The 105,396-nt window shown below is 41.1% G+C and overlaps 5 protein-coding genes across 7 annotated transcripts; 2 read left to right on the top strand and 3 right to left on the bottom strand.

The window, feature by feature from the left end:
- Nucleotides 1-14,412: 14,412 nt before the first annotated feature.
- On the bottom strand, nucleotides 14,413-17,739 carry MRPL30 (mitochondrial ribosomal protein L30). The gene is made up of 5 exons (XM_067560008.1): nucleotides 17,588-17,739; nucleotides 16,848-16,931; nucleotides 16,057-16,203; nucleotides 15,296-15,369; nucleotides 14,413-15,211 (listed from the first exon to the last, which is right to left on the bottom strand). The coding sequence occupies exons 1-5, from the start codon at nucleotides 17,636-17,638 to the stop codon at nucleotides 15,079-15,081; spliced, it is 489 nt and encodes a 162-aa protein (XP_067416109.1). The 5' UTR covers nucleotides 17,639-17,739; the 3' UTR covers nucleotides 14,413-15,078.
- Nucleotides 17,740-17,848: 109 nt separating this feature from the next.
- On the top strand, nucleotides 17,849-21,664 carry MITD1 (microtubule interacting and trafficking domain containing 1). Of its 2 annotated transcripts, XM_067560006.1 has the most exons (7): nucleotides 17,849-18,143; nucleotides 19,656-19,757; nucleotides 19,905-20,041; nucleotides 20,123-20,209; nucleotides 20,859-20,974; nucleotides 21,319-21,379; nucleotides 21,454-21,664. In XM_067560006.1, the coding sequence occupies exons 1-7, from the start codon at nucleotides 17,990-17,992 to the stop codon at nucleotides 21,547-21,549; spliced, it is 753 nt and encodes a 250-aa protein (XP_067416107.1). In that variant the 5' UTR covers nucleotides 17,849-17,989; the 3' UTR covers nucleotides 21,550-21,664. The 2 variants fall into 2 exon arrangements, with proteins under 2 accessions (XP_067416107.1, XP_067416108.1); XM_067560007.1 differs by lacking the exon at nucleotides 20,123-20,209 and having other exon boundaries at nucleotides 17,851-18,143.
- Nucleotides 21,665-22,327: 663 nt separating this feature from the next.
- On the bottom strand, nucleotides 22,328-24,487 carry LIPT1 (lipoyltransferase 1). Its single transcript, XM_067559938.1, has 2 exons — nucleotides 24,352-24,487; nucleotides 22,328-23,816 (listed from the first exon to the last, which is right to left on the bottom strand). The coding sequence occupies exon 2, from the start codon at nucleotides 23,563-23,565 to the stop codon at nucleotides 22,414-22,416; it is 1,152 nt and encodes a 383-aa protein (XP_067416039.1). The 5' UTR covers nucleotides 23,566-23,816; nucleotides 24,352-24,487; the 3' UTR covers nucleotides 22,328-22,413.
- A 7,875-nt stretch (nucleotides 24,488-32,362) lies between these two features.
- On the bottom strand, nucleotides 32,363-32,662 carry CUNH2orf15 (chromosome unknown C2orf15 homolog). Its single transcript, XM_067559947.1, has one exon. The coding sequence runs from the start codon at nucleotides 32,660-32,662 to the stop codon at nucleotides 32,378-32,380; it is 285 nt and encodes a 94-aa protein (XP_067416048.1). The 3' UTR covers nucleotides 32,363-32,377.
- Nucleotides 32,663-42,818: 10,156 nt separating this feature from the next.
- On the top strand, nucleotides 42,819-103,944 carry TSGA10 (testis specific 10). 2 transcript variants are annotated; one of them, XM_067560005.1, is made up of 20 exons: nucleotides 42,819-42,926; nucleotides 47,709-47,828; nucleotides 61,211-61,426; nucleotides 62,968-63,033; nucleotides 65,158-65,358; nucleotides 65,929-66,084; nucleotides 66,845-67,018; nucleotides 67,178-67,255; nucleotides 68,610-68,761; nucleotides 70,246-70,361; nucleotides 74,467-74,621; nucleotides 76,579-76,634; nucleotides 76,913-77,081; nucleotides 84,763-84,873; nucleotides 87,080-87,265; nucleotides 89,264-89,473; nucleotides 91,007-91,209; nucleotides 91,525-91,629; nucleotides 93,890-94,024; nucleotides 102,794-103,944. In XM_067560005.1, exons 3-20 carry the CDS (start codon nucleotides 61,256-61,258, stop codon nucleotides 102,816-102,818), a joined length of 2,469 nt encoding a protein of 822 aa, XP_067416106.1. In that variant the 5' UTR covers nucleotides 42,819-42,926; nucleotides 47,709-47,828; nucleotides 61,211-61,255; the 3' UTR covers nucleotides 102,819-103,944. The 2 variants fall into 2 exon arrangements, with proteins under 2 accessions (XP_067416106.1, XP_067416105.1); XM_067560004.1 differs by lacking the exon at nucleotides 42,819-42,926 and adding an exon at nucleotides 43,233-43,467.
- Nucleotides 103,945-105,396: the final 1,452 nt, after the last annotated feature.

Raw genomic sequence — 105,396 nt, 5'->3', positions numbered from 1 at the left:
CATCACCTTTTCAGTTGCCAAGTTAGCAAAGGTTATATAAGGACAATAATACACTGAAAGCAGATAACAAACTTAAAAGGGAATTGAATCAAAGAAAATTGCACTACATGAGATTATGGCTTCCTCTCTGCTACCAAAGGCCTTTACACTTCATGAAATGAAGTGATAACCTACTTGAGAAATCTTTAGTCCTATCCAGTACAGTTTGTTTTATACTCTTTTGACTTCAAGATCTGCAGCTGAACACTTTTTCTGGAATGCATTTGGAATCCACTAGGTCCCAATGTTCAGGGGAGTGACAGGATAAGGAGCACTTTTGAAAATCTGGTCAATTCATTTAGGAGCGTAAGGGCCTGAATCAATGTCCATTGACGTCCGTGGAAAGATGACTCTACTACCAACAGCAAAGAAATAATTCATGTTGGCCTACCAACCCTCATCAATCTCACTGTCATGATAGACAACTCATAGGATTCTACATTCCTGAAAACCCAGGTAATCTTTCTGGGCTTCATGAACATATTTTATACAAATAATCTAAAAGATAACATTACTGATCATTATTCAATTCCTAATACAGCTTGTACAATCTGTTATATTCCATCTGTCCAATCACACATGATAATTTCTCATACCCTTAGCCTCCATTGTCAAAACTTTCATTTAAAGATAAACATGAGCATTTGTGTCTATATTCTGATTACCAGAAGCATATGTAATGATGTTTCCTAGTGGTCTTGTAAGAAATGCCTGACAAAAATCCATTTTTCTTTATCCTGATCACCAAGCCATCTTCATCAGTGTATTTACCATGAGTAGAAATATCAAATGGCTTAATATTTTCAGTAGCGTCCTCTTATTTTCATGTAAAGATTCTTGCAAATAACAGTCTGCAACAGACTCATCCTGTAAGTATTTCAGATCACAGATGTAACACAGGTTTGTTTGGCCCTAAAGAAAAGTGTCCAATTCTAGCTGTATCATCAACATTTTACATAATATAACATGACAACACAACAATGACAACATCGCTCACAATGTGCTAGCTACTGATGCTAAACCGTTGATTGGATCTTGTATTTAACTGTGACGCTCTTATTCCCTTTCCAGACCTGAGGAAGAGCTCTGTGTGGCACAAAGCTTGTCTCTCTCATTAGGAGAAGTTGGTACAATAAAAGACACGACTTCACCCACCTTGTTTTTTTAATATCCTGGGGCTGACATGGCTACCACAACACTGCATACCTAATCTAACATAACCGTTACCTACACCATGCACATAATTTTCTTGCAAACTGGGCAAACTACTGTTGTCACTGTTATGTAGAAACCAACACAGAAATGTTGCTTTTTGTCCATTGTGTTTCGCAGTTACTATTTATATCCATTTAATCTTAGGCACAACATTAACACAGCAATAATCATGAGTTCTGGAATTTACATGAAATTCAGAACCAGGAGTAATTTTAAAAAGCCATCTCCAAACCAAAAGCACATTGAGCCACAGTTCACTTGTCTTTTTCACAATCTCATACAATAAAAGCTGCCTTTATATTCTAAACTATTAACCAGATACAGTTACTTTTGAGGGTGCAGAAATGGACATAGTTCCCCTGCCTACATTACCCATTTAACACCATACAGTGAAATAACTATAGTGATAGAACAGAGAACTGTCATGCATTGCCTTTCCTGATTCTCCACATCTTCTTCCTCAGCTAGGTTATTATCCAATTCTTCATCATGTATTTCTAGAACACTGTTGCACCTAAGTCATGTTGTTCTGGGTAGAGGCACAAATCCATTGCACTTCTGTGGTTTCATATGTAAAATACCTCTAGATTGATGAGAATACAAAAATCACATTTTCATCACAGATTTGATTTATATGGTGAGGGGGATTAATGTAGTTTGCCTAGTTTTTTGTGAAGGCACACTGTCAGTGAAAGGGTCCTGTGTAGGCATTAGAGTGCAGTTAAGAGGTCTCCCATAACCTGGCATTTCCTTGCACGTAAGAAGTTGCATTGGATAAAGGACACAACAAACAAACATTAATTCCTTTTAAACATTGTTTATTTTTAGTGGAATATACACTATATCTTAGCATCAAAACATAAGAAAGACCCATGCTTGGTAATACATACGACAACATTCATGTGCCACACTTTAAATAGATATTTATCTAGTATCAATTTTTTTACCTTCAGTAAGATAACATGTGACAGTACTCTGGTATTTATATTTAAACATGCTGCAAATTCAGTTGAAATATATATTGCTCAGTACTTTGCCAAGCAGATAGATCATCATTAAAAAAGCTAGGAATTAATGTGCAAGGGAACATACACTAACATTATTCCCTACATTATGATTCAAATCTCAACATAAACTCAATATAAATCACCTCACCATATTTTGAGTCACTCTGTCAAGTCACTCTGTGAGATTTTACATACAATACACTAGAATTGTAGCATATTACCTAAAAATAATCAGTCACTTAATAATTAATAATAGGTTTCCCCTCTTCTATAGGCTGCTACCGCAGCCTCTCTTATATTATTTAAATATAGACTTACTTAACAAAGAGCAGCTGAAAAAGAAAAACCACAAATTGGCACTTACTTTGAATTTCTTATTTCCATAAAAATAAGACAAATTTATATTTTTAAAGAGAATGCACTGATAGCTGTATCTTCAGGCTTCTCTTTCAGATCATACCACATATTCTGCAACAGCTGATATTGTCATGTGTGACACCACAATGAAGGGAGGAAAACTGACAATAACACCTCTGAGAATGGAAACCTAATATGAAAGGGATTGTTGTAAACCTAACGGTTCCTGAGACTCAATTGCCAAAGCAAATATTTCTTTTGGAAGCCATGCAACATTTGTATTAAGACTGGTTACAATGCTCTATTCATTAGACCAAATTGTTGATAACTACTGAGTCCATTAAAGAAGTTACATTGCATATCTAAGTCTGATCCTGTAATGACAGCAGTAGTCACCTACAAGCTATAGTAACACGCAGTAGAATGCAAGTTGAATAAAATATAGGAACCATTTTTATGAATGCACACAGAAGAGACACATTCACATACACATTCTATTGTAGTATGGCTGCTATTATTGGCCTTTTCCTCTGAAATGCACATGTGTTATTGATTCCTTGCACTGCTGCCTTGATGGGTTATGTAATAAGATAAAATATTTCCCTGCTCTTGCTACAATAGCCATAACAGCTGTGTATGCCAATATCGTCTACTTTGGTCCGTGCATTGTAGATTAAATAGCCTCAAAATAGCAGTGAGCCAAAATAGTACTTGATGTTGGTCAAGCTGAAAAGCATCTGGTGCGTGCTTGTAAATGGCATTCAGGCCCCATGAATGATGAGGAATGACTTGTGCACAACGTAGTTTGGAAGAGCCCTGTTTCCTGTGGCGCTGTTAATCCAGCATATTGGTATTTAAGAGAAATATGACATTTTAAATACTAGACAGTCCCATGTTTGATATGGAGGGCCTCTTTCTTAATTGTGTCAATTATTAGTGTAACTGAATAACATATGAAGAAACATCAGTAAGGGCATATAGCTTAGTTGTGTAACAGTCACGTCAGGTTGGCCTAACAACAAGCTTCTCAACACAGCTGTGCTATGCTGTTACCCGCACACTCTATCTTTACCCAGTTCATAAGGCTTAAGGGATAACCCGGTTAAGGCACCCCCACTCTTTCCCAGTCCATAGAGTTCCAGGTGAAAAGCACCTACCCTTACCCAATTCCTAGGGCTCAGGGCCACCCATTCCCAGTCTGCAGGACTCTGAGTATAACCTGGTTAATTTAATTATCCACCCTTTCCCAATTCGTAGGGCTCTGGATGTATTTTTCTGTGAGCTTGTGGGGCCTTTTACCAGTGAAAGAGCCTTACACAATAATAATCTTATTGTCTATTTATTAATAATTACCAAAACAGAATACACACGCTAAGCATACAATCCTCACCACTCTCAATAAGGCAGACTAACTTCTCCTGGTGGCCAGTCAGGATTATGGTTGGCATAACCATATGGTTGTGGTTGGCAGGGTGTTGTGGTCTGGTAGTTCTGATTTTGGACTGTGTCCTGGAGTTAGGTTCCAAGGAACTTCTTTTTGAACCCCTGTTTATATAGTTAAAACTTGGGTCCTGCTTAGCTATGCTTTAACCAATCATTTTAAACTAAAGTACTACAAAACATCAATTCTAGCCCATTACAAAACAGTTCTTTAACCAATCATACCCCACCACCTTAGTTAATTTAAATATTGCACAATTAGTTATGCAACAGACAGAAACAATCAAAGAACCAGACAGAAATCATTCAGATAAACCATAGAGAAGTGGGAACCATAAAGACAAAACAATAAAAAGTGCAGATTTTCTTAGCAGCCCAATACTGTTTGATGTCATTTAGATGGAATGTGAGGATGTGACTATCTGCCTCTTAGCTGATGGCTGCTGTGTTCTAATATGGCTGCTTCTGCTTAGCCAAAGAACAAGGCCTCAGACCTTACAATGCTACACATTTTGGTCTAAAACATACGCAATGCTATGGAATGCCCTAACATGTCTAAGAGCATTGGGGATATCCCACATACTGAAAGCCAACCAGCAAAGAAAATCTCATAATATTGTGTGACATCCACTTGCTACAGGTTTGTGACAAGATTAGGACCAAACAAGGGGCTGCTCTAGGCTATGTCGGTAGCAGAGAATTTGCTTCTCACAACTAAAAGTGCAGCTGCTAGTGGTAACCATGCCCCCTTTTCTTCTTGACATACCTTCTACAGCCCTCGTGCCACAGACTGCCAATGGCTGTTATGAATGTGCACTATGGTGCATTTGCACCAATGCAGGATTACTATTGTGACCAATCTCAGTCCTCCACTAGCTTCCTAAAAATCGTTTTACATTCTGAATATGCTGCTACAACACTGTTGACATCAAGCAGTGCAACGGAGAATATGGCCCTACATGATTTATCCCATAGTGGTTGTTACTGGGTTGGTTGTAGTACGCATGTGAACACTGAGGCTCACATTTGTCCTTATTGAATTTCATCCTGTTTACTTCAGACCATTTCTCCAGTTTGTCCAGATCATTTTGAATTCTAGTCCTATCCTCCAAAGCACTTGCAACCCCTTCCAGCTTGGTAAAATCCGCAAACATGGTAAGTGTGTTCTCCATGCCATTATCTAAATCATTGATGAAGATATTGAACCAGAACCAAACCCAGGACCAATCCCTGCAGGGCCCCTTTTGATGTGCCCTTCCAGCTTGACTGTGAACCACTGATAACTACTCTCTGGGAATGGTTTTCCAACCAGTTAAGCACCCACCTTTTAGTAGCTCCATCTAAATTGTATTTCCCTAGTTTGTTTACGAGAAGGCCATGCGAGACAGTATCAAAAGCCTTATTAAAGTAAAGATATACCACTTCTACTGCTTCCCTCCATCCATAAGGTTTGTTATCCTGACAAAGAAAGTGATTAAGTTGGGTTGACATGATTTGTTCTTGACAAACCCATGCTGATTGTTATCACCTTATTATCTTCTGGATGTTTGCAAATTGATTGCTAAATTATTTGTTCCATTATCTTTCCAGATACTGAAGTTAAGAGGGCCTCTGCAATGTGTATAGTAGAGATTAAGTGATGATTTTCTCTGAGCAAATCATATACTCCACCATATCTTCCAAGAAGTTTGCAGCTCCATCAAATACACAAGCAGCCATCTGTTTGGGGTTCACTTTACAAGTATTTAACTCTTCTAAGATGTGCATTGTCACAGATGCAGCTGATGTGTCTTCTATAACCTGAACATCTAGAAATGCATCTACTGGTCTATCTCTGACATCAAGAGAACATATGCAATGACTTAATATGTGATGCCCATTTGCATCGATGCATTCATCGGCCATGTATGCATATTTTTGAACGTGGTGAGAGACTTCTTCATTTTTTCAACTGCTGAGACTTTCATTGTTGCATCGCATGCTTCTTACCAGTCAGCTGAATTTCTTGAAGAAAGATAGTGAGCATTTGCCAGTCTTGTTCAGAACTAGTGTCCAACTTCAGGGTTAATAAGTGACAATGCTCTTAAAATTGGCTTACAGTTTGTAGTGTGTGGTATCTCTTGCTTAAATAGGAAGTATAATTCAACAGCCATGTTTGTTCACATGAACTGTGTTGTGTCTCCAGCATCCTTAACAGCCTCATTAATTACTTCTAAAATTGGCTTTGACAGTATCTGGCTTACAAGGCTTTCTGCATGTCGATGCAGACCAAAGACTTGGTGTTTTGCAGTCTTTTCATGTAGTTTGTCAGCATTGGCTTTGGCTATCAGTCTGGCAAACCAAACTCCTCTGGTTTTGCCAGCTGTAGCAGTGAGAAGCTTTCCTTCTTTGTAAGCTTTCTGCAAGAGGTTCACCAGTAGCCATCTTTTGTGACTTCAATAAGTGGGACAAGTTTGACCAACATACATTGGGAACTGCCTGTAGGTTGTGGAGCCTTTGTTTCTTCAGTAGGTAGCTGTATTTGTGCTTTGGGCTGTTCCAGTGTAAATATACCACTTGAACTTTCAGATGACATGCTGGAATATTCTTGGTTCTTGGTATGTTTTTCATCTAGGTTGGTTTGACCAGTGGGGAGGGTGATGGAAGAGTTCAGGGGGAGTGTAAGTAAATCCTTTTGCAAGCACTTGCCTCGGTGGGTCCCAATAACCACTCAGACACATGGCTAAGGGAATGGGAATTTTACTAGAGCTGGCAGGGGAAGGGAGAGGTTGCAGATAGCCCAGGTACAGAGGCTTAAACATGTACAGTTCAAAGAAAACACTAGCAATTCTTGATTGGGTCTCTGGGGCAGTTCAGTTGAGAGTCATGGCTCTTCAGACTCAGTGCCTGGGGTGTCCTCTCCAATCCAGTCTCTATTTAAAGCAAACAGGCACTTGCCGATTTCCAGGCCAAGCTCAGTTAGCGTCTCTCACTGGGACCCCTCTTCCCTGGATCCCCACCCAGCCTCTGCTGCTCCCCCACAAATCCCACCCGCACCTGCACCCACCTGTAACATACAGCAGTCACTGTCAGTTCCACATGCAGCTCTGCATACAGTTCCTGGGGAATTCGCTCTGCTGTCGACTTCTGTGCAGCTGCCCGCTTGCCGTGTGGCTGTGGCTGCTTCAGCTACTCCACAGTTCCTGGTTAACCATGAAACTGCTGCTCCCAAACAGATCCCAACCACTTTCTGGTTCAGGACCTTTTCCTGGCCAGGAGGAATGGGATGTGTGGTGAGGAAAGGGCTGAAGGGAGTTGTAGTTCCCTGCTTAGCAGAACCATCACATATTTAACACACTAAAAAGGGAGCTTCTTTTTTTTCTGACGCACCCAGTACATAAATGGTAATCATTTTGAGTAGGAGCAGAGTAGAAATGAAACATTGAAAATTGATGCAAATAAGATTAACTGTTAATAAAAATGATGATTCAATCACAGAATCAGGTTAGTGCTACTATGAAGTTTAACCTTGAACATCAATGAGTTAAGAACTGCACATATGCATATACTCTTGCATATTATCATTCTTAGGGGTTATTAACACAAATACTCTTGTTGTAGTTTGCTTTATTTTATGAAAATAATGCTTAAAGGGTGTTTTAGAAATCAGTATGCATTCCTTAGCATTTGTATCTTAGCTAACTGAACAGATGAAGTAGTTTATGATTGTTAGTAAAATCACTAAATGGCAAAAATACCTTGGTTTAAAAAATATCTATATTGTTAAACTTTTATGCTGTCATGTGAAGGATCTATGTAATCTGTTTGATCTATTATGACTCTATGCTTCATTCATGTTTGCTGTAAGCCTCTTATTACACACACAGATTTGATCGTTAAAGATGCCGAACGTCTGTTTAAAGCCAAATTAATCAAAAGCCTATGACTTGGGAATTAAGCATTGCCTGTGTTTATATTATTAACCAAACTTAAAAATGAGCAAAAAAGAAGTGATGAAGGATTGTCAATAGATGTTATAATTTAAAAAATTATCTTCAATAAATACTCTCTAAAAGTTACTATAGGTATAAAAAAAAGCTTAAAAGATGTGTATATAGACTATCTATATTCATTTGAAAGAGTTATTCAAGTGCTAAAACTTTTGTGGAACTGAAAGGGATGAATAAAGTTTTAAAACTAAAACTCCAGAGAGATTCTGAGGGCTAAGACCAAGAGCCATAAATTTAATTTTGATGAGAATTTGATACATGTGCAAGAACTGAAGAACAACTGACGCCAGGCCAAAGAGGAGATGAGACAGTGGAGAAGTGACAAGTCCTGATACCTGAATCCAACCAAACCCCTATGTTGTGGGGCTGATACGCTCTGTCACAGGCAGCGGCTCAAGTATGTGGGGAAGGTGGGAAAAAGACCACTGGCTTACCCCTGCTCTGCTGGGTTCGCCTCCGGGATGCAGCAGGGCTCCTTCATCCTAGTAGTGCAGCTTAATGGCCAGGGTCAGGAATGTGGCCTCCTTTCTAGGGCAGTGCAGCCTAATGGCTGGAATTAGTGAGATAGCCCCCTTTGTCGGGGCAGCGTGACCCAACGGCCAGAGTCAATGAAGCAGCCTCCTTCTCGGGACAGTGTGGCCCAATGGCCGGAGTCAGTGAGGTAGCCCCCTTTGTCGGGGCAGTGTGGCCTCAGGGCCCATTGGGGTAGTGAGGTGGTGCCTGCAGGGGCACGGTGCCCAGGTTAGGGGGGACTCAGGCCCATCCTGCTCCACTGAGTCCCAGCCCAGGGCCCTGCAGGTGTCAGGGTTGCTTGCCACCGAGTCAGCGAAGCTCCATCTGAAACACGCTGACGGTGACTCTGCTGTTCCCCCTTTTACACCTGTGACATTGGCCTCCAGGGCAGCCATGCTGAGATAGCTTAAACAGGTCAAACGGCAAAGAATGGGGCAGGCAAAGCCCTAAATACTGGTGGTTTTTCTTCCGTAAGATATATCAAGCCAGCAACAAAAAGATTCTGATGACCTCACTGGTCAGTCAATAGACAAAACACAGTTCCCTTAAAACTATCCAGACCTTTGGCTAGCACCCAGACAGCCAAGTCAAATATAATGGGGATTACTGAAAATCTTTATCCATTATATGTAAAAAAGTTCTACCAATCCCAAAGAATCGGACACATTACCAAACAGGTCAGTGAATAGTTCAGATCTTACCTAAATACATGCTTATTAACTAAACTAATATTTATTTAAAAATGGAAAGAGAGTAATGGTTAAAAGGTCAGTATATATATATACACAGATGAAAATAAAGCTCTTAGGTCAGTTTCAAAGTAGAGATGATAACTGAATTGCAAAGTTCTTAAATTGCAAAGTTTCTGAAATTACCCAAACACCTTGGAGGTCACCAGTCCTTGTTTAGAGCTTCTTTGTTAGTAATCCAGTCCAGAGAAATGAAGACTAAATAGTTCATGTGCAGAGTTTGTTCAAATTCTCCCATGAGAATTAGCAGGGTGATTCCAGGCTGGTACTGGGATCTCAGTCTTGTGATCCAAACTTTCCCTGATAAGCTTGGACAGATTTGAGATAAAAAGGATCAGTGCACTGGAGTCTTTCATAGATCCATGCAGGCTGACTGATATTTTCTTGACAGTAGGTGCCTCCTTGAACAATCAATAGATGATTACTTGGGACTCTGAAGTAGCATTTCCTATTTCCTGTGCATACAGGTAACTAGTTACATTAGCACAAGGTAATTGGCCATTTACAACTATTTACAGGTATTTACTACTTAAACTTCAAAGAGAAATACAAACAATAGTATTGTTACATTCAAATTTCCATCTAAATGTTCATATGTTCCTTTTGAGCTCTCAATCAATAGAACAGTGATAGACAGAAAAGCAGTTTATCTACATTGCTAACCTCTAATAAGAGATACATAAACAACTACCAACAATACACTTGCATATCAAAGCTCTAGTCTACTTATAAGGAATGATCCTCACTACTGCTGTATTTTCCTATAATATAATTTGAAAGGTCAGAGTTGGGCCATGCAACTTGCAAAGTTGCTTGGCTTTTTCGGGCCTAGCGTCACACCTCCAACAGGAGATTGGTGTAGGAGGGAGTAATTAGAGCTCCTGAATATATCTCAAGGGCCCCCAGTCTTGACAATGCATCAGCTACAAGATTCTCTTTGCCCTTGATATGAACTATGTTCATATCAAATTCCTGTAAGGCCAAACGAGTACCCTAGAATTGGTTCCTTTGGCTTTGTGTAACCATACCAATGGCGCATGATCACTGAACACAGTAAACTGCCTATTATACAAATAGGGTTTAAGTTGCTTTACAGCCCAGACAATTGCATAGCATTCTTTCTCTATAGTAGCATAGAGTTGTTCAGTGGGTGTTAGTTTTTTGCTCAAATATGCAATGGGGTGCCTTTTGCCTCCTTCCCCGTCCTGCATGAGTACAGCTCCTAACCCAATATTAGAAGCATCTGTGCACAGAAAGAATGTTTTTTCAAAATCAGAGCTGGCTAATACAGGCTCTTTAGATAAGGCTTCTTTTATTCTTTGGAAACCTTGTTCAAAGGCTTCAGTCCACTTTACGTCATCCGGATTTCCTTTTTTGGTAAGGTCTGTTATAGGGGCTACAATGTCACTAAACAACTTTACAAACCTGCCATAATAATTGGCCAGCAACTCCCTTATGACCTTGATCCCAGTGGTTGGGGTACTCAGCTGGGCTGAGAGAAGCCTCAGTTCAATTCCTCCCTCTGCCTAATGGAGAAAAGGGATTTGAACAGGAGTTTCTCACCTCTCAAGTGAACACCTAAACCATCATGGAATATTCTGATGTGGATCTCTTGTTGTAGCCATTCTAGGTTGTATTAAATATTAATGGGCTCAGAGAGAGAATGACTCTATAGTCTCATGGTTATGACACTTACCTAAGGTTGGAAAATCCTGTTCAAGTCTCTTCTCCTCATCCAGTAGAGGGGAGAATTGAACCAGTTTCCCACATTCTGGGTGAGCACACTAGCACTAGGACAAAGGAAAGTGATGGCAGGTGCTGCTGCTGCCTCCTCCTCCTCTAATAGTCCACCCCTGCCCCCACACCCATTTTTGTGGGAGTCAGGCAGGTGCCTAACTTGTTCTCTCAAGCAACATCTTAGGCATCTAAGGTGCCTGACTCCAGGAAAGGCATTCCCAGCTGTACATTGCAAGCACAGACAGATGCTTCCTTGTATCCCAGACTCAGACCATATCTACACAAGTTATGCTAGTGTACAGCTGCTGAAGTTTGTATATCACCCAGGCACTTGCATATGTGGCTGCTTGTGTCTGTGCTGCATGTACTTGCCAGGAATTCTTGTTTTGATGCAAAGTCCAATGCATGGTGGGTAGGCACCCCAGTGTGCTACATACCACCATCTGGCAAAATGCCTTTTGGGAACTTTTCACAATGTGTTGTGGGATAGAAATGACTTACCTAGGGATCTCTGGGTCAAGTTCCCAGCATGCAGTTTTCTTCATGCCATTCATATCCCATAATTTTCCACACCTTTTTAAAATCCCTCAAACCCACATGGTATTTTTTGGTGTCTATCTTTGACAGAAGCACGGAGCATGCAGACCCCTGCATTATTCTCATGAGTGCTGCAAATATAGGATGCATGTTTGTCCTGTATTTGCAGACTTGCAGTGGTCTGAGGGATGATGGTGAGGTCTCTACCAAGTATGGCATGCAGCTCATTGTAAAAGTGGCAGGACTGTGACTTAACACCTGATCTATTGTTGGCCTTCCTGAAATCATGTTACCCCTGGTGAAGCTGCTTCACTTCATGCGGCACAGTTGCTGCTCTGTTGTACCCTTTGCCAGCATCCCCCATAAAATTGTTTCCTAGATGTCCATCTTTCTATTGCTGGTCCATAGCTGTGCTTGCACAGCCTCTTCTCCTCATGGCCCCAGGAGATCCAATACGTGCTGCCTACTTCAGGCTGTAGTATATTTACTGCATGGAGCCACTGTGGTTGGTTGGAAGTTACACAAAAAAGATAAGCTGCTGTGTTTGCCCAGGTGAGCAATCACAAAAAGGCATTTAAAAACACACACTGGGGGCTTTAAAAGTGGGAGTGACAGCTTCCAGTCTCTGGATGCCTAGGAAGAAGAGTTTGTAATTGTGACCAGAGCTGTCACTGTCACAGAAAATTGGGTATTGTGAGACAGCTGCTGGAGGACTGTTAGGATCAACAGAGTCACTTAGCATCTACATTTACAGTGTCAACCTCAGGAGGTCAACCACAGCTCCACACCATTCAGGGAGGTCATTTTACTATGCTGCTGTAAGGAGGTGCTTGTTGGCAGTAGATAAATTTGTGCGTAGACATATGCACAAATAGGCAACTTACATCATCCTAACTTTGTAGTGAGGAGCAGGCTTAACACACCTAACTCTGAGGGATGGGGCTTAGGAAGACGATCTCCCATTGGGTGGCTTAGGCAGCTCCTGGCCTGGCATGCTGGCTTTTGTGGATCCCCTTCTCAGGCACCTCTCTCTCCCTGTTCATTGGATAGGGAGCCTAACTCAGGCTTTGTGAATTCCAATGATTTTCTAAGTACCTAAAAGTTAGGCACTGCAACTCTCAGCACTGCAACACTTGAATCCCTTTGAAAATCTGAGCCGATGTCTATGCAGCATTCTGAAAATGCTTATACAAAGGGCAGTGTCCCCTGAGGAACAGCACACTAAGTTACATACACACACCTTTGGTATGAGAGGAAACTGAAGTGTGTGCACTTTTAATGATTCAGTTAGCAGTTTTTAAATCTGTAAAACATGTTCAAATTCTTACTCAGAATATGTATTATTTATTATCATTCATATCATGAGCTGGCAGATGATGGTTATGGAAAGATTTACAAGAATGTACACACAGTTTTACAAAAATGTACACAGTTTTAAAAGTTACTTCATATTTGAGCTTTTTGAAGAAAAGTAGCTATTATTGTTTCTTTTTCTAACAAATATACCAACTGCTTATAACACAGTAAACTCCCTTACAGCTGAGCCTTAATCAGAAATAGTAAAGTACTAGTTAAAACAGCCAAGAGCCATATTTTCCATACTCTTGCCCTGCAACAAGCGATGAATGGATCTAACCTGGTAAGTCAACACACAGAAATGGTGGTGTGCTATTTTGAACACTTTTTGCCTCAGAACTACCAAACGGACTCCTCATTTGCTTTTTATTTGATAAAATATTCTTTCTTGTGCTGAAGTACTATGAAGTGTTTGTGATAGCTACATGTCAGTAATGAGAGAAAGAATTCCTTATGTATTTGCAGTGGTAATGCATTTTAAGATCTTTCACTGAAAGATGTTACCATACGCAAGTCTATAATCTATGATAATCTGATCATGGCCAACGTGTATGCTTCAGGGCCTCCAAATTACTGTTTATATTATTGTAGCACCTAGGAGCCCCAGTCATGGACAAAGATTTCATTGTGCTAGGTGCTGTAGAAACACAGAGAGAGGGGGAAAAAAAGACAGTCCCCAAAGCCTAGAATCCAGTAAAACAGCACTTAAAGACTGGCAAGCATTAGCCTCCTCAAAGGTAGCAATACTGATCTTGTGATACAGTTACTGGTCACTTGGAAGCAAGAAATGCACACCAACCACAATTTAGAGACATAACACCGTGCAAGATGGGAACCAGGGAGTCAGATCATTAAAAATTTTGATTCAGTTCTTAGGGTTGCCACTTTTCTAATTGCTGGTAAGAGGACTCTCAAAGCCCCACCCCCACTTCACCTCTCTTCCAAGGTCCCACCCCCATTGCTTGCTCAATCCTCTCACCATCTCCCCACCCCACCCCCTTGCTCTCTGAATTGTCACATGGAACCTGCCTGCAGATAGGAGGCAGCCCTGGCTGAGCAGGGGCTGGCGTGGGTCATCCTCATCCTGCCCACAGCAACCAGACTTTTGGTTCGGGTGCCATTTAGGGTTGCCAGGTCCCCTTTTGGACCAGACTTTCCAGTCAAAAATCAGGCATCTGGCAATCCTAAATGGCACCCGGACACAGGACTGTCTGGTTAAAACCCAGATGGTGGCAACCTCAATATTTCCTCAGTTCTGGTTCAGACACTAACTTAGAATGATGATTCAGTAACCAGTTCAACCACCTTGAACCTGTCTGAACCAGAGCAGATACATTTCCTGCACATTAATGTCACTCACGGTTATGCTTGCATTGTAACTCCTAGCAAAAGATTATATTTTTTTCACTGTAGAAAATTTTTTAAACAAGTTATTTGCATACACTAGTACAACATCCTCCAGAACTCTGTCAGTCATATCTGACCCTTGAGGTGACAAAATAAATTTCAACCCAGAAAATGCCCTTTCTATCCTGACTTGCATAGCAGACACAAGCACTCAGCAGGAGGTAGGAAACGGAGAGGGGAGGGAGGTGTTCTTGGAGTTGTAGTTCCCTTCCATGGGCAGTCTTATTTAGGCAAAACAGACAGAACTAGAGTCTCAGAATCTACCCTCTCTCTCATCTTATCTCCTCCAGTGTCTTCCTGGGAAGATAGTCTCTGCCCCCCTCTCTCTAGGATTGGAGAAGAGGGAGATGCTTCCTCAGGGCCTCATTACTGAACCTGTTATTTTGAACCAGTTACTGTTTTTTGGGTTCGGCTCAAGTTTGGGTTCAATGCAACTGAGGTTTTCAGTTCGGGTTCATTCAAAAAACCTCTCTGAACTAGGGATCAGGTTCAGTTTGACTTCCTGATAGGGGTAAGAGGTCTTTTCTCATTTCTAATTTTATTAAATGTCCTAGTCCGTGTTTAGCTAAAGAGCTGTTGTTTCAAGGCCTTATCTCAAAACTTTTATAATGAGACAGTAAGCTGTACTACTCATGGACAGACTGGGTTCCATTTTAATCATTCCTTAATACATACAACTCCAATTTAAGCGTTAAATATTTATTTTATAAAAGTGAGAATAGTCAATGCATATTATGACTTAATTGCTTTTTGTTCCACCGGTTTCAGATGTCGCCGAATTACTAATTCTCCTGTGCTTTTAAGTAAGGTATCTGACATTTCCTCTTCTGTTGGAATTCCATGAGGTAGTTTCAGGGGCTGTATTCTACAAATAAGAGAATTTGTTTAAATCATAACTATGGCAACAAGTTATTTTAATTGTTGCTAGTTTAAGGAACAGTAAACAAACCTTATCAGATGCTTAATGACTTTCAGTCTATCATTCACAGATGGGATATTTTTGTGCACTCTGGGCTGATGTGCCTACAAATAATGCAGAATAAATGTTACAAACTCACTTTAATAAAGCAATTTATGTCTTTAGGAACTGAGGCATAAAACTGAAGCATTCACATATCAATAAAAGAAGATGTGTACACAAAATTAAACTACTTTGGGAAATTAACAACTTATTGAGAATAAGTTTGTGCTAAAATTCATTCAACTTTTGGGATTCACTAACATCTTCATTAATATACCAGGTCCAAATACTCACAAGTACTCAAAATGATCCCACAAATAAGAGTGAACTAATGAGCATTCATAAATATATTTGTATTTTAACAGCTTTATTAAAAGCTAGTGGACAAAGTTCTTCTCAGCTATGCATAGCAGTTTCAGTACTGGTGTTCTGTTTTCCTTACAAATGCATATTTCATATTAACATCCATGGGCGATCCATACATCTAGGTTCCTATCATGCAAATGCCTTCCTATTTGCTCAACTTTACTATTGTAAGTAGTCCTTTTGATTTCAATGGGATTTTTCATTGCAGTAAAGTTAAGCACATGCATAAAAATGTTTACAGAATCAGGGACCCACAGGACAAAAATATGAAAGCACTGCATTATAGTGAAGATCTGAGAGAAGAATTTTGCCCTAAATTTCTAGGGTAATTACTTTACTAATGTGCATGATAAACATGAAATAAAGTAATTTAGAAAGTATACTTTATCCAGTCCTAGATCATGTATTATCTTCTTTTCCCAGTATGGACGGCCTATTCCACTTTTGATTCTAGTGATAAGATGCAGTTTGTGAGGTTGCTGAGGATCACCTCCATATTTTTCATGATCTGAAGGCCGTGGCTGAAATACCTGCAAATAAGTAGTTCACAAAAAGCATGTTTTTGTTTGTTTATTTTTAAACATTTCAACAGTTACTGAATCTAACAATCTGTTGCAATAAAAATATTCCCTTAAAATGTATTTTGGTTTTTCACTGGAAAGTAAATGTGGCAAAAGCCCCGACATGTCTAATAAGCTTCCCTTTCAGAAGGCCAAGCAGCAACATATGACCATAGTAGTACAAAGCTAATCTCCAAATAATCTAAAATTATTTCAAGTGTTTCCTCATCACTGTTTGCAGAAGGATACAATCAATTTGGGATCATGATCCTCCAATCATATATAGCCTACTCTTCAGGTGCATGATTCTGCAACCATAGACACTTCAATTGCCTTTGCATAGGAGCAGAGGTCCTCCCGGACACATCCAGTTATAGGACCAGGACCCAAATTTGAAAGATGATTGTGACAGGCTTATTATGCAAGAATGCCCTGTTTCAGAACTAAAATTAGCTACAATAAGATACTATTTTTCCCCCACAAAAATCTGAGTGCATACCTCTCTGGTTTAACAATGGTATTGCTAAGTACTACTACAAATTAGTGTTACTAAAAAAAATTATGGTATAAACAAACCCAAAACATGCTTTCAAATCCTTAAATATTGTGCTTACTGAAGCTGGAATTCTTGGCTTAGTAAATTTATGGCGAATCCATCCCGTCCAAGTCAGTGACTCCACGCTGCTTTTTGCCAGAGTCTAAAAAAAATTATGGCGTGATTCGTCAAGTTTATTCAAGGAGAAAATTATTGTTTGTATTGTGCATAACACTGTGTAATGACTGAATTAGGATCAGGGTCCCACTGTGGAATCAGAATAACTGATACAATACTCTGCACCCCTCACATCAGCGGGTGCTCCGATGCCAAGAACTTTAGCACATCCTTGTTCAAGGGAACCAAACGCTTCTGAATCCTTTCAAAGCCTGTGCTTCTGCTCCTTGTGGTCCAGTGAAACGAGGGGACACAACCCCTGGTTTCACTAGGGCCGAAGCTGCAGAAGGGCGGGTGTGTGTCTGGCCCTTCAAAAGAGGAAAACCTCGCTGAGTCGGGACGTGCACTTAGAGAGCGACCAGGCAGCGCAGCTCATCCCTGGGGCGGTCGCAGCGGATCGGGCTGCAGCCCGCCCGAGCGTGGCCCAGGATGGCTCGGAGCGAGGAGCGCCCCAGCCTGGCTGCCCTGGCACCAGTGGACCAAGACGAGCGCAGCAGCCGGGGCAGGAGGAGGGTTGCGGGACCGAGCCGCGGCCGGCGGCTCTCAGGCCGCCCTTTCCTCCCCTTGCGAGCGGGGCGGGGCGGGGCGGGCAGGGAAGAACGAGCGACGGCCGGGCACAGGGGAAACCCCGGCTCCACTCACGCGCCAGGCGACCGAACGTCTAGTAGCGACGCAGCCCAGCGCCGCCGCCATCCCGGTCCCGACGGAATGTTCGCGCAGCTGTTCGTTCGTTCGTTCGTTCGCTCACTCGCTCGCTCGCTCGTTCTTTCCGGCGCCGGAAGCCGAGCATCAACTCAGCACGCGGGGCCGGGGGCCGGGAGCCGCCGCACTTTGGTGCCGAGGCTACTTCGGGCGCGGGGGGAGGGAATAAAGCGCGACACCGGCCGCCGCTTCGAGTTCTTCCGGCGCCTAAAAATCACGTGACCTCCTCAGCTCACACACATGACCCGGCCTGGCTCCGGGTGGTGCGAGGGTTGCTAGCGCGCGCAGACTTGGCCCAGGCCCAGGCGGGGGTTCGTTCGATGCTAGCCGCGCGCCGCCCCCATGTCCCAGGCCGGGCCGGGCGCGGTGACCGCGCTGGAGCCCCCGGCGGTGGCGGCGCTGAAGCGGGCGGTGGAGTTGGACTCAGCATCCCGCTTCCAGGAGGCGCTGGTGTGTTACCAGGAAGGGATCGACCTGATGCTGCGGGTGCTGAAAGGTACCGACTGGCTAGACTCTCCCTCCTGCCCCTCCCGGGCTCTGCGGGGTGGCTTCTGTCTCCCCTCCAGCGCTTGAGCCCACCCCTCCTTCGACGCTCTCCCCCCCGCCGGCTGCCTGCCCGGCTCACTCCGCCGCCAGCAAACGTCAGGAGGGAGCAGCAGCGAAATCTACAAACTTGACACAATCAAATTTGGTCTAAATGGGGACTTGTAATGGTTATCTCATTTCAAGCAGTAATTGCCTCTGATCACACATTCTCACCTCCTAATCAATGGTTGAGAATAGGCCTCTAGTACTCTACTGAATGGACCTTGCTTTCATCCACCTCCCCCATTGTTGTTACTTCCCTTGGATGGATATATATATACATATATAATGTGCCTTGTGTTTTTTATTCCTTACATGTGACAAAGTGGGTTACAGCCCATGAAAGCTTATGCGTATAGAAATTAAATGTGTTAGTCTTTAAAATGCTACAGAACTCTCGTTTTTGCTGTATACAAACTAACATGGCTACCCCTCTGGAACTAGAAAATTAAGTTGGCTTAAATCACTCAGTGGTGTGAAAAGTCCACAGCCCCTGAACAATGCAGTTAAACCAACCTAACCCCTGATGTAGACAGCACTAGGTCCATGAGAGGTTGCCTGCCCCCAAGAAAACCCCTCCTATCAGCCTAGGTAACATCTTCACTGAAGTGCTACTGCAGCATTTTAAGTGTAGACGAGCCTTAAGAAAATCAGAACATTCTTGGAAACTTAGTAAAATCAAAAGGCTGGTTGGCTGCTGTGTTTGAGTGGCCCCCTCTTACTTTAAAAAAAAAAACAAAACTTGTTTTTATAACAGCTGTTAACACACACACACACACACACACACACACACACCCCAGCAGCTTCTAAGGTTTAGATTTTTATTGGTAAATATTTGTAAAGGTTGATTTCACCATAAACACAAAATATTTGTGTACTGACAAAGTATTTCCATGGACAATGAAAAATTTACAGATGGATAATGTAAAAATAATTGCCTGAAAACTTTAATATTAGAGTTTAAGGATATTTTATTTGTATATTTTGACATGTAATGTTGACAATTTGTGTTTTGACCATTAAAAATTATTAACTTGTTGAATGTCAACACTTACTGTCATTAAATAATTACTGTCTGACCACCCCACCGTAATTTTCTGCAACTGTGAACATTATTAAATTGATAAATTTTAAAAGTGCTTAAAATAGACATTGATATTATCAGTCAAAATTATTTTAAAAAAATCAAATTCTGCCAAGCCTAAGTACACACAATGAAAAATATTGAGAACCAGACAATAAAGGGACTGGGTTTTGGGCAATGATGTAGGTCTAGCAAAGGATTTCTTTCCTTTCCTGTAGACGGCTGAATGAAAAAAAATCAGAGAACCTTTTATCCTTGGGAATAGAGAGGATTAATTACCAGACATAGCTGTCCTCCTTTTTTTGAGATAATCTAAATTTGAATATTTTTGATTCACAGCTACAAAGGATGAAACAAAAAAAGCTCATTACAGACAAAAAATATCTGACTACATGGAGAGAGCTGAAGCAATTAAAAAACATATTGCAAAAGAGAGAGAAGGTAGGAAGTTGTACTGTAACATTTTTTTAAAACGTTCATGAAATAATGCACTTGTACATTTGAAGTTATGATACAGTTACATAAGATTTATGTAATACATATGTATGATTGCACTTGCTTGTTTAGTGAAGGATGAATCTTTTTTAGATGGTAAATACCACCAGCAAATTAAAATTGAAGAGAATGCAACTGGTTTCAGCTATGAGAAAGTTTTCCAAGACTACCTTAATGAGACTGTTACAGAAGTTTGGGTAGAGGATCCATACATTAGGCATGTTCACCAGGCAAGTGGATCTTGAACGTAGCCTATGTATAAAACGATAATTTTTCTCAAAGTTATTAAATAATCAAACTAACTCTTACAGTTGTACAACTTCTTACGATTCTGTGAGATGCTTGTTAAGGGGCCCTGTAAAGTGAAAACTATCCACCTCCTCACTTCCTATGATGAAGTAAGTATCTAGACTTCTTGTATGAGATCTATTATTCATATGTACCAATATTTGTCAGAGTGAGGCTCTCTCCCCTTCAACAGGGGATGCAAGCAGGCCAAAAGGCTTTAACATAAACAGTGAATAGTCTAATTCAAAATATTTTGCTAACTAATCAATTCTGTTTATATGGAATCCTAAATGGAAGTAACCCTGGAAGAAAGATATTTATATTGTCCTATTTGACTGTCTATTGTAAGAAACACCATTTAAAAAATTTTTGCAGGGAAACTCTTTGTCATAACCCATACATATAAAAAAGTATCCAAGCCTTTATTATAAATATAAACCCTCTCATTGTCATTGTACTCCTTCTAGACCAAATCTTAGTCTGAATAGATTATCTAGTGTACTGGGGAGGCAGTGCATCTAGTTGGTTAGAGCATGAAATCAGGAGAGAGAACTGAATCCTTATCCATAATCTGTCATTGGTTTGCTATGTGATCTTGGCCACGGCACTCACTGTGCCTCAGTCATCCCATCTGCCTTCATAAAGCATTTTGAGATTTGGATAAAAAGTATAAGAACAAAGTAGTGTTAATGAATTAAAGAAGATAAATGGACAAAGTTGAAATGTACATGGTGAAAAAACAACCTTTACTCTTAATAGAACAGTGGAAAGAGTCAGCAGAACAGTAGCCTAGAAGAGATAAAGCACTCACTAAAGAACTATGGAGTAACACTAAATGTCTCATTTTCATCTTCAATTCATGATCGAGAAATAAGGTTGGTGATACAGTTAATTCCATATTATTCAATCCTGACAAATTATCTAACCATGGTTACAGATATCATTCAAAGCAGAAGGCAATTACTTTATCCAATAAAGTAGATTCTTCATAGTTTTATACTATGTTCAATATTCAATATTGTACACTCTAGCTTTTAAATCAAGACATTTTTGTATTATACAGTTGGAATTCACTCTAAGAAGTAATTGTGATTAAAATGGTAGGAGGAATTTGCATAACTTGTAGATATGATTAATGGGTTTTACCCTAATGGTGTTAAATGTACCTACAGTTTGTAAACTTGTGAAGATGGAATAACATTGTAAATTCTTTAAATAGATTCAACAATGGATGGATGATTAAGATTGGAAGGGGACTTGATTATTTTAAGAAACCACAGGTAGGTGTTTCTTTACCTTTGAATGAATTAGAACTACAAAGTGGCTTATTCTAAAATTGTATTCCTTTCTGTAGGGTCGTTTTTGCCTTGGATACTGTGACTTTGATTTGAGACCATGTTATGAAACAACAGTGGATGTCTTTCATACTAAACACACAAAGAAAACATGACCAAATATTTCTATTATTTAATTACTACACTTACAAGCTTAAAATGCCTGCTTTTAATTTCTCTCTATTACATGTAGTGTACATTTTTATGGAATAAACTATTTTTTATATTTTTGATTACTTGCAGTTTTTTTTACTTGATACCCTCTTTAGCTTGGAAATTCTAACACTTGAAAGCAAGGTATCAAATATCATGAATTAGCCATGCTGAAAGTTCACAAGTGCTTAGGAGACTAGTTAAGTTTCTGTGAATTGTACACACTCCACAAACTTAAATACTTTTGATCCAACACAGAAAAATCCAAATATATAGATATTAAGATAGCCAACCGTCTTAACTATTATGCTTAAAAAAAATTAAGGAAAACATTATATTGCTGCTTAACTAGATAATTAAGGCCAATTGTTTCCTTCTAAAACAAAGCGGAGAGCTGTAAAATCAATAAATACTTGTGCAGACTCCTCTGTGAAGTATCAATTGGTAACAACACTACAATTTTAAGTGTTCAAAAGGGCTGTTCTATTCCAGTGATTAATTTATTTCAATACTAATGGGTGTATGTGTATTGAGCGGGGCCTGCATACCTGTAAATGGAAGATAACTGAAAAGAATGTGCCATACTTGATCAGACTATCTAAATGTGGGATCTTGCTTTGTGGCCATTCTCCTTCCAGTTCAGGACTAGAGCACTGGATTCCAAGAACTTTAGTGGATAAATCAAAAGACAGTTTCTTCAGTGGTAGCTTATTCCTATAAAATCAAACTTGCACAACATACTGAAAATAACCAGATTTTATTTTACATCTTTAGTAAATCATGCACTAGTCAATATCAAAGATGTGACTTATGCTTTCTTATGAAAATCACATTAGTGTCATCACATTCTCACATAAGAGATTCCACTTGTTGTGCAACTCATAGTTTTGTGGACATATTCTCAGAAGAGCACTTGCTAATGCTGTGGTTTCATTGGGGCAAAATTTACTGCCGATTAGGTTCTTCTCTAGTTCATTGCACATTGCTGATGGCAGCCACTGTTCTGGCAAATCCATGTTACAAACTTCAATTCTTCCATGCTTTACATGTATATCCACTTTAACTTCAAGGAGAGATTGATTATACACCATATTAAAGCAAGTGCTAATACTAAATTTTGGGGTCTTGCCATATATCCATTCCCAGGTTTGTAGTTCTTTGGTTTTATTATTAATTCCAGGGAACACAGTCTCATCAGACGGGTTTATTAGAGTAATATGATGGTCAATTTGATGGCATAGAGCATATTCTGCAGCAACAGCATCCATGACCATCTCACATGTTAAAGTTGGATCCTCTTCAGAGAGATTTTTCACTAAAGCAGGCATGCTAGGAGTGGCATTGCTATTTATCCCCTTGTAAGGACTCTTCAACACTGAAGATAAAAAAAACCTATCTGCACTGCATAGTACAGTACAGTGATGATAAGCAGCAGTTCTTCCTAGCTTTGCAGCGGTACCTGAGATTTTAAAATTCCCATTCAGCAAGAGGTCATATCTCTCAGTGGCACGCACATCTAGCTGTGGTTGCAAGGCTTTTAGAGCCCTGACAACCAATTTTAGGTTTTCCATTCTCTCGTATTTTTTCTTAGATGTGAAGAAAGTCAAATTGATATTGCCCAGATCATGGTAAACTGTTCCTCCCCCACTTCTCCTTCTGGCTAGTTTTATGTTCTTCTTCCTCATCATCTTAAGGTTACACTCCTGCCAGGGATTCTGGTGTCTCCCAATCACCACAGTGGGAGAATTTCTCCAAAGGAAAAGAACCTGTCTGTTCTCTAAATTCATGTTGTCATGAATCCAATCTTCCACAGCCAAATTCTGGTAAACATCACTAGAAACAGACTGTAGAATGAGCCCTCTCTTTGCTGTGCACTTAAAGCCAGCTGCCGGAATCCTAAGGACACAAAATAACTGAAAACAGTTCTTCAGGGATGATGGGATTACCATGTTTCTAATAAAAATTATCAGATAATTCATGGAAGAAGAAGCAGGTCTGTCAAAATTTTGTATGAGATGTTCATAATCTGCACTCCTTTAGTACAGATCCATTACTAAAGGAAATCTCACTTTCTTCCCAGGATACCAAAATAGTGATGGCACCACAAATGAATAAGTTTACAAGGTAGTTTTCCTTCTTCCAAATCTGATGAGGGCATTCCACCACTGGTGCATGGTCATTATCGAAGAGGGGGCTGCAGAAGGCTGTTTCCACTTGCTGCATATTATACCTGCAAGGGCCAGGGGCAGGGAAGAGAAGCATAGTATCTGATTGTATGTGTTTTTCCCCCTACCAGGTACTTTTACAATGCTATCATTAACACGAAGTATTAGATAACAGAGCCTACCATAAATATAGAGGTTAACGTTTTAAGACGTCAATAAGAGGTGCAGGTGATAAGTGCAGGATTGACATTGCCCGTGACCCTTAAACGCTGGAGGCCGAGCACAGGCTGAGCAAGCTCCGTGTGAACGGTCTCACGTCGCTTTGGCAACATACCACCAGCCTGCTGCAGGGACCGCGCGCGAGCGAGCCCGGCAGTTACACACCCGCCTGAGGGGCCCCCGTTCCGCGCGCTGGGGGGGGGGGGGCGGGGCGGGGGTGAGGGTAACGGCCGCGGCTGGCTGCCACGCGCCGCTGATCGGGAGCCGGCTGTGACAGGAGAAAGCGAGAAACCCCCAGCGCAGCCCGGGCTGGGTCCTTCGCCCCCCGGCGCGCGGGGAGACGGGCTGCCCACGCGTAGCCGGCGGGGGAGCACTACTCACGGTTGGAGGCTCCGACCGCGTCCGGCTGTCGCGCGGCCCGAGCCGTTGTTATCGGAGTCACGTGCCTACCCTCGGTGCGCTTCCCAAAAACCCTTCCGGCCGCGCGCCGCAACCGGCGCCCGAAGTTCCTGCCGATGAATCGCCCGCTGATGACGCGAGGGAAGGGACGAGAGGAAACACCACATCCTCCTGCGCGTGCGGGGGGGGGAGCGAGGTTTGTTGTCTCAGCCCGACCCTGCAGATCACATGACCTGGTGTCCGCGGGGGGGCGGGGCTTGCTGGCACTGCCCCTCCAAATTAAGCAGTCAAACTCCGCCTATGCTACTAGTAGTACTAGTAATGATGATGAGTGTGTAATTGATTATACTAATATGGCGGTGGCTCCAGCCTACACTGATCATGGCTAAGGCTAAGATTTAGTCACGGGTATTTTTAGTAAAAGTCGTTAATAGATCATGGGTATTAAACAAAAATTCACGGCCCGTGACCTGTCCATGACTTTTATTATAAATACCCCTAACTAAATCTTAGCTATTCCTGGGGTGCCACTGCTCTGGGGGCCCCATGGGCTGATGGCTGGCCACTGCAGTGGCAGCAGGGGCTGACTGCCCTTGGCTGCCCGCTTTTCCATGGCTCCCAGTAACCACTCTCCGACAGTCTCCGGGACCCACTGCTCAGGCTGCCCCGGGACCGCTGCTGCCATGGCAGTCCTTGGGACCACTCCCAGGACCACTGCTTGGGTGGTCCCTGGGACCAGCCACCGAGGTCAGCTGCACCAACTGCTGCAGCTGCGGAGGTCATGGAGGTTGCAGAAAGTCATGTAATCCATGACTTCCGTGACCTCTGTGACAGACTAGCAGCCTTAATCATGGCTCTGAAGAGCATGCTGTTTCTTCTGATGAAATCCTTTCGCCAAATAAAGAAAACAATGATAACCTGCTGCTGCAAAATACACCAGTATGATTACCTTCCTCTGATGCTGCCCTGTGGACTGTTGATACATAGACATGGGCCCCAATTTCTGCCAAAATTGCGATGGAAAATATGCAATGTCATCAATACAACATAAGGACTGAACAAGGTAATTATAACATTTTATGCATTTTTTATACAATGAGCCATTTTATTAGATCAACCTTTTCCAGAAGGGGTTGACTTAACTTAATTTTGTGAGACAATTGAAATAAACAGATTTTTATTGTATCTAAATGTAAAAATGTACATTCTAGGTTGCTCACTACTACACAGTGAGCTGCTTACTCTCTTAAGGCCCCACAAGTGTGCCTGTATGTAGGCCCAGCACTGTGAGCACTGTGATGTAGGCCTGAACCAGAGCAGGCCCGGACCATGGATACATATTTGAAGCTTAAGGGTTAATCCTCATACTGAGAAAGAACAAAATCAGGTATTGTAGATAGGGATGTTCCGGACACATTGATTGTTTGTTCATGCCACCCCAGGCTCCACTATGACAATTGACTGCTTGAACATATGAGTAGGAACATCCTGCCTAAACATTTTGTGATTTAACATTTATGACACATTGGGGCCCTGTTTGTGAACATCTAAGTATGAATGTTTGGGAACATCCTGAAATCTAATTTTGATAATTTACAAGTGAAGGTAAGTGCCCAATGTGTATTAGGAATGTGGTTGATGTGTAAATTATGGGGCAATGAGAGAGCAAATAAGATATCTTTTATTTCCTTTTAGTAAAATTGGTATTAATAGAATTGGTGTAGGTATAAAGATTTTATTATGTTAATAAGTAAGTATAAGATAATGTACCAGTGTAATGGGATAAGAATGTAATGATTTTTAGTAAGTATGAATGAGGAGTGAATGCAGTTTGAGTCTGCTGAGATAAGACGGCGAGGAAGTAATTGCTGAGGTAATGGTTCTCAGCCTCCAAGGGCAGAAGGGAGAGAAGATGCTTTTGTTTAAAGAACTTTTACAACCCAGATGGCCGAAGATCAAGATAACCCTGGAAAACATGGGAGTTAACACCCAAGGACAGGAACAAGACAAAGTGTGAAACAGGAATGAAAGAATAATGGGAAAGCTGTCACACTTGCGATATCAAAGTAATTGATGATTACATCAAACAAGGAGACTATCTGACATAACAAAATCCATAGACCCGAATGGGGATGGATACGTATAAAAATGGGGAGAAGAAACCTGGACTTTGGGCTCGTTCTGCAAACCCCAAGGAGCATCGTGTCGCGACCGACAGAGCCTGGCTCCACCCTCGTGTCTGAATCACACGGCCAGTGATTCAGCTCGGGCAACAACTGGTAATTATATCCATCCTGCAGAACTGTGGTGTGTGTCTGAGTGTGTTTTAGGCAATTGCTTTTTAAAATGTTTTTCTTTTTTGTATTCATAATAAACACAGCATACTGCCTTATCCCCTGAATAAGATCCTGCTGTTTATTTTATAAGTATAACATATATTCATCACAAATGTTGGAGAGTATGCATTAATATTAAAATGTTTTTTATTTTAGGAAACCCTGTGATATAGCCTTCAATCAAGCGTCCCCGAACGGTGAAACTATTGAAAAAGACTTGGCTGTGTACTCACCATCGACTGGCTGCTGAGTCTTCTGTTTTGTGTGCAAATTGTTTTCTCTGAACAGGATTTGATCATGGGATCACCTTGGTGACCATGAAAGTTCTACGGAGCAGCAACAAGCTCTCGCCACTTATATAATGCATTTATCAAAGACTCAAACCCTTGATAAACATATAGCAGATAGATATATTAAAGAAATTACTGGACAGAAATATTGAAGCATATTGTATCAGCAATAAAATGTCTGAGAACACGAGGTCTGGCACTGAGAGGGACTAATTAAACCTTTGACAGTCTTTCTAATGGCAACTTCCTTGGCTGTTTAGAGTCCTTAGCACGCTACAACCCTTTCCTGGCTGCCACATCGACAAGTATGGGAATGCTGGGTATGGCACAACATTGAATCTATTATCAACAATCTGTGAAGAGTTCATCAAAATCATGGCTGACAAGGTAAAGCAGGCTATTGTGGATGAGCTAAAATTGGCAAAGTACTTTTCCTTCAGCATTGATTCCATGCCGGATATTAGTCATACTGACCAGCTGACATTTACTGTGAGCTACGTGCTGAATAACTGTACACTGGTGGAATGCTTCTTGAATTTTGTTCTAGTTACATCACATACAGGTATTCATCTGTTTTAATGTTATCCATGAAACCCTAAGTGACAAACTAAATATTAATCTAAAGGACTGTATAGGTCAAACATACAAGAATGCCATTTATTCTGGAGTGCGGAGCTTGGGTAATTGCAGTCAACAAGAAAGCGATGTACATCCCATGAATGACCCACTCACTTACCTTATATGATGTTGCGGCTGCAGAGTCATGCACTGATGCAATTATATTTTTTGGATTTGTCCAAAAACTGTTTTTCTCGGAATCGACTTATCGCTGGGGCCTATTGTGAGATTCTCTGAATAAGGAGACATCTGAGGCCCGTAAAACTTTTCCCAAAGCACCTCAGTGACACAAGGTGGTCAGCTCGAGCAGATGCACTTTGCAGTTTATCATGCAACTACAAAAGCTACAAATCTGTACTTCAGGCTCTTGGTGCAGATACTCTGCAGAAGAGCAACATATGAGCAGAGGCAAACTCATTAGTTGAAACCATGGATCGGTTGGAGACTGCATTTCTGACAATATTTTGGAGTAGTATCCTTACAAAATAAACAAAACAAGTTAACTTCTGCAGTCTGAAACAATGGACTTAGGCACAACTGTGACACTGCTGAAGTCACTATCTGAGTTTGTGGCAGCACAACGGAAAATTTTTTAAGAATACCATGAATCTGCGACATCTTTAAGTTCTACAGCTAACTTTCAGTTAAAGCGGCAACATCATCCAAAGTGTATGGCTAATGATAGTGAAGAACTTGCTGTTGTGCTGACTGGTGAAGCGAAGTTCAAAGTTGAATTGTTCTATGCCATAGTTGACTCACTTGTCAGCCATCTCAGCAGAAGAATTCATGTATATTCAGAAATAAACAACCATTTCTGTTTTTTAAACGGGTGACCTTGACAGTACTGCTGTTAAAGAGTCTCTCAGAAGTTTAATTGAATTCTGTTCAGGTGACCTCAGTGAAGAGATCTTTGAAGAATGGGTACAATGGTGCTCACTTGTAAAGCAGCTTGCCTCTAAGCCATTAGCACAAGCTCTGCCTACACCACTGCAAATGCTGACCATAATGAATATGAATGATTTGCAAACAGCCTGTCCAAATGTCTTTATTGCACTATACATTTACCTGACATTACCAGTCTCAAACTGCAGTGGTGAAAGGTCTTTTTCACATTTAAAAAGAATAAAAAGTGCTTTATGTGCTACAATGGTTCAAGAAAGACTTAACTCTTTCTCTGTTGTCCATTGAATCTGAGATGGTAAACTCTGTAGACATCTCCAGTTTAATTGAAATGTTTACTTCATGCCAAAAAATCTGAAGACATTTTTCATCTCTGTAAATAGAACAATAACTACATGCAGTGATTTGGTTGAGTAAGTTATTCACGTTAATACTTACTAAATAATTTGTATATTACATCTCTGAAGCAAGGCTGGTATGAATAATGATGCTGTAAATAAAATGAATTAAGGTTTTTCATATTTTTTATTTTTAAAATGTTTTACACTGTTTTAAATCCACCCCAATTTCATACAAAATTTAATTCAAGCCCTGGTAGTTCATATGAAAAATGTTAAGGGATAAAAAAGAAAAAGAAAAAGAAAAAAGTGTGAAGGTTCCCTTTTACATGGCTGGTGTTTGACCATCTTTGGCTTTTGTTATCTGTTTTTACCCATTTGTGTTTTATTTTGTGTTTTTTTCCTTATGGTTTGTTTTATGTACACTTGTGTGTATTCTTTTTGCCCTGCGGCTAGCATTGCTGATACCCTAGCGGCAGCCACCTCCATCTGCAACTAAACTTGTAAGTATTGTTAATAAAACTTGTGCAGCTGTGTGCTGTGTCAAAGACAACTTCTGTGTTGAACTCCTGTCTTTTACAATTGTTTCACAGGAGGGTCCACAAAAGGTTAATCTGGCCATGTCCCCAGGGCCAACAGGGAGAGGCCAGCACTCTAAGTAATCCAGACTGACGGGGTGGGCTGGGCAGCCCAGTGAGGGAGTTGAGAGTCCAGAGCCCATCCTCCATGTGAGCTGGGGCTGCTAGGGCAGAGTAGAGCAGCAGAGCCAGGAAGAGCTCAGCTCAACAGCCCAGAGCTGAGATGGGGAGAGAGCAGCAGCCCACAGCCAGGGAGGTAGAGCAGCAGAGACCAGCCATGCCGACAGCAAGCCAGAATTGAGCTACAGTGGAGAGACATGGGGTCAGCACTGGGATGGTGGAAGGTCTGCTGCCGCAAGTAAACTGGAGCCAAGGGGGCCTTGAAGGCTTGACTCAGAGTGGGGAATGTGAACCCGATGGGAGGGCTGATACTGGCAAGGAGGGTCCTGCCGCCTAGAATCTGAAGGCATGTGGCCCCCACCAGAGCAGGTGTCTTATCCGTGGTATTACTGCAGTGCATCCAGGTCCTGGGAAGGAGGCCTGGGATGTCTAGCACCCCCCTCCTGAGAGCTACAAATATCTGGCTCACTGTCCAGCACTTAGAACCAGTGCTGACCCCTCAGATTCCTCCATAGACTAAACATATCCTCTGCCAGAATTCCAGCTGGGTGGGTTTTGCTGGACCCATAGTTTACCTCTTCAAGGGCCATGTGGCAGATGTAATAGATAAAACATACAGGTAGTTTGCATGAGATTCTAATGCAGTGCTATTGCTCTTTATGTAAGCACAAGAAATACACAGATAATACAGATCATTTAGAAAATAACAAACATTCTGAATGCATTCTGAATGCTAGCTCAGCCTTCCGTTGGAAGTCCTCAGGACTCTATGTTCAGGTAGGAAGGGATCCCTCCTGCCTCATCAGACTCCCACAGCAGCTTCCCTCTGCTTGATCTGGTGACACTAGCCAAAAACCTAGAATAGATCAGCTCCTGCCCTTTTATAACCATCCAGTCCTTGTCTGGTGCTTCCTGGATCAGCCTCCTCAGGTGATCGCAGACCCGTACCTGGTGAATTCCTTGTCAGGTGACCTCTCCTTTAACTAACCAATTGTCTGAGGTGGGAGCCAGTCTCTTGTCTAGGGTGTTTGTATTTGAATAGAGGGCTATTCTGATTTAAGAACTTTCTGTTGTCAGCCCTGTATCATTAGAATTTCCATCCAACATGATGGTAAAAGCACAACAGAGAAGATAAACGGTCACATCTTCAAAATGAAGTTTGAAACTTGGCAAAGATACATACAGAAGTTCATATTCTCATACAGAATTTCATAAACTGTACTGTCAGATTTCTCAGATTGCTACAGAGGACACAGCATCTTGCAGGACTGGGCACCTGTATCATTACTTAAAAATACCAAATCACTGAACATTTGTTAGTATTGAAACTCTTGACTTTTGGAAGTTTATGATGGTGTTGTTCTCATCTTTACCACTAGATATCACTGAAGAGCACTGTGTAGAACATCTTTATAGTAGTATCGAAAATTTAAAACTGAGAGCCAAACCATGGCAGTTTTGTTATTAATTTCAATGGGTCCAAGATTTGGCCCTGAATATATGCAACACACAGCTGAAAATATGAGGTGTAAAAATTATTGTGTGGGCAATGATAATGTACCTGATCTGGCTTTCAGACACTGAAGGGTGACGTACATAGGTACCAGAGAATAATGGATAATATACTTGATGATCAATTAACCTTGAGATTGTTCATGGGGATTAAAAATGACAGCTAGAAACAGACAAGCATACAATTTTGAACAGGTCTGTATTATAGCAACAACCAGTAAGAAAATCCTGGGACAGAGCTATATTCCCAAAAGATCAAAGGAACAAAATAGGGCAGGAGGTAGTCTCCCTGATTGGGTATTTCATTTATCATGATATTCTGCAAACTCTTATTCATCAGAGAGATGATATATGGTCCTGTAGAGGGTCTCTTGAGCTGAAGAATGGAAGGATTTTTCTCCTTTGAAGGAAAGACATTATCTGCTACCTGCAATAGAGTCTTCACAGGGCCAGGTGGTCCAGTGGGTAGCACACCCAATATCACCTTTCAGTGGGAAGGCCTTTCAGTCCCATCTCTCACCTGAGGATGGATTTAGCTTCACCCCTGGTTTTGCAATGTCCTTGCAAGCTTCTTATCAGAGGGAGAGTGAGACTGGAAAGTGGCTTATGCCCCTTCTACAGCAGGGGTAGTTATTAGGGTAGCCCAGGCCCTCCCACTCCATTGAGCGGGCTCCAACCTAGGGTCCTATGAGGCTCAACAGTGTCTAGCATCCTGGAATGCCCTCAGAGTTACCCTTCCAGGGTCACTTCCTACTATCTGTCTCTCCTCATGGCTACAATTTCAATATAATGCAACAAAAGAAAAAAAACAAACAAACCAACCTTGAGCCCCAGCTGGGCTCAGGAGGCAGTCTTAGTCTTCTTTGGTATCCTTGTCCAGGAGCCCTCAGAATAGGTCTGACTTCCTCCCCAATCTCCCTCTTCTGAACTGAATTGCTCCCTTTTAAGCTTCCTCTCCAGGTAGAGCATGCTCTGAAGGCTGGAGGGGCAAAGTTACTTGGGCCCAGTATTGTTGTTTAACCCCCTCAGGCCCAGTGTGGGGTTTGTGCATTCGCCATAACAGTCCCAAAATTAAGAATATGCTGCAAGACATTTGATTGTGATGGATGGAAAAGCGAACATTCAACAATGGTAAAAATAACTCTAAAGATTGCCAAATAATAGGTCTTGAAACCGAAAACCTATTAGATTATGGTTATTGACTCAGCTATTAAACATTATTTTGTTTTTATTTGTTATTTTCTACACTAAATAGAATATTTTATGCCATATCCATTGTTCAGGCTGGATCAAGTCCTGAATTATATCATCAAACCTCATTCCACATCTGTCATTTCTAAAGCATCATTTTCTTTAACATAAGTAACAGAGTGGAGTGCTTTATCAGAATAAGAATCTCTGTGAGTTTCTGCATTACTTCTAATGCTGTTTTCTGTTTCTTCAAACTTAATTTTTTCTGTATTTTGAAATAAGTGAGTCCTGGTTCCTAATTGGATTTCCTCAGTGCGTTGTAGAAAATAATCCTCTGCAAGATTCCCCACTTTTGGATCATTCTGTAAGACTAATACTGGTGTATTGGATTTACTGAAGCAGAAGCCCATAGTGCAATTACAATGCGAATTGTAGTTACATGTAAGAAGGTATCTTGAAGGTCAAAGAACTGGGTCAATTAGGATGCTTTTCTTCAACTTGATTGTTGTAAAAATCCTATGCAAAATATTAGAAAAAGATAAAATATTAGGAAAAAGTAGAATAAGTGGAGTGACTCAGTTAACACAAATTAAAACTTAGAAAAGAAATCTGTTTCTCAACTGATATTAATGTTATGATGTTGGAAATATGGATTCACTTATTTTTTTGCAAACACAGGGGTTCTGATGTACAGTAAGTTGGAACTCACAATTGGGATATGTGGAATACCCACCTTATATCTTATCTATATTAAAAATTGCATTATTTTAACTAAAGTATATTTTAATTGATTTAGTTAAACTGGGGGAAAACCCTGTGTGTACACTCTTAAATTGATTTAAACCTATTTTATATTGATTTAGCTTACATCAATAAGGGATCAATTTAAGGATTGGGTTTTGGTTTATAAATTTGCAAAGTAGGGTCATGTCTTCTTTCTGCTTTGGGAGAGGCCAAGAACATACCTGGATGTCAATAGATTTATTAAGAATAATAATATTCCTTTCTTCGCTGAGTGCTCTGTGGGTTTACTACCTTCTTAATTTGGAAAATCAGTAATATATATTATTCTAGTGCTGTTTTGAATCCAAGGGCCTCTTTCTCCTTTGACCCCATATGTAAGCTGGCATCCTTTCAATTTCTTCTACAACTATTTTATCTGTGTAGGTTCTTATTCATTTATATTTAAATAATAAAATAATAATATTAATAATATAATATTAAATATACCTATATAAGGCTCTAGGTGCCCTAACAAAACTAATACAACAACAAAACCACAGCAACACTAAAATAATCATTCACCTACAAATAAACCCCCTCTTTTCCACCTCTTCATCATCCTTCAGCATACCCTCAGTCCTTTTCAAACAGTCTCTCCAATAGATGTCTTTTGCAGAGTATCTAGAAAAGTTGCCAAATTGGGCTATTTTGGACCAATGTGAGGAGCAAGCTCCCACCAAATGGTATCTAAGAGGACCTTCCAAAATTATAAAGTGCACACATAAAGAGGTATTTCTCTCTCTCTTCTCTCCAGTCAGTAGGGGCTGGACTTTGTATGAAACTCTCTCTCTCTCTCACTCTCTTTTTTTTTTAAATGCATTCTTCATATGGGAAGGCTGGGGCAAAGGCATCACTATGTTCCATCTCCTCTGTAAACAAAAGCATCTCCTCTAACTGATAATCTATCTAAACTCAGTTTTAATTTCCTGCTTCTCACCTATACCTCTCACAGATCACAACTAATCTACTGTGTCTTTCCCTCTCTTTCAAAAGTGCTGCTGTCACCTCTTCCCCCTTCGAAAACACTTGTCTCCAGCCTCCATTTCCTGTTTGGTTGGTGCACAGAACATGCCTTTTTTAAACAGCATTATTCCTTTAAGAGATAATTTAAATGGATTTCACTTAAAGAAAAAAAAAGAAGAGGAAAGCCCCAACTAGAGATATATATTTTTCCTCTACAAACGAATTTTTCATAGTGAAGAATTTGGGGAAGGATATGAAATCCTGTCCTGTAATTTCATCTACATTTGAGAGACCAGATAATGTGTTAGATAATACAGATTTTCTTATTTGATAATTTCTGCTACAGTTGACAGAGATGAAAATCAGTAACGATGGCTGACCTGTCAGAGACAAAAACAGAGAGAAGACTCTTTCTGGTGCTGCCTGGAGGATTCCTGAGGTTTAGTTGCTCCCGCTTCCTCCATGCTCTGTGAATGGAGTAGTTTTTCAAAGGTGATGCTAGCTCCTAATCCCCATGAGGGAGTGATCTCTGTCTAAATATAGGTATATGTTTGTACAGATGCTCTGTGGTGGCTGGTGGCAGACAGTTTGCCTAGCAGAGTCTCCTGGATACAAACTCCCTCTGCTAAAACCTACTGGAGGAGGAGATGGAGGAGATATGTCTTTTTCATTCTCCATCAGCCCTGCTCTTGGAATCTCCAAAGAAGTCTCAGGAACTCCACCTTCACACCTTTTCTGGACAATGGGAGGCATTAATGGGGCAAGTGATCCAGGGGAATGACATAGCTTCTTGTCCCTTAACACTTGAGATGGTAGGGGGCAGGGCTCAACAGCCCGGGGGGCCTGGTTCTCACTTCCAGTTTATGTCCCTAAAAGCTGATGCTTCAGGACTTCAGGGGTCTGGAAGGAATTTTCTCCCCAATGTATTCGAGGTGGGTTCTTTTAATCTTCTTCCTCTGAAGCATCAGAGTTGGCCATGGCTAGAAATGGAACATTGGGTGGGGAGGGCCAGGGCCCTGAGATGGTACTGAGCATTCTCTCTCTCAGCTGCTTGTCTGGCTGGTTCTTGATGACATGCCCAAGGTCCAACTGATCGTCATATGTGGGATGGAGAATGAATTTTCTCCCAGGTCAGACTGGCAGTGACCCTGGGGTTTGTTCAATTTCCTCTTCAGCATGTGAGTGCAGGTCACTCGCTGGGATTATCTGGCTATATACCACTTAATCATTTCCCTGCCATTGCAGTGACCCTGGAAACTGGTGCACCTCAGTCCCTCCTGTTCTCTCCTGTCTAATTTCGGTGGTTCTGTGTAGTGCGCTGGTGCTTGGTGGTGTTGGTGGCCTGTGATATACAGGAAGTCACTAAATTACTTAGTGGTCCTTTCTACCCTTACACTCTATCATATTTAATCTCTTTTAAAGTTTCCAGAGCCTCCCCTTATCTGCCACTACCACTACATATGGAGAGATGGAGTTGGGGTGAAGCCACAAAGGGGTCCCTATGTCATGGCACAGGAGTGCTTTGATCGGATTCAGAAACCATTGCAAGGCAGGACTTTGGGAGTGAAATCCTGGCCCCATTGAAGTCAGTGGAATTTTGCCATTGACTTCTGTGAGAACCAAAGGCTTATCAAAGGAAGCTGATCAGGCTTTTAGTTGACCGGCTGATATCTATCCAGATACTCAAAGGTTTGGGACCCAAATTGCTTATTGAAAGAAGTGTGATTCAGTGTCAGTTCTATAAGTGTTATTAAAAATATCAAACAAACAAAAATAAAATCTAGAAAACTTATCATTAAAGCTAAGCTACTATTAATACTGCTACTAAACTAAGAATAAAACACTACAACTATCAAAGTCAAATGAACAAATTAGTCTCAATATTGGATTGGAATCAAATAAACAAATTAGTTAAATCCTGAAATTAATAGAACAAATAATCAATCTTTGTAGATTCTAAGATGGTCTCTAAGGAGGTTGCTGGCCATTTTGCTATAAACCCCAACTAAAGAATTTAATCCAAGTCAATTGCATCTATAACTTGGAGCTGGTTAAGTATTTTGATGCTGAAGCCAAATTATTATCTACTGTCTGAACCACACCTCCGAGCCAATGATAAATCTTCCTCCTTAGATTTCACTTCATAAGTGATGGCTAACCCTTTCCTGCTTCCCACCCCTAACAAACATATTGTAATGTTATAAAGAACTTTGATAAGCAGAAGTTTGACAACTCATAGGTTCCAAAATCGACATATGACAGTATAAGTTTATTTTGAGCTTTTTAAATACAGAATACAAAACATACTTTATTGAGTATCTTTAGGACTGTTTAAACATGGGGAATGTACTTTCTGGAGCCTTCTCTGTATGGACGTTATGGGTGCTCATTCACGCATACATTCACACAGCCACTCTTTCACACCCTAAAATTAGAGAATAAAAAGACTGAGATGTCTCCCAGCTAGTAACAACAAAAGATACAAATAGAAAAATGAAAAGTAAGATTCTTAAGATAACAGAGTTTGTGAATTCTTCAGCTCTCACAGTATTTTGTACTCTCAAAGAATAGGAGATGGAACTGCAGTCAAGGAGCCAGACGATACTATTGTTGGCATTGTCCTTCCCACTGGTGAGTTTGGTCAAAGGCTGGTGTAGGCTGCCCATTGATGTTGTGACTTTCTCCCCCAAAGGTGATCAATCTCAGAGGTTATGGAATGCCATTCTTCCTTCAGGTGGCTCACTGATCCGAAAAGCGAGGCTTTTCAGCCATACTCTTGGTTTGTATGGCTTGCAAATTTCACTCGCTCTGCCTTGCAGCACCTCACTCTAAGGACTTTGGACAAACCAGGTGCGAGGCCTGCATTGGAGCCATGCAGTTTGGTCCAGTCAGGCTTCCTGAGCTGGAATCAACTTGCAAACGATCCACTTATGCCAGCAGTTTAAAAAATATTCAGTTTGCATACCACTGAGACTGTAAGTACAAGACCTCCCCAAAAAATATCAAAAATACAGAAAACCAGACCACTTTTTGAGGACACTGACATGGCCTTGTCCAGGTGAAATAGTCTTACTATGACATTATGTAACCAATTTATGAAAGTTCAACACAAAATCCTATAAAATAATCGATTGAAAAGACCTACCAACCACTCAACATTCATCCATCAAAAAACTAAAAAAATAAATGTGAACATCTTATGACTAGATGTCATTCTACTTGCAAACAAGATAATTTAGTAACCTTTATACTTAAACACTAGGCAATAAATAAAACAGTATATCTTTGAAAGTTTAATCTTGATAAATGCAAAGTAATGTACACTGGTAAACATAATCCCAACTATACATATACAATGATGGCATCTAAACCATTCAAGAAAGAGATCTTGGAGTCATTGTGGTTAGTTCTCTGAAAATATCCACTCAATGTGCAGCAACAGTCAAAAAAGCTAAAAGAATGTTGGGAATCATTAGGAAAATGATAGATGATAAGACAAAAAATATCATATTGTCTCTATATATATCCATGGTATGCCCACATCTTGAATACTGTATACAGATCTGGCCGCCTCATCTCAAGGAAGATATATAGGAATTGGAAAAGGTACAGAAAAGGGCAACAAAAATGATTAGGGGTATGAAATAGCTTCCATACGAGGAGAGATTAATAAAACTGGGACTTTTCAGGTTGAAAAAGAGATGACTAAGGGGAGATATGACAGAGGTTTATAAAATCATGACTGATATGGAGAAAATAAATGAGAAAGTGTTATTTACTCCTTCTCCTTACATGAGAACTAGGGGTCACCAAATGAAATTAATAGGTAGCAGTTTAAAACAAACAAAAGGAAGTATTTTTTCACACAATGCAGTCAAGCTGTGGAACTCTTTACAAGAGAATGTTGTGAAGGTCAGGACTATAACAGGGTTCAAAAAAAGAACTAGGTAAGTTCATGGAAGACAGGTCCATCAATGACTATTAGCCTGAATGGGCAGGGATGCAAAACCATGCTCTGTAGTGTCCCTAGCCTCTGTTTGCCAGAAGCTGGGAATGGGTCACATGGTATGGCTCACTTGATGATTACCTGTTCTGTTCCTTCCCTCTAAAGCACTTATCATTGGCCCCTGTCAGAAGACAGGATACTGGGCTAAATGGACCATTGGTCTGACCCAGTATGGCTGTTCTTATCTTGATAGAGGAAAAATTATTTTAAAACCTCAAGATAAAAGCCATATAAGAAAATAAAAATAATTGAAGTTTATATAAGATCTGTATTCCAACATGAGCTAATTCTCTCACACTTAAGTTGAGCCAGATTTCAACTTGATAGTTTAGGGTGCACTGTAAAATTTCATACTTATCTAATTATAGGTATTTGGACTCAGACCTTTCATTTTTGTCAGCTGTAAGTGCTACAGGTGTAACAACCATAGATGACAGCTTTGAAAGTGACACTGAAGAGACCAGAGGAGGAGTGCAAAGTTTAGGGATACCACATATTTGATATTTAAGGCTCCTTAAATGAGTTGCTGTGTTGCATTTACTGTGGCAGAAAGTTAAATATCTTTTGAAACACATTGGCTCTGCTGTAGGAAATGCAGCACAGGGAAACTCATTTAAACTGCCTGACTGGTAACTGCAACTTCATGAGAATTTCAAGGGTTTATATGTCACCTTTCTTCCAGTTGGTTTATGACAGCCAAAAAGAGCTGAATTCAATATATCCAGGGTTCCTCTTGACAAATAACTAAGCGAGCTTAAGCCCCCTCCCAGAAATCTAAGAAAATGAAATACATCCTCCCTGAATGTTCTTACCAGGCAGAACTTCCCCACCCACAAACACTCTAAGGGAACTAGACTAGCAACTAGACATCCATGGCTGTCCCCATGCCAGCTAACTCGGGCTTGTGAGGCTCAGGCTGTGGGGCTGTTTTATTGCTGTGTAGACTTTAGGGCTAGAGTCCCAGGCGTGGGCTCCAGTCTGAGCCCAGAAGTCTACACAGCAATGAAACAGCCCCAGCCTGAGCTGGCTGGCACAGGAGAGCTGTGGGTGTCAGTTGCTGTGTTGACATACCCTGTAACTGTGTACAAATTAGGGGAAATGTAATAAGGGGAAATCTCATTCTAGATCTTGGTTCACATAGGGAGTAAGGATAGGGACTTGCACCCCCTGCAGAGGGGCAGGGCCCCCCACTACTGGCATACTCAGAGGGCCCAAGGAGATAGGCTCAGACCACCCCAGTTGGGCATGTCTCCCCCAGATCCTGAGTCATATGGGGGGATAGGGATAGGCTCAGACTCCCTCAGAGGGGCGGGACTCCTGTGACCCTAAGAACACTTCAGTGCCAACTGGCAAAGGGTTCACTGTTCTGTAACAGCAAGTCCTATCAGGGGTGACAAACTCACTGCACCTAACACTACTTTAATAGTATTTATCCATAATAGTATCTTGTAAGGTATCAAATAAAAGCCAGTGGCACACTGGTCATTAATACTGTTGTTAAATGTATGTATGAACACTGTATAAGGAATTATATATGTGTGATGCTGGCTGGATTAGGGGGTCCCTCGAGGTGTATTCAGGAGCTCCGATTACTCCCTTCTACACCAATCTTGCATTGGGGGTGTCACGCTGGCTGGATTGGGGGGGGCATTTATTATATTATTTAACATCAATACGTCAAAATCATAGTAATTCATGCGAGATATGCCATGTTAGGTACTGTTAGAACGGCTATAATGTGCTAAGTAAGATGATATTTATATTCATGTGCTATATGTGTAATGGAAGTTATGGACATATTTGATATATCTGTATTTCAAACTGTGCTGTGTCTGGGTCACACCCCAGACAGGATGGCTGCAGAATAATAGCCTGCTTAATGACCCATTAAGAGATTCACAGGTGCAAGAGACCCAGGGGGAGATGGCAGGGATATACCTGATGAGTCACCAGGACTTACTCATGTGACTCTGGACTCTGTTTTGGTTCCTGTGAAATTCCACAAGCAGCATGGCAAGGGCCAGAGGACATAAAAGGCAGAGGCCTGGGATCCATTTTGTCTTCAGTCTGTCTTTCAGTCATCATCTACCTCTGGATCAACTCATCTACTGAAGCTGTGAAACAAAAGACTGAGACCCATCCAGGTACTGGATGTATACCAGAGGGACTATACAAGCCTGTAAACTCCACAGTTCTTCTAGAAACCTGATATATATGGACTTTCAAATCATTTGTATGTATCTGATTGCTTTAATCTTTTAACATTTCTCTTATGGTTTGTTTCTTTTTATAATAAACCTTTAGTTTTAGTTACTAAAAGATTGGCTGGCAGCGTGGTATTTTGGGTAAGATCTAAACTTATATTGATCTGGTACCGTGGCTGACCCTTTGGGGTCAGGAGAAACCTTTTTGGTAAAGAGCATAAAGTTTAAATAACTGGTCTCTTTACTGGACCTAGTAGCTGATTGAGAGCCGGAGACTGAAATGCAGTAAAGGGGGCTGTGTACATCTTTATTTTGGCTTCTTGATAACTAGTGTGGGGAATCAGAAGCACTGTTTATGGCCGGTTGGGAAGTCTGAGATCAATGTCACCCATCAGTGCTGGGAGAATCTGCTCTCCTTTTGCAGCTTGCCCTGACCTTGGCATTTTCAGGTGGCTACTGTAGGCATGGAAGAATCCCAATATACATACTGAAAATATATTTTAAAGTCTGTAACAAGGCAGAGTGGACAAATATGTTTTCTGCCAGACAAAACATACTATCTCTGTCTTTGATGTAAATTAAGCATTTTAAGCCAAACCCAATGAGAGCTACATTTGCATTCCAAGTCAAGACCGTGAAGTCAACAGGAAAGGACCGCAGGAAAACAAGCAACAGGGGAGAAGAGTTTTATCTGGGGGCACATTTCAAAGGGATACACTTGAAAAGGTTAGGACTATATCTGCAGGGACAAGGACAGCATCCTGGTTATCCATCAGTGAGGGAGCAAAATGGACAGAGGCTTTTTGCGCCGTGAATGGTGGATCCCAGCCATGTAGGTTGATGATGCTGGAATAAAAGGTTCAGGGAAGAAATTACTTGAGGCAAGGAGTGTAATCCATTAAAGTTACTTGTTAGTCTCTAGAATGTATATTATACTTCTGTTTTGTATGGAACATTCAGCTTCCAGAATTCCTACTGCTCAATTGAATCTTTGAATCTCTGTTCTTTGTTAATAAACTTATTCTGGTTTTATTATAAATACAGATCAGTGCTGTGTTATTAAGCAGAGTGAGAATCCTCAGTTGAATCAAACAAGCTGATGTGCACACTTTTCCCTTTGGGGACAGCAAACCTGGTAATTTCTGCAAGTGTCCAGTGATAGAAGCTAGAGACAGCAGGAGATTATTTTAGGGATATTTGGGGGCTGGGTTATATCTATAGTTACCCAAGGTGAAGGAAGGTCTGGCAGAGCCCAAAGAAGAGTGCTTAAATGGCTGAAAGGCTGGCAATGTTAGGGAGCTGACACCCAGCTATCATAAGAAAGACTCCCTCTCGCTAAAGGCTAGGGGTAACAAGGTGATTCACGGTCCTGGGCATCTTGAAAAAGCACTGCAGTCCCCCTGACCCTGGTATATATCTAGGAGGTGAGAATATGGGGTTGACAGGCCCCCACCCTTAAGCCCCTCACTTCCCCTACCATCCACCCTCATTATCCCCTCCACGCTGCAGCCCCAACACCTTTTCCTATTCCCCCCAACTCCTCTTCCCTCTAAACCTCCTCCCTTGTACTCTCCCACTGCCCATGCTCCCATTCATTGCCACACCACATACACCCCCCCCCCACTGCTCTGATTTCCCTCCCCCAGTCCCTGGCTCTGCACCAAAAAAGTTGTAAGAGTCTGCAAAAGAGGATATGTGATTTTACTATTTTTCAGAAAATAAATACAGCCCCTTCTAAATGAGCTGTACAAACAGCAGACCACATTTTCTAAAAGCAAAAAACAAAAACCAAACAAACACTTCATCAAACACATAGATTTCTGCCCTGGGGAGAGCTCAGTTTCAAGGCCACAGGATGTCCCCTTGAGCCATTAAATTACTAACACAGTAGGCTGCCTGAAGATACAAGAACAGAGGAACGGCCATATTGGGTCAGACCAATGGTCCATCTAACCCAGTAGTACCCTTCCGATAGTGGCGAGTGCCAGATGCATGGGCCACTGTCCCTCTTACCACTGATGTTCTTACCCAGTCTTGCTCCACATGCATATTTCTGTCCCTTTGGACTGTGTTTGGCACAGACTGTTCCTTCTGGAGAGCCAACTCTTGCTTTGGTAACTTTTTCAATATTGCTCCACCAAAGGGGCAGTGGGGTACCAGGCACTAGCTGAGGGAAATGTCAGGAAACTGAGATCAGCTGGGGGACAACCAGAGCCACAGCCTGAGGCCCAGGTGTGTATAAAAAACGCCTTACAGGTCTGTTGATTTTGTAAAATGCTGGAGATTTTTGGGGTGGAGCTGAACTGAATTTCAGGAGCCCCTTGCTCAGATGACCCCACATCTGGACCACTAACACTATCCATCCTCCCTCGCCGGGGCAGCACGTTTCAAGTCAATCTGGATTCAGAATTTCAGAGCACTTAGGAGTTGTCCTTGAGACAGAAAGTGGGTCTCAACCTGAAGTACAGCAGCGCGGGATCCGGGCTGAGTGCAGGGAGAGGGGGATTAACGCTGCGGCACCTGCCTTTGGCAATTCCCTGATGCCGGGGCAGGTGCAATTGTGTGTGGCACTCAGGGTGAGCTTGGCACGTGGCTTAACGCGGCCGCTGGCTGCGCTGGTCGAGTGATTGACGCCCAGCAGCGCGGCTCCTAGGCTGCTCTACCCCTCTCGCTACCTCCCGCACGAGCTCCTGAGACGCGGTGCGCGCGAGGAGGCAGGTGAGTGAAGGCGGGGGAGGGGGAGACAGAAGGGCCCAGGGCGAGCGCGCGCTTCTTACCGCCCGCTGGGTGCGCGAGCGGCGGTTGGGGGGTGGGGGATGGAGTGCGCGGCTCAGAACGGGGGAGGGGCCGGGAGAGGAGCGCAGGGGAGCGAGGGGGTTAATGCAGCAGGTAACGAGAGCGGTTCAGCGGGCGGGGGGCACAGGAGGCTCGAGGGGCGGCGGGACCGAGCCCAGGGGCAGGCGGGGGCGGGGGGCGCGGAGAGCTGTGGGTGACCAAGAGGAGGAATTCCCCCCCTTTCCCCCCCAGCTAACCGCCTTGGCCGGAGGGTGAGGTCGCCCCGCCCGGTCGGGGGAGCCGGCACCGGGGCTGTGATTGGGACGCGGGGCTGGAGCGGGAGAAGCGGGCGGCGCGGCGGGTAAGTGCGAGGGGGCGGCGGCGGAGCCCGGCCAGAGCCAGGGGAGCCGCCGCCGCCGCCGCCATGAGCGCCAGAAAGTCTCCGGGGCGCAGGAGGAGGAAAGCCGCGTGTCCCCTCGCGCAGGTACAGACACCCCACACACACACACCTCCCCTCCCCTCCGTCCCCGGGGCCGCTGTGGCGGCGCCGTCTGGTGGGGGCCGGGGACCCCGCCTGCCCTGTGGTGGGGGGAGGGAGGGCGCGTGCGGCCTGGGGGGGCTCGCGCGGCCCGCGCTGTGGGGAACCCCCGGCCCGGCTCCCACGTGCCCTGCCCTGTAAAGCCCGGCGCGAGGCGCGCTGCCCCGCTGCGGGCCGGGTGACGAGCATTGGCCTCTGAGCCGTCGGAGGCCTGAAGGCTCCGAAGAGCCGCGACAGGGTCTAGACCCGGGACTAGCGCCCTGATCACCATGGTGACGGCTTGACTTCGGCTGACGGGGCGGGGGAGGCACGGACAGACGTTGGCCTGTTTGAGGCTCGGTGTCCTTAGCTTCTGTGTAGCCGCCCTTATTTGTAGGGACATCTTCAGTAACCGTATTTAATACAGCTGTGTTGAGTGTGCAGTCTGCTTCCCTGCAGGCAGCCTAGTTTACTTTATTTAAAAAAAAAAAAAAAAAAGCCATTATCGCATGTGTCCCAGCTTTGCAGGATATCAGAATTGACTAGCCCAGGCATAACACCTGCTAGCCCACCATTACAATGAGCAGGATGGGGACACGATATTTTGTTTACAGGTTCAAAATCTCCCTACGAGCACCCACCACTACCCAGGCAAAGAATTCGGAAAGGTTATTGCATAAGTATTCTGATATATTTATTTTCTAAAGACAGTGGCTAGTATGTTTTCCACAACGAATAAATTAGCGAGTTTCAGTAAGGGTCTATGAAAGTTTCACTTCAGTTGTTTTTTTTTTTTTTTAAGATCCGGTAGATCTGATATAGTAGACTTATAATGAAATAGGTGAAGGATGTATATATTCAGGCTAGGACATCAAGGTGCATGGTATTTGGGATCTGCAGTATATCCTTAGGGTTTCCTTCCACAATATGACCACTTCTTTTTATAACTGAACTAATTAGTCCCATCCATATTTGTGGCCCCATCCGGTTTCTTTGAAATCCCTGGGAAAACTCACATTAAATTTAATGGGAGCAGGATCAGACCCTTAGTTACTAGCATTTGTCCTGATTTTTTCTTTCATTTTGTCTAAAATCTGTTTGAACATGTGTGGTCAGTTTTTGCCATTTCTTCGTGGTAATAACTTACCTGATCATTTTCAATGTGACTCTGTAGAGATGATTATTCTACCAAATCTGTCGTCCTATTAAATTATTATAATCTCTCCACTACTGCCTCAAATAGTTTGTCATCTGTTTTGAGATTTTTGGATTTATCATTAATCATTAATTATTATTAATCTTGTTTATTACAGTAGTGCTTTAAGGCCATTTAAGAATGAGGCCTCAGTGTGACAGTCTTTGCCATGGAGAGTTTACAATCTAAATCAGGGGTGTCAAACATCTGGCCAGCAGGCAGGATATGACCCGCCAACCTTTTTGGTTTGGCCCCTGGTGGCAGCGCGTGCCGCCACGACATCTCGCGGTGTTGTACTCCTTGGTGGTGTTGTGCGCTGCCGCCGGAGGGTACGACGCCGTGAGATCTTGGGGCAGCGCGTGCTGCTGCCAGAGGGTACGACGCTGTGAGATCTTGGGGCAGCGCGTGCTGCTGCCAGAGGGTACGACGCCGTGAGATCTTGCGGCAGCGCACGCTGCCGCCAGAGGGTACGACACCGTGAGATCTTGTGGCAGCGCACGCTGCCGCCAGAGGGTATGACGCCGTGAGATGTCACAGCATCGCATGCTGCCACGAGATCTGTGTACTCTGGCGGCAGTACGTGGAGCTCTGTGTGCACGAGACGCAGCGCTCCAAAAGGCAGGAGAGGGACAGTGTGGTCTCGGGGCATCGCGCAGGACTGTAATTCTTAATCATTGATCGATTCTTTTAATCGTAAAATAGTAGTAGTTGTAGAAGTGAATTTACTGCAGTTTTTATATTGCTGATACCTAGCAAATAAAATATAATACTACATAAAAATGGTTGTGCCTAGTATTTCGATTTATGGTATGTATGGCCCACTTGAAGTACATTTAATTCAAATCTGGCCTGCCATAGCAAATGAGTTTGACACCCCTGATCTAAATGGACAAGATGGACAGTATTTGATTTTTTTTTAGGGCTGGATCCAGGGGCTATTCCAAGGCTACTCCAGTTGGTAGGACCAGCTGCGGAAGCAGGGACCTTTGGCCTTTCAGAGAACTTCCTACTGTTTTGACTGGACCTTATCTGCCCTGTTCTAATTGGCTGTTTGCTCCAAACCTCTTTCTCACAGTCTCTTTGGACCTACTTCTATTATCCTCTTCTTCCCTGTCCCATCCCCCTCACCTCCATTCTTTTTCCTTTTCTTTCTGTTTAGTTTATATTCCCTTCTAAGGAAACGCCCTTAAAAACAATTGTGGAACTATATGATGTTTTCTGCCATCACATTGTTCACTTTCTTGTGTTACCCTTTCCCCCATCTGGTGTCTCCAGCTAGCTTCTCTTTATTTTTTAGCTATAGTATTTGGCAAAACCAATCATAGGAGCATTGAACTTCAAGTATGTAGGAGGCCCCAGTTCTGCAAACACTTAAGCACATTGAAGTTAATGGGACTACTCACCTGTAAAGTTACACATTTGTGGAAGTGTTGGCAGGATCAGGGTATATATTTGATATGCAACATCCCTTATGCATGTAATTGGAGTTTTAGGCCAGGTTTTATAGCAGGAATTTGTTTCACTCCTGTGAATGATCAGTGGATATTCTACAAGATTCTATTTTGGGTCCGCTGCTTTTTTTTTCCTTTTAGTCTGATGCTTTTAAGTATCATTTATATGCAAACTATACCTAACAGTGTTTCATTCTTTATTTTCTAAGGACAGCAACTGGCTGCTTTTATTGCTTAATATGGACAAAATAAAAGTGCTAACAAGACTTTTTTGATTCCATCCTTTTGAGTTCTTTCGTTTTCTGCATTAAGGGCCTGATCCAGTGCCTACTGAAGTCAGTGGAAAGACTCCAGTTGACTTCATTGGGTGTTGGATGAAGCCGTAACTCCCATTTCTACAATTTTTGGGTTTAATTCTGACTCTTTTATTTTACATATTAAGTCAATAATTAACATTTGTAGATATTTAATATTTTTTAAATTCTTTGTCATAGAATCATAGAAGATTAGGGTTGGAAGGGACTTCAGGAGGTCATCTAGTCCAACCCCCTGCTCAAAGCAGGACCAACGCCAACTAAATCATCCTTTGTTTCTAAATCATTGATGTATGATTCAGTTATCTTTTTTGGCTTGACTGTTGTGATGGCTTTCTTGCCAGATTTCCTACTTTTTCTTTTTGGTGTGCAGTCTGTTCAGAAGTAAGAAGCTTGTTTTCATTATTCTTTTATTACTGCTTTATTTAGGCCATTACACTGCCTAAACCTAACCTGTAGAATTAGGTTAAATGTAAGGCTTTTTGTATATTTACGCTGACTTGTTTATGGGATTTTGTTTATTCTTCTTATTGCAGTTTACTCACCGCTTCAGATTTGAGTCTTATTTCTTCTATGCTACTAGTTTTCCACATCAAAATATCAGGCCTTTATAGTGTGGGACCTTGATGGTATACATTTTTTCCCCTCTTTTTAAAGTTATTTTCCACTGTGTTGAATGTACTTTGGATGTTTTCCTGTTTATATTTCTTTATATTTGCTTTGTTGTTACATATTTTGTTATACTTGTAAAGGTGGTAGATAACTTTATTAATAATGAAATTGATGTAAATGTCAGACTCAGCTGAAACAAAATCCTCCCCTCTCTTGCTTTTTAAACTTGCCAAAGGAATGGAAAATCTATATACTTTGCTGCTAATTCCTCCCCTGTACCACTCACCTCCTACCAGTAGAGCAAGAGACCAGTAATGAAATCTAGGTCTCCTGCATTGGGTTGTGGAACAATTCCACTAAATCACCAGACTAGCCTAAAACCTTTTGTTTGTTTTTTAAAATGAAATTGACAAAATTTATCTTTATCTTCTCTGGTGCATCCTCTTAGATTATGAACAGTGTTAGTTTAGGATGTTCTCATAGTGTGTAGTGTTAAGTACCTTAAGGGGAATTATTGTTTTGAAATATCTTCAGTAGTATGTCTTTTTCCATTTTCATAGTACACAGTTCGTGACTGCATTCAGAAATGCCATTTCACTGAAATACTTCTTATACTGTTTTCCATTCCCCCAAAAGGTAACAACAAGAGAAGACCATTTTGATTTAAGGGATCCAGGGTCTGACAGTGAAAAACCTTTTAAATTGGAAGGAAAGGCTAAGAACAAAGAAAAATTCATCCATAAACTGAATTTAAAGGTTGTTTTATTTTTCTACTTTTTGTCTTTTGCTTTGGTGGCAGTTTGTAAGGAACAGGAAGAATTCTGAGAATTTTATATAATGAAATGATAACTCAGCATTAACATCATTTACTTAAATCACTGTCACAGTCTGTGGAGCTGGCAAGCCTTTTCTCACTGAATAGAGTTGCAGCAGCAAATCAATCATGGCATGATATCCTGACTATGTTGCATCATTTACATCGTAGTGTTTTGTCAGTATGTGATGACATTGTGTCAGCATGACTTAACATCCTTAAATATTGATGGAACTTCACAAAACAAAAGAACATCATAGTTCAATTAGTGACTGTGTATATTTATTTGAGGTCAACTATTCTAATTCCTTCCATTGCTCGATTATTGGGAGAGAATGGAGTCTTCCCGGGATTAGTGGCCAGTTTAGGAGGAAATGGTGGTATCCATCCAAGACTTTTCACAGTCCCAAATATCTAAATGTTTCAGCTGAAATCATTAGCAGTGAAGTAGTTACCAATGTTACGTTTAGATTGCCCTAATTGGACGTTAGAGTTAATACATTTCTTTTTATTTTTTTGGTCTGTAGAGCTGCAGGCACTTCTCGAAATTTAATGCACACAGTTAGTCTTTAATTTTCTCATTATGCATTTTCCAGTTAATATGCTCTCCCACAAAAACTAAAGACATCCTAAATCATCCTCAATCTCCAGCCTTCTCCACTTAAGTGCCTATAAGAAGAGGGGTTTTATAGCATACCTGGATGTTAACAAATCCATGCTCTGGCTATCAAGGAGGAAAGCTAACTCCAGAGTCGAGGATACACTTCCAGGAATTCCTTATTTATGTTGCAAAAGCTCAAGCTCAGGTGCCACCGCAGATCTCAGTTGTGGAATATGGAGAGAAATGGTTCCTCAGTTAACTAGACCCTGAAACATTTAGGGCTTTACAGGTTAAAAGCAGCCTCTTGTACTCCATGCAGAAAGTTATTGGAAGCCACCAACTATGAATATTGTTATGTGCAGTACATGACACACTTCTAAATATGTGTGCGATGGCATTTAGCTCTAGCTTGAGTTTCCAACTGGTCCCAGTATGCCTCTGCACAGTGCATTATAGCTGTCTAGTGGCTGATGGTAGCATGGTCAACACTGGAATGGTTATTCTCTTCTAGCAGGCACAGGTGAAAGAACATTTTTTTAATTATAGCTGCTGTTCTATTTTCCAGAAACAGCCCAGGTTCTAATAAGACTCCAAAACTCCTAACTTGAATCACAAGTAATTTGAGTCATAAGGGGTATTTTGGGAGCACAAAGGCTAAGCCTTCTCTTGCCGAGTTTAGGTCAGTAAAATCACTGAGGTACTAGAAGAGTTGGGACCCCACAACCTGTCTTTGGGACCTGTGTCCTCCCTAGCTGAGGAAAGCCAAGAGAGAAAACTGGTGGATATTGCCAATACCTCCTTCAGAGACAGTAGAATGCCAGTGTCTCTTAAGAAGGTTGTTGTATGGCTTTTGCACAAGAAACCAGCCCTTGCTTGACAGTCTGCCTCCTGTTTAATCTATTTAATCTTCTGTCTTTGGTTAAAATTAGATAGAATGTTATGATGAGACAACCTTCTCAGGTCTTCTTGAGCCTTATCAATCTAGATATGGACTTTGGTGCAAGACAGAAGCTGCCATGGTAGTAGTAAATTTCCTACTGATGGATAATCTCATATATCCATACTGATATTGTTATGTCTATTAGCTGTTTTCTATACTGTTGATCACAGGGTGGTAGTAACTTGTCTGCAGACTAGCAGAAATGGACAAGCTGTTCCTCAGATGATATTATCTTTCCTTTACTGAGTGTTCTCTGATGGTTGTAAAGGGCAATTGCTGTTCATCCCTTAGGGTGATGTCGTTTGGAGTTTCATGCTGGGTTCTGTCTTGTGTTCCTTTTTGTTCAATGTATATTGGAGCTGGAAGGAGGAGGCATGGTCTGCAATTATGATTATACCCAGCGTCATATCCCTATTTCACTTCATCCAATGGCCAGTGCTGTTAAATTCCTGGCCCACTGTTTTAATTGAATTGAAGCATGGAGAAAAGTTCGCTGGCTGAAGTTGAAATTGGACAAGGCAGAAGTGATGCTGGTAGGTTGGGAGAAGAAATCAGAAGATATTGTGTATATTCTATCTGTCCCTCATATTTATTGTGTGTGCCTTAAATTTGTTTCTAGAGTTCATAATCTACAGGTACTTTTGGTGCGGCTAAATGATCCTGTAGTAGCATTGCCCAGGAATGTTTTTCTCCATCCTTTTGTGATTAGGAGATTACTACCATTTTGATGCCTTTGTCATCTCAAGATTGTTATAGCAACATGCTCTACATGAGGCTATATCTTTAGTCAACCTGGAAAATGAAACTGGTGCAGAATGCAGGATTTTTGTAGGAGCATGTGACATTTGTGCTCCATGATCTGTGCTGTATGTCTATCTGGTTTTTGGGTAGAATTTAAGGTGTTACTTTTTATTTTAAAAACCCTAAATGGCTTGGAACTTGTGTACTTGAGAAACTGCCTCTCTCACCTTCTCACAGTTGCTCAAATTAGAATCCTGATGGTATAAAGAAGAGGGGGATGCCAGAAGGGTGTTCTCCATTGAGCCAGTGAACAGGGGCAGCTAACAGGAGTTTTGCAAGGGAGGTCTCCAGTGAAGGAGGAGTGACTACGTGACCCTTGGGGTGAGTTTGTTGTCTGTAGTGTGTGTGTTTGCTTTTGTGGCGTGTTTGCTGCTTGACTGAAGTATATTGTGTGGTCTGTTTGTTTGGGGGACCATGTGCTGATCCTAGGGGCCTTCTAGGCAAGGCTGAGAGCTTCTTAACAAGGCTTGGATTCCCGAGGCCTTTAGCACCCATCAACCCTTAACCAAGGGACAGGATTACTCAAGGAGAACCAGAGTTTAAAAAGCCTACACCTAAGCGACCAGAGGAGCTAGCAAACGGGAGTTTTGCAAGGGAGGTTAGAGGAGGAGTCGGAGAGTGGGGGGGAGGGGGGGGATAGATACACTTCATTAACATTCTGTAAACTAAAGACAATAAACCCCACCTCTCCCAACAACAATGGAGGTGTAAAAAGAGAATGCAGGTGGAAGTCCAGCGACAGAGTGGGGGCTATCCAGTTTACAGCAGAATGGCTGGCGTATGTATACATATGGTACAAGGAGCTCCTGGCTCTCAGAGACCACATATGGGCTTTGGAGATCAGCATGGCTGAACTAGAGGAGCTAAGGGAGACAGAGAGGTACATAGATGAGACTTCCCAGGATACAGTAGAACAGTCCCACCTCCAGTATGGCATCCTTTGTACTGTTGAGGAGGATGAAAGTCTCAGGGAACGAGAACGTCAAACTGGAGTGAAGGGAAACGATGCCATAGTTGGTCTCCTCCTTCCAGATGATGTCATGGTATCCTCTTGCACTGAGGATACCTCTCAGGGAAGGAATCTCCTGTTATTAGGAAAAGAAAGGTAACAGTAATGAGGGACTTGATCATTAGAAACATAGATAGCTGGGTTTGTGATGACCGGGAGAACTGCATGATGACTTGCCTGCCAGGTGTGGAGGTTGCGGGTTTCTCGAGACATCTAGATAAACTTATGTGTATTACTGCGGAAGAGCTGTGGTTGTGGTATATGTGGGTACACAATGATATAGGGAAGGATAAGAGAGAGATCCTGGAGGCCAAATTTAGGCTGCTAGAAAAGAGATGGATGTCCAGGACCTCCATAGCAGCATTCTCTGAAATGTTTCCAGTTCCACACGCAGAGCCAGTTAGACAGGCAGAACTGGAGGATCTCAATGCGTGTATGAGATGTTGATGTAGGGAGGAGCGGCTTAGATGTATTAGGACCTGGGGAATGTTTTTGGAAAGGGAGAGTCTATATAGGAAGAATGGGCTCCACCTAAACCAAAATGGAACTAGATTGTTGGCATGTAAAATTAAAAAAGTCATAGAGCAGTTTTTAAACTAGGGGCGGGGGAAAAGCCAACAGGTGTGGAGGAGCATGTGGTTCGGACAGAGACATTCCTTAAGTGAGGATCTCTTAATGCAGATTCTGTATATCCTACTAAGGAGGAGAAGATAAAATATGGGTAGGATCTGATGAGAAACAGTCAAATGAAAAAGAGTCCTATTCATTTACATCACATAATGGCAGACAGCTAAAAAGTGACATTTTTAAAGTGCTTATATACAAATCCTAGAAGTCTAAATACTAAGATGGATGAACTTGAATGCCTCGTATTAAATGAGGATATTGATATAATAGGCATCACATAAACTTGGTGGAATGAGCATAATCAATGGGACACAGTAATACCAAGGCACAAAATATATCAGAAAGACAAAATAGATCGTATTGATGGCGGAGTGGCACTATATGTGAAAGAAAGCAGAGTCAAATGAAATAAAAAATCTTAAATGAACCAAATTGTGCTGTAGAATCTCATAGACTCAGACTTTAAGGTCAGAAGGAACCATTATGATCATCTAGTCCGACCTTCTGCACAATGCAGGCCACAGAACCTCACCCATCCTCCTAATCCTGTAATAGATCCCTACCCTATGGCTGAGTTATTGAAGTCCTCAAATCATTGTTTAAGACTTCAAGGTACAGAGAATCTATCAGCAAGTGACCCATGCCCCATGCTTCATAGGAAGACAAAAAACCCCAGAGCCTATGCCAATCTGCCCTGGGGGAAAATTGCTTCCCAACCCCAAATATGGTGATCAGCTAAACCCTGAGTATGTGGGCAAGACACACCAGCCAGACACCTGGAAAGAATTCTCTGAAGAAACTCAGAACCCACCCCATCTAATATCCCATCACAGGCCATTGGGCATATTGACCACTAGTAGTCAAATATCAGTTAGTTGCCAAATTAGGCTGTCCCATCATACCATCCCCTCCATAAACTTACCAGTCTTGAAGCCAGCTAGGTTTTTTGCCCCCACTGCTCCCCTAGGAAGGCTGTTCCAGAACTTCATTCCTCTGATGGTTAGAAATCTTTGTCTAATTTCAAGTCTAACCTTCCTGATGGCCAGTTTATATCTATTTGTTCTTGTGTCCACATTGATGCTGAACTTAAATAACTTCTCTCCCTCTGTTGTATTTATAGAGAGCAATCATATCTCCCATCTGCCTTCTTTTAGTTAGGCTAAACAAGCCAAGCTCTTTGAGTCTCCTCTCATAAAACAAGTTTTCCATTCTGCGGATAATCCTAGTAGCCCTTCTCTGCACCTGTTCCAGTTTGAATTCATCTTTCTTAAACATGGGAGACTAGAACTGCACACAATATTCCAGATGAGGTCTCACCAGCGCCTTGTATAATGGTACTAACACCACCCTTTCTCTACTGGAAATACCTTGCCTGATGCATCATAGGACTGCATTAGCTTTTTTCATGGCCACATCACATTGGTGGCTCATAGTCATTCTGTGATCAACCAATGTGCCTTGGTCCTTCTCCTCTGTCACTTCCAACCGAAGTGTCCCCAGTTTATAGCAAAAATTTTTCTTATTAGTTCCTAAACCTTGCACTTTCCACTATTAAATTTCATCCTATTTCTATTACTTCAGTTTACAAGGTCACCCAGATCTTCCTGTATGATATCGTGGTCCTTCCCTCTATTAGTAATACCTCCCAACGTTGTGTCATCTGCAAACTTTATTAGCAAGTTTATTATTTACTGCCAAGGTCAGTAATAAAAAGGTTAAATAAGATCAGTCCCAAGACTGATCCCTGAGGAACTCCACTAGTAACCTCCCTCCAGCCTGACAGTTCACCTTTCAATATGACTTGTTATAGTCTCCCCCTTACCCTATTCCTTATCCACCTTTCAATTTTCATATTAATCCCTATCTTTTCCAATTTCACTAATAATTCCCCATGTAGAACCATATCAAATGCATTACTGAAGTCTAGGTAAATTAGATCCACTGCATTCCCTTTGTCTAAGAAATCTGTTATCTTCTCAAAAAAGGAGATCAGATTGGTCTGGCACGATCTACCTTTTGTAAAATCATGTTGCATTTTGTCCCAATTACGGTTAACCTCGATGTCATTAACTACTTTCTCTTTCAAAATTTTTTCCAATACCAATTTGGCTTCTACCTTGGATGTGGTAAATTCTGCCTCCATATCCTGATTCCCATTAGCCACCCTGTCACTATCCATAAACTCTTCATTAGCCTCATTAAAAACCGAGGCAAAGTATTTGTTTAGATATTGGGCCATGCCTAGATTATCCTTAATCTCCACCCCATCCTCAGTACTTAGCAGTCCGATTTCTTTCATTGTTTTCTTCCTATTTATATGGCTATTGAATCTTTTACTATTGGTTTTAATTCCCTTTGCAAGGTTCAACTCTTTTGTCCTTTCTCACTTTATCCCTACATGTTCTGACCTCCAAGAGATAGCTTTCCTTGCTGATCCCTCCCATCTTGCACTCCTTGTAGGCTTTCTGCTTTCTCTTAATCACCAGTCTGAGATGCTTGCTGATCCAGCCTGGTCTACAACTCTTGCCTATGAATTTTTTCCCCTTCCTTGGGATGCAGGCTTCACATAGCTTCTGCAACTTGGACTTGAAGTAATTCCAAGCCTCTTCTGCCTTTAGATTAATGAGTTCTTCAGTCCAATCCACTTCCCTAACCAATTCCCTTAATTTTTTTAAGTTAGTCCTTTTGAAATCAAAGACCCTAGTCACAGATCTATTTTTGTTTATCCTTCCATTTAGTTTGAACTGAATTAGCTCATGGTCACTCGAACCAAGGTTGTCCCCTACAACCAGTTCTTTTATGAGGTCCTCACTACTCACCAACACCAAAACTAAAACGGCATCCTTTCTTGTTGGTTCAGCAATAGTTTGGTGAAGGACCCTGTCAGCTATCACATCCAGGAAAATCTGAGGCCTATAATTATTACTAGCACTTGTCTCCAGTCTGTATTAGGGAAGTTAAAGTCTCCCATAATCACACAATTCCCAGTAGTATTTACTTCATTAAAAACATAAGAGGTCTCTATCCATATCCAAATCAGATCCCGGTGGTCTGTAGCACACCCCAAGCACTATCCCAGGGAGGCTCTAGTAGCTTTTTTCCCCAAAGTGATTTTCACCCAGACAGACTCTGTCTTATCCATTCCATTACTTCTAATTTCTTTACAGTGTACCTCATCATCGATATACAATGCTACTCCACCACCTTTGCCTTTATTTCTGTCTTTCCTAAACAGCACATACCCTTCAATACCTGTACTCCAGTCATGACTACTATTCCACCTTGTTTCTGTTATCCCTATAAAATATGGTTGCACTTCCTGCACTAGTAGCTCTAATTCCTCCATTTTGTTACCCGGGGTCCTCGCATTGGTATACGAACATCTTAATTTTTGCTGTTTTGTCTTCACTCACATTCCTTACCCGATTTGGCACAGTCAATCTACTGCCAGTATCGCCTATTAGACTCATGTCTACACTACTCTTCCTCTTAATGTCCATTCTCCTACCCTCTACTGTATTCTTTTTTCTTCATTTTCCTCCCTCTCAGTGTTAATCAGGCATGAAGATTACCTGAGCATCTCCCAACCATCTCCCCCAAATTCCTAGTTTAAAGCTGTCTTAATCAATTGTGCCAACCTTCATTCTAGAAGTCTATTTCCCTCCTTACTCATGTGAAGTCCATCCCAGGAGAACAGTCCTCTGTCTATGAATGACTCCCAGTGGCCAGACATCCCAAAGCCCTCCTTATAGCACCACTGCCTGAGCCATCTGTTGATCATCAGAATCTTGTCACGCCTTTGTTGTCCTCCCTTAGGGACAGGTAGAATCCCACTGAAGATCACCTTAGCCTTAATTTCCTTAAGTCTTCTCCAGCCTCGTATAGTCTCACTTGATATGTTCCAGCGAGAATCTAGCTGTATCATTTGTTCCCACATGAAGGACAATCAATGGATTCTTTCCCATGCCCGTTAGGATCCTCTTCAGCCTCAGGTCCACATCCTCTATCTTAGCACCTGACAGACAGCACACCCTTCTGTTCTCCGGATCAGCTCTGGTTACAGGCCTGTCTGTCCTTCTCAGTAGAGAGTCCCCAGTCACATAGACCTGCCTTTTTCTGGTGATGGTGCAATTCTCTGGCCTATCCCCTGTTCTTTCTGGCTGCAAGTCCTCTTCTATTCTCCCTTGGAATTTCTGCAACCCATCCTGTATCTTCCTGGGGCTCTTATTTGGTGGTGTCTCCATTGGCTCATCCACTCTGTATAGGACTAGCTGCTCTTCCTTTCTTCCTTGTCCTCCCACCTTCAGTTACCACCTGCTGTGCCCCTTCTTCATTTTCCAACTTTGCAAACCTGTTCCTGAGTTCTATTTCTCACTAACTCGTCTTTTTCCTCTTCCTGGTTCTCATAGTCACATGGTTCCATTGGCCACTTTCCTCACCCAGCAGTCTCCCCTCAGAGCTCTTTGGTCCTGCTTCCATCTGCAAGTCTGGGCTTTTCCCTTCAGCCTTCTTATACTTTTGCTCCCTCATCTGCTCGAACCCCCTTCTAAACTCAAACAGAGTTTCCACCTGCATCTCCAATCCTTGGATCTTCTCTTCCATCAGCTCCGTCAGGCAGCACTTCGTACAAACAAAGCTCTTTTGAGGTACCCCTGCCAGGGTTACGTACATCCCGCAGCTCCCACATCCAGTCATCTTCATTGTCTCTTCCACAGCTTGGGTCATTACCACTGGTGCCTCTGTATCTATCATAGCCTTCCCACCTACTTCCTGTCAGTGAGAGAGAGAAACCCCCCACTCCCACCAAAACAAACTACCAACAAGTAGCACAACAATAGCAGAACACCACATACTTCCTCCCTGAACTCCCTCTCAGACTCTTCTGTTTACAGCTCTGTTTGCTGGCTCCTGTGCTGTTGCCTTTATAGGCTCCCTAATGAGGCTCAGCTGTTCTCAGTACACCATCCAGAACCAATCCCTGCAAACTGGAAAAAAAAAAAACCCAAACCCTGAAACACACTACTCCACAAAACTCAGTCACTGCCCCTAAGGACCAGGGGCTTGCCTCCTCCCTTCTCCTGCAACAGAACTCCCACTGAAACTCCACTGTGAAATGATCAGGGAGATTAGAGAGACTATTAAAATAAAAAACTCAACAACAATAATAATAATTAATAATGGGGGATTTCAAATATCCTCATATTGACTGGGTACATGTCACTTCAGGATGGGATGCACAGATAAAGTTTCTTGACACCTTAAACGACTGCTTCTTGGAGCAGCTAGTCTCAGAACCCACAAGAAGAGAGGCAATTCTTGATTTTATCCTAAGTGGAGCACAGGATCTGGTACAAGAGGTGGATTTAGCAGAACCGCTTGGTAATAGTGATCGTAACATAATTAAATTTAACATCCCTGCAGGGGGAACAACAAAGCAGCCCATCAGGGTAGCATTTAATTTCAGAAAGGGGAACTACACAAAATGAGGAACTTAGTTAAACAGAAATTAAAAGGTACAGTGCCAAAAGTGAAATCCCTGCAAGCTGCATGGAAACTTTTTAAAGGCACAATAATAGAAGCTCAATTTAAATGTATACCCCAAATTAAAAGACATAGTAAAAGGACCTAAAAAGTGTTACTGTGGCTAAACAACAAAGTAAAAGAAGCAGCTAGAGGCAAAAAGGCATCCTTTAAAAAGTGGACATTAAATCCTATTGAGGAAAATAGAAAGGAGCATAAACTCTGGCAAGTGAAGTGTAAAATATAATTAAGAAGGCCAAAAAAGAATTTGAAGAACAGCTAGTGAAAGACTCAAAAAGTAATAGCAAAAAAAAAAAAATGTTTAAGTACATCAGAGGCAGGAAGCCTGCTAAACAGCCAGTGGAGCCACTGGACAGTCGAGATGCTAAAGGAGCACTCTAATATAAGGCTAATGTGGAGAAACTAAATGAATTCTTTGCATCAGTCTTCACAGCTGAGGATGTGAGGGAGATTCTCAAACCAGAGCCATTCTTTTTAGGTGACAAATCTGAGGAACTGTCCCAGATTGAGGTGTTGTTAGAGGAGGTTTTGAACAAATTGACAAATTAAACAGTAATAAGTCACCAGGAGCACATGGTATCCACCCAAGAGTTCTGAAGTAACTCAGATGTGAAATTGCAGAACTACTAACTCTGTATGCAGCCTATCATTTAAATCAGCTTCTCTACCAGATGACTGGAGAATAGCTAATGTGATGCCAATTTTTTTTAAAAGGGCCCTGAGGTGATCCCGGCAATTACAGGCCGGTAAACCTAACTTCAGTACCAGGCAAATTGGTTGAAACTATAATAAAGAAAAGAATTATCAGACACACAGATGAATATGATTTGTTGGGAAAGAGTCAACATAGTTTTTGTAAAGGAAAATCATGCCTCACTAATCTACTAGCATTCTTTGAGGGGGTCAACAAGCATATGGAGAAGGGTGATCCAGTGAATATAGTGTACTTAGATTTTCAGAAAGCCTTTGACAAGGTCCCTCACCAATGGCTCTTAAGCAAAGTAAGCAGTCATGGAATAAGAGGGAAGGTCCTCTCCAGGATCAGGAACTGGTTAAAAGATAGGAAACAAAGGATAGGAATAAATTGTCAGTTTTCAGAATGGAGAGAGGTAAATAGTGGTGTCCCCCAGGGGTCTATACTGGGACCAGTACTGTTAAAAAAATCATAAATGAACTGAAAAAAGGGGTAAACAGTGAGGTGGCAAAATTTGCAAATGATACAAAACTACTCAAGATAGTTCATCCAAAGCAGACTGCGAAGAGTTGCAAAGGGATGTCACAAAACTGGGTGACTGGGCAACAAAATGGCCGATGATATTCAATGTTGATAAATACAAAGTAATAAATTTTGGAAAACATAATCCCAACTATACGTATAAAACGATGGGGTCTAAATTAGCTGTTACCACTCAAGAAAGAAATCTTGGAGTTATTGTGGATAGTTCTTTGAAAACACCCACTCAGTGTGCAGAGGCAGTCATAAAAGCTAACAGAATGTTGGGAATCATTAGGAAAGGGACAGATAAGACAGAAAATATCATATTGCCACTTTATAAATCCATGGTATGCCTACATCTTGAATACTGTGTGCAGATCTGGTTGCCCCATCTTAAAAAAGATATATTGGAATTGGAAAAGGTACACAAAAGGGCCACTAAAATGATTAAGGGGTATGGAAAAGCTTCCATATGAGGAGAGGTTAATAAGACTGGGACTATTCAGCTTGGAAAAGAGACGACTAAGGGGGAGTGTGATAGAGGTCTATAATATCATGACTGATGTGGAGAAAGTAAATAAGGAAGTGTTATTTACTCCTCCTTAGAATACAAAAACTAGGGGTCAAAAAAAGAAATTAATAGGCAGCAGGTTTAAAGCAAACAAAAGGAAATATTTTTTCACACAGCGCATAGTCAACGTGTGGAACTCCTTGTCAGAGGATGTTGTGAAGGCCAAGACTATAACGTGGTTCAAAAAAAAACTAGAAAAGTTCATAGAGGACAGGTCCATCAATGGCTGTTAGCCAGGAAAGGCAGGGATTGCTGTTTGCCAGAGGGTGGGAATGGCTGACGGCCGGTGGGATGGATCACTTGATGATTACCTGTTCTGTTCCTTCCCTCTGAAGCACCTGGCATTGGCCACTGTTGGAAGACAAGATACTGAGCTAGATGGACCATTAGTCTGACCCAGTATGGCTGGTCTTATGTTCTTATTAGGACCCTCAACTTTAGAGAACACTTTTTCCTTCTTGGTCCAAAATTGCCTGAATGTGACCTTTGGCCTGTCTCGTTAGCCAGGGTTTTGGCAACTGAGGGGAATGATACAGGTTTTTTGTGTGTAGTAATGGAAATTTTTTACTGTGGTTAGTTATTTCAGGTTTGAAAGTGTCAAACAGTTGCTGACTTCACCTTTGTTGTTTTTGTAATTTTAAATGTTGGTCATGTTATATAGATATAACTTGAAAGATATTTTAAAAAATGAATATATTCCCTCAACCAAGTGTGCAGATAATGCCCTTGCTGATGTTACTTTGATTTACTCTGGTTTAAGACTCAATCACTTTACCTTTATCCATTCTCCAAGTTCATAACTGCATTGGGTTATTCATTCCACTTCACCAGATGGATCAGTTGTGGAGGAATATGAAGCTGATTCTCATCAGTTGTTGCAACTCATATTTCCTTGTTAATTCTGTTAACACTGTATATGAGTTGAACAGGGATGACAAAATTAGCCTCTGCAGAATCTCAAGTGACAGAACCCTCCAGAAGGAACAGCATTTATCCCAAACCACTCTTTGGGATCTCTTAGATAAGAATGATTCAAGGGCAGTTCTGTCAACTGCTATTCATGCCTGCATCCCAATAAAATGTCATGGTCATTGGTGTTAATTGCAGCTGACAGATCCAGTTAATATCAGCACTGATACTTAATCTCTATCAATTACTATGAAATCATTCACCAGTGCAACCAATGCCATTGTTATACCATACTAGGTCTAAAACCTAACTGACAGAGATCTCTGAAATCTGAGGACTAAAGAGACTGGATGGGTGTCTGCCACAACTTTCTCAGTGACCTTCCCCAAAAGCGAGAGTGTCAGAGCAAGTTGACAACTGGCAAGATCATTGACATGATTGTTTCTTAAGCAGTTTCCTTAAAGACGTCAGGCATCCTGCCCTCCCCTCCCCTTTAGGAGGTTGTTAACAGTCTTCACCAATAATGGACCTAGTACATCCCAACTGGCTTTTCGCACGTATGAAAGACACGGACCCAACTTGCAGGTACTGGAAAAGACACATGCAAAGTCTCAGTGAGCAAGACTAATTAATTGAAATTCAGACAGAGCTTGAGAGCCACTTCCTCTCCCAGCACTAGCAGAGGAATACTACTGTAGCAGTTCAGTTTGTGGGATGGCAAAGGGATCCCTGACCCTGGGGATTATATACCATACTGGGAGACTAACAAATGGTGTACACATCACATGGAGAGGACAACGAAGGAAGCTGTGAAGCTGCTGATCAAAGAAAAAAACTAGGATGGATAAGAGATAAAAACAAAAGCACATTGCTTAATTTTAGAGTGGAAATTAGTAGCCTGATTCTTCACTGCCTTTCACCTTGGATGGTAATTTACATCTGTACAAAATGCTGCTACTAGTGTAAATTAATGAACATTTTGAGCTTGTCAGTGTTTTACTATGCACTCACTTTAGTGTAAATAAATATTTCTGCTGTGAAATGTCTCCAGTTTAAATCTTTTAAGATTAAGAAAAGTAAAATATCTTTGTTCTTCCTGGTCCTAGTAGATTGATGATCTGAAGAAGAAAAACCATGACTTAGAGCAACATGTTATGCAACTGCTTGATAGTAAGCAGGTGGTGGAGAGTCAGGTGGACAGTTTGACCAATAAGAATGAGTATCTGTGTAAAGAACTTGCTGTAGTTGACAAACTAGCTGAACAGCTGGAAAAAGAAAAAGAATTAGTGTTGGATACTGCTGATCAGGAACTTGAGGAAGCAAAGGTATTTAATTATCAGAATTAATATTGTACACTAAACAGAATATGTATGTTATGAGGGAGCCAGTAAATTTACAAAATTTAATCTTTAGAGTTGAAACATTTTAGCCATAGTCTCCGCCTGAAGGTAAATGATTTTGTGGTTGTTTTTTAATTTAAAAACTTAACTTAAAAATGGATAAAGGAAAGAAGGAGTAATGGGTAATGAAGACTAGAACACTCCAGCCTGATGAGTCTTTAAAAGGACTCTCAATAGTGGGTTAAACTGAATATCCGAGGACAAGGAGTTATGTTTAAATTGGGGAAAAAGAGGTCAAGAGGAGGCTACCACTCGTCTCATGCTCTACAGAAGTACAGCTATATCTGTTAAGACTATATAGCCCAGTGTTCTTCATTGAAAGTCCCTGGAGCCAGTGGCAGCTCCCATTGACCCTAAGTGCAGCTCCCTGACTAATTGCTTATATTCTAATTTATTTTATTTTTAACATTAGAATATGTACCAAGCCTATCAAAGTCCACCTTCTTTACATGTCACATTGACCACATGGTACGATGTGCACCAATAAGTACATCTAAGTATATCAGTTGTAATATAACCTTAATATTACCATAGCAACCAACATGTTAATTTCATAGTTGATGTGGCTCTGACATTGAAGGTTTTTTGCCAAAGTGGCCCCTGCTTGAAAAATAGTGAAGATCACTGATCTAACACATTTGGGCTGTGCTGCTGTGGAGCCTGAAATATCGAAAATTAGCTTCTCTGAGCTCAAAATAAAAACCTGAATTCATTCCAGAGCAATACAAGAACCCTTTCCTTACCCTAAATAAATTATTCAAATATAGGACTGAACCTTTTGAGATCTTGCATCTTGAATGTATTCAGTAGATGAGGAAAGAATATCATTTCAGTCAATTCTATATATGAAAGTGAGAGAGTGCGCACAAGTGTTCTATAGCTTGTTGAATTTATTAAAAAAAGGGTCAGATCCTCAGCTGATGTAAATTGTCATAGCTCAACTGAAATAAGTGGAGTTATGCCAGTTTACACAAGCTGAGGGTCTTTCCTGAAGTGAATATTTAGAGAATGAGTTTGTAGTAAATTAGAGGAAGTAGTCCCAGATATTGAACTAAATTTTGGGACCATCTAAATAAAATGGGAGAAAAGAGTATCTGACATAAGAGAAGACATCCAGAGCCTCCGATTTTGTAATTTACTTTAGAACCAGAAAATCCATGAAGGCCCAGTCATGCCTTGTATCCATGTGAGCAGACCTTGTGCTCCCCCAGACAGCTACTGCTCCTTCTTTGTCTTGATCCTGTACAAAGTATGCATGCAAAATTCTGATTGACTGCACCCTTGTGTCCTAGTTAATTCTTTAAAGGCTCCTCTCATTAAATAGTATGTCTCCAGTCCAGTCAACCTAGAAGAGAGTTCTAAATAAATGCTTCAAAAGAATAAGAAAATTGGGCAAAAAACCACCTGTATTTTCGGTTTACTACCTGTAAATAAATAAATGTAATTTTTATTACTTTTTATTCTAGACTCAGATTAGATGCCAGCAAAACAATATTAGAAAATTGGAGCACACAATCAAAATACTTAAATCTGTAAGTTTAATATGTATTCTTAGTATTTTTGCAGCTATGCAATTATGTAGGTTATTACTTTCAAAGAACAAGTATACTTAATTGTCTTTTATTTTTTCCTGGTTCAATAAAATAGAAAGATTATGAAGAATATTTCCATTTCAGTGCACATTTGTAATTCTCATTCTTTAAATAGACTAGAATATATCCCTTATCTTTCAATGCACTTGGAATGTCTTTTTGTTTTTGAGAGTCTCATTAACTTTCCTACAAAATCCAAATTGTTTCACTGCTTTGAATACTCTTAAAACAGAATTCTGCATATAAGTGAGCCAGCCAGAATTTTGTCCTTTAAATATTTATTTTAATATTCTATCTTCCCCAAATGTTAATAACCCTAACACTGAACAATGATATTTGGAAATATATAGAAATTTGTATAAAAGTCTGATAAGCAATTTATCAGCAAGAAAATCTTCTGGATTACACAGTGGGTTATAAAACTTGCTTCCAGATTAGATTAGCATAATAGATACCTTCGTTTAACTGGGAAGTAATTTTTTGAAGTTGTCAAGATCACCATACTACAGCATTAAGCTTTTTCACAAATTTCCATGTTAACAGTATAAAGCTTTTGGTCATTACACTTGCTTCTTACACCCCAATCCTTCAATGAGCTCCCTGTGGGAGGACCCACAGCAGGATTAGGGCCTTAATGGCTTTGATCCCATGAGTAAGAATTGTGGGCATTAAGAGCCCTTGAGAATTGGGGCCAGTGAAACATTTTCCTGTGATTTTGTCATTGAATGTTGCCAAGCAAAATAAACTTTTTGTGTTGTTATAGTTGTGCTAACTTGAGACATGTATTTATCGCACATGTATCTATCTACTTGTGTGATTAAATTAACTCATTGAAATGGGTTTGTCTTAGTCAGCCAAAACACAGGAATAGTGTACAGATTTTATTTCATGAGTGTTCAACAATTTTTAAAGGTGACTTGAAAAACTAAACATTTGGTTTATGCACTTATTGCTGTTGGATGATATTTAAAAAGCCCTTTCAGTCCTCTTTCCCTGCTTCGTTTCTTTTCCATTAGAAATTCAAGTTTTGTATATCCTGTTTTTCCTGAAAGATTCTGTGGATGACTGGAGAATTAATAAATTTATAACATCAGGGACTTTAATCAGGTCAAATTTGAGTGAAAGAGAAAGTGATTCTTATTCAGTTTAATGTGTATTAACATTAAATTCATTAGAAACACTTGGGAGAAAATATATCATTGTGAAAGATTCAGCACCTCTGCTGCTCAAATAAAGGCTTTAAAAAAACCCACAGTCCACATCTGAGACCTCCAAAAAGTTCCCAGTCAATAGTAGGGAAGATGTTATTTGACATTCCTAGTATTTCTAAAGTAAAAAACAAGCAGAATAATATGTGTAGATCTTCTTTACACATCATAAAAAAGCAACCAAAAAACATACCCAAAACCTCAAACCCAGTTTTTTCTTTGCAGATGGTCTTTAATGAACATAGTTACCTACACTCCAGTTTACTACCACCTTCAAAATTCACCATCCATTACCAACACCAGACATGATAGCCTCATGTTTTTACTAGAGGTAGTAGTAGTAATAATTATAATAATTAGACACTGCTGTCTAATTAGTCAGTAATAAGTCAGTAGTTTAATGGTGCTTCATGTTAACTTGGTTGTAATGTCTCAATAATTAATCATCACTTCCCCATTTTGTCTTGGAGTTTATTTAGCTCTTTTTAAGCAGGGAGCATTCTCAGGTTACCATCTAAGTACACAATCTTTGTTATGTTTAGGATGCTGAAAGTTTCAAGGAGAACTCTTGTAAAAGGAAAAGCAGTTAAGAGAAAAGATGGAGGAAACTAAATAACTGAACATCCTGTTAGATCAACTATAGAATGACATACTCATACTTGGGAAAATGTTTCAAAATGTGAAAGTGCAGATATTCAGGACTTCAAAATAATAAATCCACATTTATTTTAAAACAAGCAGTTCACTTTAATATTTTTGAAGAGTATGTTTATCCATTTTGTGTTGAAATGTAAGTGCATTACATTTTTAAATATTATTTTTCAATTAACACATTTTTTCATTTGGCACTTAAAAGGTTATTTTAGAAACAGAAACTGAAAAAACACTAGGGAAGTCTCCTTCAAGACTTGATACCTTTATCAAGACATTGGAGGAAGACAGAGATTATTATAAAAGTGAAGCTGAGAATTTGAGGAAGATGTTTCGAAACACATCTTCAAGTCCTAAGCACAGTCCCACTCGTAGCAGCATTTCAAAACATTCTTCACCTATCCAGGTAAGCTTGGAGTATATTACAGTATAGCAGTCATGCATTTATTTTGTACTGAAATCCCTAACATTGGACTTGGCTCCAAATCCACATTCAATGATAAAATAGTCTATTAGTTATGAATATGGATGGCAACCTGAGGCAATTCACACGAGACTAAGCACTGCCTTTTTCTGGATTTACCTCTTTAAACACTTCTTAAGTCTTATTGTTATTAAATTTAAATACTTCCTAAGGTGTTTAATAAAAATAATTTTGTGATAGATAGGTAATTACTTGCTCAGAACAATGTGAATCAAACTCTTTAGTTCCATGATATAAAATGAGTAGAGAACATTGAGTCAGATTGATAGGAGACTGAGTTTTTGCATATGAAAGGGATTTCCAACCTCCATTTAATGTTTTTATTTAGTAAATAATATTGATAGACATGCATACATGTAGTTTTGATTGTGTTGAGTCTGTTCAGTGCTGGGCTTTTTACTTGGTATATGTGTGTAATAGTTTCAAAACCTAAAGTATTAGGAAATGTGCAAATTTGTTTCTCATCATTCAACTTTTTTGACATTCTTTAAGGGAATGAGTTCAGATCCAGAAGTTATGAAAATATTCAGAGAACGTGAAGAATTTAAGTCAGTGCTGGAAAAATATGAGCGCCACATGGCAGAAATTCAGGGTAACATCAAGGTTCTAACAGCTGAGAGAGACAAAATCATCATTCTTTATGATCGGGTAATCATATTCACAGGAGTTTGAAGGACATTGGAAAAATAATATTTGCAACACTTTAAAGAAGAAATTATTTTAGTCTTGTTCTTAGGTCTCAGGTCTCATCTACTCTGGAAACTTCTGTGGTTGGTTGAAGTTTATTCCTTTTCAGGATGGCACTTAGCAGGTGTTTAAGTCCCTTTGACTCAATTTAAGCCCATTCATAAGTGCTGTCCTGAATACTTTCCTGAATTGAAGAATGCATATCTGAGTCATTGCATTCAGATGCATTACCCACAACATTGCTGAAGTGCACTTATATCACTAGCCACGTCTTGTGATTAATATTGATCAGATTTTTTTGAAAATTTTGACTTTTTGAAAAATCAAAACTGGAAATATTTCTGCCAAAAATATAAATAGTTTGATTTGGACATACCACTGCAGCAGCTTATGGGAGTTGTAGTTTGGGTGCCTCATGCTTCTGTTCTCTTCTATAGGTCAAGCTTCCTGTTCAGGCTATATTTCCCATGCATGCACCATGTTCTTCCTTGATGAGAACAGGTGGTGCATCATTGGAATGTTCAGGTGCTTAGTTTTTAAATGAAAAATCTAAATTTTCTGCAGAAAGCAGACATCTTTTGCAAAAACACTGAGTGAAAAATCCAATTATCTGTTTAAAAAAAACAGTTTTGTTGGAAAATTTTTGATGGAAAAAATGTAGTTCATAATAAATTACATTATCTGTTGCATATTTCCAATATATTGTGTTTAAAAATAACAGGCACAGGAAGAAATATCCCGACTTCGCAGAGATGTTATCAAGTCCCCCAAGACTCCCAAAACTACTGTGACAGCCCAGGCTATCTTAAGGCGTGTGGAGACTGAAAGGGATACAGCTCTTTCTGACTTCCGAAGGATGACCACAGAACGAGATAGCCTCAGGGAGAGGTTAAAGGTTTGATTTTTATCCAAGCTTATTATAGTATAGTAGTATAGTTAAATTTGCAATATGGTGTCCATTTAGTAAATAAGTGGTTATATTAAATGTATGCAGTGAACTTTAAAAGTAACATTTTGTATGTATTTTTGTTGTTGTTGTTGCTGTTTGAAACAGATTGCCCAGGAAACTGCATTTAATGAGAAGGCTCACCTGGAACAGAGAATTGAAGAGCTGGAATCAACAGTTCATAATGTAAGGAAAATATCTCTTGATTACGAACAGAATTGTTATTAACGTCATAAAGGTGACATTTGTGGTTAAAGGTCTGCAGGTATAGTTTTAGAGCCAGCTCTTCTAAGGGCATATATGAGTAACTGTTTATGCCCATTTAAATTAATTTGATTATTCAGGTGAGAAAAGAGTTTGCAGGATTGAGCCCTCAATTTGAAAAGAAAAACATTAATGAAGGAAATGTACATCTTAAATATAGTTTCAAAGATTTGCGTTTGAAGTAAAAAAACTGTAATGCATCCATATTGAAGAATGTAATTGAAGCTTGTATTGCTCCCAAAGTGCTGTGGTTCTAATATACCAGTAACTGAACATTACTTATAAGTTTAAATACGTGTTGTGTACTCTGCATTCTCTTGAGAATCCCACTGGCTAAGAGACAGCCTTTTGTTTCTGCAACTTACTTGATAAACATGGAGGTTGGTACTTCGATATTCAGGTCTTGTCATTTTAATGTTGAGAAAGTTGCTGAATGTACAGGAGTCTTATTGATTTGCTCTCAAATAATTTGACCATTGATCAGAGTAATTTAGTGACTCGGTAATCTAGAAGAGAGAAGAAGGTGGAGAATATGTAGGATGTGTTTTTCTTAGAGTGCTAAATCTTTAAATAAATTAGAGCAGGTGATTTCTTTGAATATTAAGATGAAGCCTTTTACTAATCAAACTGTCATCTTTTTAAATGATCTGATTTTAATGTTGGTCCATAGGGAATCCAAATTGAGATTCTTTGTTTCTGGACTACAGAACTGAGGAAACTACAGGGGTAGCTTAAAAAGGTTTATATTGTTGCCTTATGCTCTGCCATAACCTCTCTGGATGATGCAGTGATTTTATTCCACTGTGATTCTTTCACTCATCATCACTTATCATCATGTTGCAACATTTTGTGTTACATCATGCCACACTGTGATTTTTAACTCTTTTTAGGCACCATATGACTTTTACGGTTGGGCATAATCACCAAATCAAGACTTTCACTAACAGAACAACCTACCCTAGAGCTGAAAGATATGACCCAATAACTCTCTTTTTTTCTATGATCTGTCTCAGGCAAATAGTATAGTTTTGCCACTGCTGCTCTGGGTCAAGTACATAGATAATACTACAAGAAAGATGAGAAGCACACTCTGATTTTTTTCCATTGATCAGTGGGTTTTGAATCAGGCCTTGAACACAGATGATGCTGTGGATATCTGCCTTTGAAATAAAAGATTTACAATACAAATCAGAGTAGAATTTGAACTAACAGAAATAATGCTCTATACAAGGTAGATTTCTGCAGTTCTTAATGTCTAGTCGTGTTACTCCTATAGCTTGACAGTGAACGTTTGGAACAAATATCAGAGATGGCACTGATGAAAGAGACCATAGATTCTGTGGAAATGGAGATGAAAATATTGGCGAGAAGGGCACTGGATTCAGAAAGTGAGCTCAGCAGGCAAAAAGCAGAATGTGCTTCACTCAGGTAAATAAAAGTATATACATTAAAACTACTGTTTCAAAAATATTCTGTTAATTTAAAGAAGGAGCTCATGACATTGTTCTCATGAGGATCCCTCAGCTTCCCTAGCCTTCACCTTGGTCTGATATAGCTTAGGTTTGTTCATCTTCAGAGGATGCTGCAAGGCATATCTATTTTCTCTGTGAAAGGTGAAATTTGATGGGGATTGAGGTTTATGTTGGGTTAGGGATTTTTCTAGGAGTTGATAAGGGTTAAGTTTTGTTGGATAGTGTTGGGTCAGTACTAATTTTGATTTGTTTTGAAACTCCTTTTTAAAGATTTTTTTTTTTTTACTTCTATAAATTGAAGTAAATAAACAAAACAACCTGGCCATTACATGAAATGTATTTCAGTTTCCTCAAGCTGCCCTCTCTCTGTCCTTGAGAAAGGCTCCAAGAGGAGGAAATGAAATTGGAGCTTCTTTCAAGGACTAGAGCTACCAGTGGGACTGGAGCTTCTAGCCATTACTAAGAGCCACTAGTGGGATGAGCTATGAGCCATCCTCAGGAGAGGACTATAGGGAAGAACACAAGTTGGGCAGCATGTGCTGGAGGGAAGAAGAGAACCAGGTGGCTGGGAGAAAGATCAAACAAAAAGGAAGCATGTACGGAGAAGTGGGGAAGAAGAGGCAAGGTGGCACAGAAGCATGTACAGGAGAGAGAAGAACAAATTGGAAGGAAAGATAGATTCTTTTACAAAAGGGTAAAAATTCTTATGTCCTTAAACATAGTTCAAATACATAAATAGATGCCTAATATTACTTTTCCTTACAAGCAATTGCTGTAGTTGCCATGTGAATGTTGCACTATTATAAACAGGTCTGTGATAGACAAAAGGGAGCTGCCCCACAGAATTGTGAATGCAAGTGGGGCTGGCCCACAATACACTTTCTTTCTTTTAAGATGTGAACTGCATTATGAAAATATTTGAGAAACCTGCTCAAAAGCTACTCAGCTTCATGAGCACCATCAAAAAATCTGTGTTCTTTATCTTAATTTCAATTATTTTTAAGATTGTTATTGTTGTTATACCCCAAAGAAGCACTAATAGCTCTTTCCAGTTCCAAAGCACAGTTTGAGCAGGTATAAGCTTCACTGTATAGCTCTATCAGTGCATCTCAGTCATGACTTATAGCCGTTTGCCCATTCCAGTCTTAGGCATTTTCTAAACAGAGCTTGTAGTTGATTAAAAGCTTGTTAATCTTCCTCTAATCCTTTGAACTGTCTATTCTCTCCAAATCCCTCTAATTCTATGGGATTCTTCATAGGAATGGACTGGCCTTAATAATTAAAGGTAGACTAAGATGGTGCAATAGCCGAGATTATTTAAAATATCAAGAAATGCTGATTTACTTAACTTTGGTAGTTATAGTGACATTACAAAATGTGGGAAAAGCCATATTAATATACAATGTTTGTATTAATGCTGTCACTCTTATACTTCTACAGCTTATTGAATGAAAAGACAGAACAGAGTCTTTCAGAAACACAGCGACATCTTGCTAAAAAAAAATATGAATTACAGCTTACCCAGGAGAAAATTATGTTTTTGGATGAAAAAATTGGTGAGTTAAATATAAAGGTTTTTAAATAAATACTTTTTTATTAAAATTAATGGTAGTATTGCTTTCTCTCACTCCTTCCATGCTATATACAATGTTTACTCAATTATGTACTATTTTAAGTGTTTCAGTAGTACAAAACAATTAATTTGTCACCAGAAATTCAAAATTAAAATAGTCTTTTATTTTATGGTTAGATGAAAGCAAATGGTTACCGCAAAACACTAATTTTTTTCTTACTTTCATTGACAAAAAAGCAAACAACTTAACTCCTTCTAAAAACTGAAAATTTCTCCCTACCTCAGACAGCATAATTAAGATGATTATCAATAAAGTTGTTCCTGATAAACTGCTGTAACTACTCATACTATTAGTTAAATAATAAGTTTTGTTACCCATCTGGTTTATTTGGGCTCATCAGTAATATTTGCTTAACAAACTTTGGCCCCTAGTTCTGCAAGGTGCAGAGACAACACCTTTCAGGACTGTTTCTTTAATTAAGGATATAAGTAGACAGAATAAATTTTCAAATGTGGTACAGAGTAATATGCTCAAGACAGGAGTAAAATAAATGGGTACAGGAATAGTGGGGCATTTTGAGGACCACTGACTAAACTAGAGCCCAGTTATATAGCACTGGCTAACCATTTTCTAGATCACAGTCAACATCATCTGCACTCACCGAGGTAAAATGCAGCAGTTTGCAAAAAGGAAATAAAACTTACTATAGGTGACACAAACTTAACCTACAGTTAAGATTGCCCAACATTTTCTATTATATGATACTTTGTTTTCAGTTGCTTATGACTTTTGCACACTTTAGCCATTTGGACTGAAATTTGTCATGCTGGGTGTCTGTCAAAGGGTTATGTTGTGAAATAAATGGTTGTCTGTAGAACCCCTACTTCATTTGTTGCAGAAGTTGGAAGATGTGTTCCTATTGTGGTTGCTGGGAGACAGAGGGGCCCTAACCATGCCCCAAAGCTAAAGGCCCTCAACCAATGGGGGCATTGAACCCAGACCACAAGTAAATCCTGGGGAGAACAAATGAACAAAACAAAACAAAACAGGGACAGGAATGAAGGTCAAAGGCTAAAAGTTAGGGAACCGGAATGGGACACAACACAAAGAATTCCCGAAAGCACCCACTGCCCCTCAGAGACATCTAAGGAGTCAGGGAACAGTGCCCAGAGGAACTCTGCTTGGAGATGTGACTTAACAAGAGATCGGAAAGGGGCCCCAGGGTTGCAGAGTACCCCTTGGAAGGTGTGTAGTATTTGTACCACTGGGGAAGGCAGGTCTAGGCCCACCCATAACTAAAGGCCCACTCCCTCAGTTAAGGGGAAGGAAGCACTAATCCCAGGCTACAAGTGAGTACTTGAGGCAACAAATGAAAAAATAGGAGCAGGAGTGAGGTAAAGAATAATAGATAAAGATAGATAATAAAAGATAAAGAATCAGGGATTCAGACAGGGACATTGAACAGAGAACCCCTGACAGCGTCCACTGCTCCTCAAAGGCATCCAGGCATAAACTGAAAGTCCCAAATAGCCATCACAGACTAATAACTGATTTAGGGGGTATTTAAAATGGTGACCTAGAGGTAAAAGGCTGAATTACATATAATTACCATGGCTCCCAAGCGATTTGGGTTCCCTTCCATTGGAAGGTGTGTGGTGAATGAGGCAGGGGATTGCAGAAAGGGTGGTCTCATAGTTAAGGCAGCTAAATGCTGCCATATGGAATTGGATTCTCTCTCTGCTTCTGATGCTAGGACAGTCATTTAAACCAAACTTTTTACAGGTGGTCACTAATCATTTGTTCTTTATTTTCTGGGTGCCAAACCTGAGACCCTGGGTGGGGTCTGATTTGCAGAATTGGTGAGCATTCATGTCTGCAATGGAATTCAATGCAAGTTGTGCTTTGAACATATAAAGTGCGATATAATGCTACATATGCCGAAATATCAAGTTCTAGGTGTCTCAAATTAGGCACCCTAAATGAATGGATACTTTTAACCTTAATCTGTTTGTGCCTCAGTTCCTTGTCAGTAAAATGGGGATAATAATGCCTTGTCATCTCACAGGGGTGTTGTAAAACTAAATTAATGTTTGAAGCACTCGGATACTGTAGTGATGAGTGCCATATAAAAATTGAGGAGGAAATTAGTAACTATGTCTTCAGAGCAAGGTCTGAATAGTATGCAGTAATTCAGGATTGGGGCCATACTTTTGTTCAATAAGGAAAAAACAAATATTGAATAGCTGCTCACTAATTGAGCACCACTTATTCTGTACACTGAATGAAGCAGGGGAAAACCTGTGAAAATATCACTAAACGATGTATGATAACACATACACAAGGGGACTGAACTAAAGTATCACAGGCAACTTTAATTCTGGTCTGTCATAACTTTTGTGTGTTTGACTTGCAGCCTTAATAATGTTCTTTTAATGTAGTAGTTGCATTGTGTGTAATACATATGCACATAGGCATTCATAGTTCTTGTGTCAAAAACATTTCATTAGTTAATTATTAGAACCTTTGATAATTTCTCACAAGTTATAGATAGAGGATGATCTATGTTTGCTCTATATTTTGCTACACTGCCTCTGGGAATGTGCTTCCCAGTACTGATAGACATGCTAGCTCTGCTCTAATTAGCACACTAAAAATAGTAGTGGATGCAGCAGCACAGTGGGTGGTTTGGGCTAGCCACCCGCGTACATACTCAGGGGGTCTGGCGTGATCATACTCGAGCAGCCATGCCATGCTGCCATGGCCACACTACTATTTTTAGAGCATTAACTTGAGCAGAGTTAGCATGGTGTCTGTCTTCTGGGACACATGCTCCCAGCTGTAGTGTAGACTTACCCTTAGTGTCATATAATTCAGTTACAGCCTAGTGAAAGTGTCTTGCAATATTTCCATGAAATTTTATTATGAATTTGTTAATTTTTTTTAGTTACTCATTCTGATTACTATTGGGTAGGTGAATAATTAATCCAGTGTCATTTTTTGGTTTATTATTAGCATTTATAGATCTTTCTCTCCCAAGTACACCGCTTTGTCTTAACATAACAGAGAAGACCAAAGTTTTGGGCATGGACAAGAAAGTTTAATAATACCCAGCTTTACATATTGTAATTTGCACTCTGCTTTGCTGTTGTTTTAAACGTATTTCCTAGGCACTTTAATTTTACATTAGTGAATTATTAGTTATTGTTAAGGATTCTATCACGGAAGTCATGGATTTTGTGACTCTCTGGGACCTCTGGGACTTTTTCCGACTGGAGCAACTGTCAGCCGGCAGCCACCGGAGCAGCAGTCCCAGAGCTGAAGTAGTGGCTGGGATTGCGTCATCTCCCTTGGGGCTGGAGCAGTGTCAGTCTGCCCTTGCTGCAGGAGCAGTGGCGGGGCTGGAGCAATGGCCAGCGGTCAGCCTCTGAGCCAGCTGCTGAAGCAGTTGGTCAGCGGGCAGTCTCAGGGCAGTGGCCCCTGGGGCTCCCAGAGCAGCAACCAAGCTCAGGTCTGCTCCCCTGTGGCTGGAGCAGAGGCTGTCAGCCCCTGCCGTAAGAGCAGCAGTGGTGCTTGAGCACCTGCCGGAGGCCAGTCCCCAGCAGCGCTCTGACAGTTAAGCTCCCTTCCCCCCCTTCCCCTCACCCACTTCCTGCCTGGGGTATTTTTAGTAAAAGTCAGGGACAGATCACAGGCTTCCATGAATTTTTGTTTATTGCCCACAACCTGTCCTTGACTTTTACTAAAATTACCCATGACAGAATCTTAACCTTAGTTATTGTCTTAATGGTCTTAATATTTGCAATTAAAACAACCCTAAAACCCAAGAAATGGGTAAATTTCCATTAAGTCTTTAGTTGCTTAGACCCTGATCTAGCAAAGCACTTAAGCATATGCTTTGGCATGTGCATTGTCCCATTGACATCAGTCGGACTATTTCTGTGCCTACCATGGTGCTTAAATGTTTTGCTGGTTCTGTGCCTTTGTTGTGTTTTCTTGTGGTTCAGAAGAGTAGCTAGCTATATGAAATGGAAAATAATTATTTTAAATTGAGCGAATAAAAATGAGGCCTTTATGATTATATGTGCAGATAACTTTTCAAAACAAAATCTTGCACAAGAAGAAGAAATCCATATTCTCAAAGAAACTATTGCTGAGCTGGATACAGAAAAGGACTCCTTACAAGAATGTATGGATGAAAAAACTGAGAAAATTGCTTCCTTTCAAGAAACCCTGGCAACTAAAGTATGTTCTAGCACGTAAATTTCTATATAATTTATTATTGATTCGTTAGTGTTAAACATTTTTTTATAATTGTTATATATGCAAAGGACCCATTAGGTCAGCTCATTGTTGGGATCCTCAAAAATGCTCAGTGTTAGCCAAACTCTCCTCCCATTAAAGTCCATAAAAAACTCCCCTGGACTTCAATAGCAGCCAAGTTAGGCCAGTGTTGAGCTCTCCATCCTCAGTGTTTTGTAGTCTAATTTTAAATATGCCAAGAAATGAGATTTTCACCACTTTTCCGTGGGTGAGGCAGACTAAACTAACAGGCTAAAAAGTTTCACATTTAGAAACTTTTTCTTGAAGTTCAGACTTAATTTTCTCTTCTAGGGCTCGTTTATATAACAAATACAGCCAAATTGGTGATGTAGTTACAACTTCATTATCCCTTGAAATGGTTATAGTATATTTCCAGTTTGTAGTGCAAGTGGTACCTTCACAGGGCTAAAGTCTTCAGCATCTCCCCTTAGGATGTCTCTTTACTGCAATCCAAGGTGTGATTGCAGCTCAGGTCGATATACCCATACTAGTGTTGCTAAAAGTAGCAGTGTAGATGTGGCAGCAGTGCGAGTAGGTACCCAGAATTCCAGGTGGGGTTTGTACAGCATGCAATAAAACCCATACCACCCCCTCTGCACTGTTAGTTTTATCAATGCTAGCATGGCTAAAGCAAGCATATAGAATGTGTATGTCTGCCTGAACTGCAGTCACATACCCTCAGCTTTATGTAACCAAACATTACATATTTAACTCTTTTAAGCTTTCCTTCTAAGGCCTTGTCTATATTACAAAGATAAGTCGACCTGTGTTAGGGGACAATAATGCCCTGTCATTAATTACTGTGGTGACTGATGTCCACACTACCCTCCTTGGGTTGGTGGTGCGCGTCCTCACCAGGAGCATTTCCACCAACCTAAGAGGGGCAGTGTGGGGAGCTGAGAGCTCGGTTTCTCAGCTCCGCTGGCAGCTCCCTGCCAGGAGACCAGTTGCCTTACAGACTCTGGGATGTCCCACCTCCCCACTGCCCATTCCCTGCTAGGAGCCAGGGGAAGCCACCCAGGGCTTCTCCCCTCCCGATTCCCCAGAGGAGCAGGGGGCAGCTGGGCTCTAGCTGCCTGACTTTCTTGTCAATTTAGCGGCTCCAGCAGATGTAAGGAATTCAGTGTCTCCACTGACTGGGCTCCTGAATCATGAATGAATTTGTGTCAATGAATCAGCATGCAAGATCATCATGTTGTTTTGCTCTGATATGGGAAACTATCTGCATTCAGTTTTGGTTCCTCTTCCCCAGCCTGCCTCTGCTGCTTTTAATAGTTTTTCCAAAAGGCAGCAGAATGAAATTTATTTGATTATTGTTAGTATCCCTGCTCTCCCTTCCTTCAACAGAATTAAATGGCAGCAGTAAAAGCTGACAGTCTGGTTAGTTTTCATTTAGCTGCACTATAGGAAAGCTATGAGAAGATAGAGCTAACTGTCAGAAGTCTTAGCAAGATAGCACTGCGTCTGTTAGCATTTGATCCACATTAAGGAGATTATCTTTATAACCAGAGGATGAAGTAGTGTAAATTCTAAAACAAAGGAAAATTTAGATTCTGCAGAAGTTAATATTATTGGTACCTCCACTTCCCAGTGGCAAGTAGGTGATTAGACTTTTACAAGTCCTGGCCATAGTGATTTATTGTCTTTAAGTCAAAGTACTGTATAATATTAGCATAGTGATTCTCTGTAAATTGTATGGTGAAGTTTTGTAAAACCAGAATGAGCTTTTAAGTTTCAGTGTAGACAATTAGATCAAGCATTGAAATACTGGAGAGCCAAATGAGCCAGAAGAAAAGTAGTATTTCTGATTTTGCTCAATCCTTTTCATTTACTAACTGAGGAGAAACAAGTTTTATTTAACTTTTTATCTCTTTTCAAGGAAGAGACCATTTCAGGTTTGAAGAATCTAATTTCTGAGATGGAGAAATCATCAAAGTAAGTCTGAGTCCAAGTACAGCATCATAGAGGTTTTAATTTGACAACTATCAAATCTGTGAAAATATTGCATTGTTAGTCTAGACACTGAAATCTAAATATTTTAACATAAATTATTTGTAGCTTATTACCTTATTAAGTATGTCACTTACTGTTTTATAACTGGTTTGTTCAGTGTTTATTTGCAAACTCTTAATTCCTTGGAAATATATCACTCAGGTAGGGTTAATGATTATTGTTATAAGTGCTTGTTACATCCTGTCTTCTTTGTTGCATAGGCAGTCTACTGAAGCTCTCTGCATCTGTGAGGAGGATATCACCAGATTGCATCAACAACTGGATGAAACCAATGATGAACTTGCTCAGACTGGCAGGGACAGAGAATCATTAGCTCAGGAGAATGACAGGTTACAGGAGCAACTTCAGAGAGTTAAGAAGGAAAATCAGGTATATCTATGTACAGAAACCTAGGCTGAAAGGTAAAATTGCATATTTCCTGAAGTGTTGCATGTAATTTATATGCTATTATATGCAAAAGAACTCAATGCAGATCTGTTGATTGGTTTCTAACCTCAGCTCTCATATTATCATGTTCTGTTTTCTCCTACACCTCATCCACCCTCTGCATGTGGTATGAAATAAGCTTCTAGCCCAGGGATTCTCAAGTTTTTCATAGGGTGGATCACAGAAAGGTATCTTGAAGGGCCAGCTAGCTCCCTTTTCATTTACATTCACTTAACATCCATGTGGCAACTACACCAATTGCTTACATGGAAAAATAATATTAAGAAAGTATTTAGTATTTTAGTTGTCTTTAATGTGACAAAAGTTTTGTCCTTTTAAAAATAAGTATATTACACTGTCATCTTTTCTTCTTTGGCTAGCGTCCCTTTGGGTGTTCCACAGTAGGTGTGGCAGCACCTCTTGCACCTGGGATCGGAGATCTTCAGTAGCAGTGCCTGTTGAGCTGCAAATGCACTCTTCACTGTCTCATGCTGAGTGGCATCTATATATAGCACTGTGCAGTCCAACCACCCTCAGTTCCTTCTCAACTGCCTTTGGTCTGGGACAGAATGCACAAGCAGAGCCCTTCTTACTTAGCCTTTAGCTATACTCCTCTCTTGTTTGCCTTAGTATCTAGTTGTTTCCAAGTGTTTTTTCACCCTTAAAACAAAACAAAATCTTTTCATTCTCTTTCCACCCCGTTACCTGATGCTTCCCATTTTCCCACCCTCCCTCATTGGGACCTCTCCATCTCAGGAATATGCTATGATCCCCCAGATTCAAGAGGTGCCTCTCTTTTCTGAAAGCCTTTCCAGTGAGTGACGATCACTTAAGGTGCATTTGCTGCCTTGGTGAAGGTCATGTCCCACAGAAGTGCTCCTACTGCATCAACTTGAGTGCTTGGACCTGAAAAAATTGTGATCTTTAAATTAAAACTTCTCCTCATGGAGAATTCCTTGTGACCAGCTTCGGATCCCAGCCTGAATACCTCTCCTGCGTAGCTTTCATCCTCGGCTTGATCATCAGCCGACCCCCACTCACCACGACCAGCTAAGAGGAAATCCTCTCTTTCCCACTCAGATTGGAAAAAACGGGCTGCTACATCGCCTTCCATGGAACCACCTCAGAAGAAACTCTGCCCTCTGAGGTCAGTAGCCTTATCATCTTCAGTGACTTAACACTTAAGACTGTCTGGGCACTTCCAGTTCTGGATCTAAAATGAGATCCTAGGACCATAGAGAGGCAGGACCACTGGCAGGCACTTTGTCTCTTGGTGTCTAGAAGTATAGTGCGAACCCTACTAAACTGGCACCGTGTTCCTCATCTAAACAACACTGGATACCCCAGCACTGATAATGCCCTTGGCACCAACTAAACCCTCTACACTGTCTCCTGGCCACTTGAGGAATACCTCCACCTCTGGCACTGACAGTTTCTTCGCTTGCCAAACACCCACTAGTGCCGATGATGCTTCTGCCAGTTCCACAGGAGTTCAGGTATCCGATGGACCTGGTCGTCTCTGTTACGCCGGATTCCCCTCTTCTTTATAGCAAGCCCCATATAATTCATGCCTCTTCCCCAAAGTCACAACATTACTCCCCTTCATCACCAGAGACTGCATCATCTTCCCCAGTGATTAAGATGACGAAGAGGAGGAGATATATTCTGTACCATCTGCATACTCAGAACATGCACAAAGGCAACCCACGACCCATCCCTGGAACCCAGAACCTGGAACCGAACCAGGACTCTGGTACGGACCCCCTTGCATGCAACTTCATGTACCAATTCGTCCACATTGGACCTATTCGGATCCTTGGGCTATGTACAGGACACAGTTTCCCAAATCACCCATAGAACACCAGCTGACACACTAACATTCACCATCTTCATGCTTCTCTCGACCACCTGAGACTGACCCAGTGATGATGGAGGAACAATGGGAAGAAACAGAGGAGGAGATGACACCACCTCTCCATTTCTTCTCCTCCTTGTTCACTGATGAGGCCATCATGCCACCACCTCCTACATTGGCAGATTACTTCAAATTCTTCCAAGAACTGTTCCACAGGATTATGGAGGCTGTCCAGTTCCTTCTGGAGGAAGTCAAAGAGCCACAACGATTGTGTGTGTGTGTGTGTGTGTGTGTGTGTGTGTGTGTGTGTGTGTGTGTGTGTGTGTGTGTGTGTGTGTGTGTGTGTGTGTGTGTGTGTGTGTGTGTGTGTGTGTGTGTGTGTGTGTGTGTGTGTGTGTGTGTGTGTGTGTGTGTGTGTGTGTGTGTGTGTGTGTGTGTGTGTGTGTGTGTGTGTGTAATATGCCTCCACATCAGCAAAATAGTCCTCCCTATAAACGAGGCCCTGTTGGACCCTGCCAAAGTATTCTGGCAGACTCTGGCATCCATCCTGCCAACATGCAAGTGTGCAGATAAGAAATATTATATACCTGCAAAGGACTTAGAATTTCTCTTTTCTTACTTTACTCCAAACTCATTGGTCATCAACACAGTACATGAGAGAGGTTGCCAAGACCATTCCGGAATGACCCCCGGATAGGAACTGGAAGCGACTAGACCTGTTTGGTCACAAGGCATATTCTTCTGCAACACTCCAGTTCGGTATCGCTAATTATGAGGCTTTTTATGGCCAAATACCATTACATGAATTATTCCAAAATGCAGGAATTCTGCCAACATCTACCTGATGACAAAAAGGAGTAATTTCAAGCCCTCATGTCTAAAGGACACCTTCTGGCCCGCATGGCACTGCAAACTTCTCTGGACTCTGCAGATACAGCTGCTCGCACCATAGCAACAGCCATCGTAATGAGACAAGCGCATTCTGGCTCCACCTTTCAGGATTCCCTAAAGACGTACAGACCACAGTCAAAGATCTACCCTATCCAAACTATTTGCCTAGTGCACAGATGAGTCACTATATGCCCTAAACGATTCTAGGACAACTCTTTGTTCCTTCAGCATATATCTACCAGCACCAAAGAGACATCAGGGGAAGTACCAGCCTATCCTGATATCCTGACCTTCATCTTTCACTCCCCACCAACAATATGACACACAATAATGATGACCGAGACCTTCTCTGAAGCACGGACAAACGCTGCCTTGGGACTACCTCTCACCTGCCTTCATCTAAATAATAATTTTGCAGGTTTGATTGAGGCCCTGAGAAGCCTCTCCCCATTCTAGTTGCTGCACCTATCTTCAACAACCCACTAGTTTGGCAACCGCCTCACCCCTTTTATCCATCATGGTGGCAAATCACTTCAGAAAAGTAGGTCCTGGAAATAATCAACAAAGGGTAGGTACACCATTCCTTTCCTATCCTTCCCTCTCACTTACCCCCCTCACCGTCCCTCTTCAGACACCCTTCTCATGAACACCTTCTGTGGGAAGAAATAAACCACCTTCTGCGACTGGGATCATAGAACCATGCAACACAGAGGGAAGGGTTCTTATTCCAACTATTTCCTGATCCAAAAGAAATCTGAGCGATGGAGGCTAATCTTGGATTTACAAAACCTCAGTAAGTTAGTCAAACTGCAATGCTTCAAGATTATCACATTTATCAATCATTATCCCAGCACTGAAACGGGGACCAGTTCTTGGCCCTCGACCTTCAAGATACTTATTTCCACATCACCATACATCCTGCTCTCAGACAGTCCCCAGATTTGTCTTGGGGATTGATCATTACCAATACAAACTACTACCCTGCAGACTCTCTGCAATCCCTTGGGTATTCTCCAAAGTTCTTGCAGTAGTTGCAGCTTACCTGCCCAAAGAGGGCATCATCATTTTTCCATACCTAGATGACTGTCTCCTCAAGGCCCAATCTGAACCTGGTGCAATTCATGCCATACAAAAGACAATGGACCTTTTCTCAAGCCTCAGCCTTCAAATAAACAAAAATTGGTACTCTCACTGGTACAACACCTCGATTTTTACTGAGGCATACCTGGATGTGACACAGATCAGTACCTTCCTTCCAGCTCACAGATTTTCCACCATTTTCAACCTCGTATTCACAGTAAGAACAAGCCCACAGATCTCTACCAGGATGTATCTTCAATTGCTTGATCATATGACAGCACTCAGATTCGTGATAAGGCATGCCAGGTTACACATGCGCTGTCTCCAGGCATGGCTATGCTCAGGGTATGTACCTCACAGACACAATCTTCACAAACTCCTATCCATGCCTATCAAGATCAAGGACTCACTACAATGGTGGACGCAACCCCAAAATGTCTGTATGGGGGGGTCCCTTTTCTCCAACTGACACTGTCCCTAATACTAACAACTCACGCCTCCTTATTGGCTGGGAAGCACATCTTCAGATTCACACGATGCAGGAAAAATGGTCCCCTGTGGAATTCTCTATGCATATCAACCTGCTAGAGTTGTGAGTGGTCCTCAACATGTGCCGACATTTCCTACCACTAATCAGACATTGGATCATAAAGGTAGTAACAGACACTATTGCCTGCAAGTTCTATATCGACAGACAAGAGGAGTGTGGTCCCACTCCTTCTGCTTGGAAGCACTGAAATTGTGGAACTGGTGTATCCAACACTACATCAACATTGCAGCCATATACCTGCCAGGGCACCAGAACACTATGGCAGACTCTCTGAGCAGATGATCTTTGCAAGACCAGGAGTGGGAACTGCATGCAGGGGTCCTTCAACACATTTTCCACCACTGGGGATTTCCCCACATAGATCTCTTTGCCACACCAGTGAACACCAAATGTCCTCAATTCTGCTTGAGAGTGGGTCTTGGCCACAGGTCTATGGGAGACGCCTTCCTTATTACATGGGTTGCCTCACTGCTCAATGACTTTCCATCTCTTCTGATCTTGTTCAGGGTGTTTCACAAAATATAAGTGAAAAGAGTCTGAGTCATCCTTATAGCCCCAATCTGGCTACGATAAAGTTGGTATCCTTACCTCATTCACATGCTGGTATGTCCTCCCGTCATCCTACAGTTGATTCCACACCTCGTCTCACAAGACGCAGGCCAAATCCTTCATCCCAACCTACAACTCCTTCATCTGAAAGCATGGCTACTTCATGATTTCAGGGTTGAGACCACCTGTTCAGAGGCAGTAAGAGAGGTTCTCTTAAATACCAGACTCAACACGACTTGCCGTACTTACCTCCACAAATGGGAGACAGTCTGATCTTGATGAACCAGTGGGCATGTCTCACTCGTTTACCACTCATCCCAGACTATATCTTATATTTTAAAATATCGGACTTATCCACAAGCTGTGTTCATGTGCATTTGGCTGCCATCACAGCATTTCATCCCAAGATAGATGCCTGCTTCATATTTACCCACACAATCATGAAGCGGTTCCTTCAGGGCCTTTCAAACCTCTACCCTCACTTGCAACATCCCACTTGACCTTGGGATCCCAGCCTCATCTTGCGCTGTCTCACCAGACCACCATTTAGCCCATGGCAATGTGTTCCAACATCCACCTCTCTATGAAAACAGCATTTCTCATCATCATCACGTCTGCCTGACAAGTAGGAGAAACAGGAGCCTTAATGACATACCCTCTGTACGCAGGTTTTTCATAAGGACAAGGTCACATTACACACACACCCAAAATTCCCACCTAAGGTACCACCCTCCTTCCATTTGAACCAACCTATCCACTTTTCCTCCTCCTTCCCAAAGCCACACAGCAACCAGCAGGAAACTATGCTACACACACTGGGTGTTAGGCAAGCATTGGCCTTTTACTTGGATAGAACCAAAACTTTCAGACAACTGGCATGCTTATTCCTATCCGCTGCCGAATGCTTGAAGGGAAGAGTGATTGCCAAACAGTGGCTTTTCAGGTGGATCTCACAATGCATACACCTTTGCTATCAACTGCACAATCAGATACCTACAACTGGAACTGAAGCATGTTCCACTCACTCTCTATCCACCTCGATTGCCTTTTTCAACAGTGTACCGATCGCTGATATTTGCAAAGCAGCCCCTTGGGCATCTGCAGACACTTTTAGCCAACACTATGCAATTACCCATAACACAGCATCTGATTCCCTACTAGGACACACCATCTTCTCTTCCTTCTTGAACACCACTCTGAAGCTCCAGCCTTCCACCCAGGGGCATTGCTCTACAGTCTCCTACAGTGGAGCACCCATAAGGCCACTTCTCGAAGAAGAAGTTACTCACCCTGTACAGTAACTGTGATTCTTTGAGACGTGTCCCCCTATGGGTGCTCCACTACCCGCCCTCCTCTTCTCTGCTTTGGAGCTCCAACATAGGCTCTGCAGTAGAAAAGGAACCGAGGGCGGTTGGACCACACAAACTATATATAGATGCCGTTCACAGCATAAGCCGGGGAGGAGTGCGTGTGCGGCCCAACAGGCACTGCCGCAGAAGATCTGATTCCAGGCACAGGAGGCGCTGCCTCACTTACAGTGGAGCATGCACACGGTAACACATCTTGAAGAACCTCAGTTACTGCACAGTTCTTCCTTTCATCTCTCCCTTCCATGTGTTTTGTTCCTTTCTCTCCTCTTCTCCCTTGCTTCTCTCATGCATAGTGCTGTTCCCCCTTGTGTAAGATTTTCTGGTGCCTGGTTGTCCTCTTTGCTCTGCAAAGGCTTTCCTGCAACTTGGTTCAGTGTTCTTCTGGACATGTTGCCCAGTCACTTGGTGATCTTCTCCCTCTGGTATCTTGAATGTTTTATTCTTTTCTCTTGTCAACATTTCTTTCTTGCTTATGCTAGGTAGCTTTGATAAATAGAAGCTGAAGGAGGCTCCTGTTTCCTCTTCTCTTCCTACGTAACAGTGGTTTTATGTAGGCCTCTTCTGCCTATAGAAATTGCATTGATTAAATATATTTCTAAAATGATTTTGTTAAATTAGTGCAATCCTCCTTGTGTGGACATTCTTAAATGGTTGAATTACTGATGTAGTTAATTGATGTAATTTCTGTGTGTAGACCAGCTGACAGAGAAAGCAAAGCTTGTTGCTCCTTCTTGTTTCTAGTTACTTTTACAAGGCTCCAAGTTTTTCTTTGCAGTGATGAGTCTGGATGCCTGTGGAAGCAGTTGGAAGTAAGCCAGCATCTTGTAATCATCCAACGTTCATTGGACCATTGCTTTGTGGCTTTAATCATTTTGCTCCTGCCTTATGGAACAGTTTTATCCTGGACTGTGTCTCACAATTAAATCAGAACCTTTTAAAATCTTATCTAAGAGCTTAGCTCTTCTTCCCTGCCTTTTTGCTGAACCATTTTAGCACCAACTACTCCTGCACCTTTTTATAGATCATTGTTCTTGTCTTACATTAGTCAACTTTGTTTTTTATAAAATATGTTTTGTAACAGATTCAAATGTCTTATGATTTTTTATAAAAGATGTTTTATGAAGATTAACTAAAAGTGTTAATCATGTTAATATTTTCTGATATGTGTTTGCACAGCTGAAAGGTTTTGTGGGTTTTTTGTTTTGTTTTTTTGTTTTGCATCGTTTTATCATAAAAATATAGAAGTAAAAGTGCTAGTAAAATGGAAGAAGAAACTAAAGGTATAAACAGTATGTTAACTTTGTGGAAAACCTATATATTTCTTCACAGATCCTACATCAAAAACTTGCAAAGTGTCAGAATGAGCTTGATGATATGAAGTTGAAAGCACAGGATTCAAGCACAGATATTGCCAGATTGAAGAGCACATTTAATTCTATAGTAAGTGTGTGTGTAGAAAAGACGGATAGAAAAAGCTACACAGGTAACAGAAGTTGAGTTGCAATTTTAACTCTATTTCCACTTGTAATTTTTTTTCAAAATTTTGTCTTTCAGGTTTTAATCTGGAGACAAATTTTATATGTATATATAGATAGATAGATAGATATATAAAACTGATTTTTTTGACGGTTGAAGAAACTTTTTTTAGCAGCTTTCTTATTAGACAAGCAGGGAAGAATTGTAATTTACTGATTTTTGTGGTTTGTTTGGGTTATTTTAAGTTTTTAAGATGGGGTACTAAATGATGCAGGGACTGGGTGTCTTTCATCTCCAGGTAAATTGTTTCATCGGTGATCTCTCGATGGACGAGGATGATCTCTTTCACAAGTGTTTATTTTATATGGGTCCTTTAGTGATTAAGGAATCCAATCCTTCCTCCGCAGACTCATTGGCAGACGTTGCAGGTGGTGTTGGAAGGCAGGGTTGGGCCACGATTGCTGCATTGACAGTTGTTTGTCCTTTCTTTTCTAGAGCTTTTCTGCAACCAGGGCGGGACAGTTTTCCTCAAAAGGGGTCATTCCTTCTCTGACAGGTCTTCACCAGTTATCCCTGTCTTGGGCTGTTGTCTCCCAGTGTGCGATGTCGATGCCGCATCTCTTGATGTTTGTCTTGAAGGTGTCTTTGAAGCGTTTCTTTTGGCCTACCTGTTTCCTTTCTCCTTTGATGAGTTGGGCGTACAGCAATTGTTTTGATAGGCATGCATCACACAGTGCCCGATCACCTCAGCTGATGCTGGATAATCAGGGCTGGTGCTGGCACTAACATTTATGCGCCTGTCCTCAGGTTTTTTGGCGTTCTAGGTTTTTTGGGTGTTTTCTGTAGGTCACCCAAGTTTCGCAGCCCTAGAGGAGAGTTGGAATTACCACTGCTTTGTAAACTAAAGGTCTAGTGTGTGTTCTGACGTCATGGTCGGCAAGACAGTCTGCCAAAAGCAAGGCTGGCACAGCAGATTCTGTGCTGAATCTCGACATCTATGTTTGTCCTCTGTGAGAGATGGCTGCCAAGATAGGCAAAGTGTTCTGCATTTTCCAGTTCCTCTCTGTCAATGTAGATCTTCCTTGCTGCGTCTGATGATTGACTGGGAGCAGGCTGATGAAGAACATTTGTTTTGCCGATGTTCAGGGTTAGCCCTAGGCTTCCATACGCTTCAGAGAAGCAATTGAGGGCAGTTTGTAGATCCTCTCTTGAGTGTGCAACTACAGCACAATCATCTGTATACTGAAGTTCAATTTTTGTTGCCGATGTTAGTTTAGTTCTAGCAAGAGAGGTTGAAGAGGTAACTGTCAATCCGATGTTGGATGCTGATGCCCTATGACTATCGGTCTTGGATTAGCGTTTTCATTGCTGCTAGGAAATGTAGAAGAGAGAGGGTGCCAATACACAACCTGGCTTTATACCAAAGGCTCAGAGGTAGAGCCACTGAACAAGATGGAGGCAGTCATCCAGTTATTCATAAAATGGGGTACTAGATGATGCAGGGACTGGGTGCCTTGCATCTCCAAGTCATTGGTTTAATACCAGATTGGATCAATAGTGACTAAAATGAAGCATCTGGTGACTGTCCGAGGGCTTTTGTGAATGCTTGTACTGAATTGCTCATTTGCTCCCATGTTATTCTTTGCCTCCACTGTTTTGGGGAGTGCTGTACACAACAGAATGGGCACACAACTCCCATTAGTAACAGTGCTGATACTATTCCATGAAGTGGTAATAATTCATCAGATTTTTTTCTCAATATAAACTATATTAAGTATATTTCAATAATACCTATAAATGTTATAACTTGTAACTTAATGGTATTTCTAGGACTTAATATACAGAGTTGAAAATCACTTATCTGCAGGAATAGGGAATTACTCCAATCACTTATGTGTCTGTTCAGGAATTTTTAATTTAAAACATGAATGAAGCATATCACTGTATTGAAGAAATACATTTTTATCATTTAATTTAATAATATGGCTAATAGTTAAGCCTATGTGAGCAGATACAAAACATTCTGTCTCTTGAATAACCCTTTATTTGATGTCTTGGCTGAAAGGGCAGACTTTGTGCCATCCCTGTAGATAGTATGTTTCCTATATTTATTTTGTCCTCCTTGATACAGAATATCCGTTTTTTAAAAAAATCAGATCCTGTATTTTAGGAAAGAGAGAACCGTGAACTTTTGGAGAGCTACCACAGGGCCAGTGAACAGGCAGAAAGCTGGGAAACAAAATTCCACCAAGCAGAGGGAGATTGCAGCTCTGTCAGACTGGTGCTCCTCAATACAGAGTCTGAAGGCCGCAGGCTGAAAGAAAGAATGGAGTCCCTTGAAATAGAGATTGAGCAAGTAAGTTGGCATAGTATCTTCATAGATCTCCCTAAACAATGCTTGGTAATATCTTAACTCTGCAGCTTTTAAAGATTTGATGTAATACCTTCTTCTGCTGCATACTGCGAAGATGGATGGGATAAAAGACAAAATTATATGAAGTATCCTGGACTGTGTTGTATCTTATAACACCATTGGTTGGAATTCTGTTAGCCACGCTTAATTTTGTAAACCAAAATCTTTATATTAACTTCAAGGTGAGTTCCATAAAGCTACCTGTATGCCTTGAGTTGCTGCAGGTCATTGACCTCATACAGTACCCCATACGTACAATATGTTAATGTAAGAGAGACTTTGTCACCTGTTATATTCCTTTCCTAGTTCTCTTTGCTTCCAGTTTTTCTTTGCTCCCTTTTGAGACCTGAAGTGGCCCAAAGAACTTCAAGGGGGAATGGATAGTGTGGCTTGAAAATGCATTTGGGAGCACAGTAACCATTTCATGCTGCTTCACACCTAACTGTTCCCCCATCTGGTATATAAACAACTGAGAAGCATCCATTGCACACTCTGAAACAGAAGCAGAGTTGCTGCTGGGGATCAGTAAAGGGACTTGTGCACAGGAGCATAGTAGTGGCAGAACAACACAAGAAGACAGTAAATGGGACAGGTGACCAAAGTGCAGATTTTAAAAGATATTTAGATGTTGCTGCACTCAGTATTGCAATGCCTAACTGATTGAAGAGCAGTGGCATTCTCGGGGGAGAGGAGGAGGAGGAGACCAGCCAGGCTCTTCTCCTTGGAGCCACCCCCGCTGTCGCAGGTGGCCAGGGCCCAGTGGCCATGCCAACCCCAGCTCAGGCTTGCCGGCGGCTGAGAGCTCCCGCTGCGGGGGAGAAAACATTCTCCCAGATGCTCCATCCCTGAACTGGGTGCAACAGGGGAGCTGTGGGGACCAGAGCCCATCATGCTTCCTTCCGTTGCTGCCGGGTGGCCCCGAAGCATCTGCCCCTATCATTTTCGCTCCCAGCTGCCCCCGCAGCAAGGTGAGAAATGGGGGAGAGCGAGAAATGGGCCCCCAGTCCCCCCTCTGCGGGGCGGTGCGCCTCCCCCCTTCCCCCCATGCTGCTGCCAACTGAGGGGGTGTGCAAATGCAAGTATTGGCCCCCAGGTGCCGAAGACGAATGGTATGCCACTTTTGAAGAGGCTGTCAATGGAATTTAGACTCCTAATTCCCATTCGAAAATGATATTTAGGCTTCTGAATCAGTCAGGCATTGCAATACTGAGAGCAGCAACATCTAAATACCTTTAACAATCTGGGACCAAATGATTTGGGGATCCAGTATAACTGGGACAGAATCCCAGTTCCACTAGAACTGGCCAGGGCACTGGTACTGCCTCTTCAGATTGCGATATACCTGGTAAACCAGATGTGCTTGCCCTAAACAAGGGTGTTAGTGAGAAGACCTATGGCTGTCATCTTGGGAATACCTCTTTGGTGTGATTTTTGGTCTGTTCCATAGGAGTGCCTCATTTTACAAGTGACAGCAATGTAAGCATTACTCACAATATCTAAATACTCATGATTATTTTTCCTTTTCATTCTGTTTTCTATACATAGAAACACAGGATTTATTTTATTGTTCAGTTAAGTGGTTCTGTTATGAAACTGAATGTAGGGCTGAAAGCAGAATTTTGATCATTATCCACTCCACAAGCACTGCAAAATCCCAAACGAGGATTCCAAAGTGTCAGTGACATTTTCTATGCTCAAAGCAACAAGATTTTTTTTAGTTATTTGATATAAGGGATGTGAAAAGTTTATTTTAAAACTTACTCTAGAATATTTCAGAAGTTCTAATGTTTTATAAAAGACTGCTCGGGGTGGTTTCAGTTTCCATGCAAAGTTTCTCAGAAACAGTATAGACTGTTTTCTAACAAGATTAGGTTTTTGGATACAGTGTTAAATAATTTTCAGTACAAAATGTTACTTAAATTAGACAATTTGTTTTGGTAGCATTTAACCACAGAAAAAGCCTACAAGTCACAGATTTCTACCATAAACAAGTCTCTTGTGAAAATGGAAGAGGAGCTTCAGAACGTGCAGCTAGAGAAAGTCTCTGTACTTGCGGATCTCACATCTACACGAGAACTTTGTATTAAATTAGACTCTAGCAAAGAGCTACTAAATCGACAGCTAAACTCTACAACACAAGAAATAGAAAGGGTATGTCACATAATATATACTGGAACAACAGTTTACATGTGAAAATAAAATTTCAGTTTATAAGATATAAAACAATTTTTTGGTGACTTGGATCTAAATTTTCCAAAGGACTGGTGATTTTGAGTGTTCAACTTGAAACGTGTCCAAAAGGCATGGTTTTCAGAGGGCAGATACACAGTACTTTCTGAAAATCAGGCCCTTTTGAGGTGTCTTAAGTTGGATATCTCAGAAATTGAGGCAGCTAAAATCATTAGTCGTTTTTGACAATGTGAGCCTTGGATTTTAAATCTATATCATCTTTCTTTGGAGTACTTGGCTGCTAGACAGAAGTTTCCCAGAAGGAATGTTGAGATGCCCAAACTTGGCTCTTGTAGGATGGAGAGTATATAGGCTGTCTTTCTTGTCCATAAGGTTATCTAGTGTGCTTGGTATTTACAATAGGTTTCTGTTGACCCTGATTTTCACAAGCAATGTGAAGTTAATGTTGGTGATATCCAAACTGAAGCTTTTGAAGTTTATCTAAGTTCTGAAAAACATGGACACTTATCATACTATCCAAATATTTTCAGTATAATTATTTCTGTGTCATTCCCCATCTCAGCCTTTTTTTTTTTTTTTTTTGGTCCCTCCTCCCAACACAACTAGATCATTCCTCTTTTTCTTACCTGCCTTCCAGCATTCCCCTTTATCGTTCCTCTCCTCCAGGCTACCTCTAATTTCCTTCCATAACAGAACTTTGAAGATCTGGTAATCTCTTTGCAGGACTGTAGGTCAATGGTTCCAGTAAAATCTTGCATTTTTCTATAGGCTTTTCATATAATAGATGTGCAGTGCATTCTGAGATCCTTCTGATAGGGGAAGCCTTATCTTGAAATCTGACTGAATCTGTCTGAGATGTAATGTGAGACTACCAGACTTGCTGGATCCTTCCATGAGCTCAAGTAGGAGGGCTGTTTGTGATAGTGGAGAGGAAGAAAGGTTGCCAAAAAGAAGAAAGCAGCTTGAATGTCTATTAGATAAAGAGTTTTTGGAGGAAGGACTGAAGTTGAGAAATTGTCTCTAGCTTTGCACACCATTTAACATGCACATTACCCACAGCCATGTGTACTCTGCAACACAGGCCCCTACTTTCCACAGCATTTCATTGCAAAAATCGGTAACAAACTGGAAATTCTATGGCAGCATGAAGTATATTCAAAATTGGAAATTTTTACAAATTAAATGTGGTCATGAATAATACTGTTATTACAGTATTTCTCATATAGTAATTTATGCTGATTTCAAACTTTCAATTTTCAGTGTACTTCAGATTTTTGTATTGACATATGTAGAACTGCATTGTGAAAGTTGTTGAGGGGAGAGGGAGCTGGAGTTTTTGGCTGCTGGGTAGTAGAAAGTTGGGCATTTGAAACTTGGGAAGATGATTTAGGTTTCAGCAGCCATTTTGAAATCTTAAATTAATACAGTACATTAACAAATTGTCAATAAGCTAAATAGATATAAATGAAAAACCTGTAAATCTTTGTCTTTCAGCTGCAGAGTGAATGGGAGTCTTCTCGTTCTGAAGTAGAACTTCTCAGGAAACAACTAGCCAATGAAAGAATCTCTATGAAAAACCTGGAATCTTTGCTGGTATCCAACCGAGAGAAAGAATTTCAGTCTCAGATAGCCAAACAAGAAAAGGAATCTGAAATTCAGCTTCTTAAAGAGCAGCTTTCTCTCGCTGAGAATAAACTGTGAGTAAACGACAGAGAGAGAAAACTATCTGATTATCCGAGCAGAAGTGATTTTTGTTTCTCTTCCTGTGTGCGTGTGTGTGTTTTTACTTACTTGTGTTTTTGAACAGTTAGAACACCTTGATCACTTTAAGAATGGAAGAAGTCCAAGAATTGATCACTGTTTTTGATTCAGCAGCTGTATCATACAAGATTCTTATTCAACTCAATTTAAAAACTGTTTTGTGAACTGCACTCCAATGCTGACCTAACTAATCAGTTGTGTATATTGACATATTTGAAAGGAATCAGATGACAATTTTATGTACTTTACAGTGCTATCCAGAGTCGAGATTTTGCCCAGTTCAGAAATACAACAACTCAGCTAGAGTCTGAGCTAGATATCACCAAAAGGCAGCTGGGGACAGAGCGTTTTGAAAGGCAAGTGTATATTTTTGTATTACTCCTATTTCCCCATGTTATTTCAGATGACGAACAATATAGTTAGACTAATTTAGTTAGACTAATTGAGAAGAAAGATGGCTGAGTAGTTAAGGTACCCTGAAGTGTAGGAGATGTGGGTTCAATACCCTTATGATGCTACAGTATAATTAATTAATATTATTTAAAGGAGGTTGAATCAGAGTCCTTGTTTACTTCAATCCTGAGGCCACACCAAAATCTGCAAAAGGTTAGTTTAAAACCTGGAACATGTTGGTTGAAGAACTGGCACCAGAAATGTACCTATCATTATGTAAAATAGATCAGATTGTAAGACTTGTGTCCTAGTAAATCAATAAAGTGCTTTTCAGACAAAACAACTGTTGGTTTTCAGTTGCTTTTCTTTCCACATCCTTCCTGCGTTTATTTTGAAAGTGCTGGCTAATCTGAACAAAGATAGTTGAAAGGAGGAGGAGAAAGAAAGTAGAAGAAAAAGGACCATGGAGAAGAGGAGGGCTAGAGAAAGAAGAGTAGGAAAGTGAAGAGAAGGAGGAAAGGAGTTAGAAGCAATGCGGATATAAAGGGGTGGGAAACGAATACAGGAAATGATGAAGTATTTTGAAAAAATCTTCTAAAACATTGAAGATTCACCAGCTTTTCCTACAGAGAAATGTGTGGCAAATAGCAATTGTCAACCTATTGATTTTATTTGTAGAGCTGATAATCTCTTTTATTTATAAAGTTAAAGTTAAAACTGACCATCAGCTATACATTTTCAAAACACGCAGTCATGGTTAACTTCATTTTTAAATTGAAAACAAAGGAATGAGATTGAGTAATTTAACCTTTTGCTGATACTATGGTAATAAAACATGTCTTTAAAATGCCTGTTGTCTTTTTGTTTGTGGACATGAACTTGCCACACAAAGAAACAGAAATGTCTCAGAAATCCATGGTCTCTTGTTATGATAAATATAATAATATAAGCCTTCTGATAAATGAATTTCAATAAAGCTGTCTTATGTTCATGGTGACAACATATCAAGTTATGCAGTTGTATCATGTGCCTCAGCTATCTGAGAAATACTGGTATTCTTGCATAATTTCACTTTCTGAAGTCAGTTTTTGTTGTTATAGAAGATATTATGGTTTGATAAAATGAAGCTAATATGGTAAACTAGTCATAATACAGTTATACTGAGCTCTCCTAGAGTCAATAATTCTGAAACTTTGCTCTGTCAATCAGAATCTTTGTTTTAACAAATCATTTTATGAACAATATACCTCCAGTATCTGTCTAATACTGTTTTATCTTGCATTAATCTGCTGCTGTGTTCTGTTCCTTGTGTACCACTGCCAGCAGTATATTTTATATCAGGAAATTCTGATTTTTGGCACCAGTAGTGTGAATAGAATAACATTTGAGCTTTATAGTAGTTTTCATAATTCAGACAATTAAATAGTTGTATAAAGTAATGTGTTAGAAACACATATTGCATTGTCTGTAGGCAACTGGAGCAGCCATTATGTGCTCTCTAGTAGCTCTTGCAGAACCCTGAGGAGCGCAAGAAAGAAACCACTGGCCAAAAGAGAGATTGGGCTTACCCTGACTATTAAGGAATTTTTAGCTTCAGTCTGGGCAACCAACAGATAGAAGAAACACTAAGCAGAAGATTCTTTTGCACTATCAGATAGATAATAGTGCAGAACAATTTATCTTTAGTGCTTTGGATATGTGTCCTAGCCTTGTGCAATACATAGAATCATAGAAGATTTAGAGTTGGAAGGGACCTTAGGAGGTCATCTAGTCCAACCCCCTGCTCAAAGCAGGACTAACCTGTATTAGGACTAACCTAATACATCAGAATCCTGTTTATCCAATCTAATTGGGACGGGTGCCAAATTGGATAATAAAAAATTCAGGTATTTCGGAGAGTGGGAAACTGTGAGGCTGCAGCACTGCCTAGCGGCCACCAGAGATATTGCCTACCTCTGGACCTGTGTGCACTGGTTATTTGGTTAATACGGAGAGCCAGATAATGGAAGGTCAGATAAATGGGGTTCTACTGTATTTCTGCCTACAACCTTTTGGTTTAGAGGTTGAGTGCTATCCACTGAGTCATGCTGACAAAACATTTATGCACCCTCCTTTTTATCGCACAACATACTATGACATAAGACTACTTTGGGTCTAGAGAAGAGAGGTTTTACTTCTTAGTTGGTAATATCTCTTTTAAAATACATTATTATTTTGATTTAGGGAACGTGCTGTACAAGAGCTTCGTCGCCAGAGTCTTACTACTTCATACCAATTAAGCTCTACTTTAAGGACATCATCACCTGAGCGTTCCCTCCATCGATCTCCTGATTGGACTCTGGACAGATCCTTGGAAGGGTAAGTCATTCAAGAATATCCCAAATCATGGTGGGAAAAGAGTACAGAAATTTAAAATTCTGAACTTTTGGGGCAGATAGAGGATGTAGCATGGATCTGTTTCTGGTCATGGTTGAAGTCTATGGAATTACACTACTGTAAAAACTAGTATGAACGAAAGGAGAATCAGGCCCAAGTCCCTACTAATGATATTAACATTTTTATTCAACTGTATCAGTTATACAGTACATAGTATCTATATGCACTGTAATTGATATAGTTAACACTGGCAATACCTGTAGAAACTTTCCTAATAATCTTGTGTCATTCCCCTGTCCAATTTTAGGCACAAATATTTGACCTTGCCTATAACAAAGTTAGTATTTCATATCAGTCCAACACCTCTTTCAGTATTTGTCCACTGTAGGTGGACTCCACTGTAACTGCACCTTCACCTTATGCATGCAAGGTTGGATTATTTTGGCCAGCAGTGTTTGGTGGGGACAGTTTGTTCCTTGCATTCCCCCTCTCCCTCCTAAACATATCTTTAGGCATAAATGGCAGAGCAAGCCCAACCATCTCTCAGTTCCTTCTTACTGCCTGTGGCAGCAAGTCAAAATCTCCAGTGTCTTGACTGCTATCCCATAGTTCTTCATCTTAGTTAGTGTTCATATAGTGTTAGTTTTGTAATTACTGGGGCTGCTTAGTACACCAAACCCCTAGGGTGCCACTAATATGTCAGGTGTACCACAACTCACAGGTAAGCACTGAAGGTGCTACTGCAGCTAGGCCTTCTACATGCTAGCCCTGGTGAGTCCCAGTAACCACTCAGACACATGGCTAAGAGCTAGGGCTGGGAGGGAAAGAGAGAGGTTGCAGGTACCTTAGATACGGAGGCTTAAACAGTTACAGTTCAAAATAAGCTATAGCATTTCTTGAGTGGGTCTCTGGGGCAGTCCACTCGAGAGTCAAGTCTTTTCAGGCCTAGTGCTTGGGGTGCCCTCTCCATGTCTCTATTGCAAGCCAATGGGCACTTGCAGATTTCCAGGCAAGGCTCAATTAGTCTCTCTCTTTGAGGCCCCTCTGCTCTGGTTCCATGCCCAGCTGCTGCTGCTCCCCCATAAGCTCCACACAGACCTGCATTGTTCCATATGTGACGCTGCATATGGTTTTTGGGGATCCCATTCTGAATTCAGCTTCTCTCCAGCTCCCCACTTGCCATGCAACTGCTGCTTCAGGATCCCTGTAAATCCTGGCTAGCCAGGTGGCTGTCATCTCCAGACAGAGCTCTTCAACTTCTTCATGTAGGACCTTTCCCCTTACTTGACCAAGAGAAAGGGGATGTGCAGTGGAGAGGATGTTGATAGGAGTCATAATCCTCTGTTTAGTAGAAGATCCATCACACTTACTTGCAGTTTTTTGTTACATATTTTTCTAGCCCATTGACAATATATTAAAAAAAACAATTTTTTGTTGGTATACTTGGTACAGAAGTATAAATTATGTACCATGGCTAAGGCAAAGACTCCAGGTTTTAAAACCTTTCCTGCTTGTAAGATAGCTATGTACTTAAATGATGGGCATCTTAAATGTCTTTGCCTTGGAGAAGGCTGTATTCCAGACAAATGCTTCATGTGCAGGTCTTTTCAAAACATGCACACAAAACCCAAGAGGCTCCTTTGAAATTATTTTTGTTGGAGCAGTCAATGAAGGGTGCTTCTGATTCTGAGGCCCCCTCAATGGAAATTGCCTCTGGGGCTCTCAAGTAACACTTGGCTAGTGCTCTGGTAACCCAGGATGTTACCCATAGCACTTGGGTCTCACAGGTTGCCAAAAAACCACACACTTCATCTGAGAGCATGGCCTAGGTCTCCTTGGATCAGTCAGCTGCTCCTGATGGAAAAAGTACTTGGCACCGATCACTATCCCCAGAATTGGCTAAAAGGAAGCTAAAGAGTCTTCGTTTTTCTCACTCAGCCACAGCTCCTTTCCTTCTCCTAAGTCTGACCTGAAGTATGGTTCCTATGTATTTGCTAAGATATGATCTTTGGCACTGGCAAACATACCATTCAACCTCAATCACCATTTCCTCTGCTTTGGTACCACATGAAGAAGAGAAAGCTCCATCTGCATCCATCTCTACTGCAGTACCAATCTACTCAGTAATGCCTACTTTCACTGCACTGAAGCAGGAAGTACCAATCTCAGCTCTGGCTATTTACAACATCAGGAGAGTTATGTTGGAACAGGAACCTCCTCTTCTAGATGTCTCACTATTAACAATGGCTTTCAAGTTTGTTCCAGTACCAAAACCTAGGGCACTGATAATTAATATATCTGTGTATCTATCATCTTCAGCACAGGTATATGTCTCTCAAATAAATAGTGTCTGTGTCTCCTCTGCTCCTCATTCTTACAGCCTTATTCTTCTACCTCTTCTTCATTGGTTTACAGCAGAAGTATTTTTCCTAGGCATACCTCTCTGTCTCCTGAGTCAATCCAGGAAGGGGAACAAGAGAAAGGGATAGCAAGACTTTCCTCCTTTTCTTGTAAGGGTATAGTCCACTACTAAAGTTGCTATAGAGTCTGAGAAAGGTGAAGCCAGGGAAGATCACTTCTTGATGAATGGACAGTGTTTGTGCTAAGATACTAGTTAGTTGCTGTAGTTCCTTTAATTATCTTACTAATATTGCAAATACTGAGGTAAAGTTCTCAAAGGCAAAATTAGAACGTTTTAGGCACAGCCACATAAGAACACTAAGGGAGTGTCATGGGGTTTCTGGCCCCTTTAAGGGGAATCCAGGCCCATACTACCTGTGCATAGCTAATTTAAAGAGAACAAGCCTTTCTAGGCAGTTAATTGAATAACAAGCACCTGAGCCTTCTAAAGGCCATCAGGGCTCAGTTAGAGGGAGATGCTTATAGACCGAAAAGTTCTTCTAAGGGAGTGGAGCTCTCAGAGATCACAGACCTGAAGGAAAAGGGCTGTGCACAACCCTGAGTCTAAGGGGAGAGACTACAGGCCAGAGAGAACTGATGAGTTGGGGGTCTCCGAAAGTCAGTCAGGAAAAAGGCAGAGGACAGCTGCTGGGTTAGTCAAAAAAGGGCAGGTGAGAATTGCCGGGGAGTGAGAGTTTGCAGATGAGAGCTGCCAGAGCCAGGAGACTATATGTGGTTCCTGGGGGAATGCCAAAGGCAGAAGAGCAGCAAGAGCAGTAGACCATAAATATAGACAGGGCTGGAAGACTAAAAAGGGCAGAAGGCTAGAGAGCAGCAGAGGGAGGTGCCTGCTGACTTCTAAGCTGGAGAGCCAAAGCTGAGCACCGAAGAGAGCTGAAGGCAGGGGAGTAGCAGATGAACTTACCTGCTGACATCTCCATGCTGGAGAGCTGGACCTAGAGAGCCAGGGTTTGAGGGTTGCACCCTTAGGAAGATCTCCGAGCAGAGGGACTGTGGGGGTTCGCTCTGGGAAGAGCAGGATTTTAAGGACTGTATGCATTGGATGTGGGAAATGGACTATGATTGCGATTTCTGTTGCAAATTATTTGAAGTAATAAACCAGCCCCAAGGACAGGTATTAACCAAAAGACCCTAAAGTGGTACTACCCTGTGGAGTTCTAGAGGGAACTTGAGAAAAGGGAAACTGAGAAAGGAAGTGCCTGCAGCAGGTCAGCAGGAAGTGCTACAGGGCAGGCATGCACCGCAGCAGGGAGATTTGGGGTGTTTTGTCTCCTGCATTGTCTCCTGTTCGTCTTGACTGAGGAAATCAATTCTACTTAGCCTCCAGGCCAGACAAGATTATTCCCATTGTCCTCCAAGGAAGCTTTTAGGGTCCTATATATTTCCTCTTGCGCTGCTTCAACAGTCCAAAGGGATTTATTTCAGGGATGGCATTTAGGTCAGGCAGGGGCATCTTCTCCTCCCCCCCATGTACGTCATACCAGACGGGAGCAGAGTGAGCTGAGCCCAGGAGGAGCCCCTCAGGCTGGATGAAGCTAGGTGCTGTGACCCCTTTGCACAATCTGTCTTCCCAAACTGTGCACTGATGCACAAGCACTGAAATGCTTTATTCCCCCAAGAGCCAGTATTTCATTGGAATTCCTGGTTTCAGGCTGTACAGTACTTTGCAGTTCACCTGAAGTACTACTCTGAGTTCATCTCAGAAGAGCTGACACTGACATTGAAAACGCAGGTTTTAACAGACCTTTCACCCCTTCTAAACAATGCTCAGCTGAATGAGGAAATTCAGTTCATTGCCAAGAACCACAGAACTAATGGATTTAATCACTTGGTTCAAATCTCAACATATCACAATCCACCAAGTTTACAAGAAGATAATGGATGTACTGTTCTGGGCTGAAGCACAGTCAAATGAAAATCACTCTGGCAATGCTGAGTTAAATGCCAGTGCTCAGCAAGTGTTTTCTTGCATGGCAAAGAAGCTCAGACAATACTATTGCTAGGGGGAAGAGCCAAGCGATCTAGCAAAAATGGTTCAAAAGTTTCAACAATCTGCAGCAGGGTTCCTAAAAGCTGTGTGTATTTTTGACACTGCACAAATACACCTGTCGATAGTGGATTTAACCTCACTTAATGCAATTCCTAACTTTGACAAGAATTGTAGGCTGGAGATTTCCACTTACGAAAATATCGCAAAAGAAACAGACTGTAGTTTGCCTGTGTTACAGTTTTGGGACTCAGTGGAAGGCAGAATCCCACATCATGCAAGGCTAGCTTGGTGATATCCGACAATTCCAAGTCTGTGGATGCAGAGAGAGCGGTGTCTAAACACAGAGGTGTTTTCAACACAGAGACAGGCAATGAAGAAAGACACAGTTGCAGGATGCTCCATTCTGACATTCAACTAATGACATTTGAAACCAGAACTTTTTTTTCCACTTGCTTTTGTTAACTTAAGGCAGTGGTTCTCAAATTTGAGACTGACAACTGAGATCACTACTCTAAAAAAACTGCCTCAGATGCCTATATTTAACAATCAGGGAGTTGAGCCCTGAGTGTTGTTTGCTGTTGTAAAATGTCAATCAATCAATCCTGTCAAATTCACATGACCTTTATTTTATTGAAACAAACTAATAATTGCATCTGGGGAGTGCAACCTATACAACGACCCCTCCCCCTACGGCTGTGGAGCAATGGGGGCAGGAAGCAAGTGGACAGGGGAGGGTGCAGATATTTGTGCAGTGGGGAGAGGTACCCAAGAGCAGCTGTGCAGGGAAAGAGGAAGTCCTGTCTCTTTCCAGCCCGCTGAGACTAGCAGCTGGGAGCTCCTTGCTGGGGCGCTGCCAGCAGCACAGGGGAGATCAGACTCACTTCCACCTTCTGAAACCTCCTCCCAGCTCTGAAAGCAGCACGGAAGTGAGGGTGGCAATCCTGCAACCCCACTACAACAGGTTTTCAACACTTTCCCTCCCTTTTCTGCAGTCTCATAGTCCTTTTCTGAGGAAGGAAGTAGTGTTGGGGGTGGAAGTCTTTCAAGGCTGACATAAAGATCCTACAACCAGCCAGGAAGGTTTTTTAGGAAACTGGGAGTATTTGCTCTTATATATTCTACCCAGTGCAACTTGAGGATTCCCCCAAAAATAAGGAATCCATGGTGGTCAGATAATATAATGGTTTGTGAATATTACAGAAATGTGGCTAAATAAATACAAGTAAAGGTGCCTTCTCCAATTCTGGGGAAGGGAAAAACAAAAGAGCCTTTTCTCTCCAGACTTTCAAATTATAGGCAGCCTGTGTTGCTTTGGATGCTAAACCAACTTTTTAAAATAAATCTGTTAAAAATTGTACAGAGTTCCTTAAATGTTTTCTGATGAGAGGCTAACATTTCATAATGTGGGGTGAACTATGTCCTGCTACAAGAAAACTGACTTCCTTGGGGCTTCTAGCTCTTCTCTAAAAGACCCATGAGATGGAAAGATGGATGAAGTCACCAGAAAAATGTTTGATATATATGAACTTTTCAGTTCCCCATGACCACTTACGGAGATCTGCCATATATTGGTTATCTGAGATATAACAGGAGCTAGAAAAGTGTTGTTTTGTGAGTCTGAAGGAAACTCTCTAAGGTTACAGGTAACAAATTTAATAACATGGTTTAGGACTCACTTTGTATTGCTGCCAACTTCTTATTTCTTTCCTTGTAGCTCACAGAGCATTATACATTAGACATTGTGGATGAGATGTCTTCCTTCCCAGTTTCTAAGCTGTTGGGAGATTCAGATAACAGTGTCCTGTAATCCAAAAGCCCCATTCCTAAAAGAGAGACCATTCTTTGCCCATTTGTAAGTTTGTCACACACAAAACCAAGACTAAAATCCTTCTGCAAACTGGAGCATAAATCAATACCTTTCCCCTTAAGCCAATTCAATCAGAGTAAGTCCAAACAAATAATACCCAGCATGCTCTTCAGTCACTGTCCCAGGGGAAGGTACAGTTCTTTATTAGGGGTTGTCTGCACATAAAAGTTGCATTGTTTAAGTCACTGAATTAATTTAAATTAATATAAGCCATGTGTAAACCATTTTAAGTTTGTTCACTTAAGCATTTCTATTGGTTTATTTCTACTGATTTTTTTTAGATTTTGTTTTAGTTAAAGAAAAGGGTGTGTATACAACCCCTCAGTTCCCAAAGAAATATACTTACTGGGTTGTTGTTTTTCAGGTTTTTCTTCTTTCCTTTTGTTTTGGTTTTTGGGTCTTGAATGTTCAAGGTCTTAATTATCCTTCAGGTCATTGTTCCTTGCCCAGGTCTTTGACAACTTAGACAAACTGGAGGGAACTCAGCTACAGTAATTAAGACGGTAGATTGAAAGAAGAAAAAATAACGTAAAATATGTATCTTGACCAAATGAATAATGGGATATGATGGAAACACAAATATTTTAAGGTTGTTAAAGCCAGAAAAGTAGAAATATTACTTTGGGTGTTTCAAAACAGGTACCATTAGGAGTTAAAGAAACTATTTCTATCTGTAAGATCTTATTATACTATGAAATAGTCCTTCAGCAGAAATGATGGAATTTCATTTATCACTTGAATCATTCATAACTGGACAAATCATTGGACAATATAGACACAATTCCCCTTTGGAAGGAGAGGCTTTTTTCATAGTTAATATCTGATTCTGTGATACCTAAAATATATTGGGAGCCCATACCTTTGCTGACATTACCAGCACTCAGAGGGGTGGTGGGTATAATAGGTTTGGAGAGGCTAAGCCCCACAAACAGCCACCAGAAGCTCCTGCTCCATCCCACCCACACTCCATCCCTCTTCTAACCCAGGCCCTGCTGCTTCCATTCTACTCTCTCCCGCGCAATGCTCGCACCTCTTTGTCCTCTCTCCCGAGAGGCGCAAGCAGTGGGCGGTGAGGACTTCAGGGGAGGGGGCAAAGTCATCTGGAGGCAATGCCGCTGCTGGGGAGTGGTGGATGCAGCCCTGCTCTCCAAGTCACCTGGAGGCAGAGGTGGCAGGCGCTGACACTGAGTGCTTCCCTCAGCACCTCTCCCACTCCTTTGGCAGGTCCCACTGGTAAATCAGCTGATTGTTTTGGCTCCTCCCACCCCGCCCCAAACGGTCCTTCCTGATCCACCTGTGATTCACTGCCTTGAGCCGAGGTCCAGGAACATGGAGAGGGCAGCTCTTCCCCTTCTCTTCAGCAGGGTGGGCTGTGGTGCCCATGTGGAGAGCTCCTCACCCCACAGCTCCATCCCCCCTCGTGCAGAGGACCTACCCTTACCCCAACTTTCCAGGTGAGAGGGGGAAGTTTCCTGGAACCTTCCTCAACTGCCTGGGGACTAAGCCCGTGTGAGCCCCCAGCTGCTGCTAGGGAGGGATCGGAACTGCAGCTGGGAGACGGACTGAAGCACTGGGCCAATCAGTCGCCCAATGGAAAACACATTCCTGTTGGCCACCGGGCTGGGCTGCTGAGGGGAGCCAGGAAGGGACGAGCCTGACTCAGCTGGGACAAGGCATTGGATCAGGGAGCAGACAATGGGGCAGAGGCATGAGCAGGGAGAGGGGGAATAAGCAGGAGCAGAGCCTGGGTGAGGTCTCGAGGAGGAGGATGAAGCAGGGGGGCCATGGTCTGAGCGCTGGTACTCCCCTGCCTAGCCTCCTGAAAGGCAGGAGTAATGTGCTGCCCACGCCACGACTGCTCTTCACTCCTCCTACCCTCCCGTTTCTCTGCCTCTCATAAAAACATATGGAGAGGTTGGACTTTGATTTGGTTGGAGATTTAAGTCAACCAATTAATATATTTCTGTTTCAGTGGGATTGTGGGATCAGAAGTAAATCAGACAATAATTGACTTCTCCCTCTTAATTTTTTCATCTTCTTCTCTCCTTTCCTTCTATGTTGGTTTCATAATATTTAGTGCATTCGTCTCATAAATTTCCACTGCCTGTAAAATAGTACCACCTGAGACTCCTCTGTTTTTGAAAAGTCAACCTGAGTGCTGTGTACCTACTGGCCTGCTAAGGAAATAGGAAAGACACTTTTAGGTTGATTTTTCAGAGATGGTGGGAGAGCCCAAAGTTGCCTTTGACTTCAGTGGGCATTTGGGGTGCGTGCTTTGAAAATTGGGCTATTAGTGCCTAATCCTGCAAATCCTCTGTGCATGGAATCCCTGTTGAAGTGAATGGGAGTTAGACGCAAAGAGGACTTGCAGGATTAAGCATTTAAATTTTACACATATAAACCTCAGAAAAGAGTTCTATATTAAATGAATATATAAGAACAATTCAACTTCACACTTTTTCTTCTCTTGTAGGAATTCTACATTCAGGGACTTCTAACATTACTCAGGATGACATGAAAGGAATCAGCACATCCTCTAGAAAGCTGCAGGTTTAAAATAGAACTCAGGGTTTGTTAAACAGCTCTTTTTCCCAGCTGACTGATAAATTACGTTAAATACACTTACTTAATGTAAGAGAACACATACTTTGAAATTTTTATTTTGGTCAATGAAAAGAAATCAGTCTTGATTTTTTTTTTTAAATACAGCTAACCTTTATTATTTAGTGCCATATCACGACCCATTTCAGGAAACAGAAGGAGAAATGCACACAGCTGCATCTGTACTTTGATAAAATGCAAAGGAAAAAGTGTGCATGTTCCACTATTAAAAATGTATGCTGTAGTAGGGAAAATGAAAAGTGTGTAACAATACAAAACTTTTTAAAAAATCTATATCTATTTCCAGATCTCTCTGTTGTAAGGTGGTTGTATTTTTGCCAAGGTATGTTGTGTTTACATTTGAAAGCATGTGCCAAGCCTTCTCTGCAAGATGAGGCATATTCTTCAGTTTTGTGTTTTGCTACCTCTCGGCATCAACATCCGGTTTTATTCATTTTTATTTCAAAGCCAGTAAATCTATTACCCATCTATGACAATAAGTATGAGTATCTGTTACAAATATAAAAATACTATGATTGGGAGGAGTACTTAATTATTGAGCATATTACTACAATTGTGCTAATTTCTTATTAAAGCTTATTAATGTAGATAAATGCTATTTGTAAAGATATTTGTATTTAAAATTTAATTTGCTTAAAAATTCAAAGAAAACTAATACAAGTCTTAGGGGCTAGGTGACATTATTTATTAATCCATATCAGATTCTGCACTTTTCAGATGTGAGGTGCGGGCTTGACAGGTTTTATTAAACTCTTCCAAGTCATTTTATAAACCTGAAAACCTATCACTATATATGGATTTAATATGAATTTTAAAGCCTAGGTAAAAATATTCTCTGTGCTAAGACCTGTCTCTGTTTATTACCATTTCTATATCTGGAAACAGTGAAAAATAATGCCTGTTGTTTTATTTCCAATAATTTTCCATTTGGCCCTTTCCCTTAATTTTTATGGAGCTTCTTCACCCTTGTGGCCATAGTAACAAAGGAAAACCTTTTGAAAATGTTTTATGTAGTCTGTCGTTTTCTTTGAGGGCAGCGAGGGTCGGTTATTCTCATGGTTTACTCCTTCCTTTGGTATGTGCTATATACATAAACATACACACATCATTTGTGGTGGTTTGACCACTAAAAATTCAAATTCAGCTTTCAAATGCCAGTCATTTCCTCTGAAACCCACTGATATGTATAGCACACATCAAAACTTTTTATAGTAAAAGAATGTGTTCTTAAAAAACCTTTTAAAATATTTTGAGGAATAATGTGCAAAAACAATTGTTTGTAACATGTATATATTTTTATAACAAAAATGCTTAAGTTTAGCCCTGCTGTCTAGCAAAAATGCTTTGATCTTCTGATCAGGAGACCTGGGTTTAATTTTTGAGGCCTGATTCTGTAATCTTTATTTAAGTTATTAGAACTTAGCTACAGGAGCAGTCCCACTAACATTAATGGGACTACTTGTATGAATAAGGGCTGTGAGATCAGACCTTGATATTATCCTTATGCTCATTGGGCTGCTAATAGGCTGGGAATTCTGCACTCAGCTCCAGAATATGAGAGAGAAGAAATAATTTGTACCATTCAGCAATGAGGCTGCTGTCTGATTTAAAAAACATTGTTGATGGGGTCTGAAGGGAATTTGATTATTCTCGTCTATAAGACTGTCTAACTTAGGGCATGAAGAGGGAGAGGTTAAATAAATAAAAATGAGGTATCCTCAAGACTGGTATACAAAGGTCCATCCCAAGAAACGTAACTTTTCAAGTAGCTATGTTAATGGAAAAAATGTTATGTAGCTGAAAAGAAAAATCAGTTAATTGATAATATTATACTATCCAACACAAAGTAAAAGCTCAAGATTATTTTAAGAAACTTGTTGGTATTGCTTTTTTTAATCAGAACTGATTAGAGCCAGATTAAAGTAATACTGCTTTGAAATAACAGTATTAGATGTGACACTTCCTTAATAATGTTCAGGGCTGGCCTTTGTTTGGAAAACACTAAGAGAACCAGAATCTGATACTCCCTTATACATGGAGCTCTTACTGTAGTATAGACTGTACATAGATTAAGATTTCTGAGTTGAAATGAATGGGGCGCAGGAGGAACAGAACAGAAGATTGTCTTTAGTCATGGATTTGGGACTGGTTTAGGCCTGGCATCCAGAAGCATTTAGTTGTTCTATATTTGTGCATGTTAAAAATGAATACAAATATTAAAACAAGAGAGCATTGATAGGTTCTGTGGGCTGGTACTGATACCATCATTGCATTTAACTGAAACTGAAATCAAAGAATGAAAGGGAGAAGAAAAAGCATGTCAGAGAAATAAACTGAATTTGCTTTAGTTTATGCATCACCAACTAAAACCTTGCTGACATGCGTGTTTGGGAATAGGCTGATGAGGGGATTTGGACAGTATTAGTTCACTGAGCATTGTATGTTATAACAGTA

Source organism: Emydura macquarii, unplaced genomic scaffold, assembly GCF_026122565.2.
Source record: "Emydura macquarii macquarii isolate MOO-44397 ecotype Brisbane River unplaced genomic scaffold, CSIRO-AGI_Emac_v2 contig_2207, whole genome shotgun sequence".
Lineage (NCBI taxonomy): Eukaryota > Metazoa > Chordata > Testudines > Chelidae > Emydura > Emydura macquarii.
Note: the sequence above shows the minus strand (reverse complement) of the source record. Positions and strands in the feature narration are given on the sequence as shown.

Bases quoted from the DNA above. Each gene is read 5' to 3' on its own strand.
- MRPL30 (XM_067560008.1), bottom strand. From the start codon at position 17,638: ATGGCGGCGGCGCTGGGCTGCGTCGCTACTAGACGTTCGGTCGCCTGG. The intron at 16,932-17,587 runs GTGAGTGGAGCC...AATTTTTTTTAG, and splicing joins GACGTTCGGTCGCCTGGCGC to ACTCTGGCAAAAAGCAGCGT. The intron at 15,212-15,295 runs GTTTGTTTACTG...TCTTATTTGTAG, and splicing joins GTCATTAAGCATCTGATAAG to AATACAGCCCCTGAAACTAC.
- MITD1 (XM_067560006.1), top strand. From the start codon at position 17,990: ATGTCCCAGGCCGGGCCGGGCGCGGTGACCGCGCTGGAGCCCCCGGCG. The intron at 19,758-19,904 runs GTAGGAAGTTGT...AATCTTTTTTAG, and splicing joins TATTGCAAAAGAGAGAGAAG to ATGGTAAATACCACCAGCAA. The intron at 21,380-21,453 runs GTAGGTGTTTCT...TCCTTTCTGTAG, and splicing joins ATTATTTTAAGAAACCACAG to GGTCGTTTTTGCCTTGGATA.
- LIPT1 (XM_067559938.1), bottom strand. From the start codon at position 23,565: ATGAATTATCTGATAATTTTTATTAGAAACATGGTAATCCCATCATCC.
- CUNH2orf15 (XM_067559947.1), bottom strand. From the start codon at position 32,662: ATGGGCTTCTGCTTCAGTAAATCCAATACACCAGTATTAGTCTTACAG.
- TSGA10 (XM_067560004.1), top strand. From the start codon at position 43,408: ATGAGCGCCAGAAAGTCTCCGGGGCGCAGGAGGAGGAAAGCCGCGTGT. The intron at 61,427-62,967 runs GTATTTAATTAT...TTTTTATTCTAG, and splicing joins AGGAACTTGAGGAAGCAAAG to ACTCAGATTAGATGCCAGCA. The intron at 66,085-66,844 runs GTAATCATATTC...TAAAAATAACAG, and splicing joins TCATCATTCTTTATGATCGG to GCACAGGAAGAAATATCCCG.